Here is a 121896-nt window from a genome sequence, read left to right as displayed (position 1 = left end):
TATCCAACGAAAAAGTCGTCAAGAGTTTGTAAAATAGAACTTGTTATATTGGAAGAATAAAAAAGGCAAAACGTGATAGAAAAGTTAAAAAAGCAGTACATCTTAGGTATATATCCATTAATTATAAAACATGAAAATACATTATATATATTGAAACGTCAGTAGTAAAGTCTGTATCATTATGTACATAAGAATTTCGAATTGTAAAAATGTCTGTTTGTATTTTAAAAAAAAATCATTTCAAAGTAAACTTATGTGTAACATGTTGCAAACAAATTAATAAATAGATTATAGAAAGTTTTTTTTAAGGACAACATTAATTTACTAAAACAATAAATATGCATAAAATGTTGCTCCTCTCTTAGAATTCTTTTAGAAATAAGTGTGGAACTTGAAATATAAATGTAGCACCCTTTCTTCCTAGACAGAAAGGAAAGGTACATTTTTAATCGAAGACAATGAAGCATCTATTTTATTAACCATACGATTTAATTCTTTGATAGACCGGCATTGAAGAATTTTTTTCGTTTTCGCGCTATTAAGACAAGAAAATGTCCTTTTAGGTATGCATATGAGAAACCCTCAACTGACACAAGCGTGAAATTGAGCAGAGAACGTTTGTGACGTAACAATTAAACGTTTTAGGACGCTTACCCTACCGGTGTACCTGGTCCATGCTCCCAGTTTTTAGTGGAGTCAGAGTTGCTCATTTACTTTTGTTACTTTGTATGTATGATTTTAGTTCCTTTATGTTCTTTGTTGTGTATGTCTGTTTTCCATGTCTGGTCTTTGTCCCTGGATTACATTCTTTTGATTACCCTATAACCTTGGTTCCCTTGATTACTCTTTATAATGATATTATGAATACAAATTTCATAGGTGAGAAATATTAACAAACACCACAAAAATATGCAAGACTAGAAATGATAAGCAATATCTTAAAATTTCAGAAGAGTAATATCATTTATGTCTAATATCAGAGTTGGGTCAAATTGTCTGGGTTTTTATTATATTGCCCATTTCTATAGATAACTCCACCATATTGTCGTTCACCAAAGTCATCTAGTTTTGTTTCGGATGACTCAAAACCTTTGTTGATGCTTCCGTTAACAGTTGCTAATTCGTAGCTGTCTTTCTGTAGAAAAATAAGGAATGATAAATATCATGTAGCAGGTTGAACAATTGTACAACCGTACAATCATATTAAGTTTATTGTTTTGTTATAATTGTGTACATATCAACCATAAACATGTAGTACATTATTGGACTAAAATCCTGATCAATCAATTATTTAAAACGGCGTTTTCAAATATTTCTCTTAAAATCCTAATTGATGAACAAACAAAAATGAAAAATGACAATCAAGGAACTTGGAAAATTATGAATGTTTGTTATTGATTCCATTAATTTTGAAAACTTTAGATACTCTAATATTTCATACCACTAACTAAAATACTATTATTTTTAACATGATATATATTGAATTTAGGATACAATAATTCTAATCATGAGATTCTTCATGCTTATAGCCGTTTTTGATTGGTCGGGAACGTCGTTCCCAGAAAGTTCATACATGCATGAACTTCGACAGATCATTCATACATGCATGAACGCCAGTCAAGTTAAAACCAATATGGGGGTCGTGTAGTTTAAAAGAGTGTGGCAACGAACTGAACGGCATAATATAACCCTAAGAAAAGTTTATTACATGCACATTGATTTTACCGTCATGTTTGTTTACAGAGAGTAGTTTTCAGCTCGGGGGGAAGAAACTTACAACCGAGTCTGACTGAACCCTTGAAAACACTTTGTTGTAATTTTCCTTCTTCCTTCTTGTATTTCCTTAATAATTGTATTCCTGTTAAATTGTTTACATCTCGTATTTTTCAATGCCAACTATAACTTCGTCCATGCCGCCCTCACTGTCATTGTGCAGCCGATTATGCGTAAATATTCGTCCGCGCTTCCATACGTATGCAAAGGAATGTGTGTGTATTGAAGCGTAAACATAAACACAGTGTACCAATATAACTGACTGAGGCTCTCAGAGGGTAACTTTGACTTTCGGATAGAATTATAAGAATGAACGGCTATTTGCGGTCGTTCATGCAACTATGAACGACCGAAAATAGCTGTTCAATCCTATAATGAAACATAATATCCGTATAATATAACTTGAAAAGTTATATATAATGAAACCTCATTGTCGTTTAAAAAATGAATGATAAAGGCTCTAAAGACCCTGAATTGCTCACCTTGAAAATTGGAAATCATGTGGTCATATGACTGATCCACTGAACAAAAACCATAGTTTAAGGAGTTCCCGATACTTACGTCATTTTGGTAACCTCTGACTCTAATCGCAGACCTATTCCTTTACTATAACGAGGCTGACTTTCTAGTTGATCTAATCCAAAGGAAGGAATATCGTTTAGCCAGATCCTTTGATCTCAGTTTCCGCTATATAGATGACGGGTTGCCGTTAAACAATTTTAGTTTCGGGGATTTTATACTATGTATCTACACCAAACAACTTGGGAAAAAGGATTTCAGACACTGTAAAGTCAGCCTCATGTTTTGACTTACACTTAGAGACCGATAGTAAGAGAAAACTATTGACCAAACTATACGACAAATGCGATGACTTTCCTTTCATCCGTGGCAAACATCACTTCAGCACCTGCGTATTGGGCTTTTTTTATATCACAACTCAAACGTGAAGCAAGAGCTTGCCACAACTACGCAGACTTTTTGTGCTGCGCTTGACTTCTCACAATTATGCTTCATGGTTGTGTTACTACAAGATTTAAGTCATCACCAGAGAAGTCATATGGTCGTCATCATGAAATCGTAGATTGTCACGGTATATCCATGAAAACCGGTTTGTTCTTCCTTTCCTCTTTCGTATACACCGGACTCGACTTTATGAGCAGCTCTGCAGGTGTTTCGAGAAAAGCAGATGACGCTTACCCTACCGATGCACCCGGTCCATGCTCCCAATTTTAGTGGAGTCAAAGGTTCAAAATCAGAACATCTATTGCTTGGACGATACCACGGAACAATGCAACTTAGTGTCATTGAAATCTGTTCAGCAGTTTTAGAGATTATAAGACTACGACTACGAACCCAAATGATTACATAAGCCTACACGGCCCGTTGGGCCAAGTGAGCTAAAAAGGGTAATATAATTGAAATATAAGAACATTTTTTAAAAACGTATTTGAAACAGGTAGATTATCTCAGTGAAGAAAGCAAAAAGAATTTCCACATTTTGCAACTTAGCTCCATTATAAGAAACTGTATAACATTGAGGTTGAGTTCGTCTTATATCGCTTTAACCACGGTTATGCTTGAGTTAAAGTTTTAATTCACACAAGTACAGTGGCCTGATAATTTTCTAATTAGAGAAAAAAACAACCAACGAGAAGAATTCTATCATGATAAAATTGCTCATATGTTGCCATTAAAATAATGTGAAATTTACTGTTCCAGTTTCATATAGGAAAATGTTGTTAGTTGCTTTTGTTTCAGTTTCCATATAGCGTGCATGTTTTGAAGAACGGTATATTTTTACATTGAAATGTTTGAACATGAAAGAATGATAAAATTTTATAAAAAAAAAAGAATGGATATGAGATTCAACAATATAATGTAGTCAATGAACCTGTTGGCATTTAAATGATTGAAATTAAAATAAAATACGTATGTCAATAAATATGAACTCAAAAACAAACGTTCTTAACAAACTTAAACTAAACTTACATGAAGGCAAGAATAGATATATATATATACGTACGAATTGTTCTAATCGATGAACCTTCTGACAAGCAACGGGAAGAAAACAGCATACTCTATCCACTAAGCTATGAATTAGATGGGATTCAATATCCTCAGGTTCATTAAATCCTGCACGAAAAGTGTACTTAGAGTGGCTGCTTGCAAACAACATGCTAATGTTTTTCTTTTTCATTCTTATTTAGTTTGGCAAATTATATAAAAGAGAACATACTATTGTACAAAATATAAATGACGTTTACTTATATGCAAAACAATCCCTCTATGTGCTAAGTAGAATGAATATTTAAAATCGGTAAGAAGAGTGTCTTAATGGCAATGGCATGTCATATTTAAGTTTATGTGCACTTCAAATGCATGACAATTGTTTCAAAAATGCATTTCTAATAAATACACCATCCAGGAAACACATGTGTAACACAATCGTACAATGCTGTGTTATTCTGAGCTCAACACTGACATGCGTAAACGGATTTCAATCATTAAGAAAATTCCAAGACGGCCAATAAGTACTTATGTTTCAAGTTTAAAAGTGCAATAGTATTAACTTACCATAATGAAGCATTTTGCAATTTCAAATTTCACAATGTTGCGCTTTCGCTCTCATTATTATATTGAATTTCTAAGGATGTCATGGTTTATGAGGACATACACTTGCATTGGAGTTATAAATAATTTGACTAAAAACACTTCACTGAGATCATACCTCGATCTTGTTAAGCGACTGATGTATAGTAAACTCACCAAGACATGTTGAAGTAATAAAAGTGACCAGAATACCAACTATTAAGCTGATGAGAGTCGCAAATAAACCATACCATAAATAAGATAAATGATATATCCATCTAAAATATAACTAAGTATAATTACATCGTGATAACGAAAAGAAGGAATTTGACGAAAACGATCGAGTTAGAGAATCAAATATAATACAATTATTCGATTTCCATTGATTGTTACGACAAAAATAAGTTCTTTTCAGTTTGTGTTTAAGTTCTAACTTGGTCAATAATATTTAAACCGTAGTTGCTTTACAAGAACTTTATCAAACTCGTTCAAATACAACTCAAGATATGATTGTTTATAAATTGGTTTATTTAAGCCTCTTTAATTACGTACTGTACTTTTTTTGAGTAGATGACAAAGTGACAAAACATGTAGGAAAAACTTACAAGTCACCTTCAATTTGTGTTGGTGTTTCTGTGGTTGCTGCTACGGTAGCCGACATTGTCGATAATATGGTTGTATTAATATCAGTCATTGTGCAGTTGTTCCTTATTATATCACACATTTCAGTACTAACATTAATCACAGGTGGAACCGGAAGTAAAACAGTGCCACCTACTCCTACCCAGAAAGCAACAAACGCACTAACAATCAAACCACATAAAGCTCCCTGAAAAAAAAGAAGGGTGTCATTTTCTGAGTTGACGGCGGCTGCTAAGCCTTTGCCATTATTGTTTTTATTGTAATAGACAATGACTATTACTATTACTATTTCCAGATTAATTTTGTATTAACTCATATCTAAACATTATTGACTATAAAAACAAAGACTGGGGTGCATTGAAAGACACCTTAAAAACTCCTGTAATTAGCTGGCACCAAGTTGTAAAAGGTCTTACACTTAACGGTTCTGCCAAAAGTTAATAAAAACACAAAATATAAACTAATCAATGATATCAAGCGAACCAGACTAAAAAGTAAAAACAGATAGAAGAACATCAAAAAAGCCTGAAAGGTATACAAAGTGCAGTTAAAACACATGCACATGTTATCATAAAGTATACAACTGCTCTTTAAACATATTATATAAATAATCATTATTTAAAAGATTTGCGACTTGCAATGACTTACCCATGAATTAATAAAAGGAAAAAAGATTCCACTAATAAATAGTCCTAAAAGTGGTCCACCAACCATTCCAAATATACTCAGCATAATCTGTAAATCATTATATAAATTTATTTTAATTAACATGTATGTAATTAAGTGTTAGAATCTGTAAGAATCAGGTAAAACTGAAAATGAATTATTAAAGAAACACACAAATTTGACAATGTGGGCACATAGTGTATTGTCTATTGAAGACATATGGATAGTTCGTTCATCTTAGAAGTGTCAGAAGGTGCTGAAAAACACGTTCAAAGTTACAATAGACTGGTAGACGAAAGTTTGATGATGAATTGCAATCCATTTTATATGATTTATACATTAAATAACTGACACTCATGAAGGAAATAAATGCAAATTTTGCACTTTAGATAACATAATAAAATATCATGAAAAGACTTGTTTTTTACCATATTTCACTAACTGCCGGATTATTACAAAGAATTACACTTAATTAAGATATTTTTACAGTATGTACGATTCTGTTGATCTTTAATTAATATTTGGAGTCTAAACATGTGTCATTTTAATCAGGTTTTAATTCCAATTGTGTGTGCATTCTGTTTCAGGTTAATCATGGTAAAAATCTCAATTTTGAATTGCGTCAACAATCGTTCCGTTATTATTATTATTATTATTATTATTATTATTATTATTGAATCTATTATTTCAATGGATATTGATATAAAGCAAGGGAAATTATTCATTGAACTGAATGATTGCAGTGTAACGTTCGTAGGAAGCTTTTCTCAAGCATAAAAACACGAGAACGAATGAACAGTAGAACAGACACTTGTTAATGGTACAACGACACTCTTAATTGGATTTGTAATATGCTCGAATCCCGAAAGATGACAAGCCTTCCCCCTCCCCAACCCACTCTAATACACCAGTTCGACTTTGATCCAACCACTCGTTACCGTATCTGATATATATATATGTCGCTTTTTTTATCAGAAAAGCAGATATACGTATATCCAATTTAACTTCTTTGTTATGGTTCTTCCAGTGATCGAACCCATAACTTCCTGTACCCGAGGCTACCTCATTGTTTTTCTTACCATTCAACATTAACCAAGTTTTAACGTGAAAATTAACTATAAAATGATAGGTAATATCATATTTATTTACGAATAAAGGAACCTGAATGTCTTTCAAGCTAATGACAACAACTTCTTATCAGATTCTTCAGTCGGTCGGTAGATTACCGAGATATTAAAATCAAAGCTTACTTGCAAAACAGTTTGTCCTAAAAACTGCGATAAAAAGGCAATTCCTATTACAAGGCCTCCGCATAAAATTCCTATGTAAAAACCCAAAAGATAAAATAAAAACAACATGTAAACTGCATTGATTTGAATAAAGTCTGAAGTTTAAAAAACACTTGTATTGTAGCGCTTAGGTAATGAAACGAGTGCCTGCCGCACTGTAGTTGACATGAGTTGAACGATAAAGAATTTGCTTCGAAAAAGTCGAATAAAGTAACCAACTACACTGTTAAGCTCAGTTTAATAACATATTGTATCTTTCATTAGTTTTGTCGTATTATTGACGTACGTCTTATTTGCTGATTGCAATTTATTTAATAATACTAAAAAGAACAAAATTCTTTCTTAATAATAACTGAATTATCAGCGTCATTTTTAAGGGTGGTATGTCATTTTAATTTAAAATAATTTCATTGTACCTAATAATTTGGCTATTCTAGCTTGCCATACTGGTGAAGGTGTGGTGTTTCTATAGTCCCACCATAGTTTTAAAATATCTTCGAGTATAACTATAGCTAAAGCATTAAGACCTGATGAAATGGAACTGAAAAAAATATTTTCAATTATTTTAACATCACGTAGGTAACTGTAAGGGTAACATACAACATAAATATTATTTTTTAAGTGCTCCCTCTTTGTTTTTATCCAACTTCCATTTTTTAGTTTGTTAAATAAAACAAAATGTCTCTTATTATTTACTACTACATCTGTATCCTTTCATTTCTAGGTTTGATTAAGAAATCAAATTGTAGTTACTCTTTTTTTTCAATATAAATATTTAGTGTAAGTTTAGCAAAGTAGAATACGAACCTTAAAGACGCACTAAACAAGCAAGCTACGAAAAGTCCAGGTAGACCGGGGAGAAATGTTAACTTATCCATAACCAAGAACGGTAACAACTGCAAAATACATAGACATAAACATCTTATAAAAGCCAGAAACGTCACCTACATGTATTTTAATGTACTTTTTTTTTATAAATGAGTACTGAATTCCGTGTTTTTTCTTGCCTTTGATTACTGTTAAAAATTAAGTAAAGTTTTAGTTATGGTGTTATAGTCATAGTGTCCAGCATCTTATATAAGTACATTATCGAGATTTTTAATAGTATTAATTGTGTGTTGTCATGATCCAAACTAGTATAGCAATTGTTGACATCCAAACCCTATTTCGTTTTTTATCAGCCTGAAACAATACCTACATACTAAATTTATTTCAAACCATAAAAGTTACACTACTTTTGTATAGGAGCATTAAAAGACGTTCTTAATGAGCATTTTACTTTTCTTAAATACATGAGTAATAAACATTATACAGCGATGTAAACGTCCACAATAACCAGTTTTGGCTACAATAAAAGAAAGTGGTTTGGCTAGCTATAAAACCTTATTTAACCAACAGTTTAATTTCGAAATGCATGTATCAAATCAGGAATGGGAGGTGTTTATTTCGATTTGACATTTATCCTTGATTTTTCCCAGATCATTTACTATTTATCTCCCTTCTGATGACTTCTCACTCCGTGTTGTCAATTTTCCTTTCATTTGTGGCACTATCCCTTTTTATGCACCTGCGTATGGAGTTTTTATATCACAACTCGCATATTATGCGAGCACTTGCCGATACTACCTACACTACGCGGAATTTTTGTACCGTGCTAGACTTCTTACAATAACGCTCCTGGAATAGGATAATATTGCGACAAGATTAAAAGCATTATTATTACATTTTAATGGTGGAATTGTGAGCTCTAGTATCGTTATTGTACATGTATATACCATTGCACCGTGAGAACCGATTTGTTTACTGTGTCATAGTTTTCCTTTCCACTTTCGTCTATCTCGAACGTGACATCTTAAGAGCAAGGTGGACGTCGGATTGCTTATTTTGTTTTTATTTCGTGTTGTTTTGGTTATTTCTCGTTCTTTGTTGTGTGTGTTTCTGTTTTCCTTGTCTAGTCTTATACCTGTAATAAATTCTTCTGATGACCGCTCGAATCTGGGTTTCCTTGATTACTGTTCCTAACATATATAATTATTTTTGGTACTTTTCATAATCTGTATACGACCTGGTTACTCTCAGAAGATGCGAATCGAAGTGATGATGTATGTACATGTATCTGATACTTACTTGATCTCTGGCATGGACCATGTTCAGAAGGTATGGATCACAGTCGTGGTAAGTAGAATATATAACAAGTCCAACCAGACACACCACAGTGGATAGAATAAGAGTCAGCGGCAAACTAAGGTACAAAGCCCTGAAGAGAAAATATAATTTATCATTTACTTCCTTTTTAGTCAGTAATGAGTTCGATTGAAAAGTTTATACTGTGAAAGTACTTCAATTCGTGGATACCAATTTTCGTCGATTGGGGAAGAAACATAAGTTTGAAGATTCTTAAATTCGTGGTTGTTAAGGTTTTCAGTGTACGCATCAATGGAAATTTTCTTGCTAAATTTCGTGGTTTTGCCTATCCACGAAAACCACAGAAATTGGTACTCCACGAACAATAGTACTTGCACAGTATTTAATATCAATCATGGTCGCTAAACGAAATCACATCGATAGATATTGAGAATATAACTATGACAAAACATTCCATTTCCATAATTTGACTGTTTTACCAAATCTCTATACATTAGTAATAGTTATATAAGAGTAATCAATATAAATTTGAATAATGCAATCATTTACATGTTTATTAAATTCATTCACTTTCTAGCAGATTGAAAGAGTGTTTAATATCCTCAATCTACTATAATTGTTTAAGAAGGTCAAACTTACTTCTGAGAGTTTTCTGTTTCTTTTATAGCTAAGTATCTTTGAATCATGGTTTGATTGGCTGCGTAGATTGTCAACTGACCAAAAAAGGAACCAATGATTAATGCCCAAATAGAATGTCGAGTGGTAGGATCGGCACTCCAACTAAAAGTGGAAAAAAGTAATTCGAGACTTGTAAAAAAAGAGTCATATTTGATAGCACTGCTGTTGTTGTATTTTCCGTAAATAAAATACCAGAAAAATTACAACGTTAATGCTAGGTGAAAATAGTGATAAGAGGCGACTACGAAAAAGTCAAATTCATTTAATAGGACTATTGTAGTTGTGGTTTACCTTTTCTAAATAGAATACAAGATAGAAGTTAAGAGTGAAGAGGGTCAAGCTACGTGGATTTTAGCCACAGCAAGTATGTTCTTTAAAAGTATTTCATTGAAGACTAATGGTTGGCTTTCTGCTGGTCTTTTCATTCCTGTTGGGTTGTCTGTTTGACATATACATCATACATATTCTCGTGATATATCAGGGTTTTTATTACTATAACTTAAGTCAATCTAATGATGTGATGTAAATACTGGTTAATAGAAACTATGGTCAAAGCCAGCCTGGTTCAGTTGCATACTAAATCTTCCTTCATAAATCTGTGATATGTTTAAAATATTTTTTTTTCAAAACAAATAATCAACGAAGATATTGTTGAGAATAAGAATAAAATAAAGAGATCTTGGTACAAACGAGAAATAGGACCTAGAAAGGAAGATAACTATACCCTGAGTTTTTAAAGTATTTCATTTTTTTTTCAGAGAACGGCAAAAGTGAACTGTGGCAATTGACCACTGATGACTTTTACTCAAGGTAAATTTTATTTTGAAGTATTTCTTGAAATGACGTCAGTCAGATTAATTATATTCACTTGAAGAGTATTGGAACATCTTAATGTACTATTTATTAATTATTTCGAAACACAAATCTTAAAATTTAATTTGTTGATACTTACTCTAAAAACTGTATTCGTCCTCCTTTATTCGCAATATTCCAAACCTCTTCAAAACCACCAAGATCTTTGGAACCTTGAACAATAATTGCTATCAATCCTGCCATGACCACGAATGTTTGGAAAGTGTCTGTCCACACGACGGCTCGTAGACCACCCTAGTTGAATGATATTTATGTTACAATAGAAATTTGCTAAGAATATATTTGTTTCATGGTAATGTCACTTAATTATAACGGAAGCATTTACAAATGTGAGTTTCTTGCTCCATTAAAATATACCATACACTGGAAAAATGTAATACATGTGTTTTCATATTTTTAAAGTCATATTGAAATATATACATTTACTTACGACCGTTATGGTAATACATGTTCTTTTAAATATAAAAACATATGAAAACTTTGTATATATTTTTAATTCTACATGAAGTCATATGGAAAACACAATTACCATATTACTTTATGTACTTATTTGTCATGTAAATGCTTGTCCTAAAATATGATTTTCACTTTTTTTCATTTTGGCCCTAAACACATATGAAAAATGTGTTTTCCAAAACTTACAAAAAGCATATGTTGCATTTTTTCTGTGTATAAAAACGGGTTGATAGGTTGATTGTCTTCTGTTTCAAGAACATCTCTCTTTGGAATATTGAGGTGGTAAGACATTTCTAATAGTGAACATTAATGATCGGTTACATTTGCGTCTTTATTTTTTTCCGATTACAAATTGCAATCACTAGTGTTATTCACTTGCCATGTGACGGAGGGAGGGGACGCTGGCGGAGCAGGACACGCTTACCCTTTCGGAGGACTTATATCACTACTAGTATTTTGAAGTCTTGCTTACTTATCTGCAGTTTTTAGATGAACTTCTATTTTCTGTTCGCTACACCGTGTATGAAGACTTTCTTTATTTCCAGTTATCATATTCAGGCCATTTACATATACTTGGGTTTAGATGTATTGGTCTGCATTGTTCTACATTGACGCATCGGTTTTTTTGCCAATGTTAAGAACTTATCCGAGCGTTCAAATTTAGTTATATAAATAAAACCGACGTTTGTTCGGTAGCTTAAAACAAATATAATTGGAACTACATTTTTCTAAAGCTATTTCTGTGACAAAAGAAGGATAAATTAACGTACTTGCTTGTGTACAACATGACATCTGTCGATATTGTGACCTGAAATACAGCCATGACATTAATATGACCTGTAGTGTCAAAGAAGGGTCAATAGGTTATCATTTATACAGGACATTTTCACACATTCCTATGTTATCTTCTTGAGTAATATAATTGATAACACTTACCAATGCAGTGTAAAATGTACAGACCAAACCAATGCAGACTATGGACATGGCAAGTGACAATCCAGTTACTGAAATGAAAATATACAAATCATTGAGCCTATTATTAGAATATTTGTAAACATAATTCTTATTCTTTGCATAATATTATATGTCTCTTTTTCTATTGCACGACGTTCTCATGGTCGATAATTTTTTCCCATTCATAGGCTTCATCCATACCGAACGAGCGAGTGATTAAAAAAATGTAATTTCCCGCCACATTGCGGGAAATTAAAATGTCGCGTGAAGACTTCCACGCTTATCACGCTTACCATGTTTACCATGTTTGCAGTTGTTATTCACATCGTTGATCAATTAAATACTTGTTGATTAACGAATGTTTTTCATATTTTAAAAGATTAGTGGGTAATGTATCAACTAGTCATAATGGTAGTGATATCGATGACGCAATGACTTGATGACCTGGGGGTCCTTGATGACGTAGTTGATGTTGGGAGAATTTAGGGTGTTGTTTAATTTATTTTTATGGTTTTATTCATTGGAGAAACAGATTCTCCCTCATTTCTCTCGGGGATTGAAGGATTTCTCCACTCTTGATAGTTGAATTTTATATTTTAAACCACTCGCTAAAGCTCGTGGGTTAAATTCTAAAATTTATCTATCTCGAGTGGAGAAATCCTGTAATGCCCTGGAGACTGACGGTTAATTTATATTTCTCCCATTCATATGGTTCATTCACACAGCACCAACGAGTGATCAACAATTTGTAATTTCCTGCCATGTGCCGGGATATTAAAATGTCGCGCGAAGACTCCCGCCGAGATTATTTACCATGTTTACAGTTGATATTCAAATTGTTGATCAATTTAATACTTGTTGATTTACAAATTTTACTCGTATTTTAAAAGATCAACTAATCACAATGATAGTGACGCAAGACTTGATGACTGGAGAGGAGGTCCTTGATGATGTATTTGATGTTGGGAGAATTTAGGGTGTTGTTTAAATTATTTTTTACGGTTTTAATCATGGGAGAAATATATTCTCCCCCATTTCTCTCCGGGATTAAAGGATTTTTCCACTCTTGATATTTAAATTTTATATTTTAAACCACTAGCTAAAGCTCGTGGGTTAAATTCTAAATTTTGACTATCTTGAGTGGAAAAATCCTGTAATCCCCTCGAGACTGAAGGAGAATCTGTATGTAAACTGTACGTGTTACCCTTTCAAATTAAATGTAATTCTCGTTCTCTGAGTGGTACTGTATTCTAACGACAATGAACTAAAAATATGATTAGAAATATTTGAAAAGTTGACAAGCTGATTTTTGTCATTATATTTTTTATAATTACTTTTCACTCATATTTCAAATTCTTCATTATTTGAAAAATTTAGATTTGTTTTATTTTGATCTGTTCTCTTCACAAGTCTGAGTATAGCTGTACACTTCATTGTATTTTATATTGTCTAGAGATCTATTCACTTATTTTTAATGACTAAATTATCCTGAGGGTTTGGTCGTTCTATATTGTACTCTTGTGAGTAGCATTTTCAAGTGGTATAAATACTCTGGGTTTTGCATAGTATTTCAATATGGAACCAGAGGCAATACTTATAGTACGCCAGAGTTAGATTTGCTAGCAAATAAGGTATTTTTATTCGTAATTGATATCTTTGTTACTTTGTATCAGACTTGCAGGTAAACTGAAGCTGCTCATTCGTATTTGACTATTTGTGATTATTCCCATATTGAGTATTTGTCAATTTTATTTATATTATTGCGTACTGTCCTACTGTATATTTTGATGTTATGATACAGTTGAGATCAGTTCTAACTGTCCGAAGAGCCGACTCTAGGACAGTTATAAAAGTGTCATGGAACAGTTCTAGCAGAGCTCTAATTCTGTCTAGCTCTATGAGAGCCAACTCTGCTAGTACTGCCAATAGAGTCGGCTCTTCTAGATCTCTTCTACCGCTAGAACTGTCAGTACATCCGACTCTTCGAAAACTTCTACCGCTAGACCTGTCAGAAGAGCCAACACTGCTGAACTGTTAAAAAAATGTTTTGATTTTTGTTGGAACCTTTCCCAATTGTTAGTTATTTGTCTTGCATTAAACACGTATAGTAGTGATATTGTGGGATAAACAATCATACACGTACTTCATCATTTTGTTGGATTGCAAATATTTTTCTTTTTTCTTTTTGTAAAACAACTTGCAATTTCAGGTCATTCATTTATTCAAACGTTCATTTTACTGTTCGATTGGAATATCTGCCTCTCGACTAACAGACAATCCAGACGAACATAAAAAAATATATATATTTAATAAAAAAACAGTAGCATAAATCGACTTGTCATACGATAGAGTCTACTTTGTCCAAAAAATTTTCAATCTTTACGTGTTTACTCAAAACTAGTCTACTTACAGTCTGCTCCAGATACAAAGTCAAAGATGTTACTTACCTTGATTTAATGCCAATGAAGGGGCGTATAAAACCACGCCCATATATAATAACTGAAATTGAAAATAAAATCATGCTCATCATAGCATATGTTATAAATAAAAAAAACTCCTATCTTTATTAACTGACACGAAGATGAACACAATATACCGAACTGTTCATAATTCATTTGTACGTTACAAATGGACCTAGGCAACCATTTATTTTAGTTATATATCATATCATATTTGACAACTCATAAAAAGTATCTGAATTTAAATAATTATTGAAGACCATATAATAAACACTTTTCAGTGAAGAAGATATGGAAATACCGAAGTTTGTAATGGAAGCTCCGAACGACGTGACTTCCTGTCAGACTGAAATCAGGCTCTCAGTGCTTCCAATCTACATGTATGACTATTTCGCATTACGAGGACTTCCGTCCTCTATGATTTAAAAAATATTTTATTAACCTAAATGCATTGCCTTGAGCGCCATGCAAAATCCTTTAAGTTACCGTACAAAAATGACATATTTAAAATAATAATTGAAAATATATTTCAGATAAGTGTATTAAATGCATTTTTAAATAAGATAAGATTTTACCTATACTCACCATGTTTAACATGAATATCACAGATGCGCATACTCTCACTGCTCTGTTGAAACGTTTTTCTAAATACTGAAAAATAGAATAGTGATTCTGTTTTCAGTCTTCTAAACATTCGATTGAAAAAAAAAACATCTGTGGGGCATTTAATTGGCATGAATCTCCAAAAACGTTAATCGCTTAAGATAAGACTTTTTCATCATTATTTGGTTTGAAACTGTAGTGTGTAGTTGCGAATTCAGCACCAACCCCCTTTTCGTTACATTTTTGGACATTTGCGATAATTGTGTGCAAAATCTGAGCAAACCTAAGTAAAAGAGTACGTAGGCATAATACATGTATATCGACTTCTTCCGCTCCAATATCGTTGAATTTTATTGGTCTGCTTTACCTTGAAAACCTACTGTACAAAAGCAGGTCATATCATTAAATTTCATGAATGACATTTTTTGTCATATTAGGGTTAGCGTACATCAAATGCACTTGTACTAAGTTTGTGTAGGCATGAACACATGAGTTAGAATAATGACAACAACTATGAAATTGATGAGACAAAATATATATGTTTACAGGCCATGTTCCATGTATTTTTTTTCAAGTATCCTGGTTATGATTATAAAAACTTCAAAGTGTTTCGTGGTCTATAAAGCTATCATGTAAAAGAACGACCAAAGCCAGCCGTTATTCTAGTACTGGCATTGCCTAATGAACAAAATACAAGTTGTGCTCAGTGTGAAAAAAAAGAAAACAAAAACAAAACAAAAACAAAAAACCGTTTTAATAATTAACTTTATTATGTGCCGTTCAATAAGCCTCTTTCACAAGTTTATTATGGTTTCAATTTGTGTGTTTCAAGACGAAAAATTAAAAACAAACATAAATCTTATTTATTAACTAAAAATTCCATATAATTAGCATATGCCATCAACATTTGTGCATTATGATTGGTTGTTTTATACAGTGTAAATTCCATATACATATCGTAAACAAACATGGCTACGATCGCTTCGCCATTGAAAGAGCCGATTAACATTCAAATTCAGTTTAAGTGCGCCAAAGCCAATTTTCGTAGTCATAAGCTATTTTCAAAGACAAAAAGATATTTCCTGATATGGTTTTGGGTTCAAATTAATATCAGGGTTATGCCAGATTGTTAAAACAGTTTACGGGCCATTGATCCGGTTCACCGAACAAAAAGATAAATATCTAAGACTCAACCGACAAAAACCCTATGTCACAAATTGGGGTTCACCTATAAAATACATAGAAAATATAAAATACTCTAAATGAAGAACGCCCAATACGTTTTTCTAGTGACAATAATGGCTAGAAAACATAATTTTAACAGTTATTTTTACATAGAAAACGATTTTAATGTATTTTCCACAACATACGGATGTCCCATGAACCACAGTGAATTACGTTACAGTTTTCCTAAAGCTGTAATGCAAATGTAACTGACACATACGGTTAGTCAATATGAGGAAAAAATAAAATTATAGTCAAGTTGCAAATCTTTTTTTTTCCAAATGTGCATTTAATTGTAGATTACGTTACAGTGTTTCTTACATCTGTTAATAGTAGTGGCAAATTTTCCATATTCTTAATTATACACACACCAATGTCAGTCATAAATGACTCTCAAACAGGCTTCTCATGTGCTATATATTTTTTCACATTCTTGGTGAAGTACAAGTCCATGACGTACGTTACATTGAATTACGTTACGGTAATTTCTTTTAAACGGGTAAAAAACACTGTTCTCGGAATAAATTATAAATCATTATCAGTGACATCGCCTATCATACGGCACCTTCAGAAATGAAGTTGTGACGCGGGAAAAATTGTAAAGGCGTTCCTGATGTAAGCATTCCCTCTAGTCGTTAGTGTCCTTAATTAAAAAAAAAAATAAAGTGCAAATACTTTTTTGATATTATTGATTTTCAGTTTGATTTAATTTAGAAACGGAGAGTACATGTATAAGTAAGATGTTATGACAATAATATACTGCTATGTATGATATATCTATTGTCAAGCAGTGGTGTATATCACAGTTTAACGCAATTCACAACATTTTAACGTAATTCACCGGCTGATAAACTGTGTATTTTGCTGACAGAAAATGGTTTTACATGACAACTTGAAACATTAAATTAATGCTAAACAGAGATAGGAATAACGTTCGAAAAGCAAAAGCCATTCAAAAACGATTTATAATCAGTGCAAGAATTTAAGTAATCACAAGAAAAGATATTTTTGTGAACTGATATAGACAAAGTATTTTTTGTTTTTGTTTTTTGGTTTATTCACCTGAAAACAAGGAATATATATTAAACTCAAGCATCACTACAATAAAATATCTGATAATGCACCCTTAAGCATATACCAATAATCAATTTTAGTTTATCAGTTTCCGCAATATAGATGACGTATTATCTTTAAACAATCCTAGTTTCGGGTATTTGATACATTGCATCTACCCCCAAAGAACTTGAGATAATGGATACCACATTCATAGTGAAGTAAGACTCATATCTTGACCTACATGTACAGATCGATGATACATGAAAACTATTGACCAAACTTTACTACAAACGTGATGACTGTTCATTCAGAATTGTCAACTTTCCTTTCTTCTGTGGCAGCATCCCTTCAGCACCTGTGTGTGGAGTTTTCATATCACAACCCATACGTTATGCCAGAGCTTGTCGTAACTACGTAGACTTTTTGTATTGCGCTAGACTTCTTACAATTAGGCTTTTGGAGCAGGGTTATGTTACGACAAGATTGAAGTCATCACTAAAGGTGTTTTATGGTCGTCATCATTAACTCGTGGATCGTTACGGTGTATCCATCTGCACCATGAAAACTGATTTGTTCAACGTATCATAGTTTTGCTTTCCTCGTTTGTTTACCCCGGACTTGACTTTTTATGAGCAACTCGGCGGGTGTTTCTAGAAAAGCAGAGGACGCTTACCCTACCGGCGCACCTTGTTCACGCTCCCAGTTTTTAGTGGAGTCCCTGTTGCTCATTAAATTTTGTTCCTTTATATGTATTGTTTTTGTTACTTTATGTTGTTTTTTTTTGTTTGTCTGTTTTCCATGTCTGTTCTTTGTCCCTGGATTACATTCTTTTGATTCCCGATAGAATCTTGGATCCCTTGATTGCTCTTTAAAGTTACATTAGAAGATCAGTGAAAAGTTGTTTCTGTGAATTACGTTACATTATAATTTTGACATTATAATAATTTCTGTAGAAGCTAACTCGTCGATCAAACATCTTATGTTTTGAAAGTATAACAGAAATATTTGTTATAATATGTTAAACAATTGATCGAACCAATTGTACCATTATCATTCCATTACATGCCCCTAAAGACTTCGATATTTCTTCATGTGGGGTTCATGTACATGTTTATAAAAATGATAAACTTTTAACAAACATGATTTATTTTGTTTAAATATTACTTGCAAAAATGCTGCAAATAGTTGTTTTTCGTGTTTAACCTTCCGATTTTGTTATGTGTTTCAATTAAAGCATGAGAAAGCCATGGACTATATATTACACTGTTATAAGTGAATTACGTTACAAAGCCGGCCATTCCCGTTAAGCTAATACTAAGCATTGCAATGGGATTTGAATGCACAATTGTTGTCTATGTATCACCTAAAAGATGTATAAATGGAAATAGGCTACTAAATTGGCCTTCACCTTTTGCTAATTATGTTTCCAAAGTCTAATAAAAAAAAAACTTGTTTTCAATTTCATTTTGTTTTATTATCATTATTTTTTTTTTTTTCTATTAGTTGTTATAAAATACAGAGTATCTTAAAAACATAACAATTTTTGAACAAAATGTTTGTTTCGTGTTGTGAATTTATTGTTTATCTATCGAATGATATCATTTGAATGGCAGTTTTGAATTATACATGTATGATGAAACTATCATTATTCAACATGGGTGTCAAGAAGTAACATAATTCACTACCAAAATACACTGTTCTATTGAAACTAAAGCATTTGAGTTGTTTTCAATGTTCAAAATGTCCGGTCGCTTTCTCTTCCTATTGTGGCACTTTAACTGAATTTGAATGTAAAAGGCGTGAAACGTTATTAACTGCTTTATTCCATTCATTTATTACATCGTATATTCAGAACAACAATTTTGAAAGAACATAATTATAATAAAGATGGACCTGATATATTTGTTGTGTTTGAGTAAATGGTCCCACTTTACGGTGATGTTTTAGATGATACCTCTTTGAAAACACTCTTCCTTTATAAAAACAATTGATGGCTGTGTTGGTACAAAAAGATACGTAAGTACAATACCCCGATTAGGTGGCACCTGTAATATAGCAGCCCCATTTGTTGAGAGTATCTAGTCAAAATACTTTCTTGACAAAGTCGATTGATTTGTTTCGACATTTTTTTTTACATGATTTAGGGAATAGAATAAGATAGTTAACCAAATATTTCCCGTACTTCTAGATTAAAATAATATGGTTGTACATGTATATATAAGAGACAAAATACGCTAAGCATATCAACATGAGCAGCGGGCAGGAGATTTCGAGAAAAATGGTCCCAGAAGAAAAGGGGTTTTCAGGCTATTATTGGTCAAAATAACTGCACGAAATTAACATTTTTTATTTGAAAGAGGATTCGAACTGCCGCAACACAACCTCTTGGATCTAACAAACCAACTGTTAGTTGATTGAACCTCGTCTTTCTTTTTTTTAACATAGGGAACATTTCCAGGAGGGTGGATCAAATTTTGTGTCCTGGATTTTTTCAATATAATTTTTGACTTGTCTTTGTATTTTTGACTCTAGGCTGTCATGGATTTTTTTTTTTGAAGAACTTGACTTTTTTTTTTTTTTTTTTTGTTCGTTTGTTTTTACATGTTTTCATCATGCATTTTTATTTTAACCAATTGTTCATCCTGGATTTTTTTAACTATACATCATAATCCTGAGTTAATCTAAGCCACAGATCCCCTATAAAAATCATTCGGTTGCTCCCTAAATACTAAAACTTAAAAACTTACAGAGACAAATAAGCACTATGGCAGTCTCTATAAATGCTAATCCGAATAAAATGAATATTTCACTACAGTCTCTACTTAAAGAATAGGAAATACGGAATATTGTAAAAGTAGTTCTAAGGAGGTTATTACTTCACCACAAATATATAGTGAGACGGCCCCCTCGATATAATATATCACTGAAATACCAAAACCTCCAAGCTCACCTTGTTTCACCTGTTGATATAATTTCAGTTTATCTCATTTTATCAATTATTTTATTTATCAAACCTTTATTTATCAAAACTCATGAAAGATCGCTGAATTAATTTTCTGAATGGCTTTCTGACTCTTAAGCACATGATGTTTATCGTGAATCATGTTTGAATTTTTTTCTTGATTAAAGTGCAAAGGACCCACAAAGAAGACGCACATGTATAATATAAGTGGGAATTTGAAGGCTCCTTCTTTAAAAGCGACACGTTTTTAACAAAGCTGTGTGATATTTTACAACTTTAGTGCCACAATAAACTAAAATGAAATCTTTCGCTTTCAGTTTCTCTATGTGTCGTTAATAACATTACTACGAAGGAAAGTCAACAAAAATTCTAATGGAGTAAGCCTCAAATAATAATCTCTTTCATCGAGGTTTGGTAAAACTGTGAAGTCGGTTGGACTACGGATACTGTTTAATAATAAGTCATTAAAAGCTTCATAAGGTTACTAATCAAAATATCAGTTTTAAAAAAATTCCGTTTCACAAAACAAGGTAGTGATTTTAACGGATATGAACATTGACCTCACAGAACCAACTGAAATTAGCAGCTTATTGTAGACCATTATAATCATTACAATGAAACCAGTCTAATCCGAACCCCTTTGAACTATAGCATTTTGTCTGTTTAGACTGGTCAATTTACCAAGATTCAAAGTACATTTGCCAAAGATACGAAGAAACTTCAAAAAATGTTTGGATTAGACAGGTTTTCAGTTTCTTCAGGGTTCGGGATTGTCTGGTTGAGACAGGTTTTTAGTTTCTTCAGGGTTCGGGATTGTCTGGTTGAGACAGGTTTTTGGTTTCTTCAGAGTTCGGGATTGTCTGGATTAGACAGGTTTTCAGTTTCTTCAGGGTTCGGGATTGTCTGGTTGAGACAGGTTTTCAATTTCTTCAGGGTTCTGGTTGTCTGGTTGAGACAGGTTTTCAGTTTCTCCTGGGTTCGGAATAGTCTGGATTAGACAGGTTCTCAGTTTCTTCAGTGTTCGGGATATACATATTTTACTATATTTAAATGTGGTGATATTCAAAGGTTGTTATTTTTATTTTATGTTTTTGTTGTGTTTGTCTGTTTTCCATGTCTGGTCTTTGTCCCTGCTTTATGTTTTTTTTTGTGTTTGCCTGTTTTCCATGTCTGAGTTTTTGTCCCTGTATTAATTCTTTCAACTACTACAGTATTTGTCCCCTTGATTACTCTTTCTCTTAGATACAAAATGTTGTTTTACTTATACTATTTTATACATGTTGCTATTTTCCAACTTGCTTGACCGTACTTGTATCTTGAAATAAATATTTTTCTAAATATATACAAAAAATACTTGACTAAGAATCAGGGTAAATGCGCTGAAGTTATATAATCCACGATAATTAATAAAAAAAATGTTATACATGCCCAACAAAATATGAAGAAATTGATAACGATATAAAAGAAGGAAATGATCTATAAATGTTTTTGAAAATTATATTTTTAAACAGTACAATGTTAACTTCTGTACCCATCAGTTTATTGAAATTTCTTTATATTTATGCTGCAACCCGTTCTATTTTTTAAGGTTATGCGCTTAGTGAATATAGCAGATCCTCGACTTTCCTCGGCCTTCTACGCCTTATCAATACACACATGTATCAGTTTAATGTCAGATCAGTGCACTATGTTTGTCAATGTATTAAGTACCAATATTTACTGTAAGAGACCAAACATTATTTACTCTTTAGACTCTCTTTTTGGTGGTTATATAATTTTGTGTCATGTGAACATTAAAATACGGTTCAAACGTTGTTCGTATATCGCAAACAGTAAACAAGGGGCTGTTGAATTGACATGAAACCATATTACTTAATTTAGAACTGTGTATGATTAATTGAAATTGTTCTTGTAAAGATTCATCGACATTCTCCACATAAAACCTTATATGAAGCCAAACGAAAATATGACTTCTTTTTGGGGTCGCTGTTGCATTTGTTGCATTTCCCCATATCCGTTCTTTTCTTTTGGATATGGAATTCTAATACGCAAGTTGCAATGGTCGAAAAATAAACATGACAATTTCTTGACTTAACAGAATATGCCTTAACCTTCATTTCCGTAACAAAAATGACTGCCACTCAGAAATGATAACAATCGAACTTAGCCTTCATTTTTGTGACGTGAAACAAAACATCACAGATTCTGCTAAAGACTTTTTACAGTTATAATTGCACAATGTTTGGCATCAGCCCGCTGTATATCCCCAAATTATTAATCACTGAATTCGGATAGAAACATAAACAAAATGAAATACAGGCAGTAGTCCATGCAGCAAACAATGTTTAGCAATTCCAACTCGAAATGAACATACTGATATTAAAAAACAAACTATTGTTATACAACAGAAACAAAGTACAAGAAAAAGATAAAAATACAAACTGAACAATAACAAAACTAAGTACTTAAACTTCTACGATAAGGTGCACTGGATAAGTAACTTCTACGATAAGGTGCACTGGATAAGTTTAACTTCTACGATAAGGTGCACAGGATAAGTAAAGTGTCCAATATGCTTTCCTTGAGATTTTTAGTAACAGTAATATTATCTATTAGTTGGTTATTCAATTACTGTTTATTTCATGACTTTAGGAGGATCCAAGTTAAAACGTTGTCCAACAGACCAATTCAAGCAATTAAGGGACCGGTCAATATCAAATTGGGGTTTGGGACTGGTGCAAAATGCAATAGGACACATACCTTTTCCTTACATTCTGATAGGACTCCCAGTTTGTTTAATTTTCAATACTCAATTCAAATTCTAACTTATTTACTCATTTCACAAACAATACTGTAATGTATCCATGCTTTAAACCATGCCAAATTTGTCAAATATTAGGACACACACTTTTTTATTGGACAACTGACATAGGACATGAACTTAAAAGATAGAACAAAAAATGTTTTAAATAAAAATATGTAATGCACCGGTCCCAACCCCCAATAAATTTTGACCACTCCCTAAGGGCAATAAAGATACCCCAAGCTACATACATCAAGAGAAGAGATTGGCAACTCCCCCTCAGACCGTGGCAGCTCTAGGTAGGTTTCTAAATGTAAATATATATTTACATGTGTGCACATACTAGTGACATTTACTCTATATTTTTATATGTACATGTGTATACATATAAGGGACATGTACCCTGTGTTATATATTTACATATAAGGAACATGAACCCTATAATTTATATATGTACATGTGTATACATATTTTGGACATATACCCTATATTTTATATACTGAATATTACATGTCAAAATCTGTATCACATGCTGTATCAACCCGAGACTCCTATATCACACCTAGGGCCACCGGCCCGCGAGGTGGTATAGGTCGAGGGTTAATATGTACATGTATGTACATGTATATATATATATATTAGGGAACATGTACCCTATATATTATATATGTACATGAGTATACATATTATGGACATGGCGGGCTTTACATAATATATTTGGTTGCGAAGGAGTACAGATACCTATAATGTATATATGTACTTACTTCATAAGCACTTGTTAAGCTTAGATTGTGAAAGAATGGCAGGAAAACATGGTTCGTTACAATAACAGTTAATATCATGGATAGTCCAGCTATCCAGTAACTTGTGTTGTTGTTGTACATTTCAGTAGGCGTCCCTAGCACTGTAATGGCAGACATGAAGCTTGCCATGAGTGACATGGCTATAGGGAATATTCCAATATCTCGACCTCCCATCAAAACGTCGTCGGATGTAGCAGCCTTGGCAGCTCGATACTCTTGCACCACGTAATATACCCCGATCAGAGCGGAAACAACTAGGACAGCGGCGAATAGAACATAGTCCACCACTACAAAAGATCCGATCTTTTCTCCGGGACATAATTCACAAACTTTCCTACACGATGCGAAACTGGAGTTCAACACTGTCATAGTTCTTAAACACTGTGAGTAAAAGAGATCAAGGCACAATTTACCCGTTTTACACACTCAGCAGAAATTTCTATAATTTCACATAACGATATGGTCTCCTTTAAGCACTAAGTCCATTCCTGTGTATGAGCATGCAGACAGCTGGCCTAATATCTCGGTTAGTTTCAATGTTATGGTGGTATCGCTTCAGATAACATTATGTATTGACATTTTATCAAACATGAGATAAAGTGAAATGTGGTCTTCAAAATTTCATTTACAAGTTACACGTAATTTCTTTAATTTAATCGATTTAATAGATAAGAAAAAATGCAAAATTATCCAAGAATTCGTTTTTTCAAAGAAATGATACAAATATAATTTAAATGCCGTTACTCTCTTCTAACTATTGAACGGTGCGCAAAATATATTTGTAAGTTATTTAAAACACAAAATATTATACGTTTCAGGAAATAATGCGTGAAATTGGAAAAAAAATGATTTCTTTACGATATGAATACTGGGGCAAAATCAGAAATTTATCGGTTTATATGAGAATATGAAGTCGTATCTTGCATATTACATGTTCATTGTTTGTATGACTTTGCTGTGACATTTGACACCTTCGATAATGAATAATTTTATTGACACTATTTTGATACCACGGTTACGAAGTTAGATCCATTGCTCGACATTTTAGAGGAGTGACGTACACTATGTTTTATAATATCAAGTAATGTCAAGTCAAACGCTGCTTGATTTTACAAACGTTCTTGTAATACTGCAACTAAATGCACAATGTATATCAAAATCCATTGACCGTATATACTCGACACAGCCTCACATATTCCCGTGGTTATAAGCCTGGTGTGTCAAGTCAGTTCACTTCTATTGGCTAGGTAAATATATGTCCTTTAGTGTTTACCGAACAAAGACGTTGTCGAGCTTAATTATTAATTCTGTTTAAAAAAATTTCCTAGATTCACAAGAGCTGTAATGTAGCAATCACAGGGTCTGTCATTACACTGTTCTCTTTGTCATCAGGTGTAACTCGTCTTAAACCTCTCCACTCAGTTCATTTGGTTAAATATCCAGAGACAAAACTGGCCGTACCAACCCTCTACATTTCATTACATATTAACAGTTTAAGCCGAGTCTGTAAAAGGAATATTCCCTGTGCAGCTATCCGTTATATTGTTATGTATATGAAGCCTATTCAAAATTGAAACATAGCTGCATATGTAACTTTCCAAGCCAATTACCCTTTTCAATGTAACTTATGAGACGAACATAACTCACTTTAAAATATGAATACGAATATGATAATTTTTTCTACACTTGAAAACTTTAAGATTAATTCGATCACACTCTTCATATGCATACTTGAATGTCATTCAAAGTGTATAATCTTACTAGACATCAGTCCGTCATAAATCATCCAACCAAGAATTGGGATCTTCTGTTGGAAATCAACTGAAAAATGTAGGACAAAATGTCATGGAATTACTGGTACTATATTCCATCTTATTACTAAGAGATTGAATTTCTGCATGGATATCACTAAAATTATAATTTAGTTGTACTTCAGACTCATCTTCAATGGTGATAGAAGCTTCTGCTGATTTTTCGGCCTTAGTTCCTCTTGCATTTCTTAAATTATATTTATCTTGACGGCATTCACATAACTTATTGGTAGATCGAAGCGAAAATTCTCCACCAGATATTGCGTGGACATTTGTAAGGTATACAAGGTATCAACTGTGGTTTCATAAGGAACCTAAATAATCCTGAGGTATTGAGAGATTACATTTTATTGATGTTAATCCAACGAGACCTAAATTTTAACGGACTATATTACAATACAATTTTCGCATGGAATAACCTGCAAGCACTCCCTTGTGAGAAAATACTGACATACAAAATGTATTCATAAAACACTTTGCTAATATAAACAAAGACCGGATATCTTAATACATGTACTTGTGGTCAAGTCTTTTAACAATTTCAATTACTGTTCCAGATTATCGTTAGTGGAAAGTATGATTTATCTTATGTAACTTGACACATTATATTAATCTTACATGAAATAGATGATCGTCACAGTACGGAGGCCCACTAGTACCAGACTTGGAAACTCGTTATAATGACTAAGTAACTCGTTATAATGACTTAATATCTCGTTATAACGACTTCGCTAACTCGCTATAATGACTTTGTATCTCTCTATAACAACTTAGTATTTCGTTATAACAACTTGGAAACTCGTTATAATGACCTAGTAAATCGTTATAACGATTTAGATATAACGACTTCCTCGTAACAACGACTTAACTTTGTAGTTATAACGACTTTATTATTTAAAATTTCTTTCCACAGTCATGTTGTAGACTGCATGCAAAGAATAATACTTATCTTAATATACATATACAATGCGAACCCAAAAAGGGGGTTCAGAGATTGAATTTACAGTTCTTGACAACATTTTCCCCTAATTTAGTACTGCTTCACCAATTTAAGGCTCAATTCTTTTTTGCTTCCGATCGGTAAAGGAATATCTTTGTAACCCCTGACCCCCTGCCTTCGGGCATGCAATGCTTTTTCTTTTATTGTATTGGAGGGCGTTTAGGTTCAATTACAATCATTTATTAAAAAAACGACACTTTATTCTGTTAAGCCCATTTACAAAAAAAATGAGAAAATAAAATTGCTTAAAGTGTATTTTCTAATAATTCATACAATCCCCATACATTACCCAGATTATCACAAATGAAATGTGTGTAGTTTTAGGAAAACATTTTGTTAACCCACACAATATCTGTCAACATTGGGTTCTTATTGCATGAAGGCACACAGCAAATAACAGCCCTACATTGTAAGTTCCCAGAAATTTTTCTATCATTTCTATCCTATTGTATTTTTTTTCTGACGAGCTAAAGGCTTTACACATGATTTTTTCCTACCGCTTATGACGTTTTGCATTTTACTTGTCCCAAGCTTCTAACACCGTTTTACGATCGAAATTCACTCTAGACGTAAGAAAATTTACGAATCTTGCAAATTCTGGAAAAGTGAATAATTTGTACGCCAAATTACAGGATTGTTACTACACTGAATAGTGCTGTCCCCTGGCTTCTCTGCAAGACTAAACATGGACGTCCGTCTACCAGATTGTCAAACGATGTTTAAATGTCACTGAATATAATTGTGTTTTTCGATTTTTTCCCTGAAAATCAGGTTCTGATTTTAATTCAGATCTTGATCTTGGTCCAGAATAAGGACATGCCTTTGGGCGTTTCCACTTTTATGCCTAATGATGAAATGTTATTTTGGACAAAGCTATGTTTATATATTGATTATCCTGCAGTAATGAGTCGTTTAAATTATTTCTCTACTCGAGCATGTCAAAGCCTGCATTTTTCCTGGTTAGTGGACAAATGGTTTAAATCAAGAATTAGATAACAGGAGAATAGTCTAATAAAATCAGTCTTTATTGATGTAAATCGGAAATTAAATCGCAGGCCATTGCTAATACGTCATGTGCATTTTAATCATAACATGTATAATTTGAATGGAAGGAATATTGTTTGTTTAACTAACGTAATTTGTCAGCAAGGTGTTGCCCATAACGTCATCAACGTACAAAATGGAGATTATGCTAAAATGACAGACAGTCATGAAACAAAAGTAGAGAAACTTGCAGAATCTGTACGTTTCGATTTCAGCAAAACGCAAGTGTTAATAAAGCCTTTACTGGTATATACGGGGATGTGTTTTTTTTTCATTTTACCGTAGCGTAGAACCTTTACAAAAAATCTGACAGCCATTCAGTGATCTTTTATCATTTATCTAAAACAGTCCGTATAAAGGTATCACCGATTTACACTTTAGATTCCACCATATCTTTCAGATCTGCTTCAAAATTATCCGAATTATCAGAAGCAGCCTTCGACATGAGATGGACATTTTCTTTGCTTTTTGTTTTCGTGTAAATTGTTACTGGAATGTCATCGTCTTCGTCATCAGAAAGTAACTCACTTCCTATCTGCTGGTTCTATGAAAACAAATAACATGAAATCAAATGATGGTGAAAACAACTTCTGTGGCAGAGTGAAACTTTATGGTTTGTATATTTTAACTAATATTTTTTGTTTATTTCCGAAACATAGTACTTGTACGTATATTACATGTACTTATTCAAGTTCAAATTCAGAAGCTTTAGTTTTCCTTTTCTCAGTTGTCTACCCCGGACTTGACTTTTTATGAGCAACTCAGCGGGTGTTTCTAGAAAAGCAGAAGACGCTTACCCTACCGGTGCACCTGGTCCATGCTCCCAGTTTTTAGTGGAGTCCGAGTTGCTCATTTGCTTTTGTTACTTTGTACGTATAATTTTAGTTACTTTATGTTCTTTGGTGTATGCCTGCTTTCCATGTCTGGTCTTTGTCCCTAGATTACATTCTTTTGATTACTGCTATAACCTTGGTTCCCTTGATTACTCTTTAAAGTCTGTACATGTAAAACATTACAACACAAGCTCTTTATTATTGTAACGCTGTGGCAAGACAGGCATGATTTAACCTTCCTTAAGATCACTAACATTTTTATAGCACTTTGACATGATTTTTAACATTTAGTGCATGTATGTATATAGGTTTTCAATTTCAATTATTTTTGTCTTACTCTTTGTATGTATACTTTTTGTTATTTCAAATCAAATATCTGTAAAGAAGAAATAAAGGAATGAAAGAATGAATGAATGAATCCGAATGTTGATAAAGGATGCGTAATCATAGCTTCATTGTATATAGGAGCCGCAGATTGTGGATCAACCAAGTTAGGCCTTTTTAGCTTATAGATAGCCAATCAGAAAGCGTGTTACAAATCAAGTTAGATTACTCACGGATGTATGACTTTTGGCATCGATAACATAGGTTCTACATGTATATGTTTAAAATAGAAATAAAACTAGATGTTAGAAAGCAAGAACTTTTCAAATGGGACACGGCTATCATTGACATCACCTCATGCCCACCAGTGACATGTATGCTTCATGTCGAACACAACAAACTCTAAGAAGTTGGTTTATAAAAAATCGACATTCATTTACAAAGTTGAAAATCAACTTACATATTTCCATAATGAGTTGCAGTTGAAGCATTGTTGAATAAAATTTGGCAGACAGCAACACAATTTTTCAGACACTGGGTAGATGTAACGGGAATTTATCTTTCCCTTCCGCCATCCTAAAACAAAATGGTACGTTTATACCTCTGATAATTACATGCAGAAGGTACTTATTTCAAAAACTTTAAAAAAGAATGAAATCGAAGCATGATTATTTTACAAGGTATAAGTTTGAGGACTTAAAACTACACACAATCCGTTTTTTGATCTATTGAGCACTGTATATAACCTGAATTCATAACACTCATAACCAATAATATACTGTAAACTATTTTATTTTTGTGCGGAAGCTAATGAAATGACTGGCTAAAAATTCAAAAAGTCAAACTGATATAGGCACTGCCATTCACTGTAGGGTTCTTTAGAAAAGTGCACAGTTTAGACCCATTATAATGCCTGTTTCCTTATACGGCTGAACTTTTATTAGATTCAATAAACACTTACCAGTTAAACAACTAACAAAGATACCAACAACAATAGAGACTCCAATGGCTAATGTAGGGTACCAGAGAAAAGACAGTCTATAGACAGTGTTGAAACCAGACCTGGAATTGTGTATAGACTACTATCAAACACATAATATATTTACAACCAACATAATTTACGAAACACAAAGTTTGCCTGTATTTTAAAATCATTTTTTAAACCTCTATGATTGTTTTATTTTTCCGCTCTATCAAGAAATAACCTCAATCTCGAGGTTATTTCAAATAGACCGACAAAATATAAAGTCATTCCTGATAATTTAATTTTAGTATCACAATTTAAGGAAAAAAGATTGATGACATCAGAATCACATTACGAACTTTGGTCTATGAGATGATGGACAAAATTTTGTTGTCCTATCAGAAAGTTAATTATATAACTGTATTATCTATTTTAATATAGTGTGTATACATGATATGGTGTTAGAGGTTGCCTCTCTGCTCGCAGGGGCGGATTCAGGCGGGGGCGTGGCGGGCAAGCAGAATTTCCATTTACTTGCCCGACAGAACAAGGGTCATAAAAGGTTAGCGTTAAACCGGTAAGCACCAGTTTATGGAGTATTTTCTTATTTTGACTCGGTCTAAATAAAAAAAATCTTTGACACATGCGTCATCATACATGTAGTTTGTAGTATAAATTTGACAGAGTGAGTATTCCTAACTTCTAACATGTGACGAAATAATACCGTTCAGTTATGACAGCATAGAAGTGATAGGCAAAAGTATGCTACCAGTAAATTACAACGACTGTTTAATATCTTAAGACCGACTGACTGGAAAGCAATTAAAGGGTATCAGTTTTCAAAGCAAAGTTTGACTGTACTGAACAACAGCCTCTAGCTTTAAGTGTTAAGATGATAAGTTAACAATTTAGCTTAATATACAGACCAATCCATAGGCTCTGCAGTAACCAGCTGTGTAATTATATCAGGATGTGCAGTAGCGCTGAAATCTGGCTGTCGATTTGAAAATTGATTAAATAAATCATGAACCTCGTGAGCAACTGAGCAACCGTCTGTCCGAAAAGGGAGCTCGGGTAGCGGTGCTTTGTAAACAAAAGCTCCAATGACAATCCAAAAAATGACTACCGTTCCCACGACGACTCCAGTAACTGCTCCCTGTATGAGGTAAAAAAAAAAGCACAGTATCTGTAATTCTACATTTGTGTAAATAGGTATTGCAAAAAGATCAATTTCAAAATAAGAATAACACTCTAACATTTACTTATATTTATTTTCGATGCATACTTGATATTTAAAGCATGCAACCGGAAGATTTTTTTCCTATTTGTTTTGTATTTGTTTTATTTTGTCATGACTTCGTGCTTAATAAGAGTAATCAAGGGAACAACGATTCTAGCGGAAATCAAAAGAATGTAATCCAGGGACAAAGACCGGACAGGAAAAAACAGACACACACAATAAATGACATAACCAAAATAATACGTACAAAGAAACAAAAGTCAATGAGCAACTCGGACTCCACTAAAAACTGGGAGCATAGACCAGGTGTACCAATAGGGTAAGGGTCCTCTGTTTTTCTAAATACAACCACCTAGTTGCTCAGAAAAAAAGTCTAAGTCCGGAGTAGTCGAAAGAGGGAAGGGAAAGAATGACAGGTTGAACAAATCGGTTTTCATGGTGCAGAAGGATACACCGTAACGATCCACGAGTTCATGATGACGACCATAAATCTTCTGTAGTGATGACTTCAGTTAGTAGCAACATATTCCAGAAGCCTAATTGTAAGATGTCCAGCGGTACAAGAAGTCTGCGTAGTTATGGTAAGATCTTGCATAACGTATGAGTTGTGTCATGAAAACTCCATACGTAAATGCTGAAGGAATGTTGCCAATGTGAAAGGAAAGTTTACAATACGGAACGAAAAGACATTGCGATTGCCGTATAGTTTTGTCGATAGTTTTCTTTTTCCATCGATATCTTAGTGTCAAGATATGAGGCTAACTTCACAGTGTCTATAGTATCTTTTATCTAAAAGTCTTTAGGGTAGATGCGATATATACAATCCCCGAAACTAAGATTTCTGAACGATATTTGTAACACGTCACCTAAATAGCAGAAACTGAGATATAAAAATCTGGTAAAACGATGTTCTTTCCTTTGGATGCTATAAGCTATAGAATCAGTTTCATAAGAAGGAATAGGTCAGTAAGTGGAGGAGCACAATTTGTAACCATTGGAATGACGATCGTTTGTTAAAAAAACATAAACCACACTGGACAGATATGTTACCGATCAAAATTTCCAGCATTTTGGAAATATTTTCTTCGGTATATTTGGAAGATGATTTGGAATCGCTTTTCACAAAGTATGAAGAATCTCTGCCAAGTACATTTACTATGTACATGTATCTATATCTAGGTGTACCATCTTTTTTTAGTAACAACGATGTATAATATTTGTGTCCGGATTTAAAACGAGCATGGGGAATGAAAGTATAAATGGTCGAAAAAAAATCATAGGCTTTAATGATATTGTATCCTTATACATGTAATTACACTCCTTGAGACGTTTAGGTTTCCCACACGCATGCTAAACGCTCACCAAACGCACGATGAACGAACGCTTCTATCGCGGGTTTAAACGGACGCTCCCATCGTGCGTTTAAACGCACGATAAACGTACGCTCCTAGCGTGCGTTTAAACGCACGATAGACGAACGCTCATATCGTGCGTTTAAACGTACGTTAGACGAACGACGAAAAATAATGATATTGACATTTAATGAAGACAGAAAAAATAGAAAATAAAATTAATGAAGTTATATGAATTAATAGCAAAATATACAAAAATAATACTTTAATCAAAGAAATAATCAATGTACAAAAATAAACGATCGCTTCTATCGTGTGTTTATCGTGCATTAAAACGAACGCAAAATGATATGTAAACGCACAGTAAACAATGTAAGAACGCTAAAATGGTCAACGTGAACGTCTCAAGGAGTGTATCTTAAATTGAGAATTTCCAGCAGATCTTTCGAATTTTTCAGGGTCCACTGGGATAGTAATACCACTAATGGAGTAACAAGTGTCGTGGTATGACTGAAGACCCTCTTTGACAGCTGTGAGTATTGAAGTTAAAAAAGTTTTGAAAGAGGTTTGGTGGTACATGTACATTTTGCAGATCCAGCTATGTAGCGTTGTTTTATGGATTATTGTGGAGTTTAGGAATCCAGTACATAGACGGTAGATCACAATTATCGTCTTTAGTAGAGAAACTAAAAGAAGATAGCACGGATTTATGGTTTTCCACTTTCTCTTCTTTGACGAGTGTGATTGCAGTATATGATGTAATGTTATCATCTTAAGTTAAGTAACTGAGAAGCGAACATGATACTCGGCTAATTACTTGTTACAAGTGGAAATCAACAGAAGTGTATTGCCTGTAACCTGGAATATAACCCGAATGACATAAATATCATTTAAGGAATGTTTAATAAACTAACAGTGTTCAAACTCCTTTTTAAGTTAAATCTAAAACTTATGTGTAATCTAGTAGACTGGTATAATCTAAAACAATAATACAAAAAATTGCACTTACTTTAAATAAACGGCTATACATTTACATATACATGTATGTCGCAAAATTAACATAATACTTACCACTGCATTAACACAGGGCATGAACATACCCATTACAAACAGAGCCAACAATGGTCCTCCTGCCATTCCTAAAACTGTTATCATGATCTAAATATCATAAAATTAGAAGCTCAATTAGGTTCATGCATATGGTATCATTTCTGAATACAAATGATATAAACTTGTCCTATTTTTACATTTACGCGTAATGCACGTGCGCAATCAAGACTATATACAGTTATGAAAACCGGCGAAGAAAATCAAATTGTCCAGAACAAAAACGCCCTGCAGAGAACAGTCAAACAACTAAGTTATGGAAATAAGCAAATCGGACTAGTTCTCGGGACATATACATGTACATGCGTTAACTTATCAATATATTATCCGCTAATGTTCAAGTCTTACTGCAATGATTTATTTTACCTGCAAAACTGTCGTTCCAAGGAAATAACACAAAAATGCTAAAGCAATAACGATAACTCCTCCAAGAACACCTGGATTGAAAAAAAAATAGTTTCATGTAGGTTTCTTTGAGCTTTAAAACGCGTAATCAAATGTTTTACGTGCATGTAACTCATAAGTAGAGTATAACAATTAATTCTGATTATTCTCAAAAATATTGTTCGCAATAAATTAAAACAGATTTTTTATCATGATTTTTTCCTTTCACAACCAGTTTCCAGTACCTAAGTATGGATTTTTCATATAACAACATACATATACATTATGCAAGATCTCGCCGAAACAACGCGTACTTTTTTTGTTTCGGGCTAGACTTCTTATAATTAGGTTTCTGGAAAAGGGTTAATTGTGTTTCTACTTAATTGAAGTCATCACTACACAAGTCTTCTGTTCGTAATCGTGAACCCTCGGATTGTTATGATGTATCCATCTGTACCATGAGACGGTGTCTTAGTATTTCTCTTTCGACCATCTCTTTCGTCCATTCCGGACGTGACAATGTTTTTAGTAACTCGGTTTTTTTGGGTTTTTTTCTGTAAAGCTGAGAACGTTTACCTAGCCAGTATCTAGTCTGTGCTCTCAGTTTTTATGGAGTTCGTGTTGCTCACTCGTATTTCTATAAACATGTGTATGATTATTATTTCGGTTATGTCATGAACATTGTTGTGTGTGTCTGTTTGTTTGTCGTCAACCCTGGATTATTACCGTTCGAATTATGGTTGCTCTGATTTCTCTTACATAAGGTTGTGAATAAAATATACCAATATCGATGTAAAATTGAAAAATAAAGCATTTAAATTAGAAGAAAAGACAAATAGTAAGTTATTGAAGTATCACATACTGATCTCCAGTAACATTCCAAAACATTATAAAACCTTGACGGTCTCACGAGGCATTGTCAATAAAAAATGAGAGAAACTACATATAAATTTACACATATAAAAATAAAATCTGTATGCGCGTATATGCATAAAAGCAGATACTGTATTTCAAAATAGTCAGACGATTGCTGAAAAAAGTCGGTGTGAAAACGAAACACAGTAATTTTATTGCATGATCATCATGAACCTCGATATTCAATGGACTGCCAAAAGTTTAGAACTACAAAGATACTTACCTAGGAGCTTAGCAAGTCTAGCTTCAGAACGTGGGGACAAAGTTTTTCCACATTGATCCAGTGTGGGCTTGATTAGATCTTCCAGCAAGGTGATAGACAGTGCGTTTAGACAGGATGATATAGAGCTGAATAACATAGGAGCAACACTTATTTGTGAGTACAGTAGTGGATTTTCAATAAGTCTTTTTATGCTGTGAATATCCACAGACTAAGACCATGGAATATACAACATGTATGCCGAACTAATTCGAATTAATTTCCCAGTTTCTTTTGTTTGTTTTTATTTATAACAGATATGGTAATAAAAGTTCATTTCAAAATGTACATTCTGTACTGCACCTTTATTTTCTAACACCATCGGTATTCAAAGGAGATTATCAACCATACCATATAAGGTAGTGATGTCAGTGTTATTTATATGTACAATGTATCTTCAGGTTTGCATCTTTCAGAAAAAGGAACAACCGGGTAAAAGTTTTAAACGAACCAAATGTCGCCTATAATTTCTAACTATAAGTACAAACCTGAGAGAAGCACTAAATATGCTAGCAACAAAAAGACCAGGAACTCCGTGTATAGATCCTAATGTCTCCATAACAAAGTATGGCAATAACTGAAATGAAAACAACGTATTAAATTAAGTACGTGTGGATATAAGGGGGGAAATGTTAAGCAAAATATGGTTACTTCCGTGCATGAAAGCAATGCTAACAACGGACAAAATCTTTACTTTATACAGACTGTGATTTATGTGATTGTATCCAATTTGTAAAATAAATATTCCTGAGACATAAAGTAATCAAGGGAACCAAGGTTATAGCGGTAATAAAAAGAAGTTTCCATTGAAAGTGCCTTGCTGCGAGCGTCTGTTCGTCACATTTTTTCCTGTATTGTTCATTTTTCTCCGCAATTTCTTGTCAGACCAATTAAATAATATGAAACAATCTTTATATAAATTTGTTTGATAACTTGACTTAGGGTTTGCCAATAGACGAAAACTTCCTCTTAAACTTTATATTCATGTATATATTTATATATATGTTTATATTTATACCATATTCTAAAAGTTGCAGCGTGGGTACCACTAGAGGACATTTGCGAACAAATGTTTTGTTATATTGTGACGATAAATCAGAGAAGTCAACTTTGATGATTATTTCACTTATTTTTACATTCTCCCTTGTGAAGACACTGCTTTAATTATACCTGATCCCTTGCTAATATTTTGCCATCAAGTAGAGGATCACATGATGCGTACGCCGCGTAAATGACAAGTCCCGAGAGACAAACTAATGATATGATAAGGATAACTGCTGGTAAACTGATGAATAGAGCTCTGAAAAAAGTTAAAACAAAAATTAACTAGAGGCTCTAAAGAACCTGAATCTCTAACCTGGCTTGAAAAGCTTCATTTTATTTATTTTTTTTTATTTTTATTTTTTTTCAAGGCTAATACCTAAGGAATAATAATAATTATCAACTTTCATTGGGTTCTGTCCAGTTGTTTGTTTCACAGGAGAAAATTTTTGAAAGAATTAACATCAGCAATAACAAAATATAAACACATCAAAAAGGCATTAATTTCAATATGTATTAGTGGATTTCATAAAAATTGGACCACAGATCTCTCAATACAACACACTTTTACCCAGCGTAAAAATTTGGATTTTATAGAATTACGTCCAGTAGCTTAGGAAAGGAAATTTGAAAGTAATAACATTAAAATAGAAAAAAAAAATATGTCCAAAACTTGCAATAACTATCATGGGTTGACAGAATTCACAGACAGATCTTATTATACTGAACATTTTTATCATCATTTCAGAATATGGCTAAACCAGCGGTTTTAGGGATATATGAGAAAAAAACTACTGTATGACCTCTTTGATCTATTTAAGTGACGACGGTTATATTTGTCTGCGGATAAAAAAAAAAACCCATCAGATTATGTCAAAATACCTATATAAACCTTTATACAAAGTTTGGTTCTAATTGATTGAGTAGTGTCAGAGAAGAATTTTGAAAAATTGTTAATGACGACGACGGACGCAAAGCGATGGCAATAGCCCGCGTGGCCGTTTGGGTCAGGTAAGCTAAAAACATCTGTAATAGGCAATTTTTCAAACTATAATAAGCACACAGATATTACTGGCATTGCATTGCTGATTTATTGTCAGTTTTTGGTTTCTGAACATAGTTTTCTTGCAGAGTCCAACATTATTTTATATGTGATGTCTTTTTTTATTTTCTGTCCTTAGACTAATGGTTATATAATATCAACGGACAAATATATCAAGTGAGAGGGTAACAGAATAAGACTACATCCCTCCCACAAAAAGGTTCGTACAGACAAATGATCTGAACAAAAATTATACACTTTGTATAAGACCATTAACATACAATGAGAAGAGGCACTCGATAAACCCATCGGATTTTGTTGTAAATAAATATTATAGACTATATTTTCGTAAAATATGGGTGAGCAGTACCATTTTTTAATCAAGAATCTGCAAGTGCTACTATCTTCTTGTATCAAAGTTTTGTATTGGTGAAAACAACGTAGTAAATGTTTTTTTTATTAGTTTATCGAAACCCTCAGTGCAAAAGCTGTTCTGACACTATCACAGCTGAGTACAAATCGTTATATTAACAGTTCTATATGCACTGGACTGTTATTAATTCTGAGATCAGTTTCTTTACTGGACTTGGTCTTCAAGGAACAATACAGTGGCTGTCTTGTAGGAATTGTTATCCTTCCGGAGTACCTGGGTTCGTTTTCTCCGCTTTTTTCGGTTATTTTGTGTTAAGAAATTTGTTCTTCGGATGTTGTCGTTTTTGTGTTCACGGTTTTGTTTTGTCCCAGGATTTCCCCTCATTTGTGGTACTTGTGACTTTACTGCCTCTTTCCTTCAAACAATACATGTATACATAATTTTCAATTTGAGCTACACATATACGTACATTTGTGAGTTTCGTACATTGCTGATGCTCATGTATCGCTGTAACATAGTTTGATTAGCTCCATAGATGGTTAACTGGCCTACAAAACTTCCAATAATAAGTCCCCAAAATGTACATCTGACGAAGGGACTTGGGTCAAAACTGAAATAAACCAACATGATGAAAAAAAAAATAGTTCATATTACATAAAAGTATATTGTCGGCAATTTCATATCAATACAAGTACTGTGATCATGATGATTCTCTTGATCGTAATAACAATATATTTTTTGAAGAAATTAAAGACAGAATTGACCCAATTTAACACCAAGAAAAGTATAAACTTACAACGAATGCCCTCGATAAAACATCATTTTAGCCAATTATTTGATTAAGCCCTGATTTATACTTACTTAAAGAACTCGATTCTTCCGCCTAAGTTTGCTATATGCCAGACTTCAGCAAGACCTCCAAGTTTATCACTACCGATAGCTATAATTCCAACGAGTCCACCAACAACAATAAAAATCTGGAACGTGTCTGTCCATAGCACTGCTCTTAAACCCCCCTGTCAAAATACAGTTTATAACATGTATTAATGGTGACGCTTCTAATTTAGTTCTCTAAAATATTGTTGTTAGAGATATATTCTTCTATAAAAAACATTCTTACATTCTTGTACTTTCGTTGAGATTAACACGTCTGACCAAAAATTGTATGCTTTAGATTATTACGCATATGCTGGATATAGTTAGTATGTCTTTATATGGGTTAAGTTAGTAAGACATGGCTAGGAGTGGTTTCAGTAGTTTCAAACACAAAACAGTACCCGCATAAATCAATAGGTATAGTAAATTCTTAGAACTCACCATTGACGTGTAAAATGTAACAACTACACCTACACTGATGATTGATCCCCATATCGATAGCCCTGTCACTGAAATATACACATGGGACTTAATGAGTGTCAAAAACATTCATTTTCTTTTACGTTTTTATTCATGCATGTCAATGAAAATCAGACTGTTTTTCGGGTTCAAAATTGTGGATTATTATCACTAGGAGCAACATATAAAAGCAGGGAAATCAATGTTTATCTACAAGTATGAAATAAGCGCATATACAACTAAATCGACCGTGAGACAAATTAGATATTGGATGGTGTCCTTGGTTCCTCAAGTTTATTTTCGATGTGTCTACCATACATTGTAATTATCATATAACTGGGTAAAATTGTTTGTATAAGTGTAATAAGCTAGTAATATCCTTATTAATATCATCTGCTGGATATAGAAATATCTAGAATACGGATTCGTTACATGTATCACTCCCTCGCCCTACCTACACCACCAAACAAGCGGGTGTCTAAGGATAGTTACGGCATAGGATTGAATTTCCTTTGGGTTACCTTGATTTAATGCTAGAGCTGGTGCATACAATACCACTGCCATGTATAAAAGCTGTGAATTAAAATATATGGAATAGATATAGTTACAATGTATTAGAACATACAAATATGTTCAACTATTCCTGATATACATATGTACATATTAAAGCATGGTAACACTACATGTATTTGAAACTGGCCTAATTCAGATATTTTTTCTACAACGTGCAGATGAGCAGAGCGTTGTCTCATCGCCTGGTATGTTGTTGAATGAATCTTCCACGTGTTTCATGCATGTAATCATTATATTCTACTTACACGAACTTAATCAGATTATATTATATTACAACAGAAAACGGATACGCTGTCGTAGTGCAATTTACGGAAAGTTGCAACTGAAAATGTGTTCAAATGAATTAAACAAAACAGAAAAATAATAACCAACCATGATAGAGGAGCACACAGCTTTCCTAGGTTATTCAATACATTTAAGCCAGTAATACGTCTACGCGACTCCATTTGTCCTTTCGTGATTACTATTACTGAATCGCCTAATTTCTTAAATATTTTTTTTATATTCATGTACATGTATGAGATCATACATTGTATATAAAATTGAATTGCGACTCGCATGGTTAAACAAACGTACATGTACATACATGTATATAAATATTTTTTATATACATGTACATGTATTAGATCTTATAAAACTGAATTGCAATTCGTGTATTTTACATGATTAAATAAACATACATGTACATATACATGGTACAACAGTACAGTATCTTACCATCTCTAGGGAAAATATACTTCCAGCAAAGTATCTTGCAGCCTTCGAAAAACGGAGTTCTAGATACTAAAATGTGAAAAGAGCAGTTTTTTTAGGTAAAGAAACATTTTATCATATTTTTACTACATGTGACTATCATCCGTTTGCAGGTTTAGCGATTCAATGCCTCATACTAAATAAAAGCTTATTCACAAAAGTACGTATTTTTATTTCTTAAAATGCTGAAATATACCAATGTATTAAACGTCGAATTTGTAAAACTAGAAAAAAAAACGTGTTCATGTTTCATTAAAAACCAATGAGCAGTTTAAATAAGGTTTAAACATAAAACCCTCATGCATATCTTTATATGATGCCAAAACTTCCTGTAAAATTTCTCAAAATCCGACCATTGAGCAGATTAGAAAAGGTTCCGCTTACAAATAGTCCATGGACCAGATAACAAAAATCTCTACCGAGAGGGGTTTTTTTCGGCCAACGCTGTATATAGGTTGATAAATCCGCCTGTTTGCCAAAATGCAGCCATATGGTCGTTTTGAAGTATTTGTCTTTGAAACATTTTCCTTCCATCCAAGTGAAACAAGTTTTTTTTTTTTTTTTGTTTGTTCGGTTTTTTTTTTTGTTTTGACAATGCATATGAATTAAAAGAAAGCCAAAATATTCTTTCTGTTTGTATGAAAAAGTTGTGAACCTTTTGAAAAAAAGTGGTCTAAAATTCAAAATATTACCCCCATCCTTATAAAAAATCGTCTAGAGTAGAAACCAGACAGTTCGTAAAAATAATTTATCATGATACATTTGGGTCCAACAAAAAGTGTTTGAAGGGCAGAAAATGCCTTATTTAAAAAAAACTGAATAACAAGGAACATTGTCATGCCGCTAAATATTTTTTTTTCTAACAATGACCATAAAGCACAAAATGATGTGCATTAAATATTTACATGTATTATTATTAAAACATTTCATATTTCATCAGTTATTTTTTATGTTTTTAACGAAACAATTATGTTTTCGACACAACATACACGCCAATGCAATACAACTTTTTCATTACAGGTTTTTATCGTATATGTTTATAGCAACCAGCTAGCAACTTTTGAATTAACCATCAGGTTATTGATATTTTTCAGTTTTTATGGAATCCATCATCAAATAGGCAATTACGAATTTTTTGAATTTCCAAAATATCCTCAAACTGGAATTTCTTTGTTGGTCAACGGATGTTAAATCAAATAATTTAGAAGTATGCCTCATAATCACCAGGTTCCAATCAAAAGCACCTGTAATGAATATTGAATACTTAGGAAGTCTTTAAACGTATATGAGAATGGAGAACTTATGACAAAATCCATAAATAATGAAAATTTTGTTTCGTATCCATATTTTGAGACTAAAAAAAATACCCCTATAAATGATAATAAATCATATAAAAATCAACCAGTTTCCATCGTCAATGATTATTTTTTCCTATTACAGCTCAAACCCTTTCTTTGTACACGAGTATTTCCATTTACATGTGATATACTAGGAAATAAAAATATTATATCCACGCGACGTCTTGTTCTACTAGAACTCTTAGAGTTACCATAACACTATCTTCAGTCCTTTTTTCACAAGGCAGACTCCATTTTTGAGAGATGAAAACCTTGAAGCAAGTTTTTGTAGGTTTTTGTGTTAAAATTGCAAATGAAAACAAAACATCAGTACAGCGATTTGAAAAATGGTCAATAGAAAAATTTAATTACATTTTAAAAAAAAACTTTAAATGAATAAACAAGAAGTAAACAACACTCTTCTGACTTCTCATAATATATACAATAAACAACAATAGATCAATCATATTTATTGAACTGTAAAATGTAAAAGAAGTGATGCTTTAAACATGCATGTCTTCACTAAATCATTATATATATGTCTACAAAAATCCCTTTGGGGGTATGCTGGCCCATGGTCTGAAAGTTTTTTTTTATGCAATTTGGATTATCCCCAGTTGCAGTGGCTGGACATTAATTACCTTCATTTATATGCACATCCACATTTTTTCCGAAAAATATACCATCAAAGTTAGTTGTCGTTACATGTATGTAGACAGACAAGTTATTGATAAATTAGACACAGATTTCGGTTGTTTTAATTAAAAATCATCTTTATAAGGTCATTTCATTTTATTACTGTTATCAAGGTTAAGCTTGCTGAATAAATTTTCTTATGTGTACTCTCACTCTCATAATTATGCTGAAGATATTTAAAAAAAAAAAAAGAAAACTTTAAACATTTTGTAATTTTCCTTTTTAAATGGCCAACGTGTCCTATGATTGGAAGTTCCGTTATACTTTTCTAATTACTAAGTCACCACAACAAATTTCATTGGCTTGGCAACATAGATTCTCTATATAAATTTGAATCATTACTTGACGCCGGTTGGAACTTTCATTGTGACCAGAAGTATTTTGTAAAACCACTTGTATTTCATTTTCTGTGTTTATTCTTTGTCAATTAAAAACATTTGGATTTTTACTGATATTGCATAGGACAGCCGACTGCACGCAGTAAGCTAGAATTCTCCTTTCTCGATAGTCGAACTCGAAGCCAGTGTTGCATTTACTCGCATCAAGCCCAAGAGCTTCTCGGCGAAATGAGTCGCCATCATTAACAACAGACTCGTTAAAGTGAAAAAAATCGTAATAAATTGTTGAAGAATCAAATCGATTCAGCTTCCTCGCAGTCAAGTGAGTGGCTAACGTACATTGTGGGTTCGAGTGCCTATGTCCAACTGTCGTCAAATTGTCATTCTAAATAGTGATCATAGATACATGGTGTACACAGCGTTCACGTAAATGGAGTGCTACCGAAATTTCAGACAGTGGCAACCCTACCGAGGATTGAATAAATCTCCTCTGGATTCTCTTCGAAGACAGGAGATTTACAATATTCAAGAAACAGGGAAAATAAATCAGCCTCTGAAACGGCGTGATATATACAGACTACTTCAATTTTAACAGCGGAAACAGACGAATGAGGAGCTATCCTTCTCCTCTCTTGCAAATGATGAATTTTTAGAAACATCTACAAATTTTTTTTCGGACGCCATTAAAAACTTAATAATGGAAAACTAAACTGAATACCTGCCTTTTCCAATTCCAGAATGCTTACTCAGAAGCTTTTGAACATACATGTAACAATATTTTGTGACAGAACCTCGAAACTAATTTGGAACTGCGAATTCAACTATAAATGATGTGTGCTCGTGCGATACCACAAACGAATTTACGTGCTTGACTGAGCTAAAGAAGAGATTACAAAATTCATTTTTTTTCTGAAGATCTTGCTCATACGAAATTAAAGGAAAGCAATATGAAGTATAAGGAGACAGAAGACTTGAGGCAGAAGTATGAGACTCTAAAAACTGTAAATGAAACATTGACATTTGAATCGGATAATTTTCGAAAACAACAGCGTTATAAAATTAATCGTAATACATATATACATTTGTACCCAAACTTTGTTTGCGGGATATACCTGTACAAATCTTTGATATCTCTGTTCTAATGTAAAACATAAAAGTGTTATTTTATTATACAAACCTGATATGCACTATTTAGCTGCAAGTTATGAAAGAACGGCAGAAAAACGTAGCATGTAGCTGGGTAGGTCAGCAGACCCGCAAACCCAACAAGGAAGTACTGGGTTCCAAACACATACATCTCGGTAGGTACACCTAACACAGTAATGGCAGACATGTAACTTGCTACTAACGACATAGCCACGGGGAATACAGGCATTTCTCTGCCACCCATTAAAATGTCGTCTGAAGTCGACTCTTTTGCCCGCCATTTTTCCTTCAGAAGATAGTATACTCCAATTAGTCCCGAAACTAAAAGCACGGTAATGAATAAGCAATAATCCAACAAAGTGAAAGTTGAAGTCATTTTTTCACAGCTTGAATTCTTTCTTTTCTTTTTTTTTTTTTTTTTTTTTTGTTCTATACGTAAATCCAATCTTTGCACATGAACAACTCTTGAATCCACTCCGCTACATGATAAACAGAAGTCATAACACATATACAATCCAGGGACACATTGACATTCAGGAATGAAAACTGCCTTTTATCTCAGTTTAAACTAGACAGTGTCACCTGTGTGATCTTTTTGGACTGACAGATAAGACAACTTAAGGAAACATTAGAGTCACCATTATCTGTGGCGTGGGAATTTGCGGATTTATGGACAGTCGTACATTTGTACACTTCGTTAATAAAATTCGCTGACCGGACAACCGAGTAACACTTTAACACAAATAAATCAAAAAAGAACTCTTTAGATATTTGTGTCATTATCAACGAATATCAACAATAAAAAACAAAAAAACAAAACAAAAAAAAAAACAAAAAACAAAAAACAAAACGAACAAAAACAAAAGGCTCTCGAAGAGCCCGAATCCCTAACCCGGCAAACCATGCCCTATGAACTAAGTTAGTAAAAGTATCATGTTTTGTTACCATGTTTGACAAAAAAAGTTGCTGAAAAAGAGTATATATTGATGAATACCATGAGTTCAAATGAGTACCTTAGGCACTGTTAAATGTTGGAAATGACTTCAAAGTGTTTGAGAACCTCTGAGAAAAATTTGGGCAGGGGTCCAATATGCCATGTTATACCACCGGGTCTGAGAGGGCATTATTTTATTTAGCTAAATACATGTACACATTTGATAAAAAAAAAAAAAAAAAAAACAAAACAGAATGAAGTTAAACCATGGCTAAACAACATTTTTATCATCACCATTCAATTCAGAGACGGCGCTTAATTCGGAAACCAAAATCGTTGAAATCAAACCAAGTATAGAAATTATCTGGAAAATGGCCACCAAGAACAAACTTCCATTCAACTTGGAACATAAAGTTTCCTAAAGAAACCAAAAATCATTGGATTCCAAGCAATTGGCGAAAAAGGTTGCAAACTGGCCGACTAAAAAAATCTATACTGGCAGTCCGTTTAGAATATCATATTTATCATGCTTATGAGTAGCTTTCATCTTAATTATTCTTATATAGTTGAGGGGGAAAAGCAAAAAAAGGCTGTATTTAGTAATGGCCGCCATGACTTTTGACCGATGAAAAATTTTAAATGAGCAGAATACCCTAAAAACAATGAAGCAAACTTTCATTAAATTTTGTCGCATGGTTTCAGAGAAGAATTTCAAAGTTGTACACGTGAAAAATGACCAAAAACATTTTTTTTCAGGGGCCATTACTCATACATCGGGCGACGAAACATTTTGAAAATTTCGAAATTGGTCTTCCATCTGATGGTGAATAATATTACCCACTATCAGAAAACAGGTAAATTCAACGGTTTTTTTTTGTTGTTTGCAAAAACCTGTCTTTTGCCCCTATGTTTAATTTTTATCAACAGTGGTCATTTTTTCTCACGGATCAAAAATCCGCACGATCATTTTTTGCAGGATACCCTAAGGAACAATCATGCTTAGTTTCGTCTAAAAATTCACTCAGTTGTCTCAGAGGAGAAGAGTTTTGATAAATTGTAAACGACGAGGACGGTCGACAAGTGATGGCAATAGCTCACACTGTCTACGGTCTGGAGAGCTAAAAAATTGTGTCATCATTTTGATAAATTGTTGACACTTGTGGGCGTTTTCTATAATCCACATCTTTCTATTTTAGGATTTTATAGGTTTAATGTACACAGTATTTACTGGGAATCCTGTTATTTAGCATTTCAATTATTTGTGTTTTGCATTTTTCGTCATGACATTTGTATGGAAACTGATCATTGTCTTGTCGTATCTAAAATCTCAGAAACAAGCGGAATTGTTGCTATGGTCATACCACTTAGATTTTCAAGTAAACTGGTTATGTTCTTACAAGGAGTGCAATATTAATTATTTTTGTACATTGTGTGAAGTATCCTTACCAATATTAGTAAGCAGGATAAATTTATACTGGTAACAAACTTCTGTCCTTGGCAGCAAATTCTTGAATTTGAAAAATACTAACGTATGTCTTTTTAATACGTTGTATCATACGGCCTAAAAACACCTGTGTGTCCGATAATTCTACCGACCTTATTTTTTGTGCATTCAATAAAGTTGCTTTTTTGACAAATGCACTATTAAAGTCTTGTCTACAAAAAAAAACAGTAAAAAACTTTAAAAAAAATGCCTACCAACCGACCATAGTTTTTTAAGCATGTTCGCTGAAACACAGAATATCTACTTCTCGGGCTTTCAGAAATTTAAGAAATTTTACAATTTCATATTGTACGCTACTTAAGATAAAGAAATCAACATATATTCTACTCAAAACTAACCACAATTTCTTCAAAATGTTATTTATTGCACACATTCATAAAATATATCTTTTTTGTCATAAAGGCACACCATTTATCAGATATATTGATGGTTTCATAAAGTGTAAACATTTTCTATCCGAATGTTTGAAACTAAGCCATGTAAATCATAAGTTAAAGAAATACATATATGTTTGTAAAAAATAAATAAGTAAATAATATCAAAGTGAAGATGAAAATTGGCTAAAAAAACTAAATGTTTTAGAAAATAAGGAAGTTAAAAAGGATGCTACACATACAATTATCATTATTCAAGCACCATATACTTTAAAAATCCCAAACCGATTTTGTAAATTAAATAGAATAGTTGGATTAATTTATCTTACTGTTTTTTGTTCTGAGGCCCCATGTCCCATTTTACATGTATCTGCTTCAACATGAAAAAAAATAGTAAAAATGATTGATATAAACAGTAATAAATCAGACAACTACTGTGAGAGAAACATTTAAAAAATTTAATACACTATAATAAATGTAGATTAATTTTTCAGTTTGATATTTTTCCTAATTATAATTTGGTAAACCTTGAAGTAACAATTCAAACTTATCCAGAAACAATATCAACATCATGTACAAATAGTCAAATTAAAATATAAATTTCAGATAAAATATAAGGGATAATACCCACCTTACATGGTAAATGCGTTTATCAATTGGTCCTACATGTAATTCTAAATTGGTAAGACTTACCAAAACAATGTTATATAACTGATAACACCAAGCTCTATCAAAATAATACTGATATAGAATTTAAAGCCACTTATCATGTCCTAAAACTGGGCAGAAAAAACACTATGCTTTACTGTGCTGTCCCAACTTATCTACAAGTATATCACTGCTGTTCCACTGGTCAAGCTAAAGCACTTTTAGGGAAAAACAGGGTACTTTATCATGCTTGACACACTTTTGTACAGTAACATTGTTTAACAGTTACACACTTAGGGGAGGATATGTACTGCCACACTATTGGGTGTCTCTTTTAAAGCAAAGAGAAATGTCCTGTATGCAATTCTGAAAGTCTTTTTTATCCGAAAGATTTCTTTATGGCTATGCACCATGAAGCATCTCAAGAATTGAAAATAGACCTGAATATAGGAGTATTTATAAAAAATATGTACAACTGCAATATTTTTTAAGTCTTTTTTTTTCTTGTCAGAGTGCTTCAATTCTAAGTATATTCAAGATATGATAAAAGGAGCATATCTAAATTGAAACACACACAGCAAATCTTTTATATGCCCCTAATAATGTTGATATGCTTGCAGTCATAACAACTAGTAATAATTAATTTATAATAAAAACAAAAATGACTAGATAACAAGAAAAATATCATAACAATGCCATTAACTATTTTAAGTGTCAGTTTTTGTAAGAATCAGGCAGTTGGTGAAAAACGGAATGAAAAAAGCCACCATAATTGAATCCATAATTTTAATCCATTCATATTAAATTTTAAAAACCCATGTGCAGAAGTCTATGAATGAAGTCGAGTGGTATACTAAGCTTGGGATATACACAAATTTATTCATTAACTACCAAATACAACTATGTCACCTTACCTTGCCTTTGTTGCTATTCATAAGATGTATGTAAAAAACTGATTAACCTCTTGTACACTTCGGTGTCTGAGGATAAATAAATTGTTTGTTTGAAGGTTTAATTTGACCATTTGCGACACAAGAATCTAGGAAAAAGGACATTTTCCATATTACTTTGGTAAAGTCCGTTACAATTTCATTGACCTGCATGAAAATGAACATTTGAAGGGCAGATAAATCTGACACTAAATTTGCTTGATTCTTACAAAAACTTACACTTGACACCTATAATGCCATAACATGATTGTCAACAAAACTCCACCTGGTTTAGTATGAAAAAAATTAAAGTAAACCTGAGACACAATGATTGCTAGACAACTTTCTTACACTGAATCTACATATTTCCCCTAAATACTAAATAATAAAGAAATTCAATTATATAAAAATAAAAAGTGAAGAGTTCATACTGTTCTTGGTAATTGACTGCAGTAATGATGATTTATTACACTTTCATTACTGCACATTCATTACTATAGCACCGTTTTTTTTTAAAGTTGTTACCAAATTTATAGCAATTCAAAACATATGCCTTAGTACACCATACAATTTTAAATGTATACTGTTAAAAAATATTTTTGTGGGCAATTTCACCAACAAGAAAATACATGAAAACAACTGCTGAGTAAATTGATACTCTACTCCTCAATTTTATAGCATGCATCATTTTACCTCCACATTGATCTAGAACAATTAAGACTTAAGTAGGTGAACAATATGTATATGTAATAAAGAGAAAAAATTCTGTAGAAGTTACATTATATTCAATTTGTGGTGTAGAAGGAGATGTGGGTCAGACGTAAGTACATTATATTCATCAAAGGCAATTTGAAAGATCATTTTGAATCTCCAAAAACATTCCGATCAAGATGCACATCTTTCAATATTTGATAAATATTCTAAAAGTTTTATTAAATTTCATTCAGTGATCTATAAGTAAAGACAAACTCGTATTTTCTAGAAATCAACATTGGTGTGTGATTAATACTGAAATGGTAAGGATGAAATAAATTACTAGAAGTATTAGAAACTTTAAAAGAAAGAGAATTAACTCTTTGACCTGTTCAAAATTATAATTTGCTTTGTTTGGGAACTTTGAATATTTATTCTGAATCATCAACTATCAAAATAAAAAAATACCTATCCCTGCTGACATCATTATGAGTTTAAGATTTCATTGGAACAAAATGATTGGTGGGATAAAAGTTACTCTGTCTCATCCATATCATAGGACCTGCCTGGTTTCTTCATGGACATTCTCTAAAGATCTTAATGTATATCCCTTAAAATGATCTTCAAGATTCCACATTTTACTACACATTCTATGGGAGGATTACTGAGCATTAAATATCCAACACCATATTGGGAGACTCTTCCCTAGGCAGCAAATCAAGATAAATTTAAGGGCAGTTTATATCTCTTACTGAAGGAAGATGTATTTCTTTTATAAAAACCCTCCTTTTTTCTTTGGAGGTAAAGGAACCAATGGTTCATTTTGTTTGACAGGAGGTGGTGGGGCTTTAAAATTTGGTGGAGGAGGGGGTGGTTTGTATGATGGTGGGGGTGGTATATTACGTGTTGAGGATGAAGTTGATCCCAATGAAGGTCTTGGAGATGTACGAGCAGGTAGAGGTGGACTTTCACTACTTTTTTTCGGAATGTCTGATGGAGAACTGAGATCCTGGGGAGTTGGTGGCAAGCCACGTGAAAGAATGGAAGATGATTTTACAGGTAAGTTAGGACTTCTACCATTTACTTTTAAATTGTCTTTCTTAGTAGTTTTTGAAACTGAAGATTTCACAGGCAGTAGAGGACTGTCATCATTTTCTTTTGAAACATCCTTCGATGGTTGTTTTGACAATGCTGGTGGTGGAGGACGCCTAGGTGGACGTGTTGGAGTATTTGACATGTGTGGTGGCTTCTGAGAGGCATTGTTTGAGTTTGAGTACATGTTCTTGAACCTTGCATTCAATGCATTTGCAAGTTCATTGCCTACAGCAAGTTTTTTGTCTATTGATGGAGGTTTTACAATCTCTGGCAATGCTTCCTCTCGCTTCATCTCAGTAACTAAATCCCCAACAGACTTAGACACTCTCAAATCAGATGGCGGAGGTGGGGGTAAAGGTCGTCTAGGTAATGGAGGTGTTCTAGGTCTTGGAGCTAATATTCTAACTACTGTTGGCTCTGCTGAAACAGGGCTGGTGGTACCAGTAATTACCTATAAATATTTCAAAGGTGAAATGATTGAGTTGTTTTTTAGACTGAATCAGGAAGAAACCGAACTAGTACAAATTCTAAATCTATACATATATATTGGTGCACAAATCCAATATCTTTCCTATGACCTATCAACTTTAATTCAGAAATTATGTCACACATGCTTTATTATATGACTTTTCTTTAAAAATCGATTATTTATTTTTTCAATTTCACAAAAATTTCTGATAACATAAAAAGAAAATTTTTACATTAAGCTTTTAAATTATTACAAATTTTTACTTCATTTTGATTACAAGATAGTGTCCTCTTCTTTTTGCTTTTTTTTTTTTTTTTTTATCTTTTCAATTTTTTTTCTACAATGCATGACTTTTAGGTGGAAATTTCTCCTATCATTACTTATCTATCATGTGCAATCTCTTAAGAACAGGAGAAAAGAGTAGACTGAAGATGGTAAAGCATGGTAAGGCTTTGCAATCTTTGTCATTTATGTTTTTTTTATGAATATCATCTTACATTTTACATTTAACAGAAACAAGTATTTCCTTAGTTTCATCAATGGCTACCAGAATATACAGTAGTTAAACCAAATTGTCTTCTTTTTGTGGTTAAATTTGTCAAAAACCAATTCTTGGATCATAAAAGAAGTTTATCTAAGCCAGACATACAAAACTTTTTTGTTATCAGATACGATTCACTCAGAACTAATGATATCAAAAAGTAAATGAGAAAGTCCCTGCAATCTTTTCTTTATTTTAATTTAAAAAAAAATCTATTTTACCAAAAAAAAAAAAAAAAAAAAAAATTAAATGTGAAAACCAACTTGAAAGCCAATCCATTAGGTTGACTTCTGTTATGCTTCTTATGATAGTGCAATGCTCTGTAAATTTATGTGTGTACATGGTCTATGAACTGTTAACATATTTGTGTACTGATACAAGAAACCTGTGAGCAATGGCTCATTAGTGATTCCCCTGATATTAATCACAATATAAAGAAAGTCCTTGGCAAACTGGAAGTTGTAATGATTTTTTCTAAAAAATGGATTCCACCATATGGTATTCCTACAGGAAGAATGTGTTAAAATATCAAGTCGCTGTGATGAGTAGTAGATGAGAAAAGTGTAATGAAAACTGCAAAAAAATATGAATTTAAACAAGAAGCTCTTAAGAGCCTGGCAAACTGTGCCAAGTCAGAAAGTAATGATACCATTTTCATCGCTATCAATAAATTCAGAATAATGTTTATGTGTTGAAACCCAAGCAAGTAAAAAATTGGCACAGAAATGGCAGCCATTTTAAAAATGGTCAACTAGAACAAAATTTAATCATTACCATTCAACTCAGGATACCATGATTCCTATGGAAACCAAATATCATAGAAATCTAAGCAATTAAAAAACTGACTGGGCAAATGGCCACCCAAAACAATTTTTTGTCGTCACCATTCAACTCAGGACAATAGGTTTCCTGTATAAACCAAATATCACTGAAATCCAGCTAGTAAAATAATTAGCGGAAAATGGCAGTCATTTTGAAAATGGCCGCCCCCCAAAAATGCTGTTGGATCTTATCAAGTGTGGACATCATGTTTACCTTAAAAATATCTTTAATGCTCATGATTTTATAATAGTCAAGGCAAAAACTAGAAAAAACTGCATTTTGACCCCTATGTTCTATTTTCAGTGGCCATGTTTTTATCAGATCACTCTGAAGTGAGTATTGTTTGTATCCTACATGCTATAGACCATTCCTGCAAAGTTTCAAAGAAATCTCTGAAGTAGTTTCAGAGAAGAAGACTTTAATAAAAATAACAGGCAAAAACTGGAAAAATCATCAAAAATGACACTTTTAGGGGCAATAACTCCAAAAAGAGAACATTTTTGTACTGAAATTATCACCAATGATAAATCTTATTATGCTTTACATTTTTGCATCCATAATAATCATCAATCTGCTATCATTTTCTAAATAATATGGAAAAACTGGAAAAAATGACATATTTTAAAAGCCATAACTCCAACTTAAGCCAACAGATTTTTCTTCAATTTGCACCCAGGAAAGATCTTAATCTGCTTAGCATTTTTCCAATTAACATTAAGCATCAATCTATTATTGTTCTCTAATTAATTGGCAAAAAATTGAAAAATTGTCAAAAACAACACACTCAGGAGCCATAACTCCAACAAAAGTCAACATTGTTGACTGAAATTTGCACCAACGATAGATCTTATTATGCTTTACATTTTTCCATTTAATTAATCATCAATCTGCTATCAGTTTCTAAATAATCTGGAAACACTGTCAAAATGACATTTTAGAAGTCATAACTCCAACTTATGTCAACATTTTTTACTGAAATTTGCACCAAAGATAGATCTTATTATGCTTTATTTTTTTCCATTTTATAATAATCATTGACCTCTATTATTTTCTAAATAACTGACAAGAGTTAAAAAATCGTCAAAAATGACATTTTCAAGGGTCATAACTCCAAGAATAGTCAATTTTTTCTGACATTTGCCACAATGATGGACCTTGTCTTCATAATGCTAATATAGTTTGAATTGTCTGCTGTACTTTTTCAAATAAATATCCAAAAACTGCAAAATAGATAAAAATAACCATAAAAAGGGAAATAACTTCAATTCAGTAATTCAATTATCATAAAATTATAAGCAAAAATAGATTTCATCAATACAAAGAGCCTGAGATGTCTAAGATTTCTTCTTACTGTTACGGTTTTAAAGATATACCGGTAAGTGAAAACATATGGTCAGACCCTTACATTCTATTTGTAGCTACGGTGGCTATGTTTTTCAACACAAATTTAGTGCAAGATACCTTAAGCTATCCACTAATACCTTTACAATAAACACAATTTTAACAGCATATCAAAGAAAAAAAAGTCTATAATATTTTAGTTTAAGTTATTCTACTAAGATTGTTAGCAAACCAAATGATAAGTGCAGCCAGTAATATTTTATTATGAACATATATGTACTGAGTATCAAGTGACAATTGAAAAATAAAGTTACCTTAAACAGCTTACAAACAATCTTATAAACAATGTATCTCATACACTAATATTTGACTTTTAAAAGGGAAATCACTCCATCAATTAACTTAGAAACAATATCAAATGTCCTACATACATATACAGGGGTCCAAAACATGAATGGATCTAAGTTGTTTTATTGGAAATTATGTACATAATTCAGAAGTGATTGTATTTTATAGAAGTATACTTCCAACTGTGAAAAGTTAAAAAAAAAAAAACATGCAATCTGCGAGCATTGGCTCACTAGTGATACATCTGCTTTCAAATCAAGATATAAGGAACATAAATTCCTCAATAAACAGAAAATTGTTAAATTTTTCTGAAAATGACTCACCATATGACATACTTACAGGAAGAGTTAAAATTTCAATTCACTTTGATGAGCAGTTGCTGAGAATAGTGCAACTTTAAAAAATATAAAGTCAATATATAAACAGTCTCCAGTAAACAGGAAACTGTTTTCAAATTTGTTCGAAAATGTATCCTACCATATTCCATACCTACAGAAAAAATGTGCTAAAATTTCAAGCCGCTGTGATGAGAAGTTGCTGAGAAAACTGAGAAAAATGTTTTTTATGGAAACACAGAAAGCAGGAAAAACTGACAAGGGTTAAACAGTATACTCCCTGCTCCTTCTGAGCAGTGGAATAAAAATTATTGATTCTTTCTCAAGTTATCATCTGCAAACAATTGTGGGATAGACTGACACACAACTTTTCAGGGGTATCATACATCACTTTGCGTGGCAGGGTATAAAAAACCAGAGGCTCACGTGAGCCTGTATCGCTCACCTGGTTATTTACTTGCTAAATATTTCATATAATTTTGCGTAAATTTACAAGGAATTTTCCTTAGATGAAGATTTTCTTGCAATTTAAAGCATTGGTAAACAGGAATTATTGCATGGGACAGGTTGGAAAGGGAACATAATGCATAGTTTGCAACCCCAACATACTAAAATCCGGAACCAGGCCTTTAAAAATGCAGAAATTGCCATTGTTTTGCGGAATCCATGAAATTTCTGCAAAACACAGCGTTTCTTAGCCTCCAACATGATTACTTTGCTAAAAAACTAATCTTATTAAACTAGGCATTTCACATCCAGTTTTGTATGGAAATATAGTTTACAAGGCACATAAATGCAAACAATGTCCATCAAATCTTAAGAATTATTTAAATAGACTGATTCATAAAGGATATAAATTCGACATTGTTGTCAGATCATTAAATCTTGTCTTTGTAGGAAAAAATATTGATACTCTTATTAGATCATTACATTATAACTTAATCATTCATATTTTAGCATTTTAGTCATTGCACAACTTCTTGCTAGACCAACATAGTCTATGATGTTGCAGTTCTAAATCCTTTGGAAGTTTTGTAACTGATATTTTTTGTGTTGGGAGGCTTGAAGATTTGTCATCCTTATTTGTGTCCTGAGCTTGCTTTCAGTAACTGCGAGCATTCATTGTTTATACCTCATTTGTTTGTCTTCTATGTTATTGTTAATAATTGTTGAGGTACTTTTCTAATGAATTGGATGTATTTCAGGTTGATTTTTACTGTGTGTCTAACTTTGTATTTATTTTAGCCTTTGACTGTATAGAGGGGGAGGGTTTGGATCCAACAAAACTAGTTTAACCCCGCTGCATATTGTTTGCGCCTGTCCCAAGGCAGGAAATATAGTCACTGGCATGTAGTTGTCTTTTTTAAAACATTTTAGTTTCTTACCATAAATGACAATACTGATATAGTATTGAGGAAGGGCCGGACCTTTTTCGGGATGCTGGGATCAGAGGTTTTTAAGCTCAGGATTTCGGGATTTCTGAGAATTAAGCCCGGGATTTCGGGAAATAAATCCACCGGGAATCGGGATTTTAGTAGTTTTTAAGTTCCTTTGTTGTTCGGGATTTCGGGATTTAGTAAAAATAAAGTCGGGATTCCGGGTTCAGACCCCCTCCAGCCCCCCCTCAGTATTGTGTTCACTGATTTATCCACTTGTTTTTATTGGGGCAATTTAGAGCTTGCTACATGGAAGAAAATTTCCCACTTGTTGAAGATCATGTGGCGACCTCTAGATGTATATTTTCTCGAGCGGAAACTTTGTTAAGTTAAGATCCACAGTGGCAGCCATTTTGAAATGGCAAAAGAATCACAAGCTTTCATCTCCTCATGCCAACGATCATTTGTTTCCAGTTTTGTTTCATTTGGTCAAGCGGTTTCCGAGAAAAAGATTTTTACATGTTTTTCTCATAGGGTCCAATGTTAAAGTAAGATCCTCGGTGGCGGCCATTTTGAATTTCCGATTGGCACCAAAATTACAAACTTACATCCCTTCATAAAAGTGAACATTTGTGTCCAGTTTTGTTTAATTTGGTCAAGCGGTTTCCGAGAAGAAGATTTTTACATGTTTTTCCCATAGAGTCCAATGTTAAACTAAGATCCTCGGTGGCGGCCATCTTGAATTTCTAATCGCCACCAAAATCACAAACTTTCATCCCCTCATATCAGTGAACATTTAATAGTGTCAAGTTTTGTTTAATTTGGTCAAGTGGTTTCCGAAAAGAAGATGTTTACATGTTTTTCCCATAGGGTCCAATGTTAAACTAAGATCCTCGGTGGCGGCCATTTTGAATTTCGGATTGGCACCAAAATCACAAACTTTCATTCGCTCATATCAGTGAACATTTGTGTCAAGTTTTGTTTAATTTGGTCAAGTGGTTTCCGAGAAGAAGATTTTTACATGTTTCTCCTATAGGGTCCAATGTTAAACTAAGATCCTCGGTGGCGGCCATCTTGAATTTCCGATCGGCACCAAAATCACAAACTTTCATCCCCTCATACCAGTGAACATTTGTGTCAAGTTTGGTTTTATTTGGCCCTGTGGTTTCAGAGAAGAAGATTGAAATGTAAAAGTTTACGGACGGACGACGGACGCCAAGTGATGGCAAAAGCTCACATGGCCTTTGGCCAAGTGAGCTAACAAGTGAACTGGGTTTTTTTCTGCCATCAAAATTTTACATCAAAATTCTGGTATTTTTCTTACATTTTGTAACATAAAAAAGATCTTTTTGGTCCACAAAAAAATCCAAAAAAAAAATAACAACACAAACTTCAGAAGAGACAAAGCAAAAAAAAGCATTACATGGCTAAGGACTACTTCTATGGATGACAGGGTCTCAAAAGTGGGTATCAGAGGTATCAATAGAGGTGTCACAAGGCCACAAAAGATTGAAGTGGAATTAGAAAAAGCTGTTCAAAGGGCACAGAATGAGATGTAGCATAGGGTTTTCTACTAACAAGTGTTTAGTGATAATGCTCAGGGTTAAAAAAGTTGTCTTTAACCAATTAGACCATTTTCAGCCGATTTCCTTGTTCTCAGTCCATTTTTTCATGAAAACAAATACAAATGGGAGGCATTTTTTTTGCCCTCAGAAGTGTTGAGGGTTCTTTTTACATTATTCACAGTAAAAAATATGAGGAAAGTGCTTTTTTTGCTGTTATTTTAATGAGATGAAAATGAAATGAGAACTGGTATAGAATCATCCTTGTGATAAGCATGGAAGGCCTAAGAATAAAGATATTTTTCTTTAGCGTATATTGATTAAAAACTTTATTTGAGGTATTATGATTTAAAAAGGGTACAAAACTTTAATTTAGTGCACAATAGCAGTTAGGTGATAAAAAAGCAAAGTGACTGAAAGGCACAAAAACACATAATATTGACCTTCTCACTTTTAACTGGAGGATTTTTTCTTTCACCATAAGTACACAAAACCTGCAGACATGAAAGTTACAACTGATTAACTAAAAATGTGCTTCTCAAACACCTCCCAAAAAAGCAGACAGGATTGAATTCAAGATTTTTTTTTTCCATTTGCTAAATTTAGCAAGTACTGAAAATTAACACTGGCTAAGTTTAAGTTCAGTGATTTCTTTCTGAACTGAACTTATAATACATACAGAACTCATAAGAAAATTTTAGCAACAGGAAATAATTTCTACTAGCATAATTGCATTTTCACTTGCATTTAGCAAGTATTTTCCACGGCAGACATCTGCTCCACTATGGCAATTAGCTTGATAAACAATTAAAACACATGTAATATGATAAACAGTGACCTGGATATTTAAATACTACAATGTATACATTTTAATACTAAATAACAATTATTATTAGTTTTTTAACCATTAAAAGCACTTTAAATTTTGTTACTAGACTTCACAATTAAAATATATATGCGAGTAATAAATTAATGGGAATCGTTTGTAAAAATTCTAGTGTTATTTTATTATTTCTCTAGTTCACAATTTGAGGTGACTGTTTAAAATATTCCTAAATTTAAAAATAATCTTCTTTTGTGATACAAACCTTTGATTTGGCAACATATTCTTGCTTTCCTAGATTAGCTACCATATCTCTAGGAGGTTGAAATACACAGTCAGATGGAATTTCAAAAGGTTTGAATGAAGATGGCAACTTTCCCTGAAAAAAAATTCTTTCTAAAAATATCCTTACAATTTTTTTTTAGTTTTTGACATGAAATTTATGAATATTGGTATCAAGTTAAATAAATATCTTAATAACTTTTTTAAAAATTCAAAGCCAGCAACTAAGGTGAGGCTGTCATACTGACACCAAACCACTAACCAGATTTCACCTGGTTTGAATTAAAACTGAATGATTAAGGAAATGTCCACCTTTGCTGGATGTATTGCTCTTCCAAAAACTTTGGGAGAGTCAGATTTTGCTTTTCCAATTTTTTTTTTTTTTTGTATTTTCCAAATATTTGTTTTTTTACTTTTCCAAATTTTTTTCAGATGAAAATAATAATTGTTTAAGTTATATTTTCCACTTGATTTCATGTGACCCGTTTAATTCTTCTCAGGTATATCTAATCGCAAAATGTACTCGCGTAGTAGTGTTTCATATTTTCTATGGGTCACTAGTAGATTTCTTTGTGTTAAATGTATTAAATAGATTAAAATTTGTCCAGACTTAATATACCTCTAACAAACTGAGAGAAAAAGACTACAATCGTGGATGGTCGTAATGTGTATCGACAGATTAACATGCTAAAAAACATTGGTGTATATCTGCAGTATCAGTAAAACATGTATGAAATCTGTCATGACTGATAAATTCCAATACAGCCTTGATAAATATGACAAGTATTGTTCAGGGTTGCAGTCGAGAGCACATTATGTGTCATGTTTGGGTTTTAAGTTTTGTGCTAGAACTGACTCTGTCTTTTAACACTGCTAGTGAAACTTTTGACAGTATATGAACTAATTTACCATTTTATAGTGTCGGTTTTATAGCTTTACCTTTAAATGCTTGTGTATTCTAACATTGCTAATGGAACTTTTAACAATATGAATTGTCGCGGTAACCCTTGTATACATGTCCATTTCTTTTGCGGAAAAAGCAAATAGCTGCCTTTACTATAGTTGAGCACTTATGAAAAATCATAGCATTGCATGTTCCTATTTCTGTAACTGGAAAAATTCTCACAAAGATAATACACATCCTCCTTTAAATGAAGTTTAATATGTAACCAGTAAGTTCAATTATCTCTCTTTCGAGACCACCCACAGTAACTATATTCCTTCATGCACATCTACATATGGTGGGTAATTTTCCTATAAAATATCATCAAATTCCCTTACAATGAGAAGTTGCATTTCAAGAAATGTAGACAGACAGTGTGATTCCTATAAATACCACAAACTTTGTTGTGGTATAAAACTGGCTACTCATTTCTGAAGGAGAATAAACATATAATTTTAGTTTATACATCATGGAATTATATCAACATGATCAAGGTGAGATACATATTTCAGAGGTAGCATATTTTGATGAAATTAACCGAAGCTATACAATGTAGGAATAGATGTCAAATTATGTATAAAATTTGTAGAAGAGATCTAAAATCTATACTGCTCAGAAAAGTTGAAATATGACCTTGAACTACCTTCATGCCATCCTCTTTGATCAGAGTAAGATCCTGTATGGCTTGCACACTGATTCTAGTGTGGAGTTCCTCATCAGCAACTTTTCCAGCCTCAATCAGCATGTGAACTGCAGTGCGTATATCTTGTTGGTAAGCACAGCATATAGCCCTATTAAAGACGACCTGAAAGGAGGAAAAGTATAACATGAATTGAGAAGTGTAACCATTCTTTTTCTCAGTAGTTAAATTAAAGAGTTTTTAACATGCTCATCTTAACTAGCAAGGCAATAATCAAAATATTACTGTCTACAGTGAAGAAGCCACTCTTATCTGAATATGTGAATTACCTCCAGACTTTGTTTTAAACTCACTCTTTCTTTTTAACCTACATTACAATATTTGATAATTCAAACTACAAGTGTAACACTTTAAACAACATTTTTTTTGGAAACATTACAGATTCATGAAAACCTCACTATAGGAACGCTTTCAGGGCACAACTCCTGGGAAACTGCTGTAGGAATTATGCAGCATTGTTAGCTGTGGTGGATCCAGGGGCCCAGCCCCCCTTAGAAAATTGCAATTCTAAAAATTGTTGATAAATTGTTCAAGATACCTGCAGAATGCAGGATTTGAGATTTAATATTTCAAAATTTTCTTGAGGTAGCATGCTCCCTCTAGCAAATTTGGATCACTTTGTGATCCTCACCAGTGGTCCTGTCAAGAATTTTTTTTGGGGGCCCCCCTTACCTAAAACTCTGGTTAGCCACAATATGCACTGGATCATACTGTACCACAAGTTTGACGGGGTTATGAGGTTTTTGCACTTCAACATTTTTGCAGTGGTGGAGGACATATGGCTTTGTGTAGCAATCATTTTCAGCTATAAATAGTGTACCCTAAGTTTACTTCATTTATTTTTCAACAAGTACTGTTGAATATTCTCTCAAAGCCCTAGTGTAAAAACAAATACATGCAGTAAAATTAAAAAAAAAACACATCCCTATCTATCTACAGTATGTTTTTTAAAGGTGTAAACATGCATACATATATTACATTTTTTTCCTAAATAATACATTTCATAATCAAAATTTGTCACCCTGTTTCTGTTTCAGGTCTAGGTAAGCTTACTTCAAACTTATACAATGTAAAATTGAGTCCCAACTGACTGTAGTTTATGAATGAAGCACCCCTGAGGCTTTGTTCTGCTCTGTCCAAATCTTCTAAGGCATCTCTGAATCTAAAAAGTAAAAAATTTTTAAGCACATCCATCATAATAAGTCATTATGATATGGACTAACCAGAAGAGTACTGGATGGTACTTTTTTTTGGTTATCTTTATATAAATTCCTCATTTTGTCCAGAAATTACTAGTATTTCTCACTTATGTAAAAAATTGTGTTCTTAAAATTATGCAAGAAGGTTCTTTGACCATCTTTACCTTAAATAAGAAAACCTGAAATTGCATGCACTGTCATGCTCGGCTAGACAATGCCTACATGTATCTAGTACAGGAGCTTGATATCTGACGTACAGCAATCAGAACTGCTTACAAGGTAGTCTGATATGCCACATCTATATAAAGCAACATATCAAATTTAAAATCAATCCGTCCATTGGAAGCCAAGATTTTTGTGATGAAAATTTTTGACAGACAGACCTACGGAGTGAGCCATTAATTTTTTTTCACTAATGAAAAAAAGAAATGTAAAAATAAATTTTCTTTTTTTAAATAGAATACATCTTTCAGAAAGAGTTAGATGCGAAAATAAAATAGCCACAAAATTGAATTGATCATACATGTATATCACAAAAATAAATTGGTTTACATAGATCTGTTTAAAGTTCTTCATCACTCACCGCTTAGTTTTAATACACTGTACTGCCCTATGGAAATATGCAGCTGCCAAATGTGGGTCTTTTTTTATAGCTTCTGTCAAATTCTGAAAAAAAATACAGTAAATAAATAAAGACATGATTAACCTTCAGTATTGCAGAGGGTATGATAAGTTCTATTATAAATATTCTTATATACTCTACATGTATAAGAATGTTTATAGCATTCGAGTTGCAACTATTCACTGATAAAATATCATTTAATATCTTTCTATGGCCAGCACAATACTTGTATTATATTGTCTATACAAAAATATTGCTTTTTTCTTATTCGATCTTCACTTCAGTTTTTTGTTTTTCTTGTGTTTTAAAGCTTCAAGTCATTGACATGCACAAAAAAGTGGTTATACAAGTTGTGAATTTACACAATTCTAAACTGATTAAGAGTACATATCTTTTATCATTTATGAATTTTGGTAAAGCTACAATGTATCATATGCAATTAAAAAAAAATTTTCATGATTGACTCAATACTAGAGGGAGGCCTGTGCTGCCAGTGAAAGTTCCTAAGAAAAAGGGGAAGCACAGTCATCATTTGCAATTTTTTTGTCAATTTTACACATGAAAATGACAAATGGCACCCCCTCTGGATCTGCCACTGTCGTTTTGCCCAAATTAAAGCAATAACGATTGTACATTATTCTGCATAGTTCAATACTTTTTATACATTTTGATGTGTTTAAGTACATTGTAGATCCAACCTATTACACTGAGCATTCTTTTTAGTCATCTTGAAAAATCATACAAAAGTACATGTATGTATTTTCAATAATCAAATAGTGTCTGAAATTGTCTATAAATTATTCAAAAAGATTTTATGACAGAAACCTGTGTATGGTAAAATTACAAACACTTATTTTGTAAAACTTTTTTCAAGGAAAATGTTATTAAGGCTCCATTTTATGTTTTGTATAAATATTTTGTCTTATTTCAGTGATGTCAGAATAAAATTTATCTTTGTGTTTTAGTGTATAATATTTTGTTTAATGTACCTGTACATTTTTTATAATATTAAGGTAAGAGTATAATCGTATGTACATATACATGTACAAAAGTTTAATTCATTAGGGGGTGATTTAGAGCTTTTCACAAAGACTCAATTCCACCCTCTTAAATGACATAGTAGATGGCCTAAAGTTTGCAAAGAGGACTTCTGATACAAGATCCATCTTCCGTTCTCGCTTCAGCGTAAAATTTAGATAGAATGGGGTGTAACTCCTGAGGCATGACATATTTTAAACTGACTGACATGTCCTTTTCTCGTAAATATTTGGTTAAAAGTCTCAGCGATTGGTCTGTCAATTTTCATGTGTTTTCAGCATCCATTTTCGTAATAATTTCAGTGATTTCTGAATTAGTTTTATATTAGCTCCAGTACTACCGTGTAGGCTGTGCACTGCCATTTTGCAAACAACAATTGAGTTCCGATTAGCTTCCAATACAATTTTTTGATTGGCATGATTCATTTATCAGAAATGATTTAATTGGCTATTACAATTTCATTGAGGGTGGTGGCTCGAGCCATTCATTCATAAATTTAGCTCGAGAGTGCGATATGATATTTTATTGCACAGAAACATCTTTTTGCTAATCAATATGTTAGAAAATGGAATATCACGTGTACAGCTTCTGGCCAATAGAAAAACAGTAAAATAGAGCCTTTTGTAATAATAGAAGGTATTTTTTATTTTTAAAAGTAAGCTTAAAAATCAAGAATTTCAAAGCTTCCCACCAATTTGTTTATCGTGTATTTAGTGAGCTTTTAGCTTGCATTTTTGTATCATGTTTGCTGGAAACCTAAACGTCTCAAGGAGGATAAGACATCAGCACATATATAAATTTTATTGTATAATACAATGCAATAAAAACAATATTGAATCAATCATATAAATAATAAAAAAAAAATATGTGTACATGTATTTCTTTCTCAAGATTCATTCGAAACAGGGCAAAACGACTGTGGGCAAACAGGAATCATGGCAGGAAGGCTCAGGTATAGAAAGCAATTTGGGGTAAAACGACCCACCTTCATTAAGAGAAAAGCATACATTTTTTAAAAATTTTTACATTGATGAAATTTCTACACAAAGATTTTTATAGTAGTTAACAAAAAAAGCTCCATATACTACGATACCCATCATTTATGTATACTGTAATACATAAATTCACTTATCATCCCCAGATTTGTCTCCGAATAACCTTTTGACGTCAATGAAACAATATAATTTTAATTGTCACGTCACTAATCTGTAAGTTGAAGGAATGTATTCTTTTTATCAATGGCATATACGAATGAAAATACCTTTATCACAGGCTCCTGTGGGTGCTCACTGGCAAAGCTAATCCCTTAAGAGATTCAGTGTCCGGAGCTGTTTTCTGATTTCAAATCAGAAGACTGCTCTGGACAAAGCCTAAAATCAAAGAAAATATATCAATCACTAAATGTTTCAATATGATTTTTAATTACCAAAATACAATCCTTCTCTCTACCAATTCTCTGAAACACACAACCAATATTAAACAGTATCCGTGCACTAGGCTCCTCGATTTGGTTAAAACTGAGGAGACAATCCTGAAACCGGTCCTCCTGAAATGCAACAACACCTTCATGCCAGTACCGTACTTTCTCTAGGAAGGCCATTCTGTCAAAAATAGTTACTTCTTGTTGCCTAAAGACGATTATTATATGTTTGAACAAACCAAATCATTCATTTCCTATTATCTACTACACAGAGTGACAAAATCCGGCTCAACAGTGGATCGTTTGTTTGTTTTTACGTGACGAGGAAGTCAACTTCCGAGTAGTTATACTTTCGGATCCTTTTCCCGCGTTTTTTAAAGACAGTACGTGGATACGTCGTCCCATGAATATAGACTTAGACAAATTATTTAAAATGGAGATATGTAGAGCTTTTCATCCACAAAATGCCAAACACTTCACAGTAATTAAAGTTAGACATAATGAACGAATGATAAAAAGCCTTTGATAAATATTTCCCTATTCTTTTTAAAACGTTTAGCCGCCTTGATGCAATTTTTAAAACAAATTTCAGATATATGTGTTTTGAATTTCAGGTGACTACGTATATAAAGCTATCGTCACACCGAGGGGTTTGACCTAATTTTCGCAGAGAATTTGTAGAAAGCTTTCAACCATGCTTTTGAGCTCGCTTATATCAGGGATTTTTTTCAGCGTCTGTATCTGTTATTATGCATAGGTTTCATTTATTATAGGTTCACTTTACTTTTCAAGATCGTCTAATGACCAGCACACATGTATAATGTTCACTTCAGATGTCAGTACTCACATTTTGGTTGTGGACATCATGCAGCGGCTACTTTGATTTTATGACACTTGGTGACATCTCAGATTCAACACACCATTCTGCTGACTTGAGTCATAGGGGTCAAATTCTAATGTGTTTCCATTCTCACACACAACTTATATAATTAAACAGTCCAAAGGAAGCATGTTATAATAACTCTATATCTATTTTAAAAAAATCGTAATGCAACCTAGTAAAATCCACCTGAATACGTCAATTTTTTTTTTCTTTCACAGGGAAAAAAGGGGCGACCGTTTATCATTACTCACCCAACTCATTTGAAAACTTTCTTAAACAGGTAAATACAGTCACCAAGACTATATCAGTTCTAAACTAAATGATCTCCACTTATCACATTAATTCCTCACTTCTTTACTCGTTTCCGATGTGACGGCTGCTTCGTTTTTCTAAACGCCTTCAGATATATTGAACTGATTTTTTGGTATGCGAGTCTACCCTTATGAGTTACAGGTCAAATTTAGGTTTCGTGCTGCTTCGCTGATCTTTGTCCGAGTTATGAGCCTTTCATTTACCGAAATTGAAATTTTTCGTACTTTTTTTCTAAATGCTTGCAGATATTGAGCTGATTTTTTTGTATATGCGAGTCTACCCTGATAAGTTATAGATCCAGTTTATATTTCGTTCCGTGTTTTTTTCTGATTTTGTGTCCGGGTAATAGTGTATGACAATTGAACTTCGAAAAAAATTACTGAAATTTAAGTTTACTACACTTTCTTCATAATGCTTGCAGATATTGAGACGATTTACTACCCTTATGAGTTACAGATCATATTTAGGTTTCGTGCCGCTTCGCTGATTTTTGTCCGAGCTGCGGCCCTTACATTTAACGAAATTGAAGTTTTCCGCACTTTTTTCTAAACGCTTGCAGATATTAAGTCGATTTTTGGTATGTGAGTCGACCCTGATCATTTACAGATCAGTTGTACATTTCGTTCCGCTTCGCTTCGCCGATTTTTGACCGAGTTATATCCCTTGAACTTTAAAAAATAGACCGAAATTGAAGTTTCCGCACTTTTTTTTCAAAACGCTTGCAGATATTGGGCTGATTTTTTTGGTATGTGACTCTACCCTTATGAGTTACAGATCAAGTTAACGTTTCGTTCGGCTTTGCTGATTTTGGTCCGAGTTATGGCTCTTGAACTTTGAAAAATCAATTGAAATTTCAGTTTTCCGCATTTTTTTCTAAGCACTTGTAAACGCACGATAAAAGATGCACGGACGCTAAAATTGGAAACGTGAACGTGTCAAGGAGGGTAAGATAACGAAAGATTGGTAATTATTCATTTAGATTGGTATGGAATTTGAAACTTTTTTGACAGGGAGACTTATGGATTATAAGATCTTTTTAACTCTTGAAACCTCACATTAGAAGTACCGAAGTGGACTCTAGTTACATGTTACACCCCGTCATTAGCTTCTAAGATGTAGGGTTATCTCCAAAGACGACATCATGCTTCATTAGTTATTTCTGCATTATATCGAAAGAGTAATCAAGGGAACCAAGGTTATAGCGGTAATCAAAAGAGTGCAATCGAGGGACAAAGACCAGTCATGGAAAACAGACATACACAACAAAGAACATAAAGTAACTAAAATTATACATACAAAGTAACAAAAGCAAATGAGCAAATCGGACTCCACTAAAAACTGGGAGCATGGACCAGGTGCACCGGCAGGGTAAGCGTCCTATGATTTTCTAGAAACACCCGCGGAGTTGCTCATAAAAGTAAAGTCCGGGGTAGACAAACGAGGAAAGGAAAACTATGACCCGTTGAATAAATCAGTTTTCATGGTGCTAATGGATACTCAGTAACGATCCACGAGTTCATGATGACAACCATAAAACTTCTGTAGTGATAACTTCAATCTTGTAGCGACATAACCCTGTTCCAGAACCCTATTTGTTAGAGTTCTAGCGCGATACAAAAAGTCTGCGTAGTTTCGGCAAGGTCTGCCATAACGTATGAGTTGTGATATGAACACTCCATACGCAGGTGCTGAAGGGATGTTGCCACAGATGAAAGTTGACAATTCTGAATCAAAAGTCATCACGTTTGTCGTAAAGTTTGGTCAATAGTTTTCCTTTACCATCGATTTCTAAGTGTAGGTCAAGATATTAGGCTGACCTTACAGTGTCTGTAGTATCCTGTATCTCAAGTTCTATGGGGTAGATGCGATGTATCAAATCCCCGTAATTTGGATTGTTTAAAGATAATACGTCATCTATATAGCGGAAACTGAGATTAATGGATCTAACCAAACGATATTCTTTCTTTCGGATCAGATCAGCTATGAAGTCATCTTCATAAGAGTGAATGAATAGGCCAGCCAGAAAACTATGCAAAATATTTCAGCAAGCAACTAGTCATGATATGCGTTTTAAGTGCATTAACCAACCAACAAACAATTAAACATATGAAAAATCAAGCGTTAAATTTCTAGTCATTCAATATTAATTTTTGACAAAGCAAAGAGATTGACAGATCGTTATGAACACGACAACTGGTTTGGATTTATTCTAATGATTAAACATACTTTCCCGTAACGTTTGAACCCTTTTTCTCTAAAGGGGTGAGGCAAAAAACTCCAAAATAAAGGGTCCTCTGCCGTGTCGTAAAAACGGTATGTTGAATTTCTAAATCGCCTGAATATAGCTGAAATATTGCTGCTCGGGCGTTAAACCCCAACAATCAATCATGAATTTCTAAAATATTGTATAAGTTTTTCTCATGGACGATGACAGGGCGATACCAAAACAAAATGCGGTCGTAAAGAAATGATGAATATGAACCGTGCATTGTACTGGTCACGCACTGTCAATAAAATATCGTCATTCTTAGATGTAGCTCCAAAAATTAATAATACGAACATAAATGGTTTTGTTTGATATATGTTAATCGGACATGTTCGAGCTATCGAATTCAGGTTGACCGCGTCATATTGCGATATACATGTAAGATGTTTTCCAATTTTCAAGACAAAAATTGACGTCATAATAGTTATGAAATCGGACACTTTTGTGGAACCGGATATCTTATTAAAGAATGCTATAGCAAAAAAATTGAAAACGATAGCACTTTCCGTTACACCCTTCATTTTGTGCATTATAAAGCTACGACATCGTTGCTTTGAGCTTTGAGCTGATAATTCGAGTGTCTTTGTGGAAATAAACCACTAAAATCCCCGAAAATCTTTCTTAACACAATGTTAGCCAATCATTTGCACGATTTGAGTGACGCTGTCCATCAGCTGACTGTTCCTATACTTGGTTTAATTTTCGTTTTCGTGCTACATTGTAACATATATACTCAATACTGTTTGACCCGGTTTGCACTCATATGTGATATTTGTAATATATGACGGGCGCAAGGGTTTCTTAACGCCCTTGGCTATCATTTGGGGTCGCTCACGGACGGTGTAAAGCATTGAAGCGTTTACACAGTCCCGGTACATAGTCATATCCGTAAATGTGGGTCATGGTGTATTCGGGGAAATTAGTTGTCATGTGACCACGTCCATTCATTAAAGAGTAATCAAGAGAACCATGCAACGTTATAGCGAGCCAAAAGAATGTATCCATTAAATGCATTACCACTTGATTTAATGTCGATCCGTGACCTAGTGTTCCAATTTGTAATCTGTACTCTATGTAATGTACAGCCTACGGCATTTGCTGAATCTTTGACCCAGGAAAATATTTTTTGGGATAAAATCAACACTTCCAAATGCACGTAAGACAGAAAGGTAGGTCAACTTAATGGTGCACGCGCGTCAATTGATGAGAAATTTCCAAGGCCGAAAGAATAATGTTATGTTTCCGATCACCATTCACAAAATTTTGTCGGGTCGGTAGGTAGGGATTTATTTTTATTTGTTTTTTTTAAATGGAATAAGTCATAGTGACACCAAACTTAGAATACAATAAACCAAATATGCAAAAAATAATAGACTTAGTCCACGGCCTAATCTCTTCTGGGATTCGGCGCTTGAGATGAGATATTTATGTTTTGACGGTGGTGGTCAAAACAAAAATATTTAATTAAAGTGCCAACTCCCAAAAGGGATTATCCACGACCAAGAGCACACTCACGGCATGTGTGTTTATAATGGAAACTAAATATAAACAACCAATATTTCTCTTTGTTTTTCCATCTAGGATAGAAAAAAAATCTATCGCTTTATTTTCTACTTTTTTTCTGAAAGACAATCGGCAGACTTTATAATTATTTTTTTTTTCAAAATAACAAATAAAAACTTTCGGGTAAGGGGTTTGAAGGAGGGTCGGTAGGGTGACTGGAAACATAACATATTTTTAGGCCTAATAGGATGGTCTATTTACTACTCCAGCAGTGCTAGAGATTGTCTGGCAAGCTATTTTGTTGCAAAGTACATGACATTGAGGAATCTGTTGAGTTTGGGTAGTCCAATTAGCTGCCCAATACTATAACATGAAGTTTCGGGCACTCTACGTATACATTATACATATACACGTTCTGTTCACGTAAAAGTACAGCGTACATTTAAGTACATTCCCGAGGAGCTCCAACGATTTTTAGTTTTGCTATATATGTACATGTCAGACTGCATGAACGTAAAAATAATGAAGTTTTGTTTAATTGTGAAGTAGATTTACAGGATTAAATGAAATGGTGATTCTAAAGTTAATGACATTATTCTGAAGTACTGAATGTACATACGCCTTATGTTAGTTCTGAAACCAAATAATACTGGCGGTGCCTCTTGGTATATTGTATGCAGCTGCAAAACCAGTACTATAGTATAGGACACATTTTTCAGGCTATTTAGAATGTGGTAAAATTGTTTGATACAAAATTTGGTTAAAATATTGATTTTGAAGTGTTAACTATGAGCCAGTATCGATGGATTTAACCTTGAAGTCCTTCATATACCAGTATTTTTGTAATTTTGATTCATAGGAATTTTGAATGTTTTCTGTTGAATACATAATTGTAGGTGGGTAAACTTTACAGTTTTGAGGTTTTAATTTCTTTTGACAGAGAACTGTTTAACAAGGACTAATGTGAAAACAAAAACATTATATATGTAAAAAAACAAATGCGGTCGTATATTGGTATGGTGCTGACGGCGGCGTCATCGTCGGCGGCGTACGTATGGTCGTCGTCCATATTCACTATGTTTTCGTGCGGTGACTTTAGTTATGGTTTATTAATTGTTACGAAATTTTGATATGATTTTACCAACTATTAAAGGAATGCTCCTATTAATTTTGAGTTTATGACCCCTACCGTTTTCAAATTAGGGCCATCCATGTAACTGACAGATACCACACTGTTGGTTTCAGTTAATTTAAAAAAAAACTGAGAGTCCAGAATTTTACCAAGCCAACGTACATAAAGTGAAATGGTCAATCCTTAACATGAAATATCAAGTTCAACACATCAATGCACGTACACCTTCAAGAAAGAATCATTGGAATATGTGTATGACTTGTCTTATGGATATGGCAAGCCATTGTGGACTTTGTTCCCCATTTATTGATGTCAGTAGATATTTAGTAACATAAGTTAATAGATACTTATCAACATAAGCATAATTCAATTATTGATATAAATAAATGGAGGAGTTTACTAGACAATGCAAACACGTTCAAGACAAAACGTATGTATGTTCAAATTTGCTCTTCGAGCAATACCAGTCTGCGTTCATACTTGCCCTTCGGGCAATATCAGTCTGTGTCCACTTTTGTATATATATGTTAAAAGAATCGTATAGAAAAAAATATTAATTTTTTGAAGGTTGTTAGCAAAATATGATCATATATATCTTTTAAATATATTCTGACATATTCTGATTTGATCAACTTTATTGTTATTTAACATGATATTATGGCAATCTGTATTAGAATTTATTCCCCATTTATTGATATTAATAAACATTTAATAAAATGCCAATAAATATTTACTATCATGTTAATAAATATTTACTATCATGTTAATAAATATTTAATAACATGTTGATAAATGTTTTTTGACATGTTAATAAATATTTAACAAAATGATATATTGATATCAATTAATACATGTAGATGATTTAGTAACATATTGATATCAATAAATTGAACGAATTATTATCATGTTAATATGTATTAATTAACGTATTATTAAATAGTATCCCGGATTATGCATGCCTGGCAATATAAAATAAAATAAGCAATTACAGACACTTTTCTGACCTCGATTAAACTACTTATAGTGGCACCCTCTTTATTAACACGTTGATAATTCATCTATTTATTGATATCAATATATGATTTTTTAATGTGTTGATAAATATTTATTAACGTGTTGATAAATTGATCAATTTATTGATATCAATAATTAATTATTAACATGTTGATAAATATTTACTAATGTGTTGATAAATCATTTATTGATATCAATATTTTTTATTAAAGTGTGAATAAATATGTCATATTTATTGATATCAGTAATGACAATTTATTGATATCAATGATTAAACCTTAATATCAAAAATTCATTTTTTGATATCAATAAATAGGTAATTAATTCCACAATGGTTTGCCATATGATAATTATGTTTGTGAAAAAAAGAAGCAAAACAAAACAAAACAAAAACAAAAACAAATAGAAAAAAAACAATCAAGAAGAAGGTATTTAACATGTCATTATAAAACACCTGTCCCCAGTTCTATAATGACCGTTTCAAATAGAAACCAATAACTCCAACAAGTCTAAAAGAAGTAGTATTTAATTGATACAATGTGCATACTACTTTTTGTTCTTCATGAAATTTACATAATCTATTTATCTATATTTAAAAAAGATTCTCTCAAATTCTGGTTGACATCACATTTTAGTATAAAATGATCTTCATCTTCAATAACTCCACAATTTTAGTCTCTCAGTACGTGGTGTTTGTTGACCCTTTTCTATTTCAAGACAATGCTCACCGATTCCATAGTAAATATACTCCTAATGGAAAAGTCATTAAATAGTAAATACAAGTTTCTTTCTAGTGAATAATCATAAGTCAAATGAATTCTTTCGGTTCGTAATCCGTTTTTTATTAATTGTTTTACTCAAAGCATTTTGGTAATTAGAGATTCTTTGTTTCAACTTAATCAGAAGATTGTCAGATTTACTTGGTTTTTTTTTCATGGTGTATTTGCAGTGTCTGTTGTTTAGTCTAATGATTGCCATCTATCAATAAATTATGGATCTTGATGGTAACACTAGACGATGGTCGATTTTTGGTATATGTCTACTCTGTTATTACACCAGTCTGGAAGAGCTTCATTGAACCAGAGCTGACACAACTGTACAATAACTTGAAGGCGTTAGATTACATTGACACACAAACTTATAATACACATTTAAAAAGTTACGGGTCCAACCCTGGAATTATGAACGTATCAACAACAATATAAAACACGGGAATCAAAGAAATAATGACCGCAAATATGACTACAATGTTATATCAACTGTACGTATTCTTGGAAAGAGGTAGATCAAATTACACACCATTTGTTGACTGTGATTTGTCTGTTGTATAGAAAACTATACGCAATATCGATTTTCCTGTTTTTATACAGATACGAGCATGCGCTGATCAGGTAAATACATGATATGTAGGCTTCTTTGGTCAAATCGCAGTACTGTTGAATACCAAATTAGAAAGCAAAGAAATTTCATTTTGTTAATCTGGTTGATTACTTGAATAATAATGAAATACCAAGTGTGACTTTGTAAAGGCGAATCTTGCACTTATTTATATAGAGACTGCATTAAAAATATAAAAAAAAAAAAAAAAAAAAAAAAAAAAAAAACTCATATCTGAAATTAAGTAATGTCGTTGTTTTAGTAATCAATTAATAGACTGAATAAATAATTACCAAGTATAAATTTTTAGCAGGAGGCATCAATCTGTGACACGGATATGTATAAATGTAACTCATAACTGTATCATGAAAGGAAGTTCAAAACATTATTTTTAATTCAATCATTTTCACAAATGTCTGGCCCGTGTTCACTTTATTGTATTTTGTATCAGGGCAGTATCTAGAGTTCAATATATTTCGTTGATAAAGTTTTATGTAACATGCACCCATAAAATTATATATATGAGCCAACGATTCCTAAGTACAAAAAATCGTAATATATTAGTAAAACAATCTGAACACAGCAAGGTATTGGAAATATTCCACGAGCCTATTCAGACAGAGTTTAAAGAAAAAAAATAGGACATCCGTTCATTTGTCTTATTAGTACGTGTATAAGTTTGAAGAAAAAAAGGTAGTCTTTTTCCGGCGGAAAAGGACTACACGGATTTTTTTGCGTAATTTAACTACAATTTTTATCCAATTGGCACAAAAGGACGATGCCTGAGCTTCAGTATTATCATTCTCATTTTCTAAATACCCCGATTCAGTCATTTATGACTGTGAATCGGAAAAAAACTGTGTTAATATGGGAAGTAGGTGGTACGAAAAATTAATTTACAAGAGATGATCTTACAAAATCGTGTTTATTCTTCCATATCGAATTATGATTATGATTTCAGACTAAGGCATTTGATCAATATTTTGTGGAGAGTTTACATTGTAAGAGTAATCAAGGGAACCAAGGTTATAGCGGTAATCAAATGAATGTAATCCAGGGACAAAGACCAGACATGGAAAACAGACATACACTACAAAGAACATAAAGTAACTAAAATCATACATACAAAGTAACAAAAGTAAATGAGCAACTCGGACTCCACTAAAAACTGGGAGCATGGACCAGGTGCACCGGTAGGGTAAGCGTCCTGCTCATAAAAAGTCAAGTCCGGGGTAGACAAACGAGGAAAGGAAAACTATGACCCGTTGAATAAATCGGTTTTCATGGTGCCGATGGATACACCATAACGATCCACGAGTTCATGATGACGACCATAAAACATTTGCATTAAAATTCCTATTTCATTTCCTAGCTAATAAGTGTGGACACAAACTGGTATTGCCCGAGAGGCAAGTATGGACGCAGACTGGTATTGCCAAAAGAGAAAATTTGAACATACATACGTTTTGTCTTGATCAAGAGTAACCCATGGAACCAAGATTCTAGCGGAAATCAAAGGAATGTAATCCAAGAAAAAAGACCAGACATGGAAAACAGACAAACAACAATGAACATAAAGTAACTAAAATAATGCATAGAAAGTGACAAAAGTAAATGAGAAACTTGGACTCCACTGAAAACTGGGAGCATGGCCCAAGTGCACCGGTAGGGTGACCGTGTTTGCATTGTCCAGAAAACTTCTCCATTCACTGAAATCAAAAATTGAATTATGCACATGTATATAAATATATACATTAACATGAGTTATTAAATATCTACTGATATCAATAAATGGGGAACAAATTCCACAATGACTTGCCACAACCATAAGACATGTCATATACATATTCTTCCTTGAAGGTGTACTTGCATGGATGTGTTGAACTTGCGGTGCCATATTAATAATAACAACTGTCAAAGAGGGTTTGCAGTCCTACCACAGCACTTGTTACTCCCGTAGTGGTATTAATTCAATGTGGATCCTGAAAAATTCGAAAGATCTTTTGGAGACAATAAGTTCAAGACTATCATCTGAATATAATAACATTAAAACCAATGATTTTTCAACACTGTATACTTCTATTCCCCATACTCAGTTAAAATCCCGACTTAAAAACATTATACATCGTTGTTTTTCCAAAAAAGATGGTACACCTAGATACAAATATATAGTTCTTGGTAGAGATTCCTCATACTTTGTAAGAAATAATTCCAAATCATCTTCCAAATATACAGAGGACGATGTTTTCAAAATGCTGGAATTTTTAATCGACAACATATTTGTCCAGTGTGGTGGACGTGTTTTTCAACAAACGGTCGGCATTCCAATGGGAACAAATTGTGCTCCATTACTTTCTAACCTATTCCTCCACTCTTATGAGGCTGAGTTTATAGTTGATCTGATCCGAAAGAAAGAATATCGTTTAGTTAGATCCTTTAATCTCAGTTTCCGCTATATAGATGACGTATTATCTTTAAACAATCCTAATTTCGGAGATTTGATACATCGCATCTACCCCAAAGAACTTGAGATAAAGGATACTTAAGACACTGTGAAGTCAGCCTCATATCTGGATCTACACTTAGAAATCGATAGTAAAGGAAAACTATTGACCAACTTTACGACAAACGTGATGACTTTTCGTTCAGAATTGTTAACTTTCCTTTCATCTGTGGCAACATCCCTTCGGCTCCTGCGTATGGAGTGTTCATATCACAACTCATACGTTATGCCAGAGCTTGCCGAAACTACGCGCTAGAACTCTAAAAAATTGGCTTTTGGAACAGGGTTATGTTGCTACAAGATTGAAGTCATCACTACAGAAGTTTTTTGGTCGTCATCATGAACTCGTGGATCGTTATGGTGCATCCATCAGCACCATGAAAACTGATTTATTCAACGGGTCATAGTTTTCCTTTCCTCGTTTGTCTACCCCGGACTTGACTTTTTATGAGCAACTCGGCGGGTGTTTCTAGAAAATCAAAGGACGCTTACCCTACCGGTGCACCTGGTCCATGGTTGGTCTTTGTCCCTGGATTACATTCTTTTGATTACCAAACATCAAGGACTTGTTACTAAAATTTGACAACATTTATGAACAAAAATGTCTCTTAAATACACCGATGATGGAAGCAGTTTTAATTGGTTATAAAGATAGGTAAACTATTTCCTGGACACAAATAGTTGTAAGTTGGACTTACAAGATCGGCACGGCAAATCTGCACTTTTTAAAGGGTGTGAAATGGGCTATATTGACATTGTTAGTATGTTCCAAGTTTTCTGGTAGCAGATGACTTTAGATTCGAAGACGTGGGAAATAAAGTAAAGGATACTTATATTTTTTTGAAAGAACAAAACAAGAATTCTTAGTTTCAATGATTAATGGCGGATTTAAAACGAGGAAACACTGTCATAGCTTGGCAAAATAACCAACTAAAAATTAAGCAATATAGGAATGAATTTTTAAACTATCGTCAATCAAATTTGGAAAATGTACAACCCATACTGAATGACGAAGTCGGAAAAGGTCATCCAAGAAACAATTTCACTGACAATTACTTTACGCCATTAAAGAATGCAGTGTAAACTGGTGATATAGATGTTGCACAATTTCTAATCAGCATCGGATGTTGCGTTAACAAAGTTGATAATTTAGGAAGATCAGCGTTACATGAGGCATGTGAAAGAGGCTTCTCAGATATGGTTCGTCTGTTAATAAGAAATAAAATACATGTTTTTGTAACATGTATGTTAGAACGTAGCTATAGGCATAGAGACCATTGTAAGTCCGCGTTGTTTTTATCATGGGAAAAGGGACACCACATAATAATTAGTTTGTTTCTTACTAGATGAAATGGAAGCGCATCTAAGTTAAAGAGGCAGAAAAAAACTGCATCTGTATTATTAACTGCTGACGACTTTGCATACCATACTTCATTGCTGGATGCCAAGATAATTGATGTTACGTCAACAAATTACAATGGAATGCAACCTCTTCCTGCTGCGTGCTCTATGAGATATGTTGATATCGTTGAACTTTTATTAGATCGAAATGCTGAAGTGTCAACACTAACTGAAGATAGTTTGACAAAATTATACATTCCTGCCAAAATGTTCAGTTATTACTGGAAAGAGGTGCTAATCCATCACAATGCAATGCAAATACATATGAATCACCTTTTCTTATTGCAATTGCTTTAGGATTTGTTGATGAAGTTGAACTTTTTTTACAATATAATACTGATGTTGCACAATGTGATAAAGACGGAAACTCTTCCTTACATTTAGCGTGTTGTTATGGGTACTATTCTGCCTTTTACGTATGGCAATTAAATGATGAGGCCAATAAAGAAAAATACATCAGAATTGTACAACTTTTACTTGAACATAATGTAGTTGTACAACGTTGTGATAATAATAAAAGATCAGCATTACAGCATGTCAATATGGATTTCCGGATGCTGTTAAACTATCACTCAAATACAACGTTAACATTTCTTTAATTGATAAAGACGGTATGACACCTTTAGACTATGCAAATGATAACGATTATATTGATATCGTCAATATATTACAAAGTAAGTAGAATGTGCCTATCATCCGACCAGTCATCAAGAAACATTCATATTTAAACATTCATTATTTTCTAAGTTCAAGATTTAGTTAATTTTCTGGTAAATATTTGAGATTTCAAGTTCTGAAAATGTCGTAATATTTCGGTTTACCTACCAAAAGAGGTCCTAGTTTCAATATATTTCTGCACCACATTAATGTCTTCTTAGGACCATAATTACTGATCGAGGACATATATTGTAGCCGGTCTATTATATAAAAAGACACATTTCTAATGGAAAATCATAAATTGAAAAGACATTCGTACACATGCACCTGTTTTAGGTCACCCAATGCTGATGTAACATGGCCTACTTAAAGGAGGCCATATTTGACCGGTCCTAAAATATTACATATTTTATAATGACCGGTTAACCATATAATGGACTGTCAAGAAATGAAAGTGCACAGTTTGTTGTTAATTAATAAACCAGGTAAATGTATCCGTAATGTTATTTACTAGTAAATACTAATAAGTACTTATTGGAAAGAGTGAATTACCAAATATAATCACGAGTGCCAAGGACCCCTAGATTTAACAATTTAAATCTAAATATATTTTTGGCATGAGAGATCATATTTTGGTTATTCACGTTAAATTTTGTAAACGGCGGATTGATATTCATGTTGTGACGTTTTGACGGGCGAAGTTTTGGAGTGAAATTATCGGATCTATTTCACAGTGTGAATTATCGATTTGTTTTTACAATGGGAACATTCGGTAAATCGATGCTATCTATATAATACTATTTGTTTTACTTCATGTACGCTCTAAATAGTAGATTCATCTGCAAAATGTATTGTTTTGGGAAAACTAGTACACGGTCAGAGTTATTGCGTTACATATCTGCCACTTATTTCTTGTTCAACTTTGTTTTAGAAATGATTGTTTTTGATTGGAACACGCGAGACGGATCTGGTACATTTTCTATACGTGGATTAGTTCTTTCATACATTGTCCTAACAGTTCTGCAGATTTATGTAACAGTTTTAACTATATTTTATTACATAAAAAACTAGTTATACTAGTGTTCAAAAGAACATATGTGAGAGTTTGCGTGTACTACACAGGAAAAATTGCATCATATATTTTCTTTAGATTTCAAACACCCGAAAGACAGGTTTTTCATGTTTTGAAACAGTTGAAAAACATATGTTTTAAATATGTGTCTGACTAACTTATGAATTCATGAACAAGTTAATCAACTGTAGATGTTTAAATTATTTCAATAGGATTTCATGTTTTAAAAGAATATGGTTTTCAAGTAATACGCGATATCATATGATTTCTAGTATTTTCAAACGGACAAAAACATATATTTACCATACTGGTCATAACCATATGTTTTCATATATTTTAAAACATGAAAACAAATGTTGCAATGGTGCCTATGTATATTACAATATATAAGTAATGTATATCAGATTTCATTTTATTACTGGTATATTTGAAAAAAAAGCAAATGTATATTGCTTAATCTGGCAACGTTTGATATCTTTTTGTACATTTTTTTTTTTTGGGGGGGAAGGGGTGCAATTCATCTTGTGTATATTTATATACATTTATTACGTGGGCTGAGATAACCCCCATGCACCCCAAACTCATTAACCAAAATATGATTTTCAGTTACCTTTGTACGCCCCATTAACGAATAAATTTTTGCAAAAAAAACAAAAAACAAAAAACAAAAAAAAAACTGCAATTATGTATTTTTTGCTACTTTATACCTCGTTTTTCGTGGGTTTGTTTATTCTACTAACTTCGTCATTCTACAAAAGTAAATATCCATATTTAGGTATCAAAATGTAGCCAAATGTCCGATAATTCCCTGTGTTATGAAAAACTCATTATAATACATTGAAACGCGCCTGAAATGTGTTGATATATTGGATGCATCGATAATGAAAGTATAGCATTTGACATGTCTATTTTACACCGTATTTATTATACAAATTAACGTTGAGGTTTATATTGAGGTATTTTGGTCATGGGTAGGGTGACAATTTTTCACCGAACTTTACTTGAAAAAGTTCAAACATTTATTAAGTGGGCTCATTTGAAAGCTGAGACATTACTTAAATGTACTGTATCACACAAAAGTGACAAAACTACGGTATTCTGAAAAAATACAATAACAGGTTATAAAGAAGAAATATTTGAAATTCTGAAAACTTCACTTTTTTCGATTTAATAGTAATTGTAACCCAAAAAAAAGACAATGAAAGCGCCTGAATCAATCAGATATGTTAGGTACTTCTTAATAATGACTGCTATAGTATGAGTTATACAGTTTTGATATGCTGTGAATGAAAACTGTTCTTTCTTGAAAATGAGTTTTTCGTGTTTATGAAGAAAATCAACTTATCTATCGAATGATACCAAATTTGAGACGTTCTGTGTGGAGTCGAATTTATGCGACTTTTTGCGTGAAAATCGAAAATCCCGTTTTATGCATTCTTTGATATGTTTCACGAGTCAACAAAAGGCGAGTTGTTTAATAAATGGAAGATATAAATCGTTCCAATAAAAAAAAATCACGAAGTACGCGTACGACCAACAATATCACTACGTGTGCAAATGTAAGACAATCTAACAAACGGTCAAGGTTCCGACAAAATCGAACTTTTTTTAATATAATTAATTAAGTAAATAGGCGAACTTGTGTGTATTAATTTATGAGAACTGCTTCAAGAGACGGGTCAAGATCTTCTTGCAGTTCAACAGAGCCGGTTCTTCTGACACTTCTAAAAGAGCTGGCCCTCGTAGAGCTGGATAGATTAAGAAACGGCTCTGCTGTAAATGTCCCTGGTATACATATTAATGTTCCTGATATCCATGTAAATGTCCCTGACATACATGTAATTGAGCATTCTACACAACTGCAAATACTAGTTCACATACAGTACACCAATGTTTTATCTATAACTACATGTAAATAGCTGTACATATATAACTGAATAGCTGTACACATATAACTAAATAATTTTTGAATTAATCTTTTTCTTTTGTTTTTTGTTTGAAAAGAAGCTTATGACGTGTTCTTTCATTGACTCTATCATGTAAATGAATTCACGGGAATGAGCGTTCTATTATATAAAATATTGAAAAACAGTATTGAATTAAGTAAATGATACATGTACATGTATGCATGCATCCATATCTAGTACGGAGCAATTTTTACATTCTCCCGAACCACTTCAAGTTAAATAAGTACAAGACAAGATTTCTTTTAAATACTAGTATATGCTCTAGACGAACAATGTAAATGGTCCAATATGATTTAACAAAAGTTCTTTTTAAATTGACTAATCATATAAACGAACAATTGCACTCGACCGTGACACTAGCTGTTTGTTTTGATGGAGTTAGTTAAAACAAATTTTAATGAAACAAAGAATACAAGACCGAGACCTTTTGTTATCATATATTCATTATTTCAGTTTAGAGTGACCTCCTTACCTCGTTCATTGTACAATAATTTAGTCATACATTTACTAGTCACTCATCAACTGCTTATTGCAATCAAGTCAGCTCGAACAGTGCTATGATAGAAAATTTCAAATATAGCCATGTTCATGTAGTAGTTTTCAACGAATGATATATGATTTTGTTCTTTAAAAGAAGTTCAAATTAGTTACGAGAACAAGGTAAACGTGAGAAATCCATGATTTAATTGTGGAGGAGCAGATAACCATATACTTTGGGCACAACGACTGGATCTAGAAAGCATACAACGAACAACACAAATCAATTTAAAGAATAAGCACAGAAAAACAAAACATTTAACTATCTAGATACCACTATAAACGTAGGAGTTAAGATCATAGACATTGACATAGACAAGCTTTATTTAAAGTCTGCAACACATAAAACAATAAACATAAGCTATTATGAGCTTTTGAACCGACAAATATAATATTTACAGTCATACATGATCAAGCAGGTAAGTAAAATAAGACAAACATATACACACAGAAGACAAACATAAAAACACATAATTATATTAGTCAGTACTATGATGCGAGAATATAAGCAATTGAAGCATACAAACACAAACAAAATATTACTACTACTAGCTAAAGAATAAAATAATAAGCAGATAAGGAATAAAGCTATCGTGCAACTAAAGCAATGTAACTAAAAAAAATAATAAAACTGAACCAAAATAAAAAAATGTTTAGTATGTGTGGTTGGTATGCTGCATCAGTAAGAAAATTTTAGTCTGAATTTTTGCATACAAGACAAGTACATTCTTTACCATTCAAGAAAGATAATTGACTTATAAACTGATTGAAATTTGAAATTTGCCTGAAAGATTCTGGAAATGAATTCCAAAGAGAGGTGCAGCATACTTGAAAGATCTCTTAACATAGCTAGTAGTTTTTACACTTGGAATCTGCAATAAGTTTGTGTATCTAAATTTATACTTGTGGTCTTTCTTTTCAACAAGATTTGATAAGACAGGAGGTGCTAAATTATTAAGTATTTTAAATATTTCTATTGCCATTGTTCTCGTTCTTTTCATATACATTGTTGGCATTTTTGCCTTGATTAAAAGATCTTCATATGTTGAAATACAGTCTACATAAACAAATCTTAGAGTCCTTTTCTGTATTTTTATTCAATTTTTTGAGTATCACCTTCTGAACAAAAATGCCATGATAGTGGGCAAAAGTTAAAATTTGACTGTACAAATGTGTGAAATATCTACAGTCGATTTAATTTGCTCAAGTTTTTACCTATTCTTTTTTAAATATTTAACTGTTGCACAGCCTTTTTACACAAATTCTGTATATGGAAATTAAAATTTAGTTTAAAGTCTATGTCTACTCCTAATAATTATACAGTTTCATCACAGCTTATTTTTGCAGATCCAATATCAAAAATGGGTGTATTATCAAAAGTCTTTTTGCAAACAGATATGGCCTGAACTTTTCAGGATTTGCCTGCATACAATTAAAGTCAAACCAGTTTATCAAAATAGTACTTTCTGATTGTAGTACATCTATTACTTCATTAAAATTTGGCCAATGAAAAGATAATATGTTGTCATCAGCATAGTTGTACAAATCTTCTTTTTGAATAAAATAGAAAATGTCATTTTTAAACATGTTGAACAGCAAAGGAGCCAAAACTGATTCTTGCGGAACCCCCTTTTGAATTTCTGCCCAGCTACTGACACAAGAGCCAATCTTTGTTTGTTGCTTACGCCCTGACAAATATGATAATAACATGTCAGTAAACTTTTTGTTGAGACCATATGCTGATAACTTACAAATTAAGATATCATGTGGCAGACAGTCAAATGCCTTTGACAGGTCCATAAGAATGGCTGTCACATATTCATTATTATCTAACGCCTGTTTCCAGTCTTCCAATAACCTTAATAATGTTGTTTGGCAACCATGACTTTTTGAACGAAATGCACATAAAAATTTATTAAAAATAGTTTCAAAGAAAGTAGACAACTGTTCAGCCAAAACTTTCTCGAATATTTTTGATGGAATAAGTAGTAAACTGACTGGTCTGTAGTTGCTCTTTGTAAAAGGGTCATTCTTTTTTAAATAATGGAGTGATTTGTGCCGCTTTCAGTCTGCTTGGAAATATTGAAGTTTCTATTGAATGGTTAACTAGTTTAGTTATTGTTGGCACTAAAGGTGGTTTGCCATATTTCATGAGTTTAACTGATATTTTATCAACTCTTGCTGTTTTTTTCACATTAAATTTGTCAATGACCTTTGATACAAAAGATTAATTTGTTGGAACAAATAATTTTGTTTTATGTACCTTTTGATTTTTTGGAGAAATATGACTTGCAGATGAAGGAATAAATGGTTTTACATTTGATAAGTCAGAATTTATTGATTCAACATCTACATTTTTGAAGCTTCTATATGTTATTTTCTGCTTTTCATTCTAAGGTGTATTATTGTTTATTATGGTACTAGTCATGTTGTGACAGTCACTTATACCATTTGCAACATTTAATGTTTTCATGCATAAATTTATGGAGTTGGTCAAGATAACATCTAAAAGTGACCCATTACAGTTTTTCATATGACAAGTTGACTCTTTTATCAAATTTTGTTAGGTCAAATATATCAATTAAATCTGCTAGTGTGTTCCCTTCGGATTCATTTAATAAATCATAGTTCAGATCTCCAATAATCATATAATGATAATCATATTGTGTAATACATTGGTCTAGTGTATTAGAAAAATCTTTACTAAATACTGAGTCTTTTAAACATGGTGGTCTATAAATACATATGATTGCCCATTTTGTTTTGTTCAATATAACTTTAAAAATATTTTTAAAGTTTTATTTTCTAAGTCACACCTTCTTCTAGCTGGTATTTCAGTTCTTATAAGTGCTGCATTCTTTCAAGTTTATATCCTGCAACATGAAAGAGGGGGGTTCTGTATTATGAATCAAGTTTTGTCTCTGATAAAACATAAGATCTACAATTTTGTTACAGAATAGTCCTTCAACTTCACTAAATTTTGATTTCAAACTGTTGATATTTGGTTGAGATTCCATGAATTTATTTTGATGAGTTTTTCTAATAGCCTGAATTTTTTCAAATTCTGATACATGTTCTTCAGAACTACAAGACATGTTACTCTCAGATGATAAAAAGTAGTCCTCGAAAAAAGATTCAGTAAAAGGACAAGCTAAACAGTTTTTAAACAGCTATGGATCAGTAGATTTATTGATTTCTTTATATTCTGAAGGCGATATCTTGGCACGTTTAATATGGTAGTAGAAGGCTTCACACATTAACGCTCTGTGTGTGATAATAAATTGCTGTAAAATTCTCAATTACTACGTCGTTTGCAAAGCTCACTTCAAAAATTACGTTAACGTTTAGAGTTCTGCTTTGAGTTATATGTAAAAACAGCTGATTCGAAATGTCAATATGTAGGTCGTCATTGACAGTATTGTTTACATTATGGATCAGGTTAAGATTCGTGTGATTTGCTTCTAATAAAACCATTATTGTGATCGACATGGTGTTCTACATCCAATGTTAAAAGCTTCATATAAAAGAATAACAGTAAAAGTACACATGACACTGTGTTGTTCAGCATATTGGTTTGTTTATATTCAGTGATCGCCGAGTCCAAAGTTTACATCAGGGTAGGCTCGTTGGTTTGCAGTGTTACACCAAAAATGATGGGTTTCAGTTAAGGAGCGTTGGATATATATATGGTGTGAATAATTTAGAGAGAAAAATTAATACTTATAATCAAAGGATACACTCCATTTCAATATTTTCTTCTGTCATCAAATTTCACTGCAGCCATTCCCTGCGCATTAATCATATCAAGTGTATCAGTAGGTGTAAGCGTCTTTTGTTTTTCTTGGAACATCCATCGAGTTGCACATATGATATCAAATCCGGGTTACAATAGATAATAATAATAATAATAATTATACAACGTTTACAGTAGCGTTAAACATTTGAATATTAGTGTGTCGAGACAATGAAATGAAAACAAAGCAAACACTAAGTAAAGACATAAAAAAGATAAATTGAAAATAGAAAATTTCAAAAGAAATTGGATTGTTGTAGGCAAGCATTTAACTGAAATTACAGAAGCTCAAAGCAATAGGTTCAATAACATTTTTTCTACGATGGTATCAGTCTTGTATTACATATTCCTGAGCGGGTGTACCTCAAAACATAGAGGCTAAAAATATAGTGCGCAACCTTTTTGCCTTTTCCTGTTCAGAATAGGGGTCTATTTCATGAACTCAAAATAAATTTATTTTTGATATTTCCTTAATTGAACAACATGGTCAAAAGTTAATTTGAAACTCCTTGTCTAATTGTGAATATAAACACCATATGCAGGAAATAAAGGCATATTGCTACACAAGTAAGAACATTTATCGTCTCTTTTACCATAAACTTTAATGCTGAGATAACCACTGTTGTCAAATTCAAGATTTAGGTCCAAAAAAAGATGCAGAACAAGCTGTTTTTGTAGTCACCTTTATTTTGAGTTCAGGTGGATATATTGAAGGTAACCATTTACTAAAGAAAAGGTTGTTGATTGACTATACATCATCAATATATCTATAAGTAAACTTAAAGGATTTCGCATCTTTTCTGTTTTATTCTTTACGTGATTATTAAGAAATCCAGTCTACAATATCATGAATTATGAATATTATTATGAATATAAATAAATCAAATCGGCTAAGAGAAAACACAGTTAGTGCCCATTGGAATGCAAACTTGTTGAAAAATAGCTTCTCCAAATGTGACAAAAATGTTATCAATGAGGAAATCAAGCATATCGCAATCCTACTTTACTGTGTTGCATACTTTGCCTTACTGTGATGTTTTCGATAAATATGTAAATTTATAACTGTGATATTTTGTATTTATAAGCAGCTAGCGCTGATGGGCCATAAGTCCACGGTGGTACTCACCAACCCATTAGGATCTGAATTATATCATATTATATTTATCAATATTTGCAGTTATACAAAATTTCAAAATACCTAAAACACGGAGGCTTCTTCCATGTATCACACATGGTAGATTTGGCTTCCTTTTTCGATAGTTTAGGTTTTGAGTAATTCTTGTATACAATCATTTTTAATTAAGATTTCATCTGTACTTAATTCAATAATTCGAATGCTGCTTATGACAGGTTATATAATTACATTTTTAAACATGTGAACAGCATATCGAAACTTGCAATATATATGATTATTTTTAAGTCGCCGACAAAGGAATTTTTCTGATTGAGATGAAACTTCATGGGAAGTTAGAACTACTCTTCAGGATGCAGAACTCCTAATTTTTTTTATTCCACCTGCCGCCATTTTTTCAAAATGGCCGGCCGAAAATTAAAATTTGTCTGATTTCGATGAAAATTGATATCTAGGTTCTTTGAGGCGTCCAGATTAAATATCTGTGGCTCAATTGGCAATTTGAGCTACGTGTCCTCCGCCATTTTCAAAATGGCCGCCATCGCGATAAAAAAATCAAAGGTGTTCGATTTCGATGAAATTTAATATCCAGATTCTATATGCTGCCTCGATTAATTATAAGCAGTTCCTTTGACTATGTGTTTCTCAAAAGATACATTAGAAAACGGGAGGCGACTTCTACACGTTTCGAGGAAACGTAAATTTTAATTAAGTCGCCGACCATGAAGTGGCGGTAACTTATTGTTTTTTCTGTGCTTCTTATTATTGTTGTTTTAATTCTCCTGTCATAAAAAATGGTGAAAGTTTGCGCCCCTTTTCTCAAAAATGGCTGGTCAGATTGAGGTGAAACTTTTCAAGATGTTAGAACTACTCTTCGAAAGATGCAGAACCTCAAACAAAAAAATTTCCAGCTGCCGCCAATTTTTCAAAATGGCCGCCGGACTAAAAGGTACCCATTTTTTTACACCGGAAATTGGAACATCATATATCTCGAAAACGGCTGATCAAAATTTGGCGAAACTTGGTGTATAAATTAAACTCAATAGTCCAAACAAAATGGCAAAAAAACATTGCGTGAAACTCGGCCGCCATTTTCAAAATGGCCGCCAACATGGTCGAAAATTCAAATTTGTCAGATTTTGATGAAAATTGATATCTACGTTCTTTGAGCCATCCTAATTCTTAATCTGCAGCTCAAGCGGCAATTTGAGCTAGGTATCGGCTGCCATTTTTAAAATGGCCGCCACTGCAGTCGAAAATTTTAATTTGTCCGATTTTGATGAAAATGGATATCTAGGTTCTTTGAGCCGTCCCGATTAATAATCTGCGGCTCAATTGGAAATTTGAGCTACGTATCGACCGGTATTTTAAAAATGGCCGCCACTGCTGTGGAAAAGTCAAAGTTTTTCGGTTTCGTTGAAATTTGATATTCATGTTCTTTACGCTGTCTCGATTAATAATAAGCAGTTCAATTGACGATATGTTTTAAAAGGACAGATCGGGAAAGGGGAGGCGACTTCTACACGTTTCATGGAAACGTAAATTTTAATTATTATTATTATTTTAATTCTCCTCTCATAAAAATTCATTGTTTTGTCCGCAAGTTTTCTCGACAACTCCTCATCTGTTTTGAGATGAAACTTCACAGGAAGTTAGAACTACTCTTCGAAGGATGCAGAACATCAAAATCTTTATTCCAGCTGCCGCCATTTTTTTTTCAAAATGGCCGCCGGACTGGACGTACCCGAATTTTACACCGGAAATGTGAACATCGTATATCTCGAAAACTGCTGATCAGAATTTGACGAAAGTTGGTGTATATATTAAGCTCAATAGTCGAAACAAAAGCACAAAAAAATTGCGTGCGTTTTTCGGCTGTCATTTTCAAAATTGCGCCAACACGGTCGAAAATTAAAATTTGTCTGATTTCGATGAAAATTGATATTTAGGTTCTTTAAGACACCCCGATAATGAATCTGCGGCTCAATAAAAAAATTTGAACTACATATCGACCACCATTTTAAAAATGGCTACCACTGCGATAAAAAAAATCAAAAGTTGTTCGATTTCGATTACATTTGGTATCCATGTTCTTTACGCTGCTTCGATTTATTATAAGCAGTTCCTTTGATGATATGTTTCTCAAACGACAGACCAGGAAATGGGAGGAGACTTCTACACGTTTCGAGGAAACGTAAATTTTAATTTTTATTATTTTTTTATTTGTTTTGTACTTATGATGTTCATGCAAGTATGCAGATGCTTTTAAATTTACTGGGTATGATTGGATGTTTTCCTAAAACAAAATGTTCATGCAAATTACAAAATTAAATATACAAAAGTGATTTTAAAGCGCTGCATAAGGACTCTGTATATGATTTTAAATAACAGTGTCAGCTTATACTTGAGAACCATTTCATTGTGTGCTGTCACTTTATGAGTGATATCATGCAGTTTGTTAAATGGTTTGCCACCCGCTTCAAAGCTAAATGGTTCTTTCTTGGATTTCAAATATACTTTCTACAATATCTGACTGTAGTAAACAGTGCAATGACTTCACAAAATAATTGATATAGGAACGTAGATCAAACTGGTGAACATCGTCGTCACAGATTAGCATTTTCATGTAACTTATTTTCAAGAAAGTGGATGTCAAAGCGATACGAGTTCAATTCCTGTCGAGGAAACAACGAAACATTGCTTCGAAAATTATTTAAAACTATTGGGAAGTTTCAGACCTTATACGCTTACGTTTTCTCATCTTTGCTGCATCAAGCATTATTTGACGGAGCATTAGACATAGCGATAAGAGTCACCTAGTCCTAGCCTGCAACCTGAGATTAGTTTCAATTACTAACAGTTTTACGAAGACCGCACATTTATCTATTTATTTTTTTAAATTTTATTATCATATTATTATTATTTCTCTCTGCGTATTGTTTGGCTACGTTTATATCTTTGCATACGTATGCATTCAAATGATAACTAAACTAGAAACTAGAAAATTGCAAGAAAACAGCATTGAACTTCTTTGTAATTAAGTTCTACACCGCTTGTTTTACTTTTCAAATGAAAGTGTAAAATTGTACGTGTTCAATTTGTGTTTCTATCCTCTCCTATAATGAATAGCCATTCTTGGATTGCCGATGGGATATGATAGCTCATCTTGACAGTTTGCAAACTCATGTTTGAATAATTAATAATAGTAAAGATAATGGTGAAACAATTTTCATATATGGGTTTATCAGTCATGGACATGATGGAACAGCAAAGCTATTAATCCGGGAAAAATATTGCAATGAATGTTTGACTTTTGTCTTTTTAAATGTGCTATCGACAAATGATTGTTAAATTCATTACCATACTTCATATCCGTTGTGTTACCTTCGATTGTTTCCCTTTCTATATCTATGCTTTTTCTAAAATATGTGATTGGGTTTTAAAAAACCAAATATTATTTTGACAAGGTCAGCACAATGACAGCAATCTGCAATCTTTCAAACGTTAACAACATTCTATTTGTTCACAGACTTTGTTCATTTACCTAAAATGTGATATTTAGGGGATAGAGTGTCGACTGATTTACTCGGAATTAGTATAATGTGGCCGAGTCGGTTAACATGCAATGTTTTTTTGCGGGCTAGCACAATATTTCGACTCCGCGTGTCGGACAAATCGAAACAGGGTCTGTTAAAATGGTTGAATATTCAGGTCCGTAAATAGAAGGGAAATCTGCCTCGTCAAACCATAAGCATTCAATCTATCCGTCAATCAATCATCTAATACATCAAAGTTCCCACATGAGTTTTTTTTTAACACTTATTAGACGAACGAATGGAAATAGAGTACAAAATACAAAAAAAAGATAAAAATTTGTAAAAGAAAGGCAACAGAAATGCTATATGAGAGTCGTTCCAAATCAATTGTACTGAGTTGTTCAAAATTAATAAAGAGCGGTATTATGGTTCTTGGTTGTTCAAAGGTTTACCACATTTCATTACTTTTCACAAGTTTATCGTATTAAACTCAACTGTCGTAATCAAATCGAGTTCTTGAGTAGGTAGCGAAAACGTAACATCGCAAATAAAGGAGCAAAATTGGCGCCAAAGGATATATCCCTTTCTCAGTTGGATTCTGTATATTGTTTGTTCGTTTGTTTTTGTTACTGTCCGAGTTTTTCTTCGCTTCGCCTGTGTGTGTGTTTTTTTTTTTTCAGGGGGATTTTGCTTTTACTAATTACAACTGTTCTATGGCAGGTTTGATACCATACTGTCCAATATATTGTGGAATTTATATATTCCACAAGGAACAGTGGTTATTGATTCGTCTATAATAAAACATCGTTAATGAATATCGGTAATACGAAATAAATATGTACTGACAACCATAATTTACATCTTGTACAAGTTGGCTTTTTCTTATACTTTTTAACTAAGTGTCTACCTTCTGATTTCATTTTGTTTCTTTCAATTTTATAAAGTACATGTTGTTCTTTATCGATGCCTATAATTTTTACAAGTAGCGGTCTATACAAGGTCATTGTAACAACTTTAGTTATATAAATCGTACACATATGTACCATCACCGGTGGTAACGGTGACTTGACGAACATATGCGTTTCGTTATATCTCATTAAACTGATTTTGCCACATTTCTGAAAGGTCAGCGTTTCATGACAGCTCCAAATTATCTTTTTATTAGTATGGGACTATGACACAAATGACAAGTACGTTCACATTTCATAACTAAATACAATTTTATTATATCCGCATTATGCTAATACAGTCTCGTTTCCTATCGATTTTTCCATAAGATGAGAGACTTTATATGCGATTTATGTGGAAATTTCAATTGAATGTTATTAAAAGCGAAGTAATCAACGAAAAACTACCTGAATTTATCACTACTAGAAAATGAACGAATAAAATGTAACGGTTTAATGATAGGATTATAGAAGAGTTTAACATTTTTCATTGAACGTGAGCCCGCGTATAAAGTAAAAATAATAGAAATTCTTATTGGAACATTTTCTATCGCCGAATGAGAAAAACGCAGTATGAAATCGGCATGTCGAGACACATCAGTAGTCTGTCTCGTTCAAAAAGGATCAAAGTGGGAAAAAAGTTAATTCAGATTATTACCTTTACAAGTAGTTGTTGTCGATAATTTGTATAAAATCCTGTTCTATTTGAAAATTTGCTTGTTTGTAATAATTTTCCCAACATATGTACAAAAGTGAAAGTCACAAGGTCTCGCAATACAAATCAGTGGCGGTTTGAGGGAGCAAAGATAAAAGGGGTTCCAGGACTTTTTGCACAATTCATACAAAACAAAAAAGGACGAAGTTAGCAGAAATTTCCAACAATTTGGGGGACTCTAACCCAAGAACCCCTAGATCCGCCACTGACTTCCAGGTTTCAGTACAGTGTATGTGTACTGTCTTTTGCTAACTAGTAAACAAACATATAGAGAAAATGAGTAAGCCAATAATTATTAGGTATGGTTTAATAGTTAACAGAATTGCACTGTCGACGTTTACGTGTTGTGAGTTTGAGTAATTTATTTTTTATGCTCTGTTTTGTTTTGCACTTGCTTACTTGAGTACACATGTTACCAAACAAGCTTTCACGTTGGTATATGGTTTCCTCAAAGAGCTTCTAACGACCTAAAAGTGTTTTCATTGCCTGTATTCAAAAGGTTACTGTTAAGTTTGTAGTTCCTTCATTCGATATAATGTAGTAATACTGTCTTCCTAAAGTTTACCTTATTATTTAAAAAAAAAAGAAATTGCTTCGAACCAAAATGTCTATTTCAAAATTTATCGATGTTTATATACACTAAATAAAAGCAATTTTCATGTATATGTTACCTTCCCTCCAAAATCTGGCAAGCCTTTGTGCTTGAAGGAAGAACAAAAATGTCAAATTAATGAAAATGGATTTTGTGTAGGCGTGTTTATCCCCTCGGTGAGCCTCAGTGTAATATTTGTGATAGATTACTATTGTTCAAGACCGATTACATGTTTGTTGTGTAACGAATTTTACCGGTTGTATACCAGAATATTTGTACATTAATAAATTGCATTAGGAAACTATGTGATGATTCATCAAAAGGGAAAAAAACTCTGTATTACTAGTCAGAATTGAATAAAAAAAATCGAATGTGGTTTCACGGGAATTCACTCAGGAGAAACAAACATGGTTGTTGGCAATCAACGTATACAGGACTTATTCAGAAAACAAATGAATTCAGTCTTGAATATTACATTAAATGGATATATAACCAGCCAAAAATCCAAACATACAAAACGATTGTCCAGTGAAGGTTTTCCTTAGTGACCAAGCTTACTATGCATCGTCTGCATTTCTATCACCATGCTTAACACCTATATATACTCTAATGGAGAATTTATTATTAACATTTGTACCCACACCCTTTAACTAAAACGTACGTTGCATATCACCTAATTTACAACTTAAGTGTACGTCCCTGCATGTTCTAACCCAAACCAATCATAACGATTCACTTGACACTTTCAGAAAACAGTGCAGGCCATACATGAGTATTATGATACGGAAATGTTCCTTACAACAGTTCCTGACACATAGATACTTCCAACCTAGAGAAGTTTCTGGCAGTTCTACCTCAAACAATTTCCTTACGATTCTACCATACTGTCCATAGAATAGTCCTTGGCACTTCTACTCTGGGAAAATTCCAGACATTTCTAGCGTAGATACTTTCACCATTGAGGACTTCCCTAGGATATCTCCTAACTGTTCTCTATAGAATAGTTCCTGACACTACTATCTTACAGGAGTCCTGATAAGTCCATCCTAGAATGGTATCTGACAGCTCTACCTTTAATAGAACCCTCATAAAGAGTTCTACTCAAGAATACCACATTAGCACAATTTTTTAAAGGTTTACTCCGTTAGATAATCTAAAATTCTTATAGCGGTTAAGAGCAATTCTGAATGTCAACATTGGCGGATTGTGTTAATGTCATCAAACATTAATTGTTTTTTTTTATACATTGTATTTCATCTTATATTGTACATGTACATGTATACAGCATGAACTACCATCTTCAACAAAAAAATAAGGAAAAACACACTTTTGTAATAAACACAACTGGAAGAAAAATTTTGTATTATACATTTTGTATAAGGATTACTTAAATTAAACACCTTTGTAGCATCATATAAAACAATTTTCTTCAGCAGAACTGTATTATTTCAATCCCATGGCAGGCCCAATGTAACAAAACTTTCATCCCTAGGACAATACATTATATATGAATATGAACTTAATTTGTAGAGAAATTAGATAAAAAAAATTATATCCGTAAAAGTATGTGTTAACCAAGATCAATTGTAAGGTCAGCGTCCTTTGTTTTTCTAGGAAAACTAAGTTTTTGTTACTATCTCATCACATAGTACTATTAGGTCAAAATAAAGTTGACAAATTGAAATCTACTCACACATTTTATCTTGAATATCAATGTGCATCTTCTCACGATTATATAACATATAAAAATCCTTTAAAGCAGTAGACAGTGGTTATAATTTATCTTTATTTTATTCTAGTTGATATGATTTCAAATGGTAAAAGCCACTTCCTGAAAACATACTTGAACAAGACAGATATCAATTGAACCCTGGAATATTTACTTGAAACGCTTCTGGAGTTCTGAAGACTGAAATTCTTGGGTATGTGGTGCTTTCAGCTGTGTTTGTCGCAACGAATACCCATAGGCAAGTCATGAAGGCTTTTTCCACTATTTCGTCAATAATTCAATATGGTAAATTTTGAAAACATTTACAATATGGAACATCTTTTAAATTGAATGCTTAAAATTCTTATTGCAATTTATAATTTATAAGGTCAACTTATCTACATTGTGTGGTGTATGGCTGATAAGAACACACTTTAACAATACATGTAGGTTGTATACATCAGAATATTTGCATTCAACTTTTTGTAACTCATTTGAACCTATAACCTATAATATGCAGCAAAACACCGTTTCTTGGCACACAGACAAACACTTATTTATAAATACATTTAGGATAAAAATACCTTTTAAGTTTGCCGACTACATTTATCAGCAAAAATGCCTTAAGTAGAGATTTATGTTCAGATACGCTTATATATACATGTACTTTAGATAATTATTTCTTGACTTGAAGAAATGCCAGATTGAATTCTGAGGTATCTACATCCTATACAGTATAAATCATGAGCAGATTGGCACTATAAGCTCCCTATATATAAGAATTTGATAGATTAAAAACTACAAGTGTTTAATTATTGGTAATTAAACTAAAGTTATACTGCAGGGTGAATGATAATTCGAATAAAACATAAAATACAATTGTTCTGAATCAAAATCTTGTATATATTTCCATTTTAAGATATTCTTTTTTTCAATGAACTGTAAGCTTAATTTCAAAACGGTTGTTTCATTTCCAAAGAAAGCCCAACTTAAGCAAAACATATGATTCTTACATTTGAACAAAAACTTTTTTCACTTTTTTCTTCCATCAAAACAATATCGACAAATAGTTCTTTCACTAATAATACAATAACTTTATGATCATATCCAACACTATGATTATTACAGAAAGATGTTTTAATTAAAATATATCAAGCCGATGTCAGATAGAACTGAATTGTAAAGATATATTTTTCGATTGATTTACCAAAAATATAAAAAAGTAAATTTGAATAAAGATTACGAATGACTACCACCCAGTAAAGACCATACAATATAGTTGCATTAAGCTCTTTTGATAAATGAACTTTACACACCTTTTTCACAATACACATAATAGATAAAAACAAGCCAGACTCATATAGCGTAGTTATTAAAAATTATTGTCACTTTTAAACGGATCCAGGGGACACACAGACACATAAAAGAAAATAGAATGACAGAACGATCCATAATGTGCATGAGTACAATGATTATATAGCCCTCAGATCATCCTTTTAAGATACTTCTTGATGTTGGATAGGCCTTAGGTCTTACTGGCATTTTTCCACACTTTAAAACTGTAAAACCAAACACAAAAAAATAGATAAAACACGTTTATCGATACCATATCTCAACTCAGAGCAAAAGGATAAAGAAACAACAAGAAAAACAGAAACAAAACAATCAAGTATTGGTCATATTCAGAAACTGAAAGAAAAGCGAAAACAGTACTGACATATCAGGGAAAATAAGGATTTACCAATATCAATTGTAAGGTCAATGTCCTTTGTTTTTTCTAGGAACATTTACATGATGTACCTAATTTCTGTTACAATCTCATCACATTGTACAATTAGATCAAAATAAAGTTGACAAATTAAAATCTACTCACACATTTAATCTTGGATATCAGTGTGCATCTTTTCACGATTCATATAAAATCCTCTAAAGCAGTAGACAGTGGTTATAATTTATCTGTTATTAGTTTTTTTTTCAATTTTTGGCGATCGAAAGGAAATGTCATTAAATATGTTTAGTCGATATGATTTCAAATGGTAAACGCCATTCTCTGATAACATACTTGAACAAGACAGATATCAATTGAACCCTGGAATATTTACTTGAAACGCTTCTGGAGTTCTGAAGACTGAAATTCTTGGGTAAAGGTGCTTTCAGCTGTGTTTGTTGCAACAAATACCAATAGGCAAATTATGAATGCCTTTTCCACTATTTTGTCAAAAAATCAATATGGTAAAGTTTGAAAACATTTACAATATGGAACATCTTCTAAATTGAATGTTTAAAATTCTTATTGCAATTTATAATTTATAAGGTCAACTTGTCTGCATTATGTGGGGTATTGGCTGATAAGAACATACTATAACAAACAATACATGTAGGTTGTATACATCAGAATATTTGCATTCAAACTCTTGTAACTCATTTGAACCTATAACAGAAGAAATATCCAGCAAAACACCGTTTCTTGGCCCACAGACAAACACTTATTAATAAATACATTTAGGATAAAAATACCTTTAAAGTTTGCCAACTACATTTATCGGTAAAAATGCTTTAAATAGCGATTTATGTTCAGATACACATGTACTTTATATAATTATTCTGTCGTGGAAGATATTACGTCAAGCAGCTCTAAAGCGGAAATTGCAAAGTAAATATCAAATGAGTGTTACCATCTGTTAGGCCAAGCCAAATGAATAAAACGTGTTTGATAATAGCATATACGTCGGATTGGGTGAAACCGGCGCACCCCCTTTCAGTTGGTTGTATAGAAAAAAATGGAAATATGCATAGTGACCCACTTTATGGGCTTATCAGCGACTCCCTGCCCTTTATTTGGACTTTCTGGATCCACCACTCGTTTTATTGTTATGCTCTGCTTGCGGTTGTTTGCTATGTTATTGTTCTAATTTAGTGTAAAAACTTAAACACAGTCATACTCGTACACGTTTTGTTTGGTATAGTCTTAAAGTAACGCGCTTGAAAAAAAAATCTAGTTTATCTAATAAGTACCAGTCCACATAAAATTCACACACAGCCATTGGTAGAGGTGATTCATGGTGTAGAAAAACCCACCAAACAAACCATTCTTTTTTTCATTTCATACGCTATACTTTCATATAACGATAATCATTCCTGCATTCAGATCTGCACTTTTTAGAAATCATACATTTATCTCCCACTAAAAGCAACCAAATGAAACCAAATCAAGATCTGTATCTTTGCAAAGTGCCAATTTCATGTACAATCTATATAATTTATATCTCAAAAGCGAAACAAAAAAATGGAAAGCTAAGACTAATTATGTGATCAGTAACTTTTTCTGCACAAAAATAAAAGTGAATCCTGTGGGTTTATTATTTACCACCGAATAAGCCGAAAAAAGCAATGAGTCTGTTAGAGATTTAAGCATGAGGATTACACATGACAGTTACTTTGTTTTTTTGCACGAAAAGAAAGCAATCATTTTTAGGAACTTCATGTCCGGGCTTCTTGTAATCCGTGAATGTATTACTTATTTCCTTGCATTTATGTATATGATAGTTAAGTTAGTATCAAAATCACACAACTTAACAAAGTTAGCGAAACATGTTTCCCTGGTGTAAAATTGGAAAAGAACAAACAAACAACTAAACACAACAAAAAAGGCCAGAACGGGAACACAAGAAGATCAAAAACACACGAATGCGGAAATCACTCAACCAAAATACATAGTTTCATTTGACTACAAATGAAAGCACTTGACATTTCTGCTGTGAACGTGTTTGTTTTTAAGTTAACATGACTGACTCATCTTGTACTACGATAAAAAAAAATCATATATATGCATTTTCACCTAAAATAATGATTAACCATGCAACGACAAAATGGCAAAAAAAGTCGTCCTGGGTAATGCTAAGTGGAGTCTAATTTGCTCAGTTAGTTTGGTTAAGTATTTATCCACCTTTTCTTTCTCTTCTTTCATGTCCTCAATTGTAGACTTTTAGATTCGATTTGAAACGAAGACTGTTTCTCATTGCTGTATTTAATAATATTTTGTCTGTAATTTGAAAGCGGTAGTTTCCAGGTTTTTTACGGGTTCTATCTGAAGGTATCTCTAAGTTATTTTACGTATTACGTTCAATCTAATTAGTACACATTTCAAGGATCTTATCATTTTCATTGACTTAATTTACATCATTGTTTATTAGTGTATGACACTTATGACTCTTAATAAGTCCTGCTTTAAAGTGCATGACTTGTTCTAAAAGGCTGAGAGATTTCACAGAAAGGTTTATTAATGTATAGAAAAAAAAGAACGGATATGTTGAAGCATAACCTAAATAAAAAATAGTAAATAAACTATGTATAACACAACAGATATATATATGTCTTCAACTAGTTAAAACACAAAAGTAACACGATGGTCATTCCTCGAAATCAAACTAAAAAGTAATAAAACGACACTGGACACATCAATGACCAACATCTCCTGACTGGACATGTGTACGGAATCTGTGTTGGGTTTTTATAAGGTTTAAACCAACCCTTGATGTAGGGCCATTTGAAATGAAACAATGAAAAAATAAACCATTAAAGGCACACAATAATACATCCAATTCTCTCCATAGAATATCTCAATCATGTGGAAAACATGAGATATCCATTTACAGAAAGCTCGCAGTTACTGGAAGCTAGTTAATAATAGAATGACAACAATATCAAAACTACCAGCATTAGAAAGGCTGCATTTAAATGAAAAAAAATATTTATCAACATGACCCAATTTGTATTATTTTTGTTTTAGCATTGCGTTTTTTTTTTTTTTTTTTTTTTTTTTTTTTTTTTTTTTTTTGTTCTGCTAGAAAAAAAAACATTGATGTATTGCTTTTAGCATAAGTCATAAATGATAACAACCATGTTTTGCACAATCTTTAACAATCGCCAGATGACGTACATAGTTTTCTTCAACACATACCAGTAGCAATGTAGGTATTCTGTATAACTAGCATTGAAACATCACATTTTTTTCTGGCCTGTTCAAGGGTCTTTAAACAGACTTACATGTATATGTCACATATCCAATTCAAGTTGTATTGAGACTACAAGAAAACAGCAAAAGGCAGTAAAACAGGTTAGTACTTTTGAGGGAAATATGTTTTTTCTGAGGAGTCTTCAAAAGTCTATCTTTGGAGTTTATCACTTTTAAAGAGTCTTATATAATAAGTCTATCTTTAAAAGTTGATACCTTTTTATTATGAGTGATATTTGAAACAATGATTCTTTTATAGACCAAGTCGTTAGGGTATTTTACTAATTACAAATTTGTTTCTATCAATCATGGTGTTTTAAAAGCATGAAAAGTGCAAACATTGTAGAGTTTCGTCCGTCATCATACAATGCTTTATCTAATGGGCGGATCTGAGACTTTGACAAATTGCAGACTTTGGATGTCTAGTCAATCATGTTAGAACAGTTTCGATAAATGAGTCTTTATTTGACAAGTAGTGTTTTTTAAGAAAAAAAGGCATGAACTTGTCGGACTTTTTCCTGGAAAGGCAAATAACCGTTTGAACATGTTAAAAGAGTGATTATACTTTGACTCAATTGAAACCATTGTATAGATGACGTTTTAAAATGACAAATTTCAGGAACTTCCTGTTATTCCTAATTCAGTTGTACAGATGGCGCCGTTCGATTCTGTGGGGTTTATCCATTTAATAGTAGAGTAAGACAACTTATCCGTCTGTTGCCTTAGTTTGTTTTTAAATTTGTTGCTTTTACGAATTTCTTCTCCTTTAAATCCTCTCTACTTGCGTACAATATTAGTACAAGAATATAGCTGCCATACTCTTTGCCTTGCATTTAGAAAATGTAATATTCTGATATTCTTATTACACAGCTAAAAGTGCCACACATAAGAATCATATGGTTTGCTACATATTCCATTGCCTAATTGTTACTGGGATGAAAGAATTATTTGTAATAGAGAGTTGCCAATAGGGTAGAATAATGCCACATCCATTACGTAATGGAAAAGCGCATAAAATTTGTACCTTAACAGGAGTGAGTCTACATAAATATTCAGATGCATCTTAGTTTTGTATTTTATAAAACATTTGTAACCTTCTATACATGCGTCTATCAGCCAAAGATTCCCACCCAATTTTGGAGTACAAAGTTTTTAATTTAGTAAATACTTGTAGTCTTGTAACTATTCTTGCTGCATCCGACTTGAGTTGTTCTAGTTTAGAAGATTTTCCAGAACCATAGTTATTCCAGACTTCAGAAGCATATTCGAACAAAGATCTTATGAACACTAGATATTATTTTTCCAAGCTGGTTCAACATAGGTGATATTTCAATTTTCTCAAAACATTTAGATGCTTTTTTACATTTGTAACAATATTTTCAATATGGCGGTTCTATCGTCACTAAACGTTACTCCGAGATGCTTGTGACAGTTGCCAACATCGTTGAGAGTAAACGTTATATCTGGAATTCCTACATTTGAGAACATTATGATTTCAGTTTTATCTGAATTGAATGACATTCGCCAACGCTTTGACAAGTCATCCAACTTGTAATCAATTATTGTTTCGATATGCTCATGGCTTTGGTCAGAATAATTAAATGAAGTGTCATCTGCAAATAATCCGCATAACGAAGTTAAATTCTATGAAATATCATTTATGTATATCATGAATAACAGAGGTCCTAAAGCAGAACCTTGTGGCACATCCGCGAATATGCTACAGAAAGGTGACTCAAACGCATTTAAAACAATTCTTTTTCCCTAGAATCAAGATAACTCGAAAACCAATGAAGAAAATCATGTCTTGTGCCATAATCCTTTAATTTCTTTAGAAGTTCATAATGCCAAACTTTATCAAAAGCTTTACAAAAAATCACAAAAGACAAAACAATTAATTTCGTTCTTTTCCATAGAGTCAAGTATGCAGTTATACAGTAAACAAGAAACCACAAACATGAAAAGACATATCAACAAACTGATTTGAATTGAATATTTCTTTAAAGCTCTTAGTTGCTTTATACGTTTTCATCCTAAACAGCAAATATACTTGTTGCTGTCAATTTAATTCTTTTTCATCGGAATCGCTTAAAGAGGAAAGTAATATTTTTTCTTCACACACATATATATATATATATATATATATACATTATTTCTTCATCATGATCTTTCAAAGTATTAACATAACATAAATATATTTCATAAACATTTTAAGAGGGGTGTTATTTAGGTGCAAGAAGCTGACTAAAATTATCACTTAGTTTAAAGGTAAGGTTGGATAGAATTTTGTTTCCTACTTAAAAAATTGCAGACGTTGGAAAATATTTTGTGAATTTCCTATATACTTATTCCAATATAACTGTTATTGATGTGACCATCACTGAGAAACGCAAATTATTCTAAGATTGTTCATGTTCTGTTCATAAATCTGTAGGTTAGACATGATCTTACTATTTTAAGTAATGAATATTTAAAGAACATATAAATGAGCGGGAGACACCTTCCAAAGATTGCTCCTTTTGAATCGTTTGAACCGTCTTTGTGCTATGAAATATGTAAAGTTTTAAAAGAATGTAACTCATATCCAATCCCTGGGAATGTAATTGATACAGTTTAGAGATTTGTAATGAAGGCATATACGACGCATATTTTCAACTCTTATATCTTAATAAAAAAAAATAAAATGAATGTATAAGATGAAAAAGAAAAACGTACATATTTTCAAAAAAGAAAACCTACATATATGACCAATTTAAAAAGAAAACTTACATGCATGACCAATTTAAAACGAAAACCTACATACATGACCAAACGAAATTGTTATCTGTCTGTTAAGTTTTGTTTATAATCGAGAAAAAAAAACACCTGAAAAATGTAAACTTTTCAAAATCCAAATATAAACATTTGATAAGTTTATAAAATTATGTTAGAAAAAGTATGTCAAAATTTTAAGCGTTTCCAAATCCTTTTTAAAAGTTTTTTTATTGTTTAAATTAGTTTTTTAATCTTCAAAAAATATTGTTATAAATTTTCAAAAATGAATTCTTATAGAACATGTGTTTAAATATTTCATTCTTAAAGCTACATTTTCTTTTCCATAGTGCATACAAACTCTGGGGAATATTTTCATAATTTAATCTCAACAGACCTGTTAGAAATATTAATTTTAATTATAAATGTTTTAATAAATTATTTCAATTTTTAACATTAAAAAATATACTTTTTTTCTGCATGCATTGATTTCGGAAATGCCTCCGACAAAGTTTAGCGATATGGCTTGTTTCATTAACAAAGAAAAAATGAAAAACTATATACTGTTATTTTTAATATGTATATTAATATAAAATATTGTATATCATAAAATATGAATGCTTTGAATGCGAAATTGGTGTTAGACAAGGTAAAATCTATATCTTTTTTCATTTGCTCTACTTAGATATTTCTAGAAAAGCAGAGGACGCTTACCTTACTGGTGCATCCAGTCCATACTCCCAGTCCGAATTACTTTTGTTACTTTGTATGCTTATTTTAGTTATTTTATGTTCTTTGTTATATTTGTCTGTTTTTCATGTCTGGTCGTTGTCCCTGGATAACATTCGTCTGATTTCCGTTAGAATCTTGGTTCCCTTGGTTACTCTTAGAAAACTTAATGATAAGCAACAATATTTTTGGAATGGACAGCATAACAAATGAAATAGAAAAAGAGTTAGAAACAAATCAAATAGTAGTACTTGGTGAATAATGTGACATTTCGTGGTTGTAAGTTATTATAAATAAACCAAAAAAAGTTGTTGGAATAGAAGATATGCATTAGAATTTTGTAATAATTTATAATTATTTGGGGGTCAATTTTACAAGGACATGCTTTTTTACAATGACGAAAAACCAATTAGCATTAAGAGCAACATATGGGGTTTTTAAACAAATTATTAATTAAAATTTAATTAGACTAGTTTGAAAAATAGTTTAAGACCACAGTTCATTACGGAAGTAAAGTATGGGCCTATGGAAAATCTGATATCATTGAGTGAGTTCATCTTAGATTCTGTAACTTGACTATATGGTTTATGGAGAATTTGGCAGATTTCTTATTGTTATTGATATTAAGATCAGGATTGCCTTTTTGGGATAGGTAAGTGAAAAATAAGCATTTAAAAATGTCGCCTTTTTGTACAAATTATGTAGAATTTTTCAAACCCAATTTAAATTTGAAGATTTTGAAATTTTAAAATCTAATTTTGAAAATTCAGAACCACAAATTATTATTTACCAATCGAAACTAGACGTTGGCAAAATGTGGATAGAGAACATAGGATTTGTTATTTTTGTAATACGAGGAATATTTGTGATGAATACCGTTTCATTACTTGATGTTCAGCATTTATTTAGAAAATTTTGGGTTAGTTTTGCTCCAATAACAATTTGATGTATAAGAAATAAAAAAAAAATCTATTTTGTCTGTTTATATGATCGAACTGCTATTTGATATCTGATGTAAATAAAGGCAGACAATCACATGGTCAGGCAAAATAACATAGCTAGATCACTTTCGGTAATTTGAGTAAGTATAGATGTAAATATGGGTTAGAAAGTATGTTTTTTTTTATGGTGAATTGACATCAATAGAAATTTAAATATGTTGATGTCACATGACTCAGTGATGTACTTGAATATGAAAATATGTCTTCCAACACTGAAGCTAACAACAAAGAATAAAATTATGTATAATTGAAATTACACTAGTCCTAATAGGTATTTCTTTTGTATGTTGAGATAAAATTATGGACTATAGAAAAGGATTTACAGTAGGAAAGTTAAAATATCTTGATAAATATATAGTTTTAAATTGTTTTGTTTAATTTCAAACATATACAAAGTAATTTGGAACAGCTTATATTGTGCAAAAGTAATCAGAGGAACCAAGATTCTAGCGAAAATCATAAGAATGTAACCTAGAGACAAAGACCAGACATGGAAAACAGACACACACAAAATAAAAGATCATAAAATAACCAAAATAATACATACAAAGTAACAAAAGTTAATGAGCAAATCGAACTCCACTAAAAACTTGGAGCATGGACTAGGTGCACCAGTAGGGCGGCAAGCATCCTCTATTTTCTAGAAACACCCGCCAAGTTGCTTAAAAAAAGTTAAGTCCAGGATAGAAGCAAAGACAGGTTTCAGTTTGATTGCACTGTACAGTCTGTGTATAAAATTGCTCAATAGACCTTGAGCAACCTAACGTTACCTGTATTCGGGTTTGGCTATAATATGAACAAAACATATCCATCCTATAGATGGATTTCAAATCTTGGTATGCTGTTCAAATGTGCAAAGAAGTAACCTCTCAGCAGCAGAAGCAGAACCAAAAATATAGGAAGATCGATATACGACTATGTATACAAGAAGTACTCAAAACTAAAAATATCGCAAAATCTTTATTCAAACTGAGGATGTGATACCATTACTAGACGCTATTAAGGGCTGAATTATCAAAGACTTTTTTTCTAAAAGTTAAACTAATTTACTACAAATGGTCAGCGTAAAAGGTGGATAGTCCAAAAATATAACGGCGAGGGTGAAAAAAAAACATATTTATTGACAACGGTGAAAATGAAAAAAATAGCATTTAAAAAAAACTTTTTTTAAATATTTGTATCAGAATATATTACAGCAAATGAAGAAATCGCTTAAAACAGGTGGGAGCGGGGAGCAATGAGAGTTCAAAAAGTCCATTATCAATTATTTCATGAAGAGTTAAAATGAAACCTGTCTGTTTTTCTTTATGTAAAACCATTCTTATCAGATGCTTTGGGCTATGATATAAATATATTTTTTTTATGATTTTAATAAAAGAAGATTTTTATGTGTTATAAAAAAGATATAAATGATACCAAGCCTAAAAATCATTAACACTAAAAAAAATATTAACTACATTTGTTTGGAAATATTTTTTGTTTGTTTGTGGTATGTGGAAGGAAGATTGGCCATTTGAATGCTGTTTCAAAAAAACGTTAACTTCATGGTACAAAATCAGAATGTCTCAATGTGGAATACAAAAAAAAATAATGGCAAATTATATGTAGGATAGAGGATAAGGTAGGGTGTAAATTGTCAATTAACGCCTTTAAAGATGAGGACACATCTTAATAGTTTCATGTGTGACGAAAACATGATTAATTCTGATCTGTCATAATTGACACTGATATTTAAGACATTCGATAATTACAACTGATTGTAACCTTTCAAAACATTACCTTGACACTTTATCATGTAAATGTTAAGAAAGGAAAGGTAAAACAAATATTTTTTTCTTAAATGGTGGAAATTCATCAAGTTGCATTGATGCATGTATAAAAAAGTCAAAAATCACAAAATAAGTTTTTTTTTCTAATTATGACTTGATTTTTTTATGACTGAATGATCCAACATATGAACAACTAACCAAACTAATGCATTAGCATGAATTACTTTTTAAAATCTTAGAAGGTGCATTACCAAATATTTTTTTCACATTAGAGAAACATGATATGGTGGTATTCATTAATGTTCATTTTAACGACAAGAGGTAAATAACCGCGTTAGAATCATTAAAGGAATGACCACAGTAGTGTCTTGTGTAGGGGGCATATATTTACTGCTGTTGGGAAGCGATATTTCCTGCACTATTGATACTGCCATTGTCTAGGAGGCATCATCAACGTTTGAGGATGTAAAATACAACTTATTCTTTTTATTTTTTTCAAACTGAACGAACAGTATAGTTTGAAAAATTCAGGAAGGTATAAAGATTTTTTTCGGTGAAGACTAGACAAATCATCCAATGAAACACAATTACATCAAGATATATATGTTTTTGTTTTATACTGAGAATACATTAGAATATACCTTAATCTTTAATTAGTTCAAAGTAACAACTGATTTTTTCTTTAAAAAGACAAAGGGAAAATGCTTTTCTTAGAAAATAGTAATGATGTTATAATTGGACTCTGTTGAAGATGTACATTTGTAATGATTAATTATATTTTGCCTTTTCCCAATAGCAGCAAGTGCCTTTACCTAAGCTCTAGGATTAGAAATGTGCAAAATCGTGTATAGAAAACAATGTGTGTTAATTCTTTTTTTTCAAAAGTTATTGCTTATTGTATGCAAAACAGAAACAATAAATTCACAAATCGCTATTTGACAACTTTAGCTTTGTTTTACTACGTAACCCACGCTATCATAAGTCAAAACCAACTTATTCCTTTGTGTTGTAAACACTTATTTTAATAAATATTAAAATATCAAATACAAAGAGCTGATTTTTTGTACTTCTATCGTTCCTGTCTTTTTATTCATTTTACAGGGTGGATTTCGTTCATTTGGACAATTTCATATTTTAGTTTATTAATGTATTGCCCTATTCAATAATTGCGTGAATTTTGTTAAAGAAATTATATTTTCTATTTAAGATTATTTATTGTATCACTAATTGATAACGGCATAAAATGTTTAGGAAATTAAAAATACAAAATGATATCTGATGATTGATATTAAGTTGTTGCTATTTTTCTTTTCATAAAGAATGTTTCTTAATCATTTTTTGTATCTTTTTGCCTTTGCTCTAGCACAAAGGTGTAGGTGCATTAAACTATGAATATGGTCCAAAATCACCAATGGTAATACCAAAAATTGTTCAAAATATATTAAAGTAACTAATTGCTAGGAAAATAAAGTATTTGTGGCATAATCTAATTGTTATAATAACACAATGGTTCAACAATTATACTTCATTTAACAACAACTGAGAATTGTATTCTTTTCCGAATATATTTAATCTAGAGAACAGTCTAACACCCAAGAAACATCATCATATGTTCACATATGACAAACTATGCAATGATGAATGTATACAATAAATGTGGACTTGTTTCTGGGGTGTGGACATCATTTCCTTGCCAGAAATGTGATACAAAAGTACAAAAAATGACAGAATATGAGTATGCATGAATAGATCTCCCAGTGATTATTTTGTCTTTTTATTGCAGTACATTTCTTAAATCCTAATGTTTACTTCTTTGTTATGGATTAAAGTTAAAAAGTCACAATTAACATTTTCAGCACTTAAATTTCATTTGTATTTTAAGCCAGTAAGAACCATTCTTCTGGTAGATATAGATAATGTGTACATGACTATTCATTCTTGGTTTAAGCTAATTTGATTCATTAGTATAGAGAGCATATATGTTTGTGTACTACATGAACACAGTCACATAATTTGCAAATACCATACAAAGGTGAAGTTGACTTCATTTAAAATTTGTTGGCAGTACTTGAACAAAGATATCATATTTTATAATGTTATTCCTTGTTTTCCAATATACTATATGCATTTTTGCATCAATTTATAAAAAAGTGTATGTAAACTTTACATCAATCATTCTTAATGAAGTAAAATTCTCACAACCTATTTATCGGAAGCATTCAGCTTAACGCGTAAATTATGTGACTTTCGTCGAGTAAATGAGTCGTAACATGTCTTGAATAAAATATCAATATTCAATAGAAAGTGTCTGAATCGTCGTTCTGACACTATGTACTTTATTATAATAAATTAATTACTTATTTAGACATATCAAAGGAAAAAAAGAAGTTGACATAAGTGACTGCTTTTGCACATTTGTTGAATAATGTAATAACGTCAATGTCTTGTTAAACAAGGTTAATGCAACACCACAACATCAAATCACATGCTTTTACCTGAGAAAAAATATATACAAATATACACTTTAAGCATCCAAAGTAATTCAATATGGCGTTATTCAATTTGTGTTTCTCGTCTGATGCTGTAATTGTGAACTGTAGTCTGCAAAGGTCTTCTGTGTTTTGGCGCCCGATGATGACGTCACAAGCACTGATGTCCAGACACAGTTCTTGGATCAAATAGCACAAGAATTGCGTTTGGACAATCATTGCCTGATAACTTTGACTTCAATTAAAGGAATTTCCGGAACACTGTGTCAGCTCATATCCGGGTCAGGAATTCTGTACCAATCCAATATTGAATTATCGAGTAAAGAGGACATACTAAAATGAAGATCATCTTTCTAAAGCAAAATACTCTTTGTAGTACATTTACAAGCCATTCAACATTATACGTAGTAAGTGCTAATAAGCTACTAATATCTAATGTCTTACGAAGATGGTGAAAATGAAAGTACTTAAAAAAAGAAGTAGTAAGAATGAAGATATGAAACAGAAATGTCAATTATATTATCATATTTTGTTACTTAATATTGTTTTTTTTATGAAATTTTGTGCAAATTTTCTTTTTTCATGTCTGAAATTAATTATTTTATTGGACTATCCCTTTTTGAAATTTAAGTGAAGTAAACTTACCATTCATTCATACTTAATATAATCAGAAAATAACTATAACACACAAAGAAAACGATATAAAAAGTTGGGTTGCCTTAGTATGATATATAATGTTAACATTCCTTAAAAGACCTTGGCACCTGCCAAAACACGGATTACAAATCTTTCAAATCAAAAACTATTTGTATATATTATTTCCTATTCACCCATATATTATATTTTATGATATAATATTCTGCATATTATAACACCAGTTTTTTGACCTATCAACGGGTGACAATCATTAATAATAATATGATAATGACTTCCTTTAGCTATTACTCTCTTTCTAATTTTTTCCGCTTAGATAATTTAACTTGCATTGAAATGGATGGGCCACCGGTGTCTTGTGATTTTCATGTATTAGACTGAAAAATGTATACATTTCTACTTTTGTGGTGTGAAAAGTATGTCAATTTTATAGCCTATTCTGATTTTTTGTAAACAAAATTCAAAATAGATTGAACTTAGTTACTAGGTTAACGTTAAAATGAAGTGGGGCCATTTTGTTCTGACCACTACATTTATACTTATTTTTTCTACGGTTTGTAATGAAAGATTTTATTCATATTAAGCACAAACAAACGCCGTTTTGTTCAATATTCAATTCAGATTTATAAACATATATAAACATTTGTTCACTTAATTAAAAATTGGGTAATTTGAGGAACGATATCATAAGAATTTGCCTTTAAATTACTTAGCGTGCGAGAAACCTATCCACTGAGGGCTTCGAAGAAACTGTGAAAGTTTATTATTTGGTCATTAAAAAGACATACACAGCGGCTATATGCAGAATATGACACTAAAAATTATTTTCCTCTTAAAGTCAGCTTAACACCGACCTAAGGTACATTACAAAATGTCTGGATTTTTTCAGATAATTTGCAAAGTATAATGGTTAGAATTGTTACTTACTTTGAAATGGTTACTTCAAAGTAAGTAATATTCTTATTATACCATACATAATTTATCCGTATAACAATAAAAAATGTTCATATAATATTTGTTTTTACAACTTGGTATTGAATTAACTATTCTTCATTTGACACCAACAGATAATTCAAAGAATCCTTGACAAAATGTGTTAATTTCATTATTACAAATTACATTTCACACACTATTTGGAATACATGTCCTGTAGTATTTTGTGTAATATTTTACTCATAGATTTACATGCTGTCGTGATAAAAGGAGTATTTCAAGTTGTATCAATTTAATTCATAAGGTTATCGTCCTCTTTGATCCTCAGTGTATACTTAAAGATAAGATTAACCTTTGATATAATTACATTCTGGAAACAAGATCACAAGTCTAGACTTGCAAGTTGCATGTTAAATAACTGTACGAAATAGAATTACGTCTTGCATGAAAAGCGAAAACAAAATAAAAGAAATGAATTTACTTAAGAATTTTCGTTAACTAATTTGCAATTACATTTTGTGTATTGCATGCTGCAGTGTACCATTTCAATATCAGATAGTGTAAAATTTTAACATGAATAATTATATTATCGTTTTTGTTTAACAAAACATTAAAAAAAACCTTTGAAATTCTACAAATATAAAAATTTCCTAAACCTTCGTTGCAAGTTCAGTTTCCTAGACATCTACCGAAATGCCTAATAAAATTTTGATTTGATTTACATTTTGATAAATTTAATGGTTCGTGTCACTTATTATGTCTCAAAACTAGTGAGTTTAATGGAAATTTGATGACAAAGATTGATCCGTACAAACTTGTTAAAACTCATATCAGGCGCTCAGATCAATTTAAAGAAAGTCACACATAAGAACACGAATAACAATTCACGGTTCACTTGTATATAGAAAGTAATGTCTGAAACCATACTAAGTAATAGACGTTTTTTGTGTGCTATTTGTGTAGCAATATTGAACAAGAAACTCATGGATATACAAATATAAAGAACAACCGACGGAACATAAAGAAGCCAAAAAAATACACATAGAATAGGCAACTGTGAGGTATTCCAGTAAGACCAGATTAAACTTGGACGGTCAGGAGGATCGAGCAGTTACTGCTTTTTGCATTTTACTTTTAGATACACAAAAAGGGACATTTTGTGTTAAGAAAAATATTATCTGTAAATGAATAGCTGATTTTTCACAAATAATTGTATTTATATTTAGTTATAATGCACATGTTAATAACAACCAAAATGCTTTTGAGAAGAAACTAAAATTACAGAAACTTCAATTAACACTGTACTCATCAGGTCTCGATTTCACAAAAAGTCGTAAGTGTAAAGTTGACCGTAAGTAATGACGTCATAAACTAAAATAGCATTGTGACGTAATGATTTACGATCAATTTCACACTTACGACTTTTTGTAAAACCGACGCCTGGATAGCATATAAACATTATAACTTTCACATTACAATTGTTTCTTTTTTGTTCCTTTGTGTATTACGCTTCATAATAATCAATGGAAAACCTGAAAATTATCATTTATTTTCTACTTGTTGTATGGCCATACCTGAATTCATTATATTTGAAGTACAAAAAAAAATATTACAATTTGATTTTAGGCGTTTAAAACATACCATGTATTCAGAGAGACCTTAAAAATCGAATATGCTAGTTTTCAAGAATAGATAGAAACAATGATAAATTATGTTATAACCGAAGATACCCACAGGCAAAAGAATAATTAAACGCAATGACTTTTGTAGTCATTTCTATTATTTCCCCACAGGCCATTCTAAAGCACTGTGTTGTCCGTTGATTAAATATTTTTTTCACTGTTCAACTACGTGTGAAATTTGTAAAAGTAAAAACAAAATGATGATAAAATAATCAAACTAAGACTTACAGACATTTTTTTAGATAAGGATGTCTTTAAACTAGTCATAAAATAAGCAAAACTATATCTTTTGATAAACATACAAATATAATACAGGTGCGACACGTGCATTTATGTGACGATGCACCTTCTAAAAAATGTCACAATTTACCACAGAAAACATGCAATGGTTGTGCTGTAAAGGTTAACATAAAGCAATAATCTGATAAACAAAACCTGGGCTGATATATACAAAGGCGAAAACACTTTAGCAAATATTTCTGTGTGATTTAAGGTAAAAGGGTTTGCACAAGTTGGAATTTTGTAAGACAATTATTTCACCAAGTACAAACAAAATTATGACTTAAATTTTTAAGAACAAATTTTATAATAAAAATTGAACCTCAACTACATATTACACTCGTATTTTGTATAATTTATATGCAATTATATATATAAAGCATTTAGCATCTTCCCCATAGAAAACTTTTTTATGTCACGGGAATGGTCAAGACTGAAAAAACTAAAATTTCAAACAGACACACACCACTTCATTTGCTAAAATGAGGCTTTATTTCACATATCAATGTTCGTTTAATTTCAGAATTTCAACAAAACACTTAAAAACACTGAAATAATGCATTTAAGGTCTGTTATTTCTACAGGTACATAAACTAAAAGCAATATAACTTCGAAGTGTCTTGGTAGATTCTAGCTTTAAACATATGAATGTTTCTATACAATTTATATAAACCATATCTACACATAATATTAGAAATTACCAAAACTATTAACATCTTTTTCTCTATATTATTATTACTATTAAATCATAGATGTCCATATGTCTTACAGAACATACTTTAATTGTAAGTGTTTGTAAGAATCAGGCAAAATCGAAAAAATTCAGAAACTCCACCAATCTAATAATTTAAAATCACTCAAGGATACTTTCTCTATTTGAAAAGACCATTATTTGATCTCTGCATCACTGGCTCTGCGCAGAAATTGTTCGATAGAATCTTAGAAAAATGAGATCCTTGAAGAGTTATCTGCCATTGAAATTTATTGAAATGTTCATATTCAGTGGTCCAGCATAATATAGAAAATCTTCTCTATTTTTCTTAATAGTCAAATTACACTATCAAAATGATGGTTTATACCATTTTTCATCTACTGCCTGATTCTTGTAGGGACTAACACTTAATTACTTCCAGGTCTTTGGAAAGATTATATTTTTCGACATTACATTTTCATGTATGATGATTCAAGCATCGAATATGCTGGTTAAGATGGTTTTTTTTGTAGTAGCAGATTTTTTTTTTTTTTTTTTGTGAAATAATATATCGAGTAATGCTAAAGTTAAGCCAAAGAAAGTAACACATGAAAAAATTTGCATAACAACTTAAATTGTTTTTCAATATGGAAAAAAATATTAAAGGGGAAATGATTTGATGCATGTCATACATTAACCATAATATGATTCATAGTGTCATAGTGGTGTAAATTCAAGCCCTATTAGCATTTACTTTTAAGATAAAAATTCTAGCAAAAAGTCGTTTAGGCGTGAGATATCATTGAAATCAAATTCTAATAAATTTTGTTACACCTGTGTAGGTTTGAATTATATTAAACTATAATTTACATGAAATATATATATATTCATAATTCAGGCTTTTTCTAAATTCTATTTATATAATTCTTTTTAAAAAATCAAAATGAATGCAAATTTTCCGTTTATATCGATGAGATATAAGCAAAGACCTGTTTATAATTAGTCTGATCAGTATTGTGAAGTCATGATATACTTTGAGTACAAAGGTTACTTGAGTTATATATGTCATTTAAAATTTAAGAATGATTCAAATTGGTTTCAGTAAAGATCTCGAACAAACGTTAAAAAACCAAAATAATCAATGCTAGCTTATCATTAGTAAAACTTTTAAATTTGAAATGTATTTCATTTTTACACTTTTCAAATTTTTAACACATTTTTGTCATGGCAGCCATTTTCTTTATAGGATATCGATGTAAATAGTTTGTGATCATGTCCATATGATTCTATGCTTTACGTCAAGTATATTACATGAGGAAAGACATCAATTGGTTACAGTATTTAGGAAAAACAAAACCAATTTTAGTCAATTATATACTAACATTGCATGAACAATATTTTGAATAAATAAATTTATTATTCATAACTTACGATCGCATACACTAGTATTTATAATAATGGAGGTGTAGAGCGCAGGGAAATTCAGATATCATTTATTTGATTTTGATAAAACTTTTTTCGTTTGTTAAATTGTTGGATTTTATCTTGAAATGTGAACACAACGCTTCAAAATAGGGTGCCTTATCTTGTGCTTAACATACATTCATGTTGATGAACATAAATCAATTCAAAACTACCAAGCATGCGCTCTGCGTGCAAAAAGCATATTGATTATGTCAAAGGAGAGTGATTAAAGATTTTGTATTTTCTATATAATCCTTATATAATAAAAAATGAAAAAACAAACTGTATGAAGCAAAGTATAGTCTTTATATGTTCATCCGTCAAAAATATTCGTTATCGTAGACTCTTGGATTTCAGAAATAAGATATTCATTATAAAAGTGAATATTGTTAGTGGAAATAATTCTATATGTATTCAAATAAATTAGCTTTACAGTAAACCGTCCCTTTGTTGTTAGTAATAATAATTGTACATTTATTTAAAAAAAATTAGCTTTACAAACTGACTCTTTGAAACAGCTAGCAAATGATATTTTTTTCAAATTTACGTAAGTAATGATAATGAAAATCAGAATGAAATAGTGTCATGTAAAACAAAGTCAGGAATAAGATATCAGTACAATATTAACAGTTTTACATAACTAAAATGTAATGGTTATTATCATCACTGCCCCTTACGTTAACGAGAATATTGTTAAAGGACATAACAAACTTCAAATTACAAAAACACAGACATTTATACCCGAACAAACAGACGTGTTATTTTTAATTATATGTAATAATTATATCTAAATGCCACTGACCACTGTCCAGTATATTTATAAGGTAAACCAGACAATTCATACACAATGTACAGCCTGAGGCCTTCTTACTGTTCTATATCTTGATAACAATCATTCTAAATGTTGAAAGTTATGGTACGCTTTGTAGCTACATTACAAACGACTTGTACCATAAATAGATGATGAAAGGTCTATTTAGGACAATATACACTAAATTGAAGTAAATTGCTGTCACTAAAATGGTAGATCATGTTCACTTATAATGTAAAATGGTGGATGAAATTTAAATCAATTTAGAATCGTAGGACTCAGTAGGATTCAAGTAACAGTCATACAGATAACATTTTCTCTTTTTTTAAGGAATTAAATTTTGAACATGGAAAGGGTGAAAGGGTTGATTAGCTAATGCCAAATATTTTCAGGGATAAAAATATATATGTCCTGTCTTCAACTTAATTTCATTATATTATATCATTAAAAGGGTTTAAATTCATATGAACATATGTTTTACCATAGATACTGTAATGTACTGTAAATTAATTTTCATTTCAAATTGCTTCCTTTCATGAACTTACCTTTTAAAGTCTAAGGCTGGACTTTGAACATTGTACTCCTGATGAACAATACAAAGTTGTAGTTGAAAAAGGGAATTTTTTCGTTGTTAAATTATTCCGATCTGGCTTGAACAAATATTCCTGCTTTTTTCTGATAAAAATGAAAATGTACAGACCGGGAAACTCCATTAGAAATAAAACTCATCCCATTACAAATGGAAGTGAATTCAATTAATGTTGTTCATTTCAATGGTTAATTGTGGTCTGTATCATATTACAAATGACCTCCAGTGGTCAATTTAAAGCGAAAGTTATGTATCCATCAAAACTGTACAGGACGGATTCATGTGTTAAAAGGAAGCGCGTTGTATGAATGATGTGTAAAATGGCGGCAAAGTATCTCCACCTTTCATCTGTTGGCTTACCTGACAGGTAAAAATAACATGTCTCTGTTTGGTATGTCTCTATCAAAGAAACAAGACAGGCGGGGTTTCACTTTCCATTTGCACAAATTATTAACCGTGTCCAAAATATTCATATTTTTCCGTTTGAGTGATCATATATCTGTACTGAAGTTTGATCTGTCCCAAATTTACCCACGACTGGTATACGATGGGATTAAGGTAATTTTGAATGCTAAACAGTTGTCTCTTTTATATTGGAATAAATAATTCTTTTAATTTCATTGAATTGACGGATTGAAAAGCCATTAGGACATTTTTCATCCATACCTGCTCAGTTGCTTGGCAACGGCTCAACACATATGCAAATTAGTTTGTATAGAAATGTAACGACATCGGCATTATTGTCTCGTGGTACTGAATCTAAGCTGGCGCTATGAATTTTATTTATTGACATGACAAAACTCGGAAAGTTACATGACTATATTAAGACTAACTTTTTACAAGTAAAAAGTATCATGTTTTAACACATTTGCGGAGTTGTGTTCTCAGCATCAGATGGCTGATTTTCAAAATACCTTATTTCCTACGACTTTTGGAACTTATATGGTTCTCCTTGGTTATATATATATATATAGCCAGGGAAAACCATTGAACGCAACTGTAATACAATCTATATAAACTTTTAATCATCTTTGATTTAAACATTGAAATTTAATTATAAATCTCCAAATGAAAATTCTGAAGAAAAAGACAAATACGTTGTTTACTTGACATACCATGAAAGATTATTTTAATTCCAAAAAATACACGAAATTATTTGTTATATTTTGTTATATTTTTTATTACCAAGAAATGCTAGATTTGTTTTTAATCGATTTTACATGTGTATTACATATCTTTATTTTGTTCACCAACAAGAACAATATGCACCTTCTTATATTGCTGATGCTAAATAAACTATTGTAAATAAAATGTAAACGAGCGAATGATTGTGTTTGAGGTTATACATTATACATGAAAATGATGTAATAAATATAAATATTTGTTTTAATAAAAAGATCCTAGAAGGACAGATTTGTTGCTGGTTGAAGTCAGTTGCAGCTGGATTGTAAAAATATATATACTTAAATGAAGTTATGTCAACCATGTGAGCAATGCATACGCCTGCATAATATATTACAAATCAGCAGAAAATGATCCGTATGCATTATGTTCACAAGTGGTGGGGTGTCAAAAATAGAGATACATATGTCATATTTAGTGATACTCGGCAGAAAAAAAGATTCTACGAAATTCTCTTTATTGTTTAAACAGTACTTGAATGGAGTAAACTCCTATCTAGTGAAGTAAAAAATATGGGTAATAAATTGGTGTAAAATAAAAAAAAAACTAGAACTATTTAAACTCAAAACATGAATAATTCGTGATTTTGTTACGCAGGGGAAATACGAATGGAAAATGGGACAATCTGAAAAGACGTTGGAGAAAAAAGCTATGGAGCATGTGAAATTGGGAAATGAGGCATGTGGAAAATGGAAAGTGTATACCTTAGCAAAGATGTATCTACTGCTGTTTATAGCGAAAGACCATTTATATAGGAATGATAACTGTAATATAGTAATGGTTATCATTAATGTGATAGGAAATATACTTCTGGCTATAACTGGGGGAAAATTGGTTGAGAACATGGATGACATCATCAAAATTTTATTCAATCACCAAAGACACGTTTAAAAACATTGATTTAAATTTGCGATCAATGGTTTTAACACTTGAAAAAGTATTGCTACCAATGGTGCAAAAGATTGAAAATCTCTCCATAATGAAAAGTAAGACAAGAATGATAACCATTCGTCATGAGACATGTGCAAATATTTTGCTCCAGGCTTTATGTTTGGTTTGTTCTGTTCTGTGTGTACTTTTTTCCTTCTGTGTTGTATCTTTTTGTCCTTTTTGGTGTATCTGACATTGTTCTGCCTAAGAACTTCTTCTCGTTTGCAATTTGAAATCTTTAAACTTCAACTTTTATATAAAATATGTGACAATGTTGAATGGTGGGCTTGTATACAAGCAAGATGGTGTCTGATGTAGATGGGACCATTGCAATACTTTAAAGCCAACCTTTTATGATACATTAAAGTTATGAATTTTGTATTTAACATATACTCCTAAAGTTTATAATTTTGTTGCATACTTCCCATTCAGGTTAATAAACATTCGGTTGACGTTCTTGCTTTAAATTAATAGAAAATTACATTTTTTGGATTGCTATTTAACTAACATCAAAATGACAAAACTACAAAATGTTTTTTTTTATGTAAAACATTATTGTGTACCAGTGTATGACTGACAAATTTAGTAATCTGGCGGACTACATTCAATTAATTCACATAGAAAGTTCATAATTTTCACTTTGTAACAAAACCATTCTTCCAGAAACATGATTCCCTGGTGTAAAAAGGCACTCACTGAAAATTGTCTATCAGCAATAAACGAATGCTTTCGTCGGTTTTGACCTAGATTCTGGACATAATGAAAAAGTAAGGAAAAGTGTAACTTCAATATGTACATGTATAATTGAGTACTAGTGTTTAGTATATAACGAACATTCATGGGGATGAAATCAAAGATGAAGTCATGGAAAATAAGTCCAAAGTATGGTTAACCGATCAGAAAATAAAATTAACGAGGAACAAATAGTATCTGGCTATCTGGATCATTTCAATACATTTTCTTAATATCATATATGTGACAGACTATGTCTTATATTAGTAGAAACTTTTTTTTCTTTTCCTTCGAATATATTTGTATCAATTGACACAGTAGATATTTCAACTTATGTGTTTTCATTAGTGCTGTGACGATTGACACAATTGATACAATACATAAACAGGTGCTTTTATGTCATTTTAAAAACATGTTTTCACTCAACAAAGTTACATGTACCAGTAATGTAAATTTGAAAAATGTACAATATATTTCTTGTATATATCACTTCTGAATAATGTAGAATCTGGTGGATGTTGGTAATTATAGCTTTCCCTTTATGAGAAAACATAATAAATGGCAATGATTAGTACTGAGGTAGATTGCTTTGATAACTAACGATTTACTTATGACATCATATCTTGTTTACAAATGCTTTACACAGCATTCCTAGGTCCCACACAATATTAAATCATATAGTATGTGTTCATACTAACACTATATGACTAAAATGCCCTGGGATGAAATCAAATGTAAGTTAATTCACACACCCATGGAAAGTACTGTTGCGCTTCAATGCTATAGGTTTGTAGGCAGTAAAATACAGATGAAGATATATCAGTAGACCATCTGGCATGTTTCTCAGCCTTTTAAGTAGACAGTAAATTTTAGATACTGATCTTAGGTCTTTTGGGGAAGTAAACTTTACTTTTGAACATGTTGATGAATATGTTTACATCGGAAGCAAACAAAAATTGCTGTAGTTTATTTCAGTGGTATGTGTGAAAGACAAAATACAGAATACCATTGAGTTTCAGCAAAAAAAACCTGCTGTGGACATCGTATCAATATACCACAATGAACAAATGTGTTACATATTGAAGAGCAATTTTATTTCCTTGTGTTTTTCAATGACATTTGTAATACAACTTTAATTATTGTTTTATCATTAGTCTCAGTAAACATCTGCGAACACGTTATTTTCAAGTGTGCACCACGGGTATTTCGAATAGACAAAAATAAAATAGATTATAAGTTATAATTCTAGTATACAAATTTAACGTGTTAATCACTTTCGTCATTGATGCCGTCACAGTTATATTACAACTTTACGTCTTATATGATTTCATTTCTAATTAAAAGCGTGTTACTTTATTATTAAATTGTTGTTAAACAGCAAAACATACTGTAAATATTCACTTTTAGTTATAAATTGAGACTACGGAAAATGTTTGAAAACAGTTTTCTAGGAGCGATGTTTTAAAGTTTTTTTTGTTATTAACGAACTTAAACGCATTTCTGTTGGGATCCCTTAAGGGGAAATAACCATGTAACCATATAACATAATTTATATGACTTATTGATACCATGCTCCGTAGTAATATCCCCGTGATAAGGAACATTTTGTTATTGCTCAGTGAGGTACTGAATTTATTCCAAATAACATCACTTTTGAAATAAATATAGTAAGCAACTATATTAGGGCAAATAAAGTTAAAACAAAAAAGTATTATATCCAGCCTTTAATATGTAGTAGGTTTTAATCTGAACCAATTTTTCATTCTCTCGTTAATGTAACGAAACTAGCATATTGGTTTCCTTTCTATCAATAGGACAAATGTAAGACAATCATGTGATACTAAATGAACAAAACAGAGAACAAAAAATCAAACAAAACACAATAAAACAAGATCCTGGTGTAAGACAGGTTGTTAAACGGATGCTTACCTTAATAGAACTATCCAATAGGTCCAGCAGAATAAAGCTGTGTTTGACACCAAGGTCCCTTAAATACTTTGGCAAACGCTGTACGGGACAGAACTCGAATGTGAGAAACAATACCTCTTTGAAGTTAGTTGCTAGGAAATAGCAGTCATTTGAAAAACGATGAAGTGACCAACAAAATAGTTAGCCTCCTTAGTTGAACACACCTTGATACATATTCACCGTAATCGTGAGTTAATTGTCCTTTTATTTTCTATCTTAAAACGTTTTTGAATAGAAAGAAAAAAGTTTGACATAGTTTTTGCCTAGCTTCATAAAGGTTTTGGTAATAAAAGTATAAATGAGCTTAAAATATGACTACTTTATTTTTCGCGCTATGTTCAGAGATAAAATGGTATTTTATTAATGTTTACAGGCAATGAAAAGATATCATACTCATAGGGGTAAAGAATGCGTTAATAGAATATGTTAGTCATATAACAGAAAAACATCCAACAGAGTTCACAACAGGTAGATCCTTGGACCTTATATCACCATATATAGACATTCATGAAAAAAATATATTAATGATCATATTTGTACATATTGATATTCATTTTTTAAAGTAAAGATTTTTGTTTGTTTGTTTGTTAATGTTTTGTTTTGTTTTGTTTCGTTTTTTTTTAAATAAATCAGGTAGCAAAATGATTTTGCCAACTACACGTACAAAAACAGGTTTGTTATTGGTAATGATAAAGAATAAACTTAATGTTTATGACAAAAATCTGGAATATGGAATTTTCTTAAATAAAAAAACGTCCGAGTTCTATTTTACAACTCAGTAATTATCGATTTTCAAGCATATTTATTTGGGGATATTTGGAAACAATAATAATAAAACAGAAAAATCTGTCAAACAATGAATAATAGAAACATCTTTCTGAAGCAATCATATTCATTATAATATCAACCTTCTTCATTTTCCAACTTGTACACACTGTTCGGCTTAAGTGTAAGTTTTTGTACAAATCATGCCAAATAGGAAATATCAGAAACATGCATGACTAAACTCCTCTGATCTGACAATTTCATTTCGCTGAAGGATGCTTTCACTATTTGAAAAGACCATTTTTACCCTCTGCGTCATTGGATTTGCTCAAACATTTTTGAATAGAATATTAGAAAAATGATGTTTTTGACAGAGTTATCTGCCCTTTAAATGTTTATTTTCAATTCATTTTGACTGTAACTCAATTTACTAAAATTTTATGGAAAATCTTGTCTTTTTTTCTTTGAATTTGATGGTGCAAAGAGTCAAATTAGGCATTCAAAATAGTGGGTTTTCATATTGCCTGATTCTCACAGAAACTGACACTTCAAAATATATACATGTTAAGTTTTATTATTGCACTTAGGTTTTTACGTTTTAAACGCAGCTGATATACAGAAAAAAAATTAAAATAGCTAGCTATCATTCAAAGCAATAACACATTAGTTTTACAAGTGTTTTGTATCACCTGTCTGCCCGATTGAATTTTTTCAGGCTAACATTGTTTTTTTGGGAAACCTGATTTCGTCCATGCCACAAGGATGATGTTTTGTCTTTGAAAAACCACGTACTTGTTCAATATGTATATATTTGTACAAATTATGAAAGGCCAGTTTTGAAAAATGCTCACTAGACTTATGTTTTGATGTTGATATATTAACTTTTGTTACTTTGTATGTACGATTTTAAATTTGGAATAACAGAGGACGCTTATCCTACCGGTGCATCTGGTCCTTCCACTTTTTAGTGGAGGCCGAGTTGATCATTTGCTTTTCTTACTTTGTATGTATGATTTAAGTTACTTTATGTTCTTTGTTTTGTGTATGCCTGTTTTCCATGTCTGCTCTTTGTCCCTTCATTGCATTCTTTTGATTACCCTATAACCTTGGTTCCCTTGATTACTCTTTGTTACATTTCATTCACATGACTAAATGAATGATCACTTCGGTAAGGTGTTAACTGTTTGACATTTGGGTGGCCAAACGCTTTGGTGTGAATATTGTATGATTATTATTGACATTGTATGTTTAAGTTTTCAACACATACATAATATAAATTAAAGAAAACTGTAAAATGAAATTAAATTCATGATCGCACAATATTTCAGTCCACCTCGGAAAAGTCTAACTTAAATATAGTTCAGAGGCAAAATCATATGACAAAGAACTACTTTGGAGGCTTGTGTCTAAATTTTCATCGATTATTGTGTCATCCATTCCGTCTTGTCGTTAAATTTTCTGCTATACATCTTTGGGTCAAGATTATCTTCAAGACTTCATTGCTTTTCACCATTAGTTATGGTAACATACGTTCATTAAAGATCTGAAGAAATGTCTGTCGGACATGAAAATTAGGTCGATGAAGGGAAAATCACAGGAACCAGGATTTCAACCTTAATTAAAGCGATTACAACTGAATTTATCGAATAAATTTTCTATATACACAACATACTATTCCACATTGCCTTATTCCCCAAAAGAATCCCAACTGCATTTTCACTACTAAATTATAACGTTACACAATGTACCATATACACTTTAATTCTCAACACACAAACTTTTGCTTTAATTATTCGATATACAGTTATAAATGATATAAATTTCGGTATTCAAAAACCCCACCGCTACACGAAATCGTCACCGCTTTTCCTCGTGTCCATCCCAATTTATCGTTCTTCATTTACAATCAAAAGGGAATTTTAACACTAAACCAGGATTGTGTGATTTATCGGTTTTAGTTTAACATATGCCTAAATGGACAAAAAGTGCATAGTTTTGTGAGCTTTTGTTCAAGCCGGCTCAAACACTTAAGGAATATATACGATGTTAAAATCGTATTGCGATTGCCATAATTCAAGAGACCACAGTTATTCCAGTATTTCCCAATAGATATCCTTTGACATTGCAAAGCATATCAGTTAATATAAGATAAGACCCAACAAATGCTAATACAAAACTTGAAAACTCCTTGAAGAAACGGACATAAAAGATATTTTCAACAATTTCCAACTACCTCCACGTGTAAATTTACCAAATCGACTTTTTTCTGAAATGCCAGAAGTATTGTTCAATACCTTATGGCATAATTTTGTATTTATGAAGTACTATTATACGTATTATTGTTATTTTTACAGTCCTTTTCATTATGGGATTTCCAACCCTAGAAGTTACTTCACTTTTTGTTTCCCAACAAACGAAAGTACTAAATTCGTATTTTAATTCTATAATTTTAATTTGAATTTTGAAGAATGAAGCACATATTTCACTGTTGGACTTACATTGTTGAGCCTGTGAAATGCACATGGACTGTAGAACACGGACACCTTCATATAAACTTTTAAGTCAGGAGCATGTGC

General features: G+C 32.1%; 3 protein-coding genes across 4 annotated transcripts; all 3 read right to left on the bottom strand.

Annotated features, from left to right (window-relative positions):
- Positions 1-228: 228 nt before the first annotated feature.
- Positions 229-24649, bottom strand: LOC148611108 (sodium-coupled monocarboxylate transporter 1-like). Its single transcript, XM_088591275.1, has 15 exons — positions 23937-24649; positions 15110-15175; positions 14513-14564; positions 12048-12115; positions 10735-10889; positions 9744-9884; positions 9087-9216; positions 7767-7855; positions 7376-7500; positions 6921-6991; positions 5653-5739; positions 4968-5191; positions 4540-4640; positions 3797-3906; positions 229-1135 (listed from the first exon to the last, which is right to left on the bottom strand). Exons 1-15 carry the CDS (start codon positions 24342-24344, stop codon positions 977-979), a joined length of 1986 nt encoding a protein of 661 aa, XP_088447401.1. The 5' UTR covers positions 24345-24649; the 3' UTR covers positions 229-976.
- Positions 24650-28142: 3493 nt separating this feature from the next.
- On the bottom strand, positions 28143-44423 carry LOC148611107 (sodium-coupled monocarboxylate transporter 1-like). Its single transcript, XM_088591274.1, has 15 exons — positions 43874-44423; positions 40290-40355; positions 39521-39572; positions 38982-39049; positions 38526-38680; positions 38134-38274; positions 36379-36508; positions 35697-35785; positions 35173-35297; positions 34017-34087; positions 33615-33701; positions 30878-31107; positions 29949-30049; positions 29448-29563; positions 28143-28374 (listed from the first exon to the last, which is right to left on the bottom strand). The coding sequence occupies exons 1-15, from the start codon at positions 44348-44350 to the stop codon at positions 28201-28203; spliced, it is 2082 nt and encodes a 693-aa protein (XP_088447400.1). The 5' UTR covers positions 44351-44423; the 3' UTR covers positions 28143-28200.
- Positions 44424-47092: 2669 nt separating this feature from the next.
- On the bottom strand, positions 47093-64170 carry LOC148611106 (uncharacterized). Of its 2 annotated transcripts, XM_088591271.1 has the most exons (7): positions 63847-64170; positions 61344-61426; positions 60615-60723; positions 59505-59666; positions 57902-58015; positions 57257-57307; positions 49548-50470 (listed from the first exon to the last, which is right to left on the bottom strand). In XM_088591271.1, exons 1-7 carry the CDS (start codon positions 64018-64020, stop codon positions 49697-49699), a joined length of 1467 nt encoding a protein of 488 aa, XP_088447397.1. In that variant the 5' UTR covers positions 64021-64170; the 3' UTR covers positions 49548-49696. The 2 variants fall into 2 exon arrangements, with proteins under 2 accessions (XP_088447398.1, XP_088447397.1); XM_088591272.1 differs by lacking the exon at positions 57257-57307 and having other exon boundaries at positions 47093-50470.
- Between the last annotated feature and the right edge of the window lie 57726 nt (positions 64171-121896).

The sequence above is a fragment of the Perna viridis genome, chromosome 7, assembly GCF_037379345.1.
Source record: "Perna viridis isolate PV_CMFRI_1.1 ecotype Kerala chromosome 7, ASM3737934v1, whole genome shotgun sequence".
Lineage (NCBI taxonomy): Eukaryota > Metazoa > Mollusca > Bivalvia > Mytilida > Mytilidae > Perna > Perna viridis.
Note: the sequence above shows the minus strand (reverse complement) of the source record. Positions and strands in the feature narration are given on the sequence as shown.

Bases quoted from the DNA above. Each gene is read 5' to 3' on its own strand.
- LOC148611108 (XM_088591275.1), bottom strand. From the start codon at position 24,344: ATGACAGTGTTGAACTCCAGTTTCGCATCGTGTAGGAAAGTTTGTGAA. The intron at 14,565-15,109 runs GTGAGTATAGGT...TTTCAATTTCAG, and splicing joins TGATATTCATGTTAAACATG to TTATTATATATGGGCGTGGT. The intron at 9,217-9,743 runs GTAAGTTTGACC...TTTTCTCTTCAG, and splicing joins GAAACAGAAAACTCTCAGAA to GGCTTTGTACCTTAGTTTGC.
- LOC148611107 (XM_088591274.1), bottom strand. From the start codon at position 44,350: ATGTGTTATGACTTCTGTTTATCATGTAGCGGAGTGGATTCAAGAGTT. The intron at 38,681-38,981 runs GTGAGTTCTAAG...GTATTTTGACAG, and splicing joins TTACATTTTACACGTCAATG to GGGGGTTTAAGAGCAGTGCT. The intron at 34,088-35,172 runs GTAAGTATCTTT...TTTTCAATCCAG, and splicing joins TAGACTTGCTAAGCTCCTAG to GTGTTCTTGGAGGAGTTATC.
- LOC148611106 (XM_088591271.1), bottom strand. From the start codon at position 64,020: ATGGCCTTCCTAGAGAAAGTACGGTACTGGCATGAAGGTGTTGTTGCA. The intron at 59,667-60,614 runs GTAAGCTTACCT...TCCTCCTTTCAG, and splicing joins TTACATTGTATAAGTTTGAA to GTCGTCTTTAATAGGGCTAT. The intron at 58,016-59,504 runs GTAGTTCAAGGT...ATTTTTTTTCAG, and splicing joins TCAAAGAGGATGGCATGAAG to GGAAAGTTGCCATCTTCATT.